Source organism: Trachinotus anak, unplaced genomic scaffold, assembly GCF_046630095.1.
Source record: "Trachinotus anak isolate AG129_WGS33_773 ecotype Australia unplaced genomic scaffold, CSIRO_AGI_Tana_v1 ptg000018l, whole genome shotgun sequence".
NCBI classification, from domain to species: Eukaryota; Metazoa; Chordata; class Actinopteri; order Carangiformes; family Carangidae; genus Trachinotus; species Trachinotus anak.
The window spans coordinates 1,022,501-1,131,622 of NW_027273869.1; the positions used below are offsets into that span (position 1 = coordinate 1,022,501).

General features: G+C 42.4%; 4 protein-coding genes across 13 annotated transcripts in view; 3 read left to right on the forward strand and 1 right to left on the reverse strand.

The window, feature by feature from the left end:
• Positions 1-27,528, forward strand: part of large1 (LARGE xylosyl- and glucuronyltransferase 1) — a 129,219-nt gene extending 101,691 nt beyond the window's left edge. For both annotated transcript variants that reach the window (XM_071501550.1, XM_071501549.1), the window contains 7 exons: positions 2,104-2,229; positions 4,956-5,111; positions 8,955-9,118; positions 16,476-16,754; positions 16,963-17,109; positions 22,393-22,588; positions 24,667-27,528. In XM_071501550.1, the coding sequence (XP_071357651.1) occupies positions 2,104-2,229; positions 4,956-5,111; positions 8,955-9,118; positions 16,476-16,754; positions 16,963-17,109; positions 22,393-22,588; positions 24,667-24,864 (1,266 nt within the window). In that variant the 3' untranslated portion in view covers positions 24,865-27,528. The remainder of the gene's footprint in view (positions 1-2,103; positions 2,230-4,955; positions 5,112-8,954; positions 9,119-16,475; positions 16,755-16,962; positions 17,110-22,392; positions 22,589-24,666) is intronic.
• A 9,704-nt stretch (positions 27,529-37,232) lies between these two features.
• Positions 37,233-77,450, reverse strand: LOC139634904 (protein bicaudal D homolog 1-like). Of its 6 annotated transcripts, XM_071501639.1 has the most exons (13): positions 76,834-77,450; positions 59,074-59,286; positions 58,561-58,713; positions 57,364-57,668; positions 56,092-56,266; positions 54,494-54,991; positions 54,227-54,405; positions 51,999-52,389; positions 51,402-51,596; positions 50,091-50,242; positions 49,178-49,388; positions 41,782-41,865; positions 37,233-40,239 (listed from the first exon to the last, which is right to left on the reverse strand). In XM_071501639.1, exons 1-12 carry the CDS (start codon positions 77,050-77,052, stop codon positions 41,812-41,814), a joined length of 2,745 nt encoding a protein of 914 aa, XP_071357740.1. In that variant the 5' UTR covers positions 77,053-77,450; the 3' UTR covers positions 37,233-40,239; positions 41,782-41,811. The 6 variants fall into 6 exon arrangements, 4 of the variants coding, with proteins under 4 accessions (XP_071357740.1, XP_071357739.1, XP_071357738.1 ...); XR_011694098.1 differs by having other exon boundaries at positions 37,233-40,236; positions 41,782-49,388; positions 76,819-77,450; XR_011694099.1 differs by having other exon boundaries at positions 41,782-49,388; positions 76,819-77,450.
• Positions 77,451-79,444: 1,994 nt separating this feature from the next.
• strap (serine/threonine kinase receptor associated protein) lies at positions 79,445-88,027 on the forward strand. The gene is made up of 9 exons (XM_071501644.1): positions 79,445-79,914; positions 80,360-80,495; positions 81,829-81,910; positions 82,497-82,569; positions 82,885-82,984; positions 83,292-83,429; positions 84,242-84,378; positions 85,520-85,669; positions 87,211-88,027. Exons 1-9 carry the CDS (start codon positions 79,803-79,805, stop codon positions 87,270-87,272), a joined length of 990 nt encoding a protein of 329 aa, XP_071357745.1. The 5' UTR covers positions 79,445-79,802; the 3' UTR covers positions 87,273-88,027.
• A 996-nt stretch (positions 88,028-89,023) lies between these two features.
• On the forward strand, positions 89,024-108,652 carry tmpoa (thymopoietin a). Of its 4 annotated transcripts, none has more exons than XM_071501640.1 (8): positions 89,024-89,620; positions 97,655-97,772; positions 99,028-99,177; positions 99,688-99,803; positions 106,147-106,320; positions 106,607-106,735; positions 106,999-107,099; positions 107,491-108,652. In XM_071501640.1, the coding sequence occupies exons 1-8, from the start codon at positions 89,378-89,380 to the stop codon at positions 107,903-107,905; spliced, it is 1,446 nt and encodes a 481-aa protein (XP_071357741.1). In that variant the 5' UTR covers positions 89,024-89,377; the 3' UTR covers positions 107,906-108,652. The 4 variants fall into 4 exon arrangements, with proteins under 4 accessions (XP_071357741.1, XP_071357742.1, XP_071357743.1 ...); XM_071501641.1 differs by having other exon boundaries at positions 106,607-106,726; XM_071501642.1 differs by lacking the exon at positions 106,607-106,735 and having other exon boundaries at positions 89,025-89,620.
• The last annotated feature ends 470 nt before the right edge of the window (positions 108,653-109,122 follow it).

Here is a 109,122-nt window from a genome sequence, read left to right on the forward strand (position 1 = left end):
TTCATTAAGTAATGTCCCGCAAGGTATGCCGTTTGGAAAATGAGTGGGGCTTTGGAAGTCTTTTCAGCACGCCATCTGCCTTCTGCTGTATGAGCTCTTCCAGTGGACTGTCAGCCCTCTTTATCACAGCATTCATTATGTGGCTATATGGTTTTTATGTCTCCCATTAGGAAGCTGGAATCTGTCACTGAGACTCTTGTCTTTTGAACTCTCAAAGATCTCAAAGTCAAAAAAGTATCTGCATTTTAACCCAAGTACATTTCCTCAAAGCGGTTCAGCTTTATGTGACTACACATAAAGAAGTAAAGCCGCACATCTGGAGACACAAAAACACTAACAAGACAGAACAGAGTAACCAGTGTTAAACCCCACATGAATAAAATCTGGAGAGAAGAGTTAACAGTACATTTTTATTTAAGGTGCAGCCATCAGTTGGACGATAATTGTTCCCACCTCCACTGCTGGTGTTTACAATGAAATTATATACGTATCAAAAGGTTTTTTAATAGCCTCTTCAACCTCACAGTACAAATTCATACTGTGTTGCCAAACCTATAGAAATATACTCAAATTTTACAAAGATACCAAATCTGTCAGGATGAGTTTTTGGGAAATGCACAAACTGATGCACAAGAACTGCAGAATATTTAAATTTGATGTCATGGTCACCTTTTTGACCACCTTCATGAAACAAACTGTTTTTACTGTTCAAACCTTTAGTCGATGATGGTTTATCTTTTCCCCTTCTTCTATGTTTGGAATAAAGAAACCCTCTGGATCCTCAATAGAAGTGCATTTTGTATCTTTATGAAATACAAATATTCGACCCGTTGTGATAAACCAAAATTATCCTTTAAAGTCTGACAAACATACTGACTTATTTTCCAGCTTCGTACAGGATCTCTCAGTTTACATCAGTGTGCTGCCTCCTCTCTGTTACTGCTGTGTCAGTAAAAGCAGTGTCAGTCCTCACGAGATGCTACATCAGAGAGAATGAGACCGTGGCCTGCCTCTCTCCCAGCTGATTTGAATTAGTTTTAGTCTCAGTCTGTTGATGAAAATGTGTAGATTTTTGTTAGTTTTAGACAACAAAAATGTTTTAATCTTGTTTTCATCAGTTAAATTTTAGTGTCACTTTTGTCATGTATTTTTAATTTGTATGTCTTTTTAGCATTTTGAGGCTGCAGCTGCCGCCATGTTTTTTGAGTTCAGTCATTGATGGATACTGGGCAAGAGCCTCTGTATGAAGTGACTCAATAAAGTAACTACAAATTAAGTACAGTTACCATGACAATAGGTGACATTCTCATCTCTCTATAGATGGTTGACCCCTGACATTTCTTCTGATAGCAACACCTGAGATAGTCGACTAAAAGTAACATTAATATTAAATCCACATTCACAGCACAGATAATTTTACATATATTTGTGTGCTGCCTGTATGTTTTTGTAGTTTGTCTCAGCTCTTTTGTTGCTGCTTCTTGTCTCATTCTCAGTGAATCATGGATGAATTTAGTTCATAAATCTGTTTCTGCCGAGAACTGATAACATCATATAACATTACTGACTCTTCAGAGACATACTGTTACTTCTTATTAATAGCAGTGCAACAGGTAAATCAATTTCTGGGAAAGGGATATTACAGACAGCAGAGGAAAAATGAGCTCTGACTATCTAGTCTCATTCCAAACATGCCATTAACTACAAACCCATGTAGTTATCATTACCATCCTCTGCAGGCTGCAAAAATGTGTCAGCTTGTGTTTCTTGCACACAAGTGTGCATCTGCTCATTATACAGAAGTCCAATACTGTAGCAGAAGAATCATTTTAAACAATGATAATAATAACAAAGTGTGAAAGACTTGGTAGATATACCGTTTTATTATTAGTGTTAAAAATGTGCTGTTGTTGACACAGTATTCGACTGTCGTCTTTAGTCACAGATCCATGCAAGCAGCAGGATGAGATTAACGACAGCTTCATGTGGACATCACATAAACTGGTAGCAGGGTCAGATTAAACTGCGCAGTACGGGCCTGTAGATGATGAAACATAAGGCAAATCATAACGCTCAGTGTGTGTTTTATGTGTGTGCGTGCAGGACATCTTCAACGCTGTGATCAAACAGAACCCTTTCCTGGTTCACCAGCTGCCGTGCTTCTGGAATGTCCAGCTGTCCGATCACACACGCTCAGAGAAGTGCTACAAAGACGTTTCAGACCTCAAGGTGAGACCCTGCTGTCCCGACTATGCAACCACTCAGTCACTTCAGACATACAAGACCTGCCACACTCTCAGTGACATACATCTGGTTCTGTTTTTAGGCATTTTATGGATTTTGTGAAGCTTGAAAAGGCTCCTTGTTTTTCTAGGCTTCAGGAGATGTGAAGAGCTGTCTGAGCCTCTTAGTAGTTTTCAGTAGGTGGACAATGATACAGCATGTATACAGGATAGATGCAAGATACTAAAGAACAACATTTCCTCAAATTTCAGCTGTTTTCCAACAAGTTAAGGCTGATGAAGCAGTAATCTGAAAACCTCAGTAATGTCTAAATGTGTTTTAATGGTTTTGTCAGTGTCACAGTTTAGTTAAAATCATCTAACCAGCAGCTACCTCAGTTGGAGGAAGATGTTTAGAGCAGCAGTTGTTTTTCTTTAGTTTTCTTAAGCTGAACCTTTTGGTAAGTGGCTTGTTGAACACCTACATATGATGCTATTTTTTGTCTTTTTTTTCTTTCCCTGCAGTAAAATAACTGGACAAGACTATAACTCTTTAATCTAGGGTTCGACTACATAAAAAAAACAATAAGATGTAAATCAAATAATAAAATGAAGATCTTTGCTCAAGATTTGGCTCTTATTCTGCATTAAAAGTGATCTTTGGATTCAGGCTACTACAGTGTGACTGCTCTTCTAATGAAAGCAAAACTTGCACATAAACCAAGGAGCCTTAAAATGCAAAGACAGTGTCTGTGGAGGTTTGACTGTTTCTGTGGGAGTAAAGGTAAGAAAATGGCAGATGTGGCAGTGTGAACTGTGAAAGAAGTTGATGTGGCAGTTTCAACCTCAGTTTTCACTGAGAGAAGTTAAAGTGGCAGATGAGGCATGAGCAGTGTGCCCTAAATGCACAGATTTAACTGGGCTTGAACCCCAAGGCCTCCAACCAACCAGGAGGCCTGGGGGCTCAAGCCCCTAATTCTCTTTTTTTTTGTCTTGTGAAGCCCCTGGTTGGTTAGACGTCCAACCACGACAGGCTTGTCTTCATCATACAAAATGTTCTGACGCACCTGAACTGGAGTCTAGTACAGGTGCAGCTGAGCATGAAAAACAAATTCATAGTGGATGAGGTTGCTGCATGACAAGACACTGACAGACAGAGCAGCACAGCACAACAGCAGCAGCGAGTTATTCAAATGCAGAAGTACCCACAACCTGTTATGTTCTAATTTATTCCCATGCTCTCCTCCCTCTCCTCTTGCACCGTGCGCATGTGAGTAAGTTACTATGGTTACGGGGATTCTGTGTCTCTGTCGCTGTGAAAGGTTTCTAGGTTGGTGTGTATTTGTAAAATCATGAATGTAATTGTACCTCAATACTGTTATCTAGTCATATGATATAACAGCTTGGCTTCTCTCTATAGTATTGTGAGGCCTTGACCATACTCTGTAAAGTACCTTGAAATAATGTATTTCTTGATTTGCTACTATGTAAATGAAATTTACTTGAATTAATAATTATCTTCAGTATGGTGACTGTTAGAATCAATTGTGTATATTGACCAATTATTTGAACAGGTAGTACATTGTTGTAAATATTTGACCAACAAGTTATTCTGCTGAAAATATTGTGAGGTAGAAAGATTTTCTTTCATTTATGCTTTAGTCTGCTTATCGATGACATTAGATGATTGCTAATTGAAAAGATCTTGTTGTATAGTGCTTTATCACCATATTCACCCATTCAAGTGACCTGATATGTTAGTTAAGCATGGATGAAAAATTGCTGACTCAATGTTGAACTGGCTTTTGACTCAAGGGTCATTGTAATCTTTGAGGTCAGATTGTCCAATCATGAAGGTTGTAGGGTGTCATTGTCCTAGGTATGTTCATTTTAACTTACACGGAATTGTTATCCTGAGAAGAGTCTAACTATGACCATCTTCATGGCAGTTTGGTATATAGTCTGATGGGGGAAGGAATGGTTAAGCAGATTCAAAATTTCTCATGTGTAGTCTATTTGACTATGGTATTTGAGTCAACAGAGACTTTTTTTTTTTAATTCCTCACTACTACAACATGACTCTCCTTTTCTATGTACACAGATCAGCCAAAATATAATGACGCAATAACAGACCTGAGTGACTTTGACAAGGTGAAATCATTATTGCTCGGAGAACGGGTCAGAGCATCTTGGAAGCAGCGAGGCACATGCGCCACTCTTGATCAGTAGTGATGAGTATCTACTGAAGGTGGTGTGAGGCAGAACAAACCACAAACTGGATACAGAGTGTTGGGAGGTGAGCTGGAACAAGTCTGATAGTAGAGGCTCCAGCTATCAACTTCCAGGACATAAAGGATCTGCTGCTAAGGCATTGGTGCCAGATACTAAAGGGATGTTCAAAGGTCTTGGAGAGTCATGCTTCGGCTCCTAAAATACAAAAATGCATCCAAGGAAAATAATTATGTAGAAGTTATTCTTAAAAGTGACTTTTTTCAAAGAAATTTTGAATTGCTTGATCAACGCAGATTCTTGTCCAATAGTGTTTCCAGTGTTTGTTTGTTTTTTTCCCTCAACGGGTCTGTAGAGACTAGGGAATAAGACCTTGTGCTAGAATGACAGTGGCTCAAATCCAAGACACTTGATTATTTGCTGAAATGCAACCAATTCACCATTCTGTGCATTACAATAACACTCCACCTCGTCAACCAACCTCCCTGTGGTTCTTCTGAACAGGTGATCCACTGGAACTCTCCCAAGAAGCTGCGAGTGAAGAACAAGCATGTTGAGTTTTTCCGGAACCTGTATCTAACCTTTCTGGAGTACGATGGCAACCTTCTGCGTCGAGAGCTGTTTGGCTGTCCCAGTGAGGCCGACCACAACAGTGAAAATGTAGGTGGAACTGCTTCTTTATTTCTGCTTGTTGTGTCTATTTAATGTTGAAGAGATGAAGGTTGGTGGTAAACTAGTATTTAGGTGGCTCTATCAGAATAATAATAATAATAATAATGATAATAAGAATTTCCCTACTTCATAGATATAAAATGTGGAGCCCATGTTTTCTGAGGAGAGGATTGTCAGTCATTTCTTATACAGATGACTTTGAATGACGTTTCTCCCAAAGAGAAACTGACTTAAATCTTACCAGAGTGCTCTTAAAATCCCAGATTTATGAAGTGATTTATGAATATGTTTGTGCCACTGATTGGTACATGATATAGTGAACAACTCCACCCTTTTCTATATGACAGAGTTCTTCAGGAACAAACAACTATAATAATTAGCTACTGGTACTGGAGATGATGTAGACTCCACACTGTGAGACACTGCCATTACTGATACGAAGTTCCAGTAGGTGCAGCTCTGCTGTGTGGCCTTTGACCTTGTTAGTTTCCAGTGTGACTTGTAGGTGCTGCCAGTGACAACAATGAGCACCTTTCTGCATACACATATCAATGAGGGAAGACACTGATTTCTCAAACATTGCTGTAACTCCTTAGCACTTAAAACTAACAAGTTCAGACTGAAAGCAGGTTTTTAGCATCTACAGTCAAGCATGTTAGTATAAAAATCTTTTCTAATTGATACGTTTAGTGGCTTATTTAGAAGGAGACTGATTTGGTGTGCATTAGGTTTGGCACACATAAGTGAGTTTTTTTTTTAACTTCTAGCATTTTTGTTGGCAAACTACTGAAATAGTGGGCGTACATGTTTTTTTATCATGGAGATCATGCCAGGACATCAGACAATCCAAGTGCCTCTTGTTTGTTCCTTGAAGTTCTGTATCAATCATCCTGGTGAAGACTTTTGTCTGGCTGCTCGTCAGTGGCTGTGCTGTTGAAAGAACAGCTGCTTCTGGGGACAGTGACAGCCCTACCACTGTCAGTCAGTGTCACCGTGGACTGAACAGATGGATGCCTCAATAGCTCATGCCCCACTGACAGCCCGCGTCTGGTTTAATGTTGGAGTTCCTCCAAATGTATCCACATTAGTGAGGATTTTGACTCACAGTTGTTTGTACAGCTGAAATGAATGTCACAAATGTCTTTGAACAACGAGCGTCTGAAAATGTGCAGCATTATTGCAATTTATACAGTTTATAATGTTGAGGAGACAAAGACACATAAAAGACTGCAGGAGTTCATAGAGGGAGATGGAGGAGGCCGTGGGCTTCAGCCAGGAGGAGGGTTTGGCAGCACACTGCCTACCAGTGTGTTCATCCAGAGCAGATAGAAACACTGAACTTCACAGCGACTGTTTAACATACTGTGTAGACTCTGTTGCCGTTTGGTCATTCAGGCACGTTATTCTTTGCACCTACTGCAATTAGTCACCATAATCAGTGACATCTACAATGAAAATGTGTTGACATCAATATTTTAAATCCATGCATCATTTCCCATACATTGATTGTTTTGTGGCGGCCAGTCACTATATAAACATTAACCACCATATATTTATTTTCTATTTTATCTTTTATGGTCCTCTCTGTCTTCTGCTCTCTGGGCGAGGCGGGCCTGCATACTCAGTACACACACACACACACAAACACACACACACAGCCAGAACTGAAAGATTACTTGAGTTGATGCAACTATTACTCTGTAAGTCTTGTTTAACCAGTGTTATATTGTGATTTTTATTTTGTATGGTGCACAGTGCAGTCAGTCACAACATGTGAAGGACTACTTCATTTGTAAGTGTTGACTATTCATCAGTAGGACAAGCTTTTTAATATCTTTGTCCTTGTAGCTGCTAAATACTCTTGTAAAGACATATTGTCATTATGCGTTAGAAGTGTTGGAGAAAATGTTTAGGCCAGAATCTGAGCTTATTCTATGTTGACTAACCATGCCGGTGTGTTTCTCGAGGAAAATTCATAGTTTAGATTAATCGACTAATCAATAAAATAGTCAATAGATTCATCAAGAAAAAATAGTAATTAGTGGCAGCCCCACTTCTTAGCTTCTAACCTGCTGAGGGTCACCATGGTCAGGAGTTCGGTTTTTCCAGAACCAGCCTCTGTGGACTTTGCAATTATTGAAGTGTCAGCTCTGTGGTCAGTTAATCACGTTATAATTTTCCATCATGGTATGCCAGACTCTTTTTTGCTAACAGTCAATTCTAATGTGTCCTTAATTCAGGAAATAGTTTGCTCACTCAATTTTTCAGAGTTTGAGCAGTGATTTAAATCCCATTAAAGTGATGATTAGACTAATGAAGTCACTGAGGGATCGGCTACAGCGGCACATTGCAGACCGGGCTCCTTCGGGCCACAGGGCCACTGCAGCCCAGTCACTCACTGCAGCTCCACTAATCACACTGTTGAAAGCACAGCGGTGCCACACACATAGTCCTCTGCTGACGTCCCTTCAAACACCTCTCTCCACTATTCCCCACTGCATGACTCAACTGTGCTTTGTCGAACTGCAGCAATTTCCAATGTGTTGAGCTCATCTTCACTTGAATTTAAATCAAGCTAGATAGACCTGAGATCAGAATGCTGATGTCCATTCACACTGGTTGATGTGTTGTTCTATTAGCATATCACTTTTACAGTTTTGACACACTGTGCAAAAGGCCCCAGGAAATCCTGCAACGTTCCATCAGAAATTGGACAAGAGCTAATCAGGGAAAATTAATTGGAAAACTGCATTTTATTTGCATAACATTGTAACAGCTTGGTGCTAAATTGACTCATGTAGGATTAGAGTCCTGGGTCTGTGGTATGTTGTGACAGACTGAGACACAGAAAAGCCTTTAAAATTCAACCCTGCTGCTCCAGCATAACCAACTGAGTGATTCAGTACATATGTAGATTTCTAGTGAAAAACACCTGCGTCAGCTGTTTATTCATTCAGTGCCTAAATACATTATATTACATTAACTGACAAAGACCTCTACCACAACTATTGTGAGCAAGGCTGAAAGTAGCCTGTTGTTGTGGTACCCACTGTATAATGCAGAAGGAGATGAGGGAGGATCACCAACAATCAAAATAGTTTTTTCTTTTTGCTGTGACCAAGAATCTTCACCAAGCTAATGACCAAGTTTCCTTATGAAGTAGCTTTCGTGCCAAAACCCAATCAAACCATAACCATCAATCAGAAAAACTGTTCTATGAATCATAATGGGAGCAAGTGAATGTTTGGATTATACTGATAAAATGCAACATTTAAAATCTGAATACGTGAGGGGTGGTCTATTTCTAACTCTCACTGTGTTGGTGCAGACCTCACACCACATGAGTCTGGCCTGTCCATGTGATGTAGCCATTTTTATTCATCCCAGTTTTGAGGGGGTAGTTCAGCCATTTAGTATTTGCTCCTATAAACAGCTGAGGGTCTTTGCTATGTTGACACTCCTATCTCCTGATGTATACAGAAGAGGAATAAGTCTAACTCTAAAGGCAGTGATGTGCCACAGGGCTAAAGGTGTTTGATGTAACATACAGACCTCCATTTATCTGTGGCAACTCGTACCAGCAGTGTACCATCTCAGCTCTCTGAAAATGTGAGTTAAGTTGTTCAATTATCCCAGCACGACATGTAAAACATAACAATACCCCTGACAGAGTTTGGTATATGTGAAGTGCTTCATGGTTTTTCTCTTTTAGCTCACTTATGACCATGGTGCAGAATTGTTACTCCACAATCCTGATGCAGCAACTCAAGCCAACAACAGCATCTTCAAGGCTTCCCTTCTGATCCTTCTGGTGTCCCTCTCTGTCTGCAGCTCCAGAAGACTCTGTCAGAGCTCGACGAAGATGATCCTTGTTACGAGTTTCGTCGAGAGCGATTCACCGTCCATCGAACACACCTCTACTTCCTCCACTATGAATATGAACCCAGCTCTGACAACACTGATGTCACTCTAGTCGCCCAGCTCTCCATGGACAGGTACTGTTCTACACCTTGCAGTTATTAACACTCCCTTACATGTATATGGAGGACTATCTGAAGGACTCTTGTTGTGAAACTCTTCTACAGGTGTGCTTAGGTGTGAAAGTAGGCAGGGCTCTGCAGATTCTGTAGATGCTGTGATTGTTTCTGGCATCCAGGGCTCCTGAAGTAAAAGTTCCATATATTTTCCTCATAAAGTGGGGTCCAAAAGTCTGTTTCAGGGTTTGGGACTTTTGGACATTCAAATGAATAGAAAAGTGTTGTCAGACTTTTTGACCCCACTGTAGATGACGTTAGGTAACTCCCATGGCTCAGATAAACATGAAACGGTCATGGTTAAATTCATTTAGTCATTTAGTCATTTAGTCATTTAGCAGACGCTTTTATCCAAAGTGACTTACAGAAAGGGGAACAATCAAGGTTAAGTGCGATAAGAAGTGTTATGTAGTGCTAGGAGAGACGGTGCTCTCTGAAGAGTTGGGTCTTCAGGAGTCTTTTAAAGGTAGAGAGGGACGCCCCTGCTCTGGTAGGAAGTGGTAGTGCGTTCCACCAACGGGGGACAACGTGAGAGAAGAGTTTGGATTGCCTTGAACGAATGGTGGCAGAGCCAGGCGTCGTTCGTTAGAGGAGCACAACGGTCGTGAGGTAGCATATGCCTGTACCAAGGCGTTCAAGTAGGTAGGTGCAGTACCAGAGACAACTTTGTAGGCAAGCATTAGAGATTTGAACTTAATGCAGGCTGCAACAGGTAGCCAGTGGAGCTCGATGAGCAGCGGGGTGACATGTGACCTTTTGGGTTGGTTGTAGACCAGGCGCGCTGCCGCGTTCTGGATCATCCGAAGTGGTTGCACTGTGCGGGCTGGGAGGCCCGTCAGGAGGGCATTACAGTAGTCTAGTTTTGAGATGACCACAGCTTGTGTCAGGAGTTGAGTAGTATGTTGAGTTAGGTAAGGTCTGATTTTTCTGATGTTGTAAAGTGCATAGCGGCATGACCGGGCAACTGAGGCAACATGATTGGAAAAGGTTAGTTGGTCATCAATCATAACCCCTAAGTTTCTCACCACCCTGGTGGGGGCGAGCCATAGGGAATCAGTTTTGATGTTGATGTCATGGTGTATTGTAGGTTTAGCTGGGAGAACCAGCAGTTCAGTTTTTGAAAGATTCAGCTGGAGGTGATGTGCCTTCATCCATGTGGCGATGTCTGAGAGGCAACCAGAGACCCGTGCAGAGATCGAGGGGTCATCAGGAGGAAATGACAGATACAGCTGAGTGTCATCTGCGTAGCAGTGATAGGAAAAGCCATGTGAGCGAATGATCGGACCTAGGGAGGTGGTGTAGATAGCAAATAGTAGGGGCCCCAGCACTGAGCCCTGGGGGACCCCTGTGGTGAGGTGGACGACTGTCCAAGCCAGGATATGCTGAATGAGCACCCTGTCAGGTAGGATTCAAACCAGGAAAGAGCCAAGCCAGAGATGCCCATGTTAGAGAGAGTAGAGAGGAGGATGCGATGGTTAACTGTGTCAAAGGCAGCTGATAAGTCAAGCAGAATGAGGACAGAGGACTTTGCAGCTGCTCTTGCTTCTTTTAAGGCCTCTGTCACAGACAACAGGGCAGTTTCAGTTGAATGACCGCTCTTGAAACCAGATTCATTTGGATCAAGAAGATTGTTCTGTAGGAGGAATTCTGAGAGTTGTTTAGCCACTGCCCATTCAATAGTTTTGGATAGGAATGGAAGAAGCGAGACAGGGCGATAATTCTCGACCTCAGCAGGGTTGAGAGAGGGTTTCTTGAGTAGAGGTGTTACCCGAGCTGCTTTGAATGCAGTGGGAAAAGTGCCGGAGGTCAGTGATTCATTTATCACATGTGTGATAGCTGGCATGATGGTTGGGCTAATGGTATCAGTACAAGAGATAAACAACAGTGTGTGGTGTATGTGATTCTTGATCAAAAACGCCAAAGGTACAAGCCTGTGGATAAAACTGAACGAGAATGTCACCTATGACAATCAAGGAGTTTCTTGATAGGAAATATCCAGTCACAGAGCTTTAAATTCTGTTGTTTAAACTGCTAACAGTGAGCTGAAGCTAAAGATAACAGGTTCACTTTCTGAGTCATTTTGGAATAATTCAGCAACTATTGCAGTGACAAAGCATTCAAGTTCTGATCCACACCTCTGACTGGCTTCATCGCCATGACAACAGCAGCCAAGCCTCAGGCATGTTGTAGTAGTTACAGTCATCAGCCATTCCAAACTGATGAAAAAAATGGTCCCAATCAAATGAAATGATTCAAAGTCATGGCTGTAACACAAACCTGTCACATGTTATGTTATGTTTTCCCTGAGATTCCTGTGTTTCTGTGTTTGGGGACACCGAGGAGATCACTGACAGAAAACTTACAGAAAATTTAGAGAATTTACAGTGGATAAAGAAGAACTTCTGATAGCAGTCTCTGAATACTTTCACCATCTTCAAAGGTGACTGCTCATCTAGTTTCAAAAAATAGTGTCATGGAGAAATTGTGAAAATGTGTCTTTATTCCCAACTACAAGCCCGTGCAGTGAGAAGAGGAAGCAGTGCAGGTGACTCAGAACCAGTTTGTTCTGTGTCATTGCTGCTTTTACCCTCTTCTCTGCATCTATTCATACTTTCCTTGTCGACAGTCTTTTCCACGCACATGCACACACATGAAATCCTTTGGAGAATCCTGGCTCAGGGTGTGCCGGGCAGATAATTATATTTCACGTGATGGGGGTCATTTACAAACGATGAAGCAGAATGGTTGTCAGCGTTCTACACACACCATGCTGAGACACAATGGGGCATATTGACAGATCTGCAGTATCTGATGAGCCATGCAATGTTCAGCTTTTAGTTGATTCGAGACACCCCACTGTCAGATTTAATAAAGAGTATTATGTTAGTTCTGAAGATACAGAGAAAATCCAGAGATTTTACCATCAAACATCAATCTGCCGTCGTCACTCTGCTATTTATATGCTAATTTTGCTGTTTGTTCCTTTGTTAACTGAGAGCAGGGGGATTATAGGCAAATTTTTGCAGTGGGTATTGTGTTAATGTGAATATCCAATTTTTCCTAAATCTGAAAGGTCTACAGATTCAGTAGTTATACGTGTCTGCTACGTCATTCTCTTCTCATAACAGGTTTGAGTGGTTTTCCTGCAGACGTTTGAGCTGGAACCGGAATCATACTTTAGGTTCAGTTTAAACATCAGTCATTCATTCTCAGAAACTGCTTGTTTTATTTACTTTCACCAGTATTTTATTTGCTGAGCTTTAGTGCTGTCATATCAGAAAGTGACACAGTAAATTCTCATCTCTGTGATGCAAAAAGCTCAGTGACGTAGTGACTACTTGCAGACACTTATTGCAAGGAAACATATATCAATTGAGTACAAACCAAACACAGCAGGGTTACATAAAGCTGGATGTGTGTATAAAACTAGATGGCAACACACAGACTGTGGAAGAAGAACTCAGATCCTCCACATGAGTAAAAGTAACATTACCACAATGAGTGACCTCACTGATCATTGTGCATTTCGAGTTATCTCAGCTGGAAGCCCACTGCCAGGGAGAGCAGCCACAGAACAAATTCATCTGCATTCATACACAGTCAGTGTGACTGTGGACTAAGATGACTCTGTAGCCCCTTCAGCTCTTAATCATTCTGAGATTTCTTTTTTTTAACAAGGCCTGGTTCACATCAACAAATGTTTCTTGTGAATCGCAAACTTAAATTTTTGAAAGTCACTGTCTCTAACTCACACCTGTGGTCTGGTTTCATTGACAGGACTCTGGTTTGATAACTCCTGACTCCACTTAGCTTTTGTTGATGTCATTACAATACAATGATTTGTGTGTTATCATAGAATGTGTTAATAGATAAACACCTGGCCATATTTTAAATTTATACTTAAATGCAGGTAATTTAAAAGTGTACACTTACTTTTACTTTAATTTAATTTGATGGTTCCCAACCTGACCTCCTGGCACCGGATGTCAATATAATGTCAGAAGGACGTCTGACTCTAACCACTCTAACGTCAGACCCACGTTAAATTTAGGTTGGAAATGAAAATCGGGTTGACATCAAAACCCAACATTCACTAACTGACACTGTGATGTTCAGCTGATGTTAAGTAGACGTTGGGTTTTACTCACAACTAGAATGTGGATATTTTTGTGTCCAGATTATTTGACATGAGACATTTGGAAGATGTTGGATTTTGGTTATTTAACATCACAACTTAAAACCCATAAAATGTCAACGTCAGCTTTCGTCAGTATTCTACGTCAAATTAACATTGGCATTATACGTTGTCCTGACACTGAATTTTTGTCACCTCACGTCACAACTTACATTCAACCAAACACCAGCATCTGATGACATCGGTGGCCAGCTTCCTGTCTCCTGGGTAGTTGTTTGACCCCCATCCAGAGGATCACCAGGGATTGAGAGATGATTAATACAAGAGAAAATTAAAAACAGCATTACAAAATATAAATTTTATTCATTTTTTGGACTTTTGTCTGATTTTAAATTTTTGGGGAAACACATGATTTTATCTCTTGGGCATCAAACAATTATCGAAATGAAACCATGTGAGAAGGGGAGCTGAGGCCCAAACACACCCTGATCTTCACACACCAGAAATGTTGGGAACCACTATTTTAATCTGTAACAATGCATTGTTTTATTTATAGATAATATTTTTGTAATGTAAAATCTTGATCTGAATTATTACAGGAGCATAAAATGGAAATACTCAAGTAAAGTAAAAGTATCTGAAGTATAGTCCTTGAGTAAATGTACTTTGGTACTTTTCAATGCTGCACACAGCACAATAGGATAACATGCTCCATCTTGGTCTCTAAGAAGTCCACAGTGATGGATGGGCTGCAGTTGGCCAAAGGTCACCAAAGTGTGAATTTCACACAGAAGTAGCACAGTGTCTATTTTCTAAGCCTTTGCCAGCTAATCCACTGAGTGTGGTAATTCCATGAACTTGCCCCCTGATTCACTGCCTCAGTAAATCACATTTAACCCCCCCACCACCCCCCACCCTCCCTGCTGTGCACATCGTCAGACATTAGACGTTAGACATTGTAATGTGTAAGCAATTTTATGCAAACTGTTGGACTGCGATAGATTTGAAATCTCCAGGGTCCTTGAAAGTCTCTAATGTAAATACAGTGGCCTCTTATTGGCTCTCAACCTCTTCAACTGAGACACCTGTTGTAAAATTATACACTTCATCTTAAGGAAGTGACAGTTTATATCGTTCCTCAGTTTTTTAAACCAGTAAAGTTGATGCCTGCATTTTGATTCTACTAGTATGATTAATTAAGATTGATTTGCCGGTTCAGTAAGCTTAGGAATCTCAGCAGTTATTGAAGTAAGAGATGTTAGTCTTTCCTGCTGTTACCATAGCAATAGAAAAACAACAGACTGACTGTTCTTCAAATTTAAATGTAACTCTTTAAAGGGTCATTTTATTCGAAAGTTGTCCAGTGTTCATTCTGTGTTGTTGCAATAACCCAGTTTCCCTTTGAGTATTATTAACAGTCCCCTGTGTGAATGTGACTTTCCTCAAATTAAAACACGAAACCAACAGAAATGTCACATTTTCCACATGGCTGAAGATGATTCCAAATGATTCTGTTGATCACCCCCCAAAGTTCGATCAGTATGTTTGAAATGAACTAGTTTTGTTCCTTTGAGGATTAACACTTTTCATTATAGACATCCCACAGGCATTTCTACTGTGCCACACAATGTAAACCTTCCACACAAAATAATTATAGGCTGTATTGTACATTGTTAGAGAATTTAGGAGGGAGTACACCTTTTGATTTAAACAGTGTTTTAAATCACCCTCAGGACAAATATCACTTTAGCCCTTTTTTAATATTGTCAGTGTGTTGTGTCTTCTGCTCAGCAATGTTTTATTTTGGAGCATGTATAATAAGCACAGCTGCCTCTAGGGGCTGCTAGCTGGCTTTAGAGTTTGTCTTGTTTTAATGAGGCCCATGGTGGCTCTGTGGAGGGAAGTACAGATCCAAAACAGTGTCAGACACTGAGCAAATAAGACAGCCTCACCTTCAGATAGAATACCAAATGAAATCTAGGGTTACTGTGGTGAGACACGTTGCAGACTTAGACAGATTGACAAAGCTTGGTTTTACAAATTCAGGCACTGAAGCTTCCTCAGTAAAGTGAAAAACAGTGACATCTATGAATGAATGTGCTTTCCCTCTCCAGCATCACCACTTTACTTCTATTGCATATTCCGAGTAAGTGACACTGAATAGAGTCACCCTTACCAAAACTGTTTTTAAAACTTGGCTCTTCAAAGAAAAGCCAAGTCTCCCCCAAAGACAGGCTCTATCAGGATTTCTTTATTGTAGCAAATATAAAACAAATGAACAAACTATTTGCATATCAAGTGCAACACTGAATAACTCTGTATTCCATATCTTCACAAAAAAAGCAATTAAAAGCTGTGGGCATCAATGGCTAATAGTAACTGTCGTGTTGTACTACATGTCTCACTTTTTCAAATCACGAAGGAACAACACATTTGGAAGCAGTCGTGGGGCTCAATACTTTCAAATCATCTAGACTTTCAATATGAATCAACAGCAGGCACCAGGGCACATTTGAGGAGGACACTCCCCCGCTCTCTGTTGCCATGTTTATTTTTAAAAGGCTCTATTTAATGTGTGCATTCAAAAGCTTATTCAGTATTGTATAGTTTATGTACAGCTATTGAGTATTGATCCTCAATACTGAGATGCTAGGTGAGGCAAGCAGACTGAGATTGACTTGAGGCACAGGTAAGCACAGAGTTAAACAAGGTCTAGGCCGTAGTGTCAGTACCATGTTGGCAAACTGAACAATCTGGTGAAGATGGTGTGTATCCGGGGAATAGATACTGCAGGAGCTTGATGAGTGGATGGGTAACAGGTGAGCAGGTGGATTGGCAACAGGAGGGAAACGGAGCGCCACGCCCAGACAAACACACTTTGATAGACAGAGAGAGAGGAACACGAGGGAGGAGAAACACAGCAGAAACAGCAGGAGTAAGAGGCACAGCTGATACCATGATAAAATGACTAAATGTGTGCAGCTATGGTACCCTATCTCTGGATGGGATGTAAGTTAATATCTCCTTCCCAAAAGTTATCATCAATTACCCACAAGTTGTTTTTTTCATCTGTTTTTTATCTTGTTTACACAAATCATTGTTGGACAGAAGTTATCATAATGCAGGTATTACCTTATTCACGTTTCTGTGACATCACACATCCCTCTGTCCCATCCTCTGTAGGCTCCAGATGTTGGAGGCCATCTGCAAGCACTGGGAAGGCCCCATCAGCCTGGCCCTGTACCTGTCCGATGCTGAGGCCCAGCAGTTCCTGCGCTATGCCCAGGGCTCTGAGGTGCTGATGAGCCGCGGGAATGTAGGTTACCACATCGTCTACAAAGAGGGACAGTTCTACCCAGTCAACCTACTGCGTAACGTGGCCATGCGGCAGGTCAACACACCCTACATGTTTCTATCAGATATCGACTTCCTGCCTATGTATGGCCTCTACGAGTATCTCAGGTAAGAGGAGACAAAGAATCAGATGACAATCAGCCTTGCTGGTCACGTTATCTCACAGGAAGAAAACAGGCATTTCACATCTGTAGGATTTCAAAAGACAACTTGGTTTTTTTTTCCATTGTATTGTTAATTCATTATGATTTTTTCTACACTATTGTACGTGCAATGACATTGCTTAAATAGTTTTGGCATCTTTGTGTGTTTGTAGGAAGTCAGTGGTGCAGCTAGATATGGCCAACAGCAAGAGAGCTCTGGTGGTTCCAGCCTTTGAGACGCTGCGATATCGCCTGTCCTACCCAAAATCTAAGGCTGAGCTACTCTCTCAGCTAGACATGGGTACACTCTTCACCTTCAGGTAAACAGCTTCTCTGCATTGTAGCCAGCAATGTTATAGTCTTGAGGTTTTCATTCAACAAGGTCATTACCAGCCATGACAGTGGGGCAGGTATTGTTTTCACCTTGTGAGTCTCTGTGTGTCATCATGGCAAAACGATTCTGGTCCTGGAGACACCTACTGTTGTGGGAACTACCACAGAGGTGGGTTGGAGAACTTTGTCTGTGGATAGATAGTCACTGCAATTGCATGACAACCTGAAAGATTCAGGCATGAAACTTTAGTTGTGTAGTTGAGATCAAAGTGAAGACAGAGTTCGTAGCTGGGTGTGGTCCCACCAGACTACTGAGAACTGATGTGATACTGTAGTAATGACTACTGAGTCCTGCAGGTTGTGTGATTCCATCTTGAGATGGTCTATAGTTTTGATTTGTCTTTTGTTTCATTAATTCAGATCTTTGCTTTGTGACTTTTGCTATTGCTGCATAGCCAACATTACCATTAACAGCTGTTTACTCACCAGTCCTCAGCCATTAATGTACTTACAAGATAAGACATCAGAATACAGCCTCAGAGAAGTGCTACTTCTTCAGGGCAGACTTGACACTACAGTGACTCGGTATTGGAAAGTGATGACATGGTCCAGGGCTAGCTGGTTAGCACGCTAACTTCAGTAGAAGAAAAGAAATGATACAAGTAGAACCAGAACGAGAGGATTGATTTTCAACATGGGAAACAACCCTTGGTGAGTTGAGGAATGAAGTTTGATGCTGAGGTCGTAACGTTTCATCGAGACCGGTAAGTTAACAACCGTTAACGCTGTTAAACTTTGGCTATTTAGCAATAGCAAAACTTATAAAGAGCTACTTTGATCCTTGAATGCTTCAGTGACATATAAAAACAGAATTCCCCATAGACACAAATCTTATGTTCTCAACAATTTCTGGAAAGCACCAAGTAGCTTACTATACTTACTAAAAAATGTTTTACTTGAAAGGACAAAGAGTTCATACAGTTTATTCAAAAGATGTTTTTCTACTATTGATTCTGGTCTCAGGACTGTCTGTAAATCACTGCTCTTCTGAGGAGTAGTTTATATTCCAATAAAGGAGGTTAAATAAAAGTTAATGGTGCAACACAGCTCATGAGCTGCGATAACTTCCTGTGTTGTTGACACTGTTACTTTCAAGATGGCGTGTTACTGTTGAACAGTGCAAATTAATTTGACAAAGTTTTCAAAGCTTGAACTGTATTTCAACGAATTTCACCTCCTTGAGATTTTTTGAGATTTAAATGCTGATGTGACTAGAGAGAGGATTATCAATATCACTTAAACAGTGCGAAAGAGTCATACCCGAAAACTGGGGAGAAATAATCACAAATTAGGAAATGACTGCAATTTTCCTGTGAATACAAAACCAACTGATCTCAGGCAAGTAGGTCAAAATCACTCAGTTAATTACACACAGGTGAAGTGACAGACAGTTGTTACTTCTGATTGAAATTTCATGTATGACGTGTAAATTGTTAGTGTGATCAAAAATGTATCATTAATACTCACACACCAGTTGTAAAAATAATTCAGTATTTGTAGCATTGGTTTAACCAAGTGAGGTAAAGAAGTTCAATTTATTCACCATGCATACAGTGAAGGAAAACCAAAACTGTCTGCACAGACAGATACCGTGGCTGGAGTATTTATTTTGTCTTTTATTACTTATGCTTATTTATTTGAGTGAAGGGACCCTTTACTAACATTTTTAACTTTACCTGGTCAATAACCAGGATATATATATATATATATATATATATATATATATATATATATATATATATATATATACACACATATATGTCATATAAACAGTAGCTATAGCAGAGTTGTTTTATTGGTGTTTTGATCGCAATGTGTGACAATGCAACTCTCACACCACACACTGTGGATTTGATTCAACTACATGCTGCTGATATTTTTCTAGAAGGGTGGAGAAAAGGGGTGTTTGTATTTCTCATGCAGCCCTTATGAGTGGTCACACTTTCCTCAGTCACACTCACTTTGCTCCAACTGCCTAGAATTTGCTGTCAGTTAATACCTCTTTTATCTTGGTGGCTGTTGTGGTGACAGAAAAAGAGACAGCAAAACTGCAGAGTGAGGTAAACGAACGCTAAATATGTTTTTAAGAGCTTCCATGATACTGACAAAGGTTTGTAACTGAAATGCCTCCAAACAATTTAGAAACTATAAATCACACTTCCTCTCAGACAGATTTCACACTCCCTCAGAATCAGAATCAGAATCAGTTTTATTGCGAAGTATGTTTTCACATACAAGGAATTTTTTCTGGTGATTGGTGCAATTGAGGATCAGGGGGATCAGCAACAGTGGGGCTCTCTAGCCTTGTTGATAAGGCTAATAGCAGATGGGAAGAAGCTATTTTTGTGCCGAGAGGTTTTGGTCCTGAAGGACCGCAGCCTCCTGCCAGAGGGGAGTGTCACAAAAAGTTTGTGTCCAGGGTGGGAGGAGTCAGCTACAATCTTCCTTGCACGCCTCAAAGTCCTTGAGGCGTACAGGTCCTGGAGGGATGGAAGATTGCAGCCAATCACCTTCTCCGCAGAGTGGATGATACGCTGCAGTCTGTTATTGTCCCTCTCCGTGGCAGCAGCGTACCAGATGGTGATGGAGGAGGTGAGGATGGACTCAATGATGGAGGTGTAGAAGTTCACCATCATAGTCCTTGGCAGGTTGAACTTCTTCAACTGCCTCAGGAAATACATCCTCTGCTGAGCTTTTTTGATGAGGGAGCTGATGTTCAGCTCCCATTTGAGATCCTGTGTGATGGTGGTTCCCAAGAAGCGGAAATGCTCCACGGTAGCCACGGGGGAGTCGCACAGGGTGATGGGGGTGGGTGGGGCTGGGCTCTTCCTGAAGTCCACTATCATTTCCACTGTCTTCAGAGCGTTAAGCTCTAGGTTGTTCTGCCTGCACCAGGTCACCAGACGGTCAGTCTCCCACCTGTAGGCAGACTCATCGCCATCAGAGATGAGTCCAATGAGAGTGGTGTCGTCTGCAAACTTCAGGAGCTTGACAGACTGATGGCTGGAGGTGCAGGTGTTGGTGTACAGGGAGAAGAGCAGAGAAGAAAGAACGCAGCCTTGCGGGGATCCAGTGCTGATGGTCTGGGAGTCAGACACGTGCTTTCCTAGCTTCACGTGCTGCCTCCTGTCAGACAGGAAGTCGGTGATCCACCTGCAGGTGGAGTCAGGCACTCTCAGCTGGGAGAGCTTGTCCTGCAGCAGAGCCGGGATGATGGTGTTGAAGGCAGAGCTGAAGTCCACAAACAGGATCCTGGCATAGGTCCCTGAGGAGTCCAGGTGCTGGTGGATGAAGTGGAGAGCCATGTTGACGGCGTCATCTACAGACCTGTTGGCTCTGTAGGCGAACTGCAGGGGGTCCAGGAGTGGGTCAGTGATGGATTTGAGGTGGGACAGGACAAGGCGCTCAAATGATTTCATGACCACAGAGGTCAGGGCAATGGGTCTGTAGTCATTTAGACCTGTGGGCCTTGGTTTTTTGGGGACGGGGATGATGGTGGAGGATTTGAAGCAGGCTGGCACGTGGCAGGTCTCCAGTGAGGTGTTGAAGATGTCCGTGAACACCGGAGACAGCTGATCAGCACAGTGCTTCAGGGATGATGGAGAGACAGAGTCAGGACCGGCTGCTTTGCGGGGGTTCTGCTTTTTAAAAAGCCTGTTGACATCTCTCTCCAGAATAGAGAGAGAGACGTTCCTTTGGTAGGGGAGGAGGGGGGTTCTGATGTGGCTCTGATGTGGAGGTTAGTGTCAGGCTTGTCCCACTGTCTTTCAAAGCGGCAGTAGAACTCATTCAGATCGTTGGCCAGACGGAAGTCGTTAATGGAGTGGGGGGGTTTAGGTTTGTAGTTTGTGATCTTTCTGAGCCCTTTCCAGACAGAAGCAGAGTCATTGGCTGAGAACTGGAGCTGAAGTTTCTCAGAGTACAGTCGTTTAGCTTCTCTCACCGCTTTGCTAAACCTGTACTTGGACTCTTTAAACTTGTCCCTGTCCCCACTCCTGAAAGCTTCCTCCTTTTGCCTCCTGAGCTGACTGAGCTTAGCTGTGAACCAGGGTTTGTCATTGTTATAACTCACCCTGGTGCGTGATGGGATACAGCAGTCCTCACAGAAGCTGATGTATGACGTCACAGCCTCTGTGAACTCATCCAGACTGTTGGAAGCAGTCCTGAACACCTCCCAGTCAGTGCAGTCCAAACATGCCCGCAGATCCTCTATGGCTTCACTGCTCCACTGCTTCGATGTCCTCGCAACAGGTTTACACAGTTTTAGTTTCTGCCTGTATGTGGGAATCAGGTGGACCATCACATGGTCAGAGTGGCCCAGTGCAGCCCGGGGGACGGCGTGATAAGCACCACTGATTGTGGTGTAACAGTGGTCCAGAGTGTTCCCCTCTCTGGTCGGGCAATTAACAAACTGTCTGTATTTGGGCAGTTCGTGGCTGAGGTTACCTTTGTTAAAGTCACCAAGGACAATAACTACGGAGTCCGGGTTGGTCCGCTCCACACACAGTATCTGCTGTGGCCTGTGGTGGGATGGAAACACCGACCAGGATGAATGAGGTGAACTCACGGGGGGAGTAGAAGGGCCTGCAGTTTATGATGAAAGTCTCCAGGTCAGGAGAACAGTGCTGCAGGATCACTGTCACGTCTCTGCACCAGCCACTGTTTGCATAAAAGCAGATTCCTCCACCTTTCGTTTTGCCGGACAGCTCTGTGTCTGGATCCGCTCTGAAGAGCTGGAAGCCGGCCAGCTCCAGCGCAGAGTCCGGATCGATCCACACAGCCACGTCTCCGTGAAGCACAGGACGGAAGATGAAGAAAAGTCTCTGTTCTTCTGCACCAGTAGCTGAAGTTCATCCAGCTTGTTGGGCAGTGAACGCACGTTGGAGAGAAAGATACCTGGGAGAGGTGTGCGGAGTCCGCGCCGGCGGAGACGCGCAAGCGCACCGGCACATTTTCCTCTCCTCCGGCGTTTCACTGCGAGAGCAACGGTCAGTGACCTCTGACCAAAATGTCCAATAATCCCACAGGTGAGTCGAGAAAGGTGGAAAAATCCTCTGGAGTTGTTTCTCTGATGTTAATGAGCTCTTCTCTGGTGAAAGAGCTCCGGAAACCAAAGCAGAAAACTGAGTTTACAAAGAAAATAAGGCAAAAAAGTGCGCATGAGATGCTCCATGAGATGGCCTGATGAGAACCTTTTCTTCATCTGCTAGGTATCATGTTTGGACTAAAGGCCACGCACCAACCAACTTTGCCAAATGGCGGACTGCCACCACGCCCTACAGGGTGCAGTGGGAGGCAGACTTTGAGCCCTACGTCATGGTGAGGAGGGACAGTCCTGAGTACGACCGCCGCTTTGTGGGCTTCGGCTGGAACAAGGTGGCTCACATCATGGAACTGGATGCACAGGTAACTGACTCACCTCCTCTTCATCCAACTGTTATTAATGACCTGTCTAAACAGGTCCTTGTTTCAGAATAAAAGTCTTTTTCCTTAGAAATATCATCAAGCAGTTTTAAACCAACATGAGTAAAACATCCCACAGAAACCTGATTCATGAACAAGTTTAAGGTGGGTCACGAAGTTTGATTATCGATTTACATCCTTGTACCACTTGAATCTATTTTTAATTTAAAAAGACAGTAAACTAGGAAATCTAACTTATTTTCTGATGCTGTTGTAAATTTTGCAGCAATAAATACATTCTTGTCCACAGACAGTACCAGTGGATGCTCTCTGGTCATCTGAACAATTATTCTCTAAATTTTAATCACACTAGATAACACTTGTGGTGGTACTTGTGGTATCTCACCTGGTTTCTGGCTTTGGGAGAAAGATGTAAATATTGTCTAGATATGAATGTCCTAAACCATATGACAATGACTGTGTGTCCCCTTTTAAATCCCAAGTGCCAGTATTTGACATCATCTGTGACAGTAACACTGTACTTGCCAAGTTAATTGCTAAAATCTGGGAATACAGCAAAATAGCTACAATGAAGTCAGACAGGACGAAAACACAATGAGTCAGATGTTCAGAAAGGTTAACTGTCAAAACTCTGATCTATAGAAAAGCCACATGTAAAGATGAGTAGGTGTTAATATTAAGGCTTTACTAAGTTTCTTAGACCCGGTTTGGCTGAAGTGTACATTATCTATCCTTGTGATGACCTACTCAATTAAATGTCATCTTATATTTTTTTGTGTGTGCTAAAGTCTTGGTCCCTGGTTTCTAAAGATGCTGGTTCCTCATGAATGTCAACGAACATACAAGTCAGTACAACATTCAGTTAAGATGGAACACCTTTCCAGAGCGGGTGTACCATCACTGTGAACTGTTGTCATGGCACAGCTGTAAGATAGATTGGAGAGACCGGCGATACAGCCCTTTACATTAATGATGAGACAGGCTAAGTGTTGTGCACTACAGTTACTGTTGCTAAGGTGATAAATGTTTGTTAAAGATAAAGGTTTCCTGACTTTTGTTGTTTTTTTTAATGACCATTCTTACAACAATGAAAACATACAACTGCTACAGAAGCAATTAACAAATTCAATTACATGATTAATTTATAATTAATGAATTAATAATTCAAATATGATATAATAATAAGCTGATATATTGACAAATCTGCTGTATCATGTTGAGTAGTTGACACATAAAAGCTACTCTCTCTATTTTAATAGTGCAGTCTGTAGTTGCCTTCTAACATCATCATTCTTTCTCTCCCATATTACTCACATGCTGCAGAGGAAAAACAGACTTTGACTTTGTTCAGCTGTAGTGTATATAAAGCAGTTCGTCTAGTTTAGTCTGAAGTGGTTGATCCGAGCACACTCGCCTTCAGCTGGTTCAACTGTCTGCTCATATTTTCCTCAGGAAAGATGCAGACACACTGATGCAGAGACTGATCTTTGCACTTGACTGTGTCAGGTGGATACAACATGACTCCACATGAAAAGTTGCTCTGTGTCTGATGAATGTGGAAATAGGTGATTTTTCTGCTAATGCATTTGCCATGGCAACTGTAAGGTTGTCATAATAATATATATTATGATATATAATAATAATGTGTCTATGTCAGTTTATGCGCTTGTTGTGTACTTCCTCTGCTACAGAGCAGCCAAAAAACTGATACATTTCATCCTAAAGTAAGACAACAGCAGCCTCTGTTGTCACGAGTGAAGATTATGATAGTAAATACTGAAACAGTGTGACAGTCACACAAATAAAGAACAGTCACAAACAGCAAATGTCATTTATACAACAAATGACATTTGCTAACAGTAGCTAACATTAGCCACCGTTAAGTATTGGTCATGCCAGATCCAGTAAGACAGCAGCTACAAAACCCCTGAGTAAAGTGAATTTCCTGAGGGTGTGTTTTATGAATGAATGTGCTGTTTCATCATAGTGATGCTTTTCCATATGTGGTGTTGTCATAAAGAGGCACTTCAGACTCAGCTGAGACTCTTCTCTCTCTGCAGGAGTACGAGTTTGTGGTTCTGCCCAATGCCTACATGATCCACATGCCTCATGCACCCAGCTTCGACATCACCAAGTTCCGCTCCAATAAGCAGTACCGGGTCTGTCTCAAGACCCTGAAGGAGGAGTTCCAACAGAACATGTCACGGCGCTATGGCTTTGCCGCCCTTAAGTACATGACGGCTGAGAACAACAGCTAGCCACCACTGCACACCCTCACATCCCCGGTGCTGAACTACTGACACCGTCCACAGGCTGGGGAGGGGGGGGGCATAAGAAACAGACGGCCTCCTTGAGGCCATCAGGATACTTTGAGACTTGAGTCTCTCAGACTTTGTTAGAATATTTGACTTCAAGGGTCTTTATGTCCATACTGCTGTGGATAGAAGAGATAATCCAGGATCTTAAAGCTGTGAAAGACAACATGACTACTGGACATGGGCCCCAGTTGTATGGCCCCTGACTTCCATCTGTGGAATCTGTCAGACAACAGGCAAAGGAAAGGAGACATTCAATGCCTTGCCATATTTGTAAGACCGGTGACGAAGTTGTGGGCTACATGTAGTGTGTGTGTGTGTGTGTGTGTGTGTGTGTGTGTGTGTGTGTGTGTGTGTGTGTGTGTGTGTGTGTGTGTGTGTGTGTGTGTGTGTATGTACATGCAGACAGATGAAAAGTGTGTGTGTTCCTTCAGGGCAGCGCTTAGCAAAAAGCTTAAGGAGAGCTGAAGATGTGAAGCGTTGTGGGCTTAACATTCTGTTTGCACGCTGCACAGAGGAATCCCTTCCAAGTGCCATGAAATAACAAAAAGCAGCTGCAGTTTGACTGACAGCGCAGCAAGCAGCAAGATGAGACAAAGCGGTAAACATGTCCACACAGATTTTGAAAATCTCATTGTGACAAGTGACACACACTCAGATACTGAGGCGAGCAGCCAGTCAGCCAACCATCTGCTGCTGTCGAATTTGTTTCATCGCTGATGGAGATCAGAATAAATCCTCTTCCTCGTATGACAAGGGAAGTTAAGTGCAAGGATAGCTGGAGGTCGTCCACACGGTTGATATTCAGGGTATCTCTGCGTTAGCCTGAGTGTGCTACTAGCGAGTGTTTCCAGTGTTTTATTACGACTATCTGACAGCAGCTAGTACAGTGGGCTTTTTTCTGTGTTTTAAACTGATGCCAGTGCTCTCTGCACACACACCTGCTGTGAGGCTAGCACTCCACCACATGAGCAGCACACGGTGAAGCACCCAATCACTGTTTACTTTTCTGTCCAACAATCAGTGTTATTTATCAGTGTTTACAGTCCTGCTGGTGCAGCCGCCGTGTCTCCTCCACGCAGGAGGATCAGGGGAGGACAGGAAGGAGAGATTCAGCTCTGAAGCTGTGTGAAAATGAACCAACTTAATGACAGAAGAGTCACAGCCCCCCTCCCCCACCCCCTCTCTCCCTCCCTCCCTCTCTCTCTCTCTCTCTCTCTCTCTCCTCTCACTCTGGCGTCTAGTTTGGTGACATTATACAGGTGGCCAGTAAACAAAGTATGTGAGTCATCTGATAGTGAGATAAACACAGTGTATCATTGTTTCTACCAGCTGACCAAACATCTGCCTGGTCATTGTTGTCTGGAGTTACAGGACACAGTATAATATTACACTGATACCATATGATAAAAATATCATAAAGTCACTGTTGATTATCTACATCAGGATATATGTTGTATGATCATTAAGTAAAGAATTAAAACATTAAAAATAGTTACTGGATAAAGTCATGAGGTATAAATAAGAATATTTTTAGATGTGGTAGTGACTTTAGAAATGGCATTGAACAATGTAAAGTGTGTTAATCTCACTGTGAGTTCTGACAGGAATATTACAGGAGACTGACGCAGGGCTTGAAATGATGAATTAAAAATCCAGATAATGTTACAGTCCGTCTTGGTTTTCCTTTTCCACATGCAGGACAAAAGTTCCTCTCCACAGGATCACACTCATGCTTCACTCACACAGGTCATTTAGTGGTTCCAGTGAACACTAGAGCAGCTCAGTCTGTGTGATCATGAGGTGACAGCACTGGAGCGTCTTTCTTCCTTTCACTTCATGTGACACTTCACTTACTGTTATCACAGATGAAAGAACCTGTAGACAGATACTGCCCAGGTACACTGGAGAGGAGTAGAAAAAGAGGCATGTATGTATTTACACCTTTTAGAAATCTGTTTAGACTGTCACACACTATCCCAAAGAAATAGAAACATTCATAAATTTCACAAAAACCATGTGATCCAGTTTAAAAAAAAACAGATAAATTGACCTTGACTTGGGATTTAGTTTTGTCACATTACTATTTCCAAGGTCAAGACATGTTTCTCCTCAGATAGAGTAGATATAGTTTGTGTAGAAGCTGATCATCTCCATAAAGTTGTATTCATCTGTAGTGAGGTTCATGAAACCAGCAGCTTGTCAGTTAGCCCCTGCTGTTCAGTCAGGTCACCGTGGCTCTGCACATGGTGCCTCCAACGGTATATACTGTTGAGAAACTAGAGGTGTCTCTCTCTCTCTCTCTCTCTCTCTCTCTCTCTCTCTCTCTCTCTCTCTCTCTCTTTCTCTCTCTCTCCTGTACAGAAAAGTTGCTGTCATGCAGGTGTGTGTGTAAGTGAGTAGGATGTGTTTCTGATTGTACATGTCTGTTCAGTTTGCAGGTTTGTGTGTATGCGTGTTAGTGTGTGTTTGTGTGTGTGTGAAGTTTGACTCTGCTCTGAATGTGTGTGTGTGTGTGTGGCTTCACAGGGCTGGGAGGAGCTGTGGTGTGTAAGTAGGACAGTGCTGACTGATGCTGCTACCTGAATAAAAGCAAAGAGTCAAACACTCTGCTGTTACTTTTTTTCTTCATTTCTTTCTTCATGAATATCAATTTAGCCTCATGAACCCAGAGTAAACAGGGATTCATGGAAGCACACAATGTTCCACTTCACACACACGGAATTCAGAATACTGCACCTCTGTGTAGTTATACCTACACACATTCCCCAGAGTTTACCACCTTTCAGAGTTAAAGGGGCATTCTTTAGGTTTTACCTGTTACTGCTTCAAAAAGAGTGCTCAGTTAGTGACAACACCTGTAAGGTTTTTGTGTGTCTGGAGCTAACAAAATGACATCACTATGATATCTTCAGAGGCATCAGTGTTTGGGCTTGTAGACTACAAGTTAAATGTCTGTGTTACAAACAAGGGGTCGGGGGATTGGATGAATGGATTTTACTGCCCAGAGTGATGATGTCATTTTAATGCACAGAATATATACCTGATGTACTGTACAGTTCACCTGAAGCTAATATGTGATTTGAATAGTCTAAGTTAGACACATCTTCACTGCTCTGTCCTTGTAGCTACACACAGCGTCATCAAGAGATAATCGGGTGCTGAGTGAGTCCTGACAGGGTTACTTCAGGGTATTTCTGCAGTTGCCACGGATACATAGATATATAGCAGCTATTGGACAGAAATTATGATTGGGTTAAAAACATATCAACATATCAACGTGTTCAGGAGGAAAAGCAACAATTTCAGTGAAGCAGATTTTTAGAATAGTGTCACAGAATACCCTCCCACAACCAGAATCACCTGTAGCATCTGAAAAACATCTGCAATTAAGAGCAGAAGCACGTTAACAATGGAGCCAAGGAGTCAGAATAAAGTAATGAAGACGTGGGTGGAACGTTTTTCTGCTGCCGCTCCATGAGAAAGTTGTTCAAACCAAACATACTGGTACAAACAAGACCAAGCCTAAACTGTGTGTGGTATGAAGAACTATCATATGTTATCCACCTCTTTATAATTACATGTGTGAAATAACATCCAGTTTTAAATGAATTCAGATAAATACATTGTAACATGACTTGTCAGGGCTGTGAGGGTTTATGAGATAAAAAGAGAGGAAATAAATGCTCAACATTCTCAGATTTTCTTATTCATGCAAATAAATGAGTGGGTACTTACAAAGTATTTTTTCTCGACATTACTTTTTTCTTAGCTTTATCTACCTTTTGATTTTCCCTCAGGCTTTATGCCTGTGTGTAGTCATGCTGTTGGGATGTTTCAGGCTGAAGGGGGCTGATCTGACTCTAAATGAAATGAGAGCAGAGCACCCAGTTTATCAGCTCCCTTGTGTCTGACTGTCCCTGGTAGAGCCATCCCTTAACTTCCCTTTAATGAATGTCCCACGACACTATTTCTCTTATCGGATGGGCTATTAAAAGTTTCAGAGGAGCCACTCATTAATTCAATTTAAAATTTAATGCATGAATTTCGTCTGACTTTCAGATAATACATTCAGAGGACTGGAGGAAGTCAGCCTTACACTGATGTCCTGTGGCATTTGTTACTAAAAGGGGAGATTGTAAAGGGTGAAGCTGCACCTACGGCTGCATTTGTTTTATTTAACTCAAACTGGAGCTTTAGAAGAAAGGGAACCTGTAAGGGAACCTTTAAACAAACCCAATTCTTTGTTCTGCATTATTTACCTTCTCATGTGTTCATAAGTACAACAGTTCATGACAACACTGGTTTTATTTTCATATCTTCTGCCATTGATTGTAATATCGTAATCCTGAGTAACTGCTGAGATAAAGGCATCAGTGTAACTGAAACTGGTCAAACAGGTCAAAAACACAAGCTGTCAGATGATCAGACAGGTTGGAGACAAACATCCACGTCAGACAAACATGTATGTTTTTAAAGAGTAAAATTATTATGAGCCGTCAGTTTCAAACATCCATCACAGACACCAGCTTCACCTTTGACTCACTGCACTTAGTGTAGATGAATGTGCACAGTTTTCCTGTGTGATGAGGGAGTTTTAGCAGCATTTCAAGTGTGTTCCTCCTTCAGTTTAACCTCCAAATAAAGTTGCTCAGATAATCTGGATAAACTCTGATCATCTGATTCAGTGAGGAAGATCTTATAAGTGAACCTTCAAAGTACAAATCAGATTTACAATATTCATACATGAAAAGATCAGGAAGATGCCCTGAGGGACAGCACATGTTTAATATGGTTGTTGCACAGTTCTCAGTCTTACAGACAACTCTGCAGGGAGGACACACGCAGCTTTGGACAGCTGTGGACAGCTGTGGATTTAAGACACCAATTGATCATCAGCAGGATGTTTCTCACCAAAACACTGTCAAGAGAGACTAAATCAAACCATCATCTCATTTATTCACAGAACTGAATTTTAATTCAAAAAGCAATTCATTCAAATCTCTCAACACTGAATTCAGATTTATTATTTCATCAACATGCATAAAGGAGGGAAGCACCGGGTCTTTCCTGCATTCTTCAACCACATTGTACAGAGGACCATTTACATATAAGCATTTATTAATTGTTTCTCATATATGCCAAACTGTTTGACTGATATTATGCTTTAGATGCTGCGTTTAATGATGTTCCAGTGTTGGATGAGAAAATGGAGTCTGCCCGTATGAGGTTGTTTGGTCTCAGTTTGAATTATGCTTCCATACTGACACCTAGTGGTCATCTATATTCTTTAACATATTTTAATAAATTATGAAGCATTTCAAAACATAACCTTACACCTGCAAATGTTAAATGGTTAATAAAATATTCAGACAGTGTATTTGTTATTCCATTCACTTTGATATAATATAATCCTTCACTGATGAGGCTTATGGTGAGTTTATGTTGCCACTGTGTCAAAACAGTACTGGTTCAAATCTGTGGTCACCTGTAGTGCAGTGGTGTTGTATTGGACTACATTATTTTAATAAGTGTTTTGGATATTCTGTTGTACTTATGTGTAAATGGGAGTGGAGAAACATGTATCGGAGTATTGGAGTCTAACTGAACATCTTCACAAACTACAACCTCCAAAATGTGCAAAGAATAGAATGAACACCTCTGACACAGTGTCAATAAAAACTGAATATTCTCAACATTATAAATGTGGAATTAATGTCAGAGTTATTGGATAGAACACTAAACACATTTCAATATAATAATATGTAACAATAATATAGTACATACTTCAATAATTTATGGATTCATCTTAATACAACTGGCATCTGAGTTTTCGACACTTTATAAATACGAACAGTTTACTTTATAAACAGTGTACACACACAGTCAACGTGCTCCTGTCCTGGGTGATGTTCTCATTTTCTCCTCAAAGCTTAAACTAACTCTAACTGTGGCTAATTAAAGTGACAGTGTTAAGTAGTAATGGATGGACACAGACTGAAATTCAACTGTATTCATTTCAAAAGAAATCACCTCCCATATGGTCTAGCGGTTAGGATTCCTGGTATTTACCCAGGAGGCCCGGTATGGTCTTGCCACAAAGCAGCTGGACCTGACTCTGTCTCTCCATCAACCCTGAAGCACTGTGCTGATCAGCTGTCTCCAGTGTTCACAAATATCTTCAACACCTCACTGGAGACCTGCCACGTGCCAGCCTCCATCATCCCTGTCCCCAAAAAACCAAGGCTAACGGGACTTAAAAACCACAGACCCGTTGCCCTGACCTCTGTGGTAATGAAGTTATTTGAGCGTCTTGTCTTGTCCCACCTCAAATCCATCACTGACCCACTCCTGGACCCCCTGCAGTTCGCCTACAGAGCCAACAGGTCTCCTCTGCTCTTCTCCCTGTACACCAACACCTGCACCTCCAGCCATCAGTCTGTCAAGCTCCTGAAGTTTGCAGACGACACCACTCTCATTGGACTCATCTCTGATGGCGATGAGTCTGTCTACAGGTGGGAGACTGAGCGTCTGGTGACCTGGTGCAGGCAGAACAACCTAGAGCTAAACGCTCTGAAGACAGTGGAGATGATAGTGGACTTTGGGAGCCCAGCCCCACCCACCCCCATCACCCTGTGCGACTCCCCCATGGCCACCATGGAGTATTTCCGCTTCTTGGGAACCACCATCACACAGGACATTAAGTGGGAGCTGAACATCAGCTCCCTCATCAAGAAAGCTCAGCAGAGGATGTATTTCCTGAGGCAGTTGAAGAAGTTCAACCTGCCAAGGACAATGATGGTGAACTTCTCCACGTCCATTATCGACTCCATCTTCACCCCCTCCATCACCATCTGGTACGCTGCTGCCACTGCAAAGGACAAAAGCAGACTGCCACGTATCATCCACTCTGCTGAGAAGGTGATTGGCTGCAATCTACCATCCCTCCAGGACTTGTACGCCTCAAGGACCCTGAGGCGTGCAGGGAAGATTGTAGCTGACCCCACGATCACTGATCCCTCCGATCCCCCCTGCCCCCCTATAGAACTACTGCTCATTCCTTTTTCATTGCACAGTGTAAATATCCATACACAATATATTTATATATTTTTTACATTTTCTATATTTTTTGCACTACATTCCCCATGTCTTTAATATTATGTAATTATCTCACATCTTTGTTGTAAATATGTTATATAAATATTATTTTAATTTTCTTTTAATTTTTAACTTTTAATTTTATCTTTAATTTTACTTACTTTTACTAAAAATATCCTGTCAAGGTACAGTTAGAACAGATAAAAAAAATTTGATTAATTTGCAATTAATTGTGAGTTAACTATGGACAATCACGCGATTAATCATGATTAAATATTTTAACCGATTGACAGCCCCAGTAAAAAGTGATTGAATCTGCTGCTCTCAGCTGTGACGCAGAGTGTTTTCTCCCTGAGCTCAAAATGACCCAAGGTTAAGTGGACTAAACACATTAAATACTGAGAGTGAATGAGGAAAAGAACTGAGGACTCTGCAGGGCACAAAGCGTCAGGCTGGAACAACAATTAACTCACTGATAGTTGCAGCTCTCATCCCAGAGGAGAATGTGAACAATCCCAGGCAGCAGGAAACAGCACTGTGTGTGTGTGTGTGTGTATGTGTGTGTTCACTAGATGCTGTGTAAACACTGTGCAGGTTCTCATTTTCCTTCAATGTGTGTGTGTCTGTGTGTGTGTGTGTGTCTGTGGGCTGCAGCCGCTGTGGAGTTTATACATAGTTTATACATCAAGTGCTGATGCCTTGGTGATGTTTTATTGTGCTGGTGCTTGGTTGTGTTTATTGTTGCTTCTATTGCTCTTTTTATTTACTGAGGGTCATTTTTGGTTTTGTCTGAGTGTCGTCCTCTGGGCCCAGAGCCACGTTCAGAGAACTTAGCACCACAGACCAACTGGAAACCAACATAACACTGATGAGGTTTGACAGAACAACTAGAACAGCAGAGTCAAACATGGAATTTCTCATATTAGCTGGTGGCACCATCTAGTTTTATACAGCCCTACTCTGTCAAATGAGAGGCAACACCAACAGAGCATTTTAATCATATCCATTTTACCACACTGCCTGACTACTAGCATTATTTTGTCCTGTCAGACCTATTTTTAGTGTCATCAGTTCTCAGCAATTAAATTGGTGAATATGATCTTATAGCTGCTGACAGGAATGTGAGATCTCCAGGCTTTAGTCTTTTCTTTCTATTAGTTGTGGAAAGAATCAGCCTGAAATCAGTCTGCAGAGGAGCAGGGAGCTGCTGTGTGTATAGGGAGAGACAACCTGCCAGAGGAAACAGAGGAAAGCCTCAGTTTTTGCAGCTAGAAGGAAACCAGAGGAGGAGAGCAGAGAGCTGGAGGGTAAATAGTAGACAATCAAAGCTCAGGATTCAGTGCCAACAGGGTCACCACTGCACCCCCTCCACCCTGGCCTCTTGCTTGGCGAATATTTACACATGGCCATGACAGAGGAAGGACAGCAGTGTGACACTGGGTGCTGTCTCCTAGAGGGTCGGGCGCAGTCTCCTCACGTACAACTATAATGGAGATTGTCTGGAGTGGGCCGATTGAAGCAATCAATCACCATCTGCAGCCCCCCCTCCCACCCCACCACAGAGAGCACAGTTTGTAGAAACATGCACACAGTTTAATACCAAAGCCAAATGTGCTCATTTGAGATACTGTTCAGTATGTGAGTGTGTGTGCGTGTGTGCGTGTGTGTTTGTGTTTGTGTGTGTGTGTGTGTGTGTGTGTGTGTGTGTGTGTGTGTGAGATTGTAATGATGTGGGTTTTACAACAGGTGAAGTTAGAACAAAGAAAATCAACTTTCACACTAAGCTGAAGCATAAGTCTACAGAGATTTACCAGAACACACTGTGTCTATATTCTTTAGCTATACTGTTTATCCTTTCAGGAATGGGGGGCAGGGGGAAGGGGGTGGAGTCAATCCCAGCTAACATTAAGGTGGAGTACACCCTGGATACGTCTATCACAGGGTTGATATATAGAGGCAGACAAACAACCATTCATGCTCACATTCATACCCACAGGCAATTTAGAGTCTCCATTTAGCCTGCATGTCTCTGGACTGTGGTAGGAAGTCGCAGAGACTGACGCAGACATGAGGAGAAAATGCAGGCTCCACTCAGAAAGGCCCCCGCCGGCAGGCAGGTTCTGACCACTGCACCACCGCGCCGCCCTACATAGGCACCAGTTTATGGTTCTGCGGGTGGGTGATCCGAACAGTTGAATGTCCCACCCCCACGCCCAATATGAACCATCTGCAAAAATCCTAAATACATGACTTGTTGCTACTACTGATAAGGAACAGTCAGATGCACACATTTTATCTCTGTATATTCAGTACTTGAGAAAATGCTTTGATGTTTCTGATACCTGTCAGTGTGCAGAGGCTGCTTGGCTTTGTCACTGCTGTGATTGTGAACACAGCAGCAAGTGATAGAAATCAAAATATTTGGATCAGTTAGCACTTAAATTTTCACTCCTGAAACTGCGACCAGTGTTCCTTGACTTTTTGTTAGCCAAGAACCTGAAATTTGTCTTTGGCTTCAACACACATGACAAATAAAAGACATCAGAACATCAGCAAATGACATGACACAGATGAAGCTATGTGTTAGTTCCTGTTAGCATCCTGTTGGATGTTCATCTGAGAGTAATCCGTAACACCGACTTCCATGTCAGATGAGAGAGGCTTTGCCAGCATTAAAAGGACAGTGTAACATGTTTGTTGCTTCTCAGGGGTTAAGTACATCTAGTTCTGAATATTTGCCTTGAATCAGGATACTGTTTGTGTCTGCCTTTCAGAAGAGAGGGGCTTTGCAAACATTCACAGTGAACTGCAACATGCTGTGACTTCACATAGGTTCGCTAAATGAATCCTGCGTGAGTATGGTTTCATACGTCAGAATTTTTTCTTTACATACGCAGCTTTCCAGCTTTGTGTGTACACCACATTTCAGTATGAATTCTAAACAAGGCTTTGTACATGAGGCCCCAGTTTCCACATCACTTATTAAGGGGCACTGCAGTTATTTAGTATTACACTTTCATATTGTAGTTTAAACACAGTAGTTTAAAAAAAGAAAAAATAATGGTCAAAATCAAAGCAGCAGAGGGCGAGACATCCTGACACTGAACACTGGATCCTTTTCATGAGTCCCTCCTTTTAAGGCCCTGATCAGACAGAGCGCCTTCTGCTGGTTCCAAGGGTTTGAAGCACCTGCTGCAGCTAACAATTAAAAAAAAGAGTAGTGAGGTGCAACGACTGACTTCTCCTTAGCCTAATCATGACTTTGTTGTGAGGTAGACACAGATTTTCCACAGGCAGAGGCCACTAGCTCGGGCTCTGATTGAGGGTGAGAGGCTCTTCCCCAATCAGAGATCTGATCATGAAAACATGAGACCTGCAAGTACTAACTAATTTGCCTCCAGGCCTCACATCCCAGGTATCCAGAAATAGCTAACACCATTTCTCTTCCATGATTGGTGTCTCGTAGTGAAGGCCGGCCTCTCAATTCTCTCAAGTCCCTTTAATGCTGACAAAGCCTCTCTCATCTGACATGGAAGTCGGTGTTACTGATTGGGAAAAAGCACAGATGATGTTGGACGTTTTTTTTCTGCTCTAAGCTGAAGTTTTTTCAACAAGGTTTTCAAAATGTGAGGCATTCAGAGAGGGCACATCTGTAGAAACATCTGGAAAAAGACGCCTCTCTGTAATCAGGTCCTACGTAGCCACTTCCTCTTTCCAAATTCACATCTCCATTTTTTAACAGACTCTCAGTTGTAGAATGAAGTAGGATGAAGTGTCAAACACTTCATTCTACTTCTTCTTGATGACATCACTATGACATCAGCATGGTTCTTCTCTCTTGACAAAGAGAGAAGAACCATGTCAACCCTCATGTTAAATTGTTCTCTGGGAGAGCAGCTTCAGTACTATTGTGTTAACACCATTCTGTAACAGTCACAGTCACACGCACACACGCACACACGCACACACACAGAGGGCTAGATGCTAAAAGCTTAAAGTCTATCTGACTGCTTAGTCCTCAGCTTTTTATTCATTTATTTATTTATTTACTTACAGGCCAAGACTCAAACAGGAAGTAGGTTGTCGTACAGAAGTTGCTGCTCACACACATCCTTTTAGTTGGATTTCACAGCACACACCCTGCAGATTTCGGCCTTAACTATATTCAAACACACACACACACACACTGACGAAACCCCTGCACCTCAAAGAGGAGTCAACACTGCAGATCAGCTGTTTCTGAGTTTCTGTCCTGCTGATTCTTTGTTGAGTGACTTTTCCAAAAAAGGCTTTTGAAAGTTTTGAACTTTGAGATGTTGAAGATATGATTGATGCTGTTTAGGACAGGATCACATTTTTAAAACACTACTCACATACACCAGTCAGCCACCACATTAAAACTGGTAACTTGTTTTATTAGTCCTCATTCCTCACAAAGGTATATTCCAAACTTTGTCTGAAGTTATGATGTTTCAGTGGTCTGTTCATCAAGTTCAGTGAGTGTCTTCCAGTGTTTTGTTCTTTGCAGAATTCCCTCTTTATGTTTTCCTGGATAGTGTTTCCATGGTGAGCAGTGCAGGGATATACAGTTCATATAGAGAAACAAAGAGGATTAAATGTATCTGAGAGGCCCAGGGTGAATTCTGTTTGTATTACCCCTCATTCATCTCTGCAGGTCAAGTCTGACATATTTTAAAAGCATTTCAAAGAACTAAGTCTACAATTCAGTTTATTCAATCATTTCATTCACATCATTATTCATAACAGAGTTTCCTTTGAGTTTTCTCTGTAAGTGAGAAGTAATAACTCTGCTGCAGCTCCAGTGTCAAGAGCCTCTGATAAGAGTACAAACAACAGGGATGGAAGGCTAATAGCTAATCAATCACCACACACACACACACACACACACACACATTTACATTTACATTTACATTTAAGTTGTTTTTATATCATATTTTACATTATAAAGACAGACACTTACTGGATCACTAAACATGTGCTTCATACAAATAGCTGGAGATTTGCAGTGTGGATTCAACACAGGCAACAGTATAACTGATGAAGAGCTACAGTGAGTAATGGAGAGCGCCCCTTAAAGATGTCAGGGATTATACACCATATACACTATTTTATATCAATTTTCCAAAGGGTCTACAATTCCTAGCAATGCTTCCTGCTTTGCCACAGTGTGTTATATTAATCCAAACCACAGCTGTAGACCCAATTAAAAAACATTTATTGAGTGAATAGACCATAACACGACACATTTGTCCTCTCAGTACCAGCAGACATAATAATGGCATGCAGTCTTAGATTCTTCTTCATATATTTGACTAGAACCAAACTGAATACAGTGATGCACAAGCAATGTCTGCTTCATGGATGATCCGACCCGCCTCTACTTTATACATTAAACAACACTTACTGAACTGGTTCAGAGCACCTGCCAGCACAGCATCACATCTGTGTGAAGCCTAACCAGCATGCAAAATAACATCCCACAGACAAGTGTCTAACAAAGTGTTAGGTGTGTATAAGAGAGTTGAACAATGAACAGAGAAAGGGAGTAGTGAATAGGTGGGGTGATGAAAAATTAACAGCTAACAAAAAGCCTGCTGGTCCTTGTCAGCATGAAATGGCATACTTACCAAAGGAACTGGGCTGGCCCTGAGCAGGAGAGACCAGACCAGGTGCTAAGAATCAGTTCAAGCTGAGCAGGCCTGTGGAGGAAAGCCTGTTCCCTTGTCCTAAATCCACCAGCTCAGTTGTTGTTATGTAAGGCCAGCTGCCCAGGAGTCCCTCTAGGCCGATTATTCAGTCCAAACTCTCTTCCTGTGCTAATCTTAAATAAACGTACTGCATCAAATTCACAGAAAAACATGGTGTATGGACCCTGCTGAGTTGGTCGCATGCTCCAGATGCGTTTGCTATAGAAGCAGCTCTCAGGTGGGCTGGTTGAAGGCAGTTGTCGGGGTTTTAGAAATACTGAGATCTAGGTAGGGAGGGAGGTAGGTTACTTTATTTGTACCCATAAGTAGATTTGGTTTGCAGTAAAAAGTCACTCAGTCTTACACATATACAGGCTAAACAATTAGTTCAAATGATGCTTGTGTTTTTTACTCTAAAAGACAGTGAAACATTTCTGTAAAGAGGTTTGGACTCCCCCTTTACATCTGCTGCAATGAGCCACTGATGCTCACACATTTACGCCTTCTAGTGGTTAAGGTTAAACACACAGGCAGTCAGTTATTATTTTGCTCCACAGCTGTGATCGGGACACTGATCGGCAGAAACATTTTAACATAGTTTAGGAATTCATCTAGTGGTTTAGATTTCTTCAAATTTCACCACAAAGATCTCTGGTCTTCCCAGATCAGCTCCTCTGACTCTTCCGTTGTTAAGATGGGCTGAACTATCATAATATCATTTTAGAGACAATGATGGAGAGAGGCGTGCTGACACATTACTCATTAACTGTCCCAACCAACCATACAGGAGCTTACTTTCTACTTCACAGTTAAAAAAATAAATATTCACATATTCACACACAATAAATCATTTTATACCCACAGGCAAATGACTGCCACTCTACACATTCAGCATAAAGAAACAGAGCAAATACAGAGTAAGTATGGCCCAGGACTAACTGCAATGACTGAGCAGAGTCATGCTATTGCTATAAAGCTTTAATTTGAAATAGCTCAGTGTTAAGTGTATTCAGATTTGGTCATGTGGAAAAAATATCTCCAGATGTAATGGCCATGAAATTTGAATGAGCACTTCAATGTTTCAGTTCTCAGATAATGGGCCCAGAGTATTTGGTTCACTGTTACGTCTCTTCTGATCACAGGGGCCTTATTGTGTCTCGAAGTTTAGGCCTTTACTAGGATCTCATCTCATCCTTTCAGGATCTTTGTTCCTTTAAGGAGATATGGAGACGCAGAGAGAAATATGTTTTGGTCGAGTTTACTGGATTTGCTCAGTCGTCCTTCAGCTTCATCCCTCACCTCCACAGGCATCCTCACCTTTGGGATACAGGATCTTCTTCCCCCAACAGAAAAAAATGGCTTTTAATTCCTTTTGATTTCTTTGAGAAAGCTGTGGATGAGATCACAGAGGCCACATCTTTTTCTCTTTCCATATAACATAACAGAAAAAGCATGTGTCAGTATGTGCAGTTTATTTAGTTAGTTTAAGGGAAAAATATTATGAAACAAACATATTGCAACAATATTGCTTAATGATGATTGATCTCTTCTACACATATGGAGTACAGAGCAGTAACACCCTAACAGTACAGTTTTCACCCTTCTTTGTGACTTCAAGCCCCCATCTGGACCCTCAGACACAAAGTGGAAGGACTGATGCAGCACTGCAGTGTGTGGTGGAGTCATGAGGTGAATAAACCCTCTCATCACATCTGTCCTGTGTAAAAATCCACTCGTTATTAGCTTCATGCCAGAGTCTGATCAGAGCTTAAAAACCCCGATTTGGGCCTGAGGGGTTCAGATTTCTAAGAACCTGAAGTCAAGTAAAGTTCACTGTGGCGATAGCTGGTCCTTTTCAAAGGACACACAATATTTTTTCTCCCCAGACCCAATCTCATATCCTGTCTATGTCCACTCTACACAGAGGCCATGTTGATTGCTGATGCACTATCAGCAGCAGTTTGATGCTAACATCACACACAGCAGGTTTTGGAATGCGTTGTTTCTGTTTGTGCTTCTCCTACAGGGATTTCTCTTGTTTTAGTGATGAAGAGGCAGGTTCTATGTGAAGCAATTACACATGTAAAACACAAACAGGGAGTTATGTTTTACATGGGGGTTAAAAAAGCTGTAATCTTTGAAGCATCAAAAGCTAAAATATTTACAGCGGATTTGATGATTGAAAAGACAAACTGAATGAATGAGTATGTGGATAAACAGGTGCTGGGGTTCTGGCTGCGCCTGCAGCTTCATTTGGCACTGCTCGCAGCAGCAAGTGTCACAGTGTCACTTCTGCTTCTCCAAAGCAATGTCAGTGTGAGCCAGGCACTCCTCATAGAGGCATTGTGGGATGGTTTTCTGGTGGCCATGGTCCTCTGGAGAAAAGGTTGGTGGGTGAACAGTGTCACAGGTAAGGGGATCGGGGGTTGTGTTCCACAGGGATGGATGGGGGGTGGGGGGCTGACAGGAGGCACTCATGGCGGGCATCTGCTGTGCAGTCGACACTCTGCTGCTGAGAAGAAGAGGCAGATATCACGGTTGAGCTACAATGTGAAACATAGGTGTCCAGTGGCTTTACATAGACCATAATTCCTTGCAGCCACCTGCTGAGTAGCAGGGCAGGGTTTGGTGGGAATGCTGTGTTCATGGATAAAAAAATGAGAAGAAATGTAAACTTAGTCATCTGAAACACTCTTTTTTTTTTTAGCATTCATGCTTTATTGGACAGATAGAAGACAGGAGAAGATTGACAGGAAATGCAGGGGATAGAGAGGGAACATGCCACGCAGCAAAGGACCCAGGCTGGAGTCAACCCACTGTGGTAAGGACGCAGCCTTGTTAGTGATCAGGCTTAACCAGGTAAGCTAACACCCCTAAAACACGTATTCTTTTGTAAGATAAGATAAGATAAAAAATACTTTATTTATCCCTGTAGCAAAATTCGCATTATCCACTGCCTTTATCTGAGTTGTTCAATAAAAAGTCTAATGGCAGTGCTTTGTGAACATGTACAATTATTACATTCCTGAATGCTTTGTCTGTCATTGATGCACTTCCATATGCTTCACACTGGTGCAGTAGCCAGGAGGTGGGGGGGCCTTTCTTCTGTGTGGAGTGCAGACATGTCTCTATGTCAGCCCCCACAAACACTCAAAGGATACACAGTAGAGCTAATGGATGGATGACCTAATCATTAGCCCACATAATGTCAGCAGACACTGAGGATGACTGCAGAGTCTACAGCTATGCTGAAGGTCTGTGGGATTGGATCTGGGCAAAATTGTGCTTGAACTAATTGCTAATGTCAGCACTGTAAGATGCTCAAGCTCACAGAGTAAATGCTAATATGCTGATAGAAGCAGGTATGAAGTTCACCATCTTAGTACAGGTATTGGACACGTTGAAATTTCTGACCTGATGATGACCCAAGATGAAAAGTCCAATAGTTGTAGGTACAGAAGTCAGGGGATCACAAACGTAATTAGGATTTATCCTATGGGGATAATGAATGTCTGTTTATGTTCAGATTTCATGGTGATCAATCCAGTGGTTCAGATTTTTGGTCTGGACCAAAGTTGTAGCTGACACACCAACATATTGACTGTTACCACACCTAACAACTGAAAAACGAACAGTGTATAATTTCTTACATACCCCCCACCTTAGCCCTCCTTAGCAACCCATATGGGCGGATAAACAGTATAAGCCATTGTTTTATGGGTCTCATTCACCATGCAACAATGGGACCTGAATATAAGTCTTTACTGCATACCACATTCTAATTATATTCTAATTATATTCTTTAACATTATTCCTTTAACACTTTTCATTAGAATATGAAGTCCTCCTTCCAATATATCTGGGATTTAGTCTTGCATTTTAAAGGAGCACTCAACTGGTCTTCAGACTCGAGACAATATTTTGGGTCGATGTGTTCTATGATCTGAGAAAAAAATGGGACAATTTGACACAAGTGGAACGATTTGGAGAGGGCTGTCCCTCAAGTCTGCTGGTCGTTATGTGTGTGTGTGTGTGACTGCGATGTTGCTGTTACCTGTCGACAGAGCTGAGGAGGCCCAAACCCTCAGCTGTGGGGAGGGTAAGAGGAACGGCACTGTGGCAGAAGACTACTGACAATCTGCAAGAAACTGACACTGTTAGATGGACACAAAACACAGACGCACAATGTCACAAAGTTAAAATAATAAAGGCTGGTCCAAAGGAAGAAAAGTAAGGGCTCAACACTTACCATCAGTAAGGCTAAGGTTGGTTTGGATTTAGTTTTTTGATGGATGGTGAGATTACGAGTGAGATGACACTTTGTGTTGAAGGGCTGTGTAACCTACATATACTGTGTAATGTTTAACTTATGACTATGAAAGGAAATTATAAAAATGCATATTCCAGGTGTAAGAGACCAATTATCAACCACCATATGACAAAATACAACACACAAGGTATTAATTCATAGATATTTACAGTTAGGCTATATTAACATAACACTGTACAGTTAAAGCTTTAAAATACTTGGTATTTACACGTGCATATAAAGTGGTCAGAAAGCAAACAGGCATTGGACACATTCAGTGGTATGACATTTAACAGTCTGGATGTCTGAACAGTAGGACATTAGCTCAGAGGTACTGCTTACATAATGCACGACCAGCACAGGTTTGAGTTTTGAGTTTTAGCTACACAGACATTTCTTAGAAATGAGTGGATTTGAAATGCAGGGGCAACTTCCTCTGTCTAAGAAAAGCAATGTTAGCCCTGCAGAGAAACCCCAGTGGATTTATTTTCCTTAGGTAGTTGGGGCTGCTCATCACTGGTCCAATGATGTATTTAACAACAAGAAGACCAAACATGGCAGCCAGTTAATTCCAATAAGGCTCAACTGGAACTCATCCTCAAACTGTAACGGTTTAAAGTTGGTGTTCCTCCAACTCCAGTGGTGATGGTGTTCCTGATCCTCGCTCCTGCCAGTGATGGTGAGGAGTAATCCTGCAGCAGAACTACAGTGTGTTAATAGAGAGCAGAAGACCTGATATCACCTCAGGATTAGATACTGTTCCACTAGCTTCTGTTACTCATTCAAATCTCAGACTGAGTCATAACTGTTAGTTTCTCCTTTATCCATGATATTACCCAGACTCTTCCTTTAAAAGAGTCAAACTTTTACACTGTCATCCCTGGTGTCTAAAAGACGTCCACACCCTTCACCCCTTCCTCTTCTCCTGTTCTTACAGCAACATTTGGACTGGTCACACAAGCCTTGGGTCAGTCTGCAAAGGTCTGAGGCTTCTAGGGAGTGATGTTTGTTAAGACAACATAGCATACATAAAAATGTATAATCTCTCAAGGTTACAGTATGTTATAGGATGTTAGTAATTTGTGATTAACCCTGACAAAAGCTGTGAGATTTGTTCTCACTTTGACTCTGTTGTGTTACAGCATCGCTCCTGGCCTCCTGAAGAGAACCACGGGCAACAGGGAGCACAAGGCTAGGCTTTTATTTGGACTCTGTTTAGTGTGGCAGACTTTTTGAGTTATTTTAGCTAATCTGTTTTATGTTTTATTTTATATACAACACTCATAGCCACAAATCCACCTACAGCTGTCACAACCAAGAAGTGTTTTCACTTCACTGATCCATGTTAACAAGATAATACATATAATACATGAAACTTTTCTTCCAATCGAGAGACCAACCTTGACGGGATACAGATAATAGGGTGCTGTGAACACATTGGGTTCACTGTTACAGTCTTAATGTGCAGAAGTTTCATGGTTATCTAGTTAGTTAGTTAAATAGCTGCCTTTTAAAAATTCTAGTCTAGAACATATTTGACTGTCATGGTAATAACTGAAGAGGAGGAGGAACTCCCACCAGGGCTTCCTTATTGCACTGCTTTTCACCTGTTCTCCACCTTGCACTTGAAAACATACAGTTCTTTGGTTCTGCCCCCTGAAGACCACTTCTATGTTGCTTTATGAAATGTCTGTATGACAAAACTCATTTCATTTGGCTAAAGTTAGCATTCTCAAGAACACCTGATGAGTGTGCACATGATGACACTTAACACCAGTCACCTGTCGGCCAGACTGGCCAATCAGCTTCAACACATGTCTGTTGCATGAACTCTTTTCCCTTAGGTCCACAGAGATTACTCTGAGACAGCATATGAATGACACTGGTATTCCAGTCATGGGGCAGAAAACAACATTTGACAGACTTCTTATTGTTTCTTGCTGATTAAAATTTAACACAGGTTTGTTGGTCTGAGAGCAGGGACGTGTGTCGCTGAATGAGTGTGTAAGTGTGTGTCTGTTTAGATGGGTGGGGGTGGGGGTGGGGGAGGGTCACAGAGAGGAGAGCACACTGGGTTCCTTCTTTTACCTCAGCCAACATACAGACACCCTAGATGCTAATATTCCTTCATTTTGAGTCCACTTTTTTCTGCCACAAATAAACATAGCCTCTCTTAAATGTCCAACTGAGATGTGAATGAAAGTAGATAAACCATAATATAGGACATATTAGTCTATTTCAGTTATAAACCTGCAGCACATCTGATTAGAATATTTCAAACTAGCATCAGGCATCTTTCTCTTAATAAAAAATTGACCCCCAAACCAATCCCACATGGCTGAGGGTGTGTTCTTAGTGATCAATAAGGTCCCATTGTTTGCCTCATTCTCTAAAATTCATCAACATTACTGCTGATAATTGTCAAAATCACACTGTGGTGTTTTACATTTCTAAGGTTTTTCCTACTTCCCAACATGCTTTTTCACTTCACTACTGTGATATCAGCTCAATGCTGGCATGATGTTCTGCATCATTATCTCCTACAGACTGTGGTCATTTCAGACACTGAACATCTCATAGCATTTATTATGGGGAGAATTTTACATACTTGACACTCTTACTGACCTGTAAGGCAAGGCATGATATTATATGATGTTTTATGAATGTGAAATCTCAAAAAACATGATTTACCTCGACTGAGAAAAAGCATCAAAAGTCAAACAGCATTGTGAATGGCCATCAGTACTAAACTGCACTAAAATTAGCAAACACCTGAAACACCAGTTTGATCCTTTAATGGAAGTAATGTACATCTCCTCCTGACTATATGATCTGACAATACTCATGGAGGTCATGCTTCAGAGAATGGATCATTTCTGGTACTGACTGGAAGTTGGGTATAGATCAGGGAGGGATGTACTGGGAATGAACATTCATTCCCACAGTAGGTGCATCTAAATTATTTTATACCCATACCTCTTTCAAAATGTATGATTAAGAAAACATTGATCAAACAGCAGCTTAACTGCCATTTGGACCTTAAAAACCCAAATGCAGACACAGAGCTTTGATGGTTTAGGTAGGAAAAAACTGAAGGCAAGATATGAGAAAGATAACTTTCAACACTGCCAATAAAGTCTAAAAAATAAAGCTGCCTGTCAAATGTGATTTTGCCCCATGTTGCATATTGAAAAACTTGTGTGTTGTAGGCATGAAGGTACATCCATTTACAGTATTAGACAGGGGTAAATATTCAGACAGCAATGATGGGCTGAAAGACAGAAGAAGAGTGGCATTTAAAGGTTCCAATGATGGAAAGGAGGAAAAAGGAAAGTGTACTGTACGATATGGGCTGTATGGACAGGTCCCAGACAAAAAAAAATACTGACAATACTGAAAGTATTATCTGACAGCTGCGTCATTATCCACCCCACAGAAAGTGATTCAAGACAAAAACAAATACACAAAGACAGCACTTTAGCCTGAGGTGCATTTGTGGAAATGAAAAATAAAGGAAGCACATTAAAAGGTTTTGTGTCCAGACAAAAGACAATCAGCCAGAACAGGTATTTGTTATTAGGCTACACTGTGTTGGTTAGGTATGACAGGTTCTGTAAGGCACACACAGACACAGGGAATACGGTACCGTGTGTTGAACTGGTGACCTCAGATATGATGTTCGTCAACAGTTAAAGTGTATCAGTACATTCGAAGAAATAAGTTTGCTGTCAACTCAGTCAAATGAGAAGATCATCATCAACCGTGAGTCGAGTACAGAGGTAAGGATGTACTGGAGACTAGGAGCTAGCCTCATGCTGTGGGTGGTTGCTGGAGGGCGTATTCTCTGCTAGTATTTGGGGTCTGAACAATAGAGGTTCTGACCTTCAGGACAAGCGGCAGAGAGGGAAACACTGCTCGTGTTGTAACTAAATAAAGATGTCTGAAATTTGCTATAGCTACAATATCTACCATTCATCAGAAAGTTAGGGAGAGTGTGACCAAACCACTGGCAAAGTGATTGCAAAAACACTCCACCTAAATCTGAACTGAACTCAAATTCAGTGAAAAGGACCTGTTCTTATGTATCTGGCTTCACTTTTAACAAGCTGCTACAAAATTATAACACAATAATAGTTAGGCTAATTTATGCTGTCATCTTGTGTAATGTGTTTTCTGGTTCTTTCCACACACCTGAGACTTATCTCTGTACTGAACACACAGATGAAACTGATAATGTCTTTTCTTGTCAGATGTAAAACAAGCGTACCTCTTAAACCTTAATATTGTTCTTTTAAAATTGACTTGAACCTTAGGTGCAACCAAGGTCTAACACAGGTCTAACCTGGGAGGTCTACTCTCCCAGCTAAATAATATCACAATATTATCATAATAAGTCACTCTGGTTTGGTTGCTGAGGGATTCCAGGTCAAATAATGTGTTTCACATTCCCTGAGTTTGGTGCAGTGCCATGAACCTTGACATAACCTGAATACATTCATTCTGTATTGCTGGACCTCTGCAGATGACCTCAGAGGCACAAGAGAGTGCTACATTGGAGGTGTAATAGTTAACTGAATTCAGCCATGATGGTGTGTGTTTGATCACTTCCTCTTCCTGTCAGCGTTTGGATATAAAGATACTAAGTAATGTGGTCACACTGTGTTTGAATCACATGGTTTGTTGAATAAATTCCTTTAATTCATCAAATGTTTTATTATTTTTGAGAAAAAATATTCACTGTGAAATCTCTAATTTAAAAATCAGATCACCCAAAACTATTACTGAGATTCATACCATCCTCAAAACCACCCTGTTGTATGTGGAACAGCAACTAACAGGTGACATGTTAGAGGCTGATTAAGGATTTATTTTGAATAGATGATCAGTTTTTTCCCAATATGATAGTTACTTTACCTGTGCTTTCAATAATCAATCCTCTTGTGGCATGTCCAAACAAAACATGAGTAGAAAGCAACTCAAACCTCTGAGACACACCCCACTTTTCACAGTGACTAGACTTTAGGCTCCCAACTGATCCTACATTTGTCATATGCCATGTTTGAGTACTCTCTACTCCTCTTCCTCCTTCTCAGAAGTTTACAGCTTTCTACACTGCCTGCACCTCTATCAGATACATTTTTCATACGGAAGGGGAAGGACATCTGCGGAATAAGAGCATCCAAATGCTGACATGCATAGCTGAGTACATGGCTATAAGAACAAACCACTGGGTGGTGCTAGAGAGGGACAAAAACTGCTAAGGGTTGAGTTGAGATGATGACAACAACCAAAGGCAAGAACTGATGAATAGTCAATGAGACACATGGACTCATGCTGGAAAGCAGTGTCCAACCTGACAAAATATCCAATGAACACTACTGACTAGTTAATTAATCCTCATCCAACTCTATTTCATCATACAAGGTGTGTGTGCGTGTGTGTGAGATTATTGAGTGGAACAAAGGTGGAAAACTCTTGGAGTCAGTATGCTTCAAATTTCTTGTGGGAAGGCTGAGCAATGACTCAAACACCCTTCCCTCACACACTTCCAATATCGGAATTTGGGAAGTTGTCAACAATTTTTGTAACTTTTCGAAAAAACTATCCACAACCATGCTGACTTGAACACAGCAACTGGCCAGGTGTGTGCAGGTGTAAAACATTGTGGGCTCTTTTGTACCTTTCACTACCTTTCAATACCATTAACCCCACCTGGCCATCCAATATATAAACACTTTTGATTTCAGACATGTTTGGAGGACTAGCCCTAACCTAGTTCATTTGAATCATACTGAACCCTTAAGTATCCAAGTATAATGCAGTATATGGGACTCACTACTTTTTAAAAGAGTGGATATTACACTAAATATAGAGGACAGTATTTAATGTATCATGGCCCTCATTCAAAGGTATGAAAGTGGCCGCCAAGTGTCCAATCATTGTCTGAATGTGTCTCTTTTAATCACTTCATGCATGTGTGGTCTCAACCTGAATAATCTAAACACCAAAAATTCCCATTAAAAAGTCTCTTTTAACACCCTCCTGTGGACCAATCAGTAGTCTCAGAATAAAAGGAAGGCGCTTGTGCTCCTCATGTCAAATCCCTGAGCAAAGTCACTGAACATTCAGAACCCATTGGCCAAGGCTTAGGCACAGGAAAACAGGGAATGGGAAACAGGAAACCACTCTGTCCTCCTCTCTGTGAGCCCCCAGTCTTTCAGGTGAAGAAAAGAGAGGCATGATGGGAGTTGCAGTTTTCAGTTTCAATAGGGAGCTTGGTGGAAAAGGCTGATAGCAAAGGATTTACAGTAGGGGATCAGTGGCGGGGCCGGTAAGAACTGTAGTATCTGGGGTACAGGGGTGTGTAGTGGGCTGAATGGCTGTAAGAGGTGGAGGTGCTAGAGGTGAAGTAGGAGCTAGAGGGTGTAAAAGCAGGAGAGGAGCTGTAATAGGCAGATGAGTAGCTGTGGGACGAAGAAGGGGAGTGGGAGGAGGAGTAAGGAGAGGACGAGGAAGGAGGGTAGAGGACAGCAGATCGTGTAAGGCTAGAGAGAGGCCGAGTTCGAGGTGAGGGGCTCCATGTGGAGCGCCTGACCCCCAGATTAGGGGATCGGTATGGAGAAGAGGGGGCAGATCCTGGCTGGGTTGGCCTGGTGGTGGTGGTGGTGGATGGGGGAAAGGTGTGTGTGTCTGAGGTGCAGTTCCTGGATAGGCCCAAGCTACGGGGCAGAGTGGGGGAGATGTTGACATTGAAACTGTGGGAGTCAACCACAAACGTCCGCACCCCCAGGGTCCACTGGGAGTGAGCCAGCCTCAGAGGCGTTGAGGGTGGGGTCTGCGTCGAAGGAGTGGAGGGGGCCTCCAGAGATGGGGGGCTTCCTGGCACTAGAGGACTAGCCATTGAGGTGGCCACTGGTGATGACGGACTGCCATGGGGTATGTGTGAGGTAGGGGAGGTAAGAGCTGAAGCCAGAGCTGCAGTAGCTGCACTGACGATGGACGGACTAAGGGGCACAATGGGATCAGCAGGAGGAATTGGGGTAGGACTAGTAAGGCCAGAAACAGGGAGGCTGCCTGAGGCCAAAGCTGAAGTGGAGTCTTGGGCTGGGTTGGAGGCCGAAGCCGAGGATGGGGCACTTACTTTGGGGGTTCTAGTCCTCCCACGGGTCAGCCTGCTCGCCCGGTTGCGGTGGGTCTGCTCTTGATCAAAAGCCAAATCCTCCAGGCGCTGGGTAAGGGCCAGTTTTTGCTGGATGGCCATCCGGAGGAGGGAGTTAAGAGTCTTCTTCTCATCCTCAGCTGCAGCCAGCTGTCTCTGCATCTCATCCAGCTGGGTCACATACTCGTCACACCTGATGAGAGCAAGGATTCAGCAGGTTGAACAAGAAGAAAATGAAAGAGGGGTGGAGTCAGTTACTGTGCCAGCCAAGAAACAGACCTGAAAATAGCATCAATCTTCTTACCTAACTCACAACATGTCAATAAGCGTATCTCCCAAACTGTCAAACTATTTCTTTCATACCTAAACATTTGTTGACTGTTGGATGGGGAGATAAGGTAGCTTACAAATATTGATATACTGAGATGTTAAAGAACTGAGGGGTAACTGCTCTGTGTTTTCTTGAATGCAACCATAGAAGCCTTGATGTTGCAACATTAATTGCTGCATTGATTATATTTTTCGCCACTTGGGGGCAGTGTAAGTGCAAACATACCATTTCAGTCTGAAGTTATGGCATACTGAGTTGATTTCTTATATATTCACCTGACAAAAAGTGACATTAGTATACATTTGGAGTCACATTAATGGCCAGTTGGAACAAGTCACTCTCCTCTCAGCTCTGTTTTGGTCCCTGAAGCTGAACCATTCAGCAAAAGTGCAATAAAACCAAAACTATGCTCTAAAAGAGGCTCAATAGTAGAGCTGAGGGAAACTACTCTGTGGCTTAATGACTGTAACCATCACGGTTCACACTGCATGTAGTCGTCTGTTGCTGTTAATCTAAGAAAATACTAAGTAACAGAAGCTTTATTTCTTGTATCTGGTCTCTGACCTGGTAGCGAACATGGCTCGTAGAGAGGAGAAAGTGGCAGCGTCCTCCTTCAGTGCTTTCAGCTCGTTCCTTAGCTTCATCATGGTGTCAGTCACCATGGACTTCTCCGCCTCATACTTACTCTTCAGGTTGGCCAAAGCTACCTCTGCCGTCTGAGTTAACACACACACACACACACACGCACACACACACACACACACACACATACACACATTCATATATCATGAATTATTTTTTTTATTCACTCCCTGAATTTCTGCTTCCCACAATACTTAACTTTAACCATATGAAGACATGCACTGTCCAAATCTCACTTCACTTAATGTGTACCATCCATGTATGCCAGTCCTCAATAACAATACATAGTGTAGTTGGTACTTATGACAACAACTCTTCAAGTGAATGAATATTTAGTACTGTATACAGGAAATGACTGGTTTTCTAGAATATAGTTTGCACTATGCACTATGTGTGAATCCACAACAGAGTTGTTTTAGCCAAAGATAGACATTTTTCGGGGGATAATGTGAGCTCTAGTGCCTGCACTGAATCACTGATACAAGCATGCCTTAGGAAGAAACCTTAGAAAACAGGCAAAATAAACTAATTGCAATGAGGAAAAAGTTTGGGACAACCCAGTGAGTCATTTAATCAACCTTACTGATTAATGCATTTCAGGAAAGTGTGAGCCAGTAAACAGTTGGACTATAAATTACTGGGCTCATTCCCTAAAGACATTGTTAAACCCAGCACTGGTGGCTGTGTTTGGATTTTTCTTTTTAGAATAAAGCCATTGCCTATTGAAACTTTTGTGCAAATATCTGGTTTGCAAGATAGATGCACAGGAAAAAGAACCAGTGTAGCAACTGACCTCAGTGCACTTGTCAGACATCCTTCATTTACCAAGAATCTGATTAGGAAGGAATCCTGGTCCCAGTACCAACACATCACAATAAAGTCAACTGACAGTAAAGGCTGTGTATTCATTTCCTCATCGGAAACGCTAACATAAGTCACAACCATGGATGGATGGAAGGATGGATGAATACAATAGTAAAGAAGATTTACACTCATTTTATGCCATATTCTGATTGGATAGTTTGCAGACAAGGGTCATGTTCTTGGGAATGTTCCAGCCTAATGAACAATTATTTCCTTTATCTTCTTGCTATCATCCCAAGATCATGATTTTGTCCCTGCAACTGTGTCACCCTGCCACAGCACTGCCCCATTATTTGTATTAGATAACAATGTCAGACTTGTATCGTTCTGCCCTACACTCATAGCACATCACATGTCTGCCCTCTGTACCTGTTTGTTAGCCTTGAGCACCAGTCTGAGGGTGGCTATCTGCTCTCTCTTGGTGCTAAGCAGAGACTTGAGCTTCAGGATCTCCTCCATGCAGCTCTCCTTGTCCTTGTCCAGCAGAGGAGCCAGTTCTCTGGCTGCAGCTCTCTGTCTGGACAGCTGCAGAGACCGGTCTACTGCCCTCTGGAGGTGCTTCACCTGGGGGAGGAGAGGAGATGTGGAGGGAAGACAAGGTAAGAACAAGAGGAGATAAGAGGATTACTCAATTGTGAAGGTGAATTTGGCTAAAAGGAGGAAGTTCATCTGTGGGAGAATAAGAGAGAGGAAGAAAGGAAGGAAAAGTATGATAATACACAGCTGAAAAAGCAAACTGAGAAATGAAGAAACAGACCATAGTTTTCTAGAGGTGTCAATTCTTAGGGAAGAAAATAAAGTGGAGAAAAAGAAGGGGGGGGGGGGGGGGGGGGGGGGGGGGGGCAAGAGGGTTGAATGAGGGGTGAGGTGATTCTGACAAAGGAGCAAAGTAATTGGAAAGAAAAGTGTAAGAGAGGAATGAAAGGCCAAAGGGAATTTCGACACCAACACAGGCACTGTTTCTACCTGGTCTCTGATGATGGCATTGAGGTTATAGATGTTCATGGGCTCCTTGCGCAGCTCACCAGCTGGCTCCATGGCAGGCGATGATGATGACGATGACGATGAAGAGGCACTGATACTGGGTGACCGTGTTGGAGGTGTGCAGGCCGTTTGGCTCTGCTCAGATGGCATCTGGAGGCCCTCACTGTCTCTCTCCTTCTCCTCCCCTCCACCCTGCCTAGATAGGGGCTCTTTGGATGGAGACTCTGAGGGGCTCCGCGACTCCCCAGGAGTTGAGGTTGTCGAAGCGACAGCAGCCAGCCGCCTGGCAAGGCGTGGTGTGAGGAGAACTTTGCTGTTGTCTGAAGACATGGCTTTGAGACTAGCACTGAGGCCCCTGAGCCCTCTACCTTGTCTAGAAGAAGAGACAGCATGAATAAGATTTTTTAACTCACACAACCTTTAATCCATTGGTGGTAAAGCTCTGGAAAAAGTACAGTCCAGCATTATCTGAAGGTGTAAGCAGAGCACCTGCTGAACAGGCCTGGGAGGGGAGCTCACCAGTTTCCTGACTGAAGACACAACATGAAGTTGCTGCCCTATGGGGTCACAACTCATAAGGACAAGTGTAGGCAGTGTGTTACCAGATGGGAACCATCTGAAGGTGGGGGCTTTGGGGCAGACTGACTTGGGATGAGACATGTGATGTGTCATCTCTGGTGGGGAACAAGTTACTGGACAGACTGGGCAAACCTGTGTAAACCCAAACATGAAAATGAAGGTAAACTGTGAACTAATGGGAGTCCCTGTCTGCAAGGTCTTCAAATCCCAATACTCAGGCAGGATTGGGGCATGAAATGTGTTTTAGACAGTTGATTGGAGCTGTGGCAAGAAGGTTGCTATTCTCAAGAACTTGCTGTTGGACACAAGCAGTGGACAAGCTCAGGAGGTCCTAAATGCAGCTTTTATAGTAGCATAAGTAAAAACTTGCATATAGAAGAAGTCCAGGACACCATGGCAAAGGACTTTCATGCTGACTCAAAGGAGGGGACGCAAGGATTTCTTCTGGCAGTTCTGAGCAAAGGAGGACAGCTGCTAACTCTGAATGAGGATAAAGGTACATCCAAGGTACAGCAGATCCAGCTGTGACGCTCTCTGGATTTCGCTTCAGATGATGATTCAGAGGACAACTAACTTCTCTAAACACTTGTTTCCTTGATTCCTCTCTCCTTGCTGTGAAGCAGATTTTCTTCACTTCCAGTGTTCCTCTTGTGGTTTAGGCCTCACTCACACTTCAAGAGTTCAGGTCATAACAACTTTCACATTGTAATGCAGTGTTTCACTGTTAGGCTTCTAGATAGATAAGGAGGTAGAAAGAAAGCACAAATTTAAAATATTGTTCAAATCTTGTTATGGCCAAGGATCAGCTACTGCCACAATGATCCAAGGAAAGGATGCAAGTGAAGGAAAGACTGATGGAAAGGAGATATGAGAAAGTGAGATGCGCCCATAGTTGAGCAATGGAAAGATCTCTTTGAGGAAGGAATAGTCATGACACTCCCAGAAGATGCTGAGTCAGAGGCTTAGGACAAACCTGGTGGTTCTCTGCAAAGGCAGCAGCAAGCTCCACAATTTTAAAGTGTTCGATAACAAAGAGTGAATCTAATCTGGATGCAGCTGAGATTTACCCTTAATTGCTGAAGGATGAGCTCATTCCTGGTTGTTCTCAGTATTGCATGGTAGACTGGAACGTTTGTCCCATTTTTAAAAAAGGAACTTGTGCTTCTGTGAACATGGTTGTGTGAACAACTTTTCCTCCAACATGTTTATGCAAAAAAGGAGAATCTAGTTGATGCAGGAGTACTGTGAGTATTCTGTCTTGAAAGTCCAGGAGAGCTCTGTTCATGACCTCATGTTTAACCCTCTGCGTATCTTGATGGGGATCTGCAGAAATATGGACTGGATCAAGCACCCACCAAGACTGATAGGACAGTTGGTGCTTGAAAGACAACATTTATTAGCAAAATAAACCCAAACAAACAGAGCAGGTCTAATTCTCAGTTAGGATCAGGCGTGATGGTCGGAATCTATAATAAATATAGATAAATATAAAATATAAGAAATTAAATGCATAGTTTGGACTAATATTAGGTGAAATGTGTCAAACTGGGCATCAGTCACTGTACTTTGTGAAAATCTTATTCTACTCTTTTATTGCTGTGTGTTTCCCTTTGACAAAATAACAGTCAGACCTGTAGTAGTCCAGCATGACACGGTTGGGCGTCTCATTGTTGCACAGACAGACATGATGGTAGAGCTGGGCAAGCTCCTCACTCAGCATCACCAGCTCATCTTGAGCTGCAATTAGCGCCCCCTGGCTCTCATTGGCTGCTGACTGAGCTGCCTGCAACTCCAACTCCAGACTAGATATCTGAGGGGAGAGGGAGGGGAAAAAATCCTTTATCTATGTAACTATCTCCTATTCTGTTCAGACAGACACAGTCAGTCCACCTTCTCACCTTCTCACGGCCCTCCCGGCAGCTCTTCTCCAATGAGGCCACTTGCTTCTCCATCTTCTGGAGCTGACTGCTTCGCTTTGGCTTCTCCTCCACTGCTCCCTCCCCACACTGAGCCAGCCTTTCACGGAGGCCTTTCACCTCCGCCTTTAGCTCCACCACCTCTGTCACAGCCACGCGGTACTTGCACTGCAGGATCTCCAGACCGGGCGTTTGGTATGAAAACACCTGACTTTTGTTCATTGTCTCACTCTTATCCTCCTCAGTGCCTTCTTCCCCTTCAGCCTCCTCCTCATCTCTTCCCAGCTCCATCAGGGCCTCAGGATTGAGCTGAGAGGTGACACTGCTGTGGGCCCTTCGCTGCAGGCGGCGGAGGGAAGTGACTTTCTGGCTAAGGCGGAGGGTCTTTTCATACTGCTCGGTCAGGGCCTCCTGGGTGTGTTGGAGCTGCGTCTGGGACTCCTGCAGGCTTGTCATCAGTGTTACTTTCTCACGTTCCACCTGAAGGGAAGCAGCAAGGGAAGAGCACAACATACATTGATGTATTAATCCTAGATGTTTTGTATGTGTATGTATTTACAGGCTCAGCCAACAAACTTCAAATAAACCTCAAAGTTTTATCTACAGTTATTGTGGTATCTTCCTCTCAAAGGCAGTTTTGCAGATGCAACGTTCAGATAACACTAAACTTCCAAACAGACTGTTCCCAATACACCTATCACAATAACCAAACCTTTAATACACTGAACCATAAAAACTGTCTCAAACCTTTTAAACTACTTCATACTTCATACAACTACTTCACTTCATAACACCTCATACTGAAGGTCAAGTTCTACTGGTGAAGAAACTATACTGCAGCACAAAAGGAGGATTCATTCAAATAAAAAGAGCAACAGCAGAAGGAGCAATGAAATCCACCCATCCACCAGGGCCTGGTCAATAGTGTAGGGTATCAGCCAAGATATAAATAAGCTCTTCCTGCAGCCCAGCCTATCAGAGAGGCTGCAGAGAGCAGGGAGGGATGGGATTACACCTACAGGAACTGAAGCAGAGGCGCGCGCACACACACACACACACAAACACACGCATGCACACAAAAGTACATATACACACAATGTACAGCTTTGTAGTGATCTGAGCATGCACTGATTCATTATGTTGGAGAAATGCTCTGAGATGTTGGGAGGGTATGAGAGGAGGTGCTGGGAAGAAGTGTCAGTGTGCATCAGGAGGAGACGCGGGGAGGAGGTGAGAAACAGAGGGCTTTACGCAGAGGGGATACTGTATGTCAGCATGGTTTTACATTCAATTATTCAAAAGCCTTGTTTTTTTAAAGAGGAGACAGCTGCTGGATTCTGAACCCAGCAGACACTGAAAACAAAGAATAAAGTGTCGGGTGTTTTCTGATTTCCACAGACACAAGCTTAGGAAACGGAGGGTCACTGAGTTTGGAGGAATGCTCCCAGAGGCTACTTTGAATTTGGTGATTATACTGCCTGCTCTGTTCCATCATCATCAGTGTGTTATTTGCTCCATGTATCAGTGTCACACTGTGACCCACGCCTCCTTTTTGTTGGACTGATCAGACACACACTCACTGTCATTATGTGCTGCTTGAGCTTCTGGATCTCAGTCAGGTTCATCTCACTGTAGAGGTCCAGCGTTGCCATCCCCTCAGCTTTTCGACCCGGCCCTCTGCACTCTCCGTTGGCCCTGGGCACTGGCCCTGCAGCTGTCCCTGCTCCCGTTCCGCCCTGGAGGTGGCCGTTACATCTGGCAGATCAGGGTAAAGTAGATGTTAGAGTCCAGGAATGAACTTTGTTTGCCACATAGTAGAAAGTAGAAAATTTGAGATTTATAACCAGCACAATAAACAAAGTTCAAAAGTGAGAGTCTACAATCATTACTTATAGAATTAGGACAGTATAAAAGAATACAGTCAGGAGGTCGGTGTTTTTCTATCACTGGGTGCTTTCTGTCATCTGTTACCAAGTACAACTTTTCAAGTGTAAAAGGAAGTGCACAAAACCTACCTCCTGAAAATGACATTCAACTGTAACTGACCTTTTATAGGAAATGTAATGCAGGTAATATTCACTGAACAAATCTGTGAAAATGATCGTTTGTTAATGACCAACATATTTCCTGGCAACTAAAACATGTTAAAAAAAAAAAGATCAAAGCACCTAGTTCAAGGATGCTACATATACTAGATTTTTCTTAGAGCAAAATCCCAGTGCAGACTCAAACCAACAATGAATTAATCCGACTAACAACTAATGTGAGGCTGTTATATCTTCTTCCTCTGAGACACAGAGCTCTGCTGTTTCCAAAAACTATAGACTTGGATAATAAGGGTTCTTCTTTTTCTGCTTCCTCTTAATCCGCTGCTGAAAATAGTCCCCACTAAATGCACTATTTCCTCCTGTTTGAGTAAAGTAAAAACAGTTGTGTCCAGCTGTTGTAAGAAATTCCTCAGTCTTTTTTTAATTAAAGTATATATGAGTATATGCAGCTGAGAGCCATAGACAGAGTAATCAGTAAGCGTTCACACATTAAAGGCCACACTGTTGGTTTTGGGAATGGAGAATACTGCCAACCTTGTCCTTTAAAGTCAGACAAATACAGGACATAATATATAATACTTCATCTCACTTTAACAATGCCTTTTACTAACCTAAACCTGACAGTATGTGAATTCACTGACGATGTAGGTAATTCAGGAAACAGTTACCATTCCTCACGTTTGGTAAAGCAGGTCAGTAGGATATAGGTGGATTTTGTTGGAGACAGTGTGAAGCTCTTGTGATCACTAAAATCTAAACATTACATTTTCTTTCCATTTGTTGTTTCATGTGTGCAACATCCACCTTGTCGGCTCTTCTGTGTTTGGGGAGAGCAGAGTTGTTGGGGTGGCGGTGCCGCTGGGAGGGGCAGAGGTGAATGTCAGGTGGGCACTGCCGGTGTAAGCCACATCACACATGCTGAGGTGGTGGACCAGCTCCCTGCGCAGGTGTTTCTTCTGCTCACGCTCATTCTTCAGAGACTCCAGAGCCTCCTCCAGCTGGGCGTCTGAGATCTCCTTCAAACGCAGCGCGTCCTGTAGCTGGCTGTTGAGGAGCTCTGTCTCCTCCTCCAGGACCTTTATCTCATGCTTCAGCCCTTCATACTCCACCTGGACCACAGATGGAGCCACAGACAGATTAATGGGATGGAGATCAAGAGATGGGCCAGTAAATCTGGTTTAAGTTTCTTCCTAGCTTTAGCTGTGAAAAAAAGAGTTTGCAAAAGTTTTTTTTCTCTTTGTATATTTCCTTTCATCTATTTCTTTTTCATAAACTTTCTGTACATTTAATCTGAACTGAAACAATCACACAGGTGATGGTGTTGAGAAATTTTAAATATCTCCCTGACTTTTCCCTTTCCCTGAAAAGGTTTCAGATGCTATTTGACCATCATACAAGCTTCCCAGAAGAAGTATCCCCGCTCCTTAAGGGGGTGTGGCAGCATATAGTACATGGTTGATTGACAGGTGGCAGACGCTGGGACACAATAAACCCTTTTCAACCAAACATTTCCGTCAACTGTGGAACCACAATAACCATAAAACACTGAGTATTTAGAATTTAGATGAAACTATTAGAAAAGAACGTTTTTCTTTGAGTTTTACGAAGGCAGCTGGATGGGAACTCCCCACCAGTCAGGTAGCCCGGAAGAAGCCTTTCAGATGAGATGAGCTGCCTTCGTAAAGCTCGAAGAGACACCGTGACCTGGATGACTGAGAATCTTCACGGTAAAATGAAAGTTTTATTCCTCCTTTTTCAAACTAGTAAAGAATCAGACAGAATAATTTTGTGCTTATTGAAGTGTCTACAAGTTCTCGTAAAACTGACCCCAGATGTTACCAGAGGTTCTTATGGAGCTTCTTATAATCATCTAATCTAAGTACAATAATGTGCTTATGACTTTAACAGCAAATGATACAAGTTCCACCATTGGAACACCTGATTCATTCTCTGCTGCAGGTCTGTAGTCTTTACGTCCATGTGTGTCTGAATCATCTGTACCTGATTCTGTTTCAGTGTTGACACCAGTTTCTGCAGAGAGATGTTCTCCTCCTCCAGCTCCGTGTAGTCCTGGAGCAACCGCGATTCTCGAAATTTGTATTCCCTAATCTCCTCTCTCATCCGGCTGCGCTGCAGCTCCAACATCTCATTACTCTGCTGAGACACAACAGACACAGAGCTGAAGCTGCACGCTGTTTCTGACCCAAGACAGCTACTTGAGTAAACATAACAGTGATTAGCTTTTCATAAAAAGAGAGTGGAAGAAGTCTTTGCACAGGAAACCATGTGGTCAGCTGAAACTGAATAGAAATTAATCACTTCCTGTTTGTTTTCATAAAATAAAAAATAAATAAATAAAATGTACCCCAAAAATATTTCACAAAATGTTGTACTTTTCCTTTAAATTTTAAAACTGAGCCTTTTTGTATATGAAGGTGACCTGCTTTAACAGAGCACCCAGCTGGCTCCTGTATGACATGAGAAAGACATCTGACCCTCGCTGCTGCACATTACCTCCCTGAGCTCCTGCAGCACGGTGCTCAGGTGCTCATTGTCAGCCTGGGTGTTGGAGGCTGTGGCCCGGCTGTGCTTCAGTTCTGACTGCAGCTCCAAGAGACGGCCCATGTAGTAGGCCTCCTTGGTGGCAGACTCCTGCAGCAGTGTCTCCTCAATGGTCTCCCCGTCCTCTGCCACCTTACGTTGGGTGGAGTAGGCCTGGCCGAATGCCTGGAACAGAGCAGGAGAGGAGATGGTGAGTTCTCTAGACATAATTAGGTGATTGATTTTTTTAATATGCCCATGATAACAAATGTTCTCGAAGTATAGTCCACAAGTTGCTACATTCCCATGTTGGAAAGAAAATGCTTTATTCAATTCACAAGTAAAACATTGTTGAGAAGTTTAGTACCCCATGAAACCCATGAACCCATGGGCAATTGTTAGTACTATTCACCTTTTATCAATGATACATAAGTCAGTTTGGAATTTTCCATTTCTATGTTTTCTGCTATTTTTATTATTTTTAAATGATTAATCATTTATTTTACAAGTAGTAAAAAACAGGATGGTGTACCATAAGATATCAACACTCAAACAATTTCAATTCAATTCAATTCAATTTTATTTATATAGCGCCAAATCATAATATATATTATCTCAAGGCACTTTACAGGGCAAGGTCAAGACCTTACTTTGTTACAGAGAAAAACCCAACAGTTCCCACAACGAGCAAGCGCTTGGATAAACAATCATTTATCAAAGATTATGGTGAAAAAGCAAACCACTCAATGCAACTTAAATCTGATACTGGGTAAATGACTGAAATGATCAACTGAAAAAAATTATTTTATTGTCACAGAGCCAGAGCAAGCTCATAGAGCTTCTTCTCTTTGGTGAAAATATGTTTTTTCCAGGCTTAAAGCTACGTTAAGGGGAAATGAAAGGAAAATGGTTTAGAATTCCATACCAGCATCACATTGTAACCTTTCACACTACACATGACCAAATAAAACCTTGCAGAGAAAAACATCAGCACTTTGCCTGTCAATTCCCAGTATAAGATTTATAAACCAGTGTGAAGAATTTGTATATATCCTTGTTCTTGTACTGTGACGTCTGTTAGAACCCATGGTGGGTCCAGCTCTTGCTTCTCTATCACAGGAAATGCCTTTATGCATCTGATGTGAGCATCCAAATATATGCATTGCAAAACAACTTTTGCTCATTTTGCATTTCAATCAACATGCAGTGATTCAGCTTCTGATTCTGATGTCACTCTTATCAGCTTCTTTATATGTTATAAACCGTAGTCAGAGTGTGTCACTGGAAGCACTTCAGGACAAATCACACTGAGGGGCAGCATGTAAACAGATGAGTCAGGTCAGCAGCCTCATGATCACTGAGCTGCTTCACATGAGCAGCCCAGTCACTGCTCCACTGAACACGGAGGGAAGGAATCCACTGAACGGACCACGCTAGGCTGAACTGACTGAGTGGAATCTGAGGCATGGAGAGAGGTAGAGAGAGAGAGAGTATGGGGGGAACTACTGTGTCTCCTCTTTTAAGTCCTTCACTGTTCTTATTCCAGTCAATATGTGGTTTTGATTATAGGCACTGCTGCAAGAATCACTGTACATAGACAGAATGCATAACTGTGCATTCTCCCACAGGAGCTGCAGTGTAAGCACAGTTAAACACAGTAGGCTGGGACTCTGAGCAGTGCTGCTCCCTGTCCCTCTGCTCACTGATGTGTGTAAGACTGTATGTTTACTTGAGAGATTAATGAGCCTCCACTGAAAACACAGCCAACAGTACTGTACCTACATTTAATTTCTACAGGTAGGTCTTCCTCCTGCTAGGCCTGCACATCTGCCTGCTGTTAGGTGCAGGGTGATAAGCTGGGGACCACTGGTCATAGATGTTTCACCCCTTATCCCCTAACATCTCCTGGTGGTGGGGCAGTGAACAGGGACATCTCCCTCACACCCTCTGCAGGAGTTGTATGTCACCCCTGCCTTGTCCTGTCTTCAAAGCCAGAGCCAAAAAGTCTTCCACCACTACTTCCCTGGTTGCCTTATGCAGTCTAGCTCCCTGTAGCCCCAGGACCTTGAGTAGCTGAGTCTCCAACAAAGCCTAACCCTAACCCTCAGCACCTCCATCCACATCCACCTTCCCTGTACTTATTTATCCCCCTCCTCGGTGGGCGGCCTCCAGCCCCTATTCACGTGGCACTGTCAGTTCAACCTTTTTCTCAGGTCCTCCTCCATTCTCCACCCCCACCCAAATGTCAGGAGCTGATGTCCCCTGTTGGTGTTAGCTGCAGGCTCCCCCTGCCTGAGAAGGTGGACCCTCTGTTGGCTCCCTGCTGGGCTCTCTTTATTTATCTCTTGCCTTCTTTTCCACCACCACCTCTGCCAGCTGCCTGAACACTTGGTTTTGTCGCCATCTAAACCGACCCTGTGTCAGTGCTGTTTTATTATATGACAGAAAGTGTGACAGAAAGACATGGATGGTCCCCTGGTGTCCACAGGTTTGCTCTGTCCCTACTGATGGAGGTAGCAAGGGCAGGGTAGGGTGTCGTAGGTCCTGATGAGAAAGCTCAGTCGCGCCTGTGGTAGTTTCAAGAAGTCTGCTCAGTTGATTGTTCAACTCGCAACACCCTGAGTAATGAGGTCCTCTTTGGACCATAGGCTATGTGGGTCAGCCCATCCAAGGCCTGCCCACCCTGTCCGTACCCTGCCCAACATCTCCTCAAGTTGCAGTCTGCTCACAGCCCTCTGCACTTCCTCCTCAGCCCTGCATATTCTTGCAGTACCACTTGAACGTGCATATCCTTCACTGCCTCATCAGAGAACTCTTCAGTCTGCAGGAGTTGGAAGTGGCATCCATCCTGTTTATGGCTGTACAGGTGATTTCACACAACACTGAGGCCACAGAGTGAAGTGATAGAACCACACCTTGTACTTTCTGGAGATCTAGCTTGAGTCAGTCTTTGACGGGCCTGCTGAAAGCTGCTGAAAGGCTTTTCACGTCTCTGTGTCTGAGAGACTTGATGTATATTGCCTTATCAGACTGTGGATGGGCTGGTCTGCCATGTGGAGGAGGCCACTGCAATCCTTATATGTGGTGCTGCCTGACAGTGGCGAAATTTTGCAGCACGAAGCACACGAGTATATATCCTGGAAGTAGCTCATAACCATGACCTGATGTTGCCTGGGATTTAGAAATCTAGCATAAAGTCAATGAGCTGGTGTGGTACTGACCTGTGCAACCTGGCCAGGTCTAACTATATGATGAGCAAAGATTTTTTCTCCTTCTTAGCTGTTCCCAGATCATTGAGACATGCTCCATGCAGCCTGGGAAACCTGGGACCCTGGCCTTCTGGCAGCTGGTGTTGGTTCAGTTAGTGTCGAAATATTTTGTGTGTATTATGTTCAGATGCAACAAAAAATTTTGGGGCATGGAGGTCAGTAGTAGTGTGCGTTCACGTCTCATCTCATCCTACATGAATTATGTACATTAATCACATGGTTGCATATTAATCGTGGATTAAATAAGTATGTTATGTCATATGTTATGTCAAAGGGCTTTGATTGTATTCACGGACCCATACAATCTGCTCCATGGAATGTTTTAGCCTCTTTTAGTTCAGTTTTTTGGTTCTGTCTCAGAACCCTCATCAGACTTTTTTCATGTGCAGCAGATTTCACTATCTGGTGTAACAGCACCATACTGGAGAGATGACAGGCCTGTGTCTATGTGCTCCTACAAACGTTACAGCAGGGAAAGGTTCAGGTTCACCCGGGTTTTATGTTTACATCAATGCCGATTGGAGGCAGAGCCCATAAATACCTATGTCTACTGCATCTGAGTCATTTGACCTGGGTGTGGATTCTGATTGTACCCTTTTCTATTGCTGACAAAAGCCTGATGTTAGCAGGTCATAGCGGGTTTTTTGACCAGTGGAAAAGGGGCTTGAGATGGTTTTCGGTTCTTAAAACCACAAACATATCTTCTTATGGATACCAAGACTTCAAATAAAACACTGTGTGAAAAAATGTGGGACCTTTAACCATAGTATGAGGTGATGTTACTATTGTTGCACTGCCAGAAAAATTTGAAAAATGCTGAGATCATATAGAAATGGTGGAGGCCATGTCTAGGAGGTTTGAACTGGCCAGAAGCAATATGTTCATCTGCCACTTGCCTTTACCGTCACTCCGACACCAGTGTCCTAATTATTATACACAGAGCTTTACTGCCAGCTCTGACCTCATCCTGTCTCAGACTGAAGGAGACTAGGACAAGTCCAAAACAAACAAAGAGAGAGAAGGGGACAGAGAAACAGAGCCAGAGAGGCAGGACGCTGTGAAAGGACAGAAATGAGAAGTGATACTGATAACAAGGATCAATCTTATTCATTCGTCTACATAAGAACTACCACAAAACACACTTCAGTTTGCCATGCCCCAAACCTTGATCTCACACTATTTCCCTTCCCTCTTTCACTGCATCTATCGCACTGATTCTCTCAGTCTTGTCTCCCTTGTGTCTTCAGTCCGCTGCTCTGTCAGCATACTAATGCAGCCAGACTGAAGAGTCTCCCATAAAACTGTCCCTGGCTCAGTGATGCTGTCTGAAACATCAGAGTGGGTTTATGGTGCAGAGACTAAGGCTAGATGGGAAAGTGATGTCTGCTCTTGCAAAATGGTTGATAGTATAAAATCTCATCAAGTATGTAGTTGATTCCACACTGTCCTACTTTGACAGAAACCATTCAAGGATCATTCATTTCTCTGTCTTAAAGACATGAGACTACACTGCACCTGAGACAAGCTCTGCACTCAGACTGTTCACTGCTCAAATATTTAGACCTCATGTGACATGGTGACAGACTGGTGTATTGTGCAGTCATTCATTTTAATGTAATCTGTCTAACTCCAGTCATCACAGACACACAGGCTGACCCAGAGTCAGACAAAGGCAACCTCGTCAGTTAGGATTTCTAGCTTCATCTTCCCGATGGTCTTGTTCACATTCTTGCTTTCTCACCATTTCCTCGTGATACATGATGTTAACGGCCTGCAGACAGACTCAGGTGACACAGGGAAGTGAAGCCCTGACACACAACTAATCCCTGCCCAAGTCAGCTAGAGTACAATTCACATCTTGTTTGGACATTCATCTAAAATTTCCATCCAGAGTGACTTTAAATGAGTAAGCAGACAGTTCCGTATCTAACTTGAGTCATATTTATGATTTCGTCTTGTTAACAAATCCCATGAAAAGAACAAAACCAACAATAAATTGACTGAAGTACTGGATGTGTATCATAGCCTAATGTCATTTATTCCTCTTTTTAAACAAATTAAATACACTTATCACATATACTTTATCTTCCTGCATTACCATTAACATGGCCACTGTACTTCTCTCTGAAACCGTTATGTGGTGCTGTGTGCAGTCCCTGGAGAGAAGCTTTTGGGGCAGACATCCATGAGCATGCTCAGGGTGGCAGGTCCATGTTTACACAAGTTTGCTAGTTTGACAAACAAGGAAAGGACAAAGCCATTATTTCGCAAGTCACAAGTAAGGCTCCAGTCGGGCTGAAATCCCAAAGTCAAATGCTTCCAGGTCAAATAGCGTCCAAGGGAAGTCACCTGTCACTGCTGAGTTGATCTGCAAGTCTTTTTTGATTTTGTCAAGTTGACATCATCATATTCTTAACCTCAGTCTGACTCAGGTCTAATCATGTGACTCGAGTCAGCTTTCACAATGTAAACGACTGCTCTGCACAAAGTAAACAGTCCTCCAGGTGAAGCACATTATCAGCTGCTTCATTCATTATTCACCATGAGTGGCTCATTCATCAGCTATTGACAAGTAACCACCAATCATATTCATGAGTACAGTGACACCATTCACACCTGCTCTCTGTATGACACTGCTCACACTGTCATGCCACAGTCAACCTCCTCATGTATTAAACCTTGGTTGATTTAAATTGTAATTCTCATGTATGTATGTGTTCATTAGGGGGATCAGTTCCCCTGCACGTCCAAATCTGACTGTACAACCATTTATTGTAAATGATCAATTCACTGTGTGTTTCTGACTGAACTGTTAAACATAGGCAGGTGACAAATGAAAGGAAAAACCTGAAAAATGAGAAACAGGTTGACAATGCCTCCATCCACAGATCTCAGTCCAGCTGAACACCCATAGGAGATGTTGGACTGACGTGTTTGACAGCGCTCTCCACCACTATCATTAAAACACCAGATGAAGGAATATCTTTTGGAAAAATCCATGTTCATCCTCAAGTAGATTTCCAAGACTTGTACAATTAATGCTGAGGGGTAATGATTCTGTTCTGGTGGCCCGTGGTGGCTCAGAACCGTACTGGTTAGTATTTCCTGTGACTCGTCACCTGTCTGTTTGTTCTGTACATATATGTCACCTTATGTTGCTGTTAATGAGCTGTGTTCCTTAGCATGTCTGCAAACTGACACCCAAATATCACAACACCTTCAGTTCATGTTCAGCTACTGCTCTTGATGTTACAGGACAAAGATACCTTGCAGGGTTTATATGATATATATGATGATACTGTGATACTTTTTCATACAAAGACACTTGTTTCCCTCCTTTGGTTTAAACATGTTTTAGACAAAAAAATCAGAGACAGAAGTGAACCAAAAGGATCTTCTTCCTTTCAAATGTCTTTTAAGCCTTTGATAATACAAACACTGGAAGGTGCAGTTCAGCCAGTCTGAAGAATGAAACCATCTAAATCCAGATTTGTTCAGAAAACAGTAACAGATCTTCAGTGTGACACAGATGTGTAGAGGAGCGCAGGTGTGTAGGTCTGCTGCAACATCTCACCGTGAACCTCCCCCTATGACATCTGGTCAGCACAATAGGCTAAATATTACAGGCAGCTGATTTAACTGTAAGCTGTGTTAATGCCAGTGTGTGTGTGTGTGTGTGTCTGACCGTCCTTTGTTGGGTGAGTAAATGGAGCCTGGCTGCCAGTATCAAGGTCAGTTTACCGCCAAAAATATATTGCAATAGGAATTGCAGGAGACAAACACACACACGCAGAGAGTCTGGTTCAGGCAGTAGGAAGATAACAGCCATCCTGTGACCTTCCTGAAGACAATGCCACCGTTTACACACAGGAACCATCACCAAACAGGTTTAGAACTTCACAGCTGAATAAAGTAGTGAGGAAAGAGGAGACATTTTTTTCTTTACATTTTTTGAACTACAACAGCAGGGTTTTTACTTTTACATTACATTACATCACTGAGTGCAAATGGTGATCAAGTCAAATTGAAATTGATCTCAGCTCCTCGGACAGGAATCTGAACTCTTCCACCAGCTTCATTCACGTTACTCCAAATGAAGAAAAATGACCAAAAATGAATAATAACACATTTGCTTGAATAGTTTTGACATTGTCCTGTACCTCAGAATTTATGGCAGTGTGGACTGTGGACTGTGCATGGACATCTATACATGTCAACATGTACATGTCAACAAAAATATGTGAACTTGGACATGTACGCACACACCAAATGTAGTGAACAAAGCTGTGTGTGCAGATCTGTTTTTGGACGTCATGAAGAATTTGCAGCGGTCTGGAGTGTCTTACTACCCCACAGCACTCAAACAGGAACCATGACCTTGGAAAAGACTGTTGGTGAATCAGCAGCCGCTCAGGTGCATCTCCTGATGTGATGTAGTCAGTCAGAATGACTTCTTTCAGAACCAGATATTCACAACAACCATCTGCTCTCAAGCTGATACATTTAAAACAAAAACTCTCTGTGTCTGCTACTGACAAACATACTTCTCAGTTATTTGGTCATGAAAATACAGTACAGAGGTACCTCTGTTTAGACATGATGAAAACTAAAGCCTGTGTTATCTGACTCCTCAGTGAGACCCTGAAGAAAATAATAAGAATTATAGCCTTCATTTGTAGGAAAAGATCCTTCTCTCCAACCTACCTCTCTCTCTTTTCACACTAGCTGTTTTCTGTGTGAGCAGTTCTGAGACACTTGGATCAATATCCATATAAACCCTGCAGGCGTGGGAGAACAGTGTCCTCTTTAATCTGCCACCAAGAGACAAAGACAGCAGCAGGGAGGGAAAGAAATCATATGAGATGCTAGCTACTAGGTTTCATTTTATCGAGGCTAGCGTCTATGTGGACCCAGGAACAGCTGCTGCATGATGCATTCTACACTATGACAATGTTTCCTTTAGATTTAGATGATCTGTTGCAGTTGAACTCTTTGTGCACCTTCCACTGCTCATGTAAACTGCCCAGTTAAAGTTTAAAATAACTGATGGGAAAACCAAACACATCACTCGCTGTGCACTTGGAAAATCAGACACTCTGTTCACATCAGTCTAACTAACCAGAGGTTTAACCCAGACATGTTCAAGCAAATTAAAATACTATCATGTGCATGGCGTCAGAGCTCAGTGGTGTGGCTGAGCTTCCATCACAGTCCCTCTGCACAGAATCTCATCAATGACATGTATGAAATGCTTTTGGCTCACCGGTTATTAATGGACAGTTCCTTGTGTTTTGTCTATTTGCACATGTTTGTTAAGTTGCAGTATGTTGAACTCTCAGGGACACTGTCAAAGGACTGCAAGTATTTTTTTCTTAAAAAGTCAATCTGACAAGTTGCCGTCTAGCAGTGTTGTGCCATCAGGGCAGGCAAGGCCAGCAGTGTTTGCCCAGTCAAAGCTAAAAATAGACATCAATTCAACTTGAAGTCCATGAAGTGGAAGTGACATCTCTCCTTATATCCGATCTCAGAACAGCTTTCTGTCCCACAATGCTTGTTTGCATTCACCATGTAATTTACTGCCCTCTTGTTGTGTCTCGGAAAGCTAGCTTGACCTCCAGCTGTTAAAGGTATAGTTTCTCTAATTTTTGTGGGTGTGTGACCCATAGACAGTGAATAAAGATGAACGTAGCCTCCATGACGCCACCCACAGCTGTCTGAAGAGCTGTTTTGAAGCTCAGAGTGAGCTGCTCCACTGTCACCATGTCTGACTCCACCTTATCCAAAAATGGTCAAAAAGGTGGGCCGTGTGTTTGTGGAAAGCACATACTCATCCACCTGTCTAACCCTTAATAAAATGTTAAGAGGTGAGTTCTATAAAATTCACCTGTACAGTTGTCATGAAGGGGGAAATTAGCTCTAGAGACCAAAACAGTTCTTGTACCAGGCTGTAAACATGTTTATTTCTGCTGTAAAGTTGGACATTTGAACATGGGAGTCTATGGGGACTGACTCACTGCTGGAGCCATTAAGCAGTCATCAAACAGCAGTTTTTGTCACTTCAGTGTTGGCTTCATTTTTCAGCCCCAGAGGTTGATGCTTGGTGTGACCATGTTCCGAGGACAAAGGCTGGAGCTTGGTAAGTGGAGAGGACAGCAGCTTGATTTGGAGGTTTTCACACTGAGGATAATCCTGGATCTCTGACTGGTGATTGGCTAGCTGCTAGGCGAGCTATCGTTGGCTCAGCTTCTACCGTACTGTGATCAGTTATGATATTGAACGCATCATGCGCAGGTGCAGATGTCTGTGGAAACTAAACTTGTGCATTAAGCGTTGAGAGGAAGAAGCAGCAGCAGCAAGAAAACAAGAAAATTTCATCTCTGCACAAGATCTACAGTAAATTTGTAGGTTCTGTGTGTAGAGAAAGATGACACAAATCAACACTGATTATCCCATACGTGAGACCTACGTGACCAAAAGTATGTAGACACCCAAACATTATATCCACATGAGATTGCTGAACATCTCAGTCAGACTTTTCACTTTTCTGTTTTACAAATTAAGCCCACATCAGTTCATTCAATCAGAGTAAGTTAGGGTTTGCTGTCCTTTTTTTTTTTTTTTACCAGTACAGTTTATCAGTTTAGTCAGCAGAATAGACAGTTTGGCTAATACTGTTTACTCTTCATCTTTATTTTCTCTTCCTAATGAGTTTGCCAAACCTAATTTTCTAACTAACACTGCTGTTTTTGCTAACTTGGCTTTGTTGTGGCAATGTTGCTGCATTTCCAGATATCATTGGGTGAAAACAATGTGATAAGAAGAAAGGTCAAAGGTCAGACCAGCATTGTAATAAACCATGATTGTGCTTTCAAAATTTAGTTCCCTGTGTGTGTAATGCTTCTTCCCTCTAAACCCGCAGACTGCAAACATTTAAAAATGGAGCACTGTGTTTGGGAATCCTCATGAAATCATCATGACCTCAACTTGAATGAATAATTTACCACGTCCTCTTCTCTCTGTGTGTTCTCTCTGTGTGTAAGTGCACATGCAGACACAGACATGCATCTTTCAGAGATCCAGTCTGCTGTTAAGTGCTTCTGAGCTCGCAGCTGTGTCACATCCATAACTAGCAGAGAGCACAGGGGTAGAGACCAGGCATCTGAAAAACACAGTGCAGGAGGTGGGCAAAATATGTGGCACAACTTACATAATACAATACAACACAACAACAAACTACAGCATCAAAAAGACCATCAAGTTGAATCAAGCCTCTGTGATACATTCTCATAATCACTTTCCAGTGACTGTTTTTTTCTGCCAGCATCGGTTTCTTTGCTTGTATCAACAGAGAAACTGGATCTGTAAACTCACTACATCCTGACCCCTGGTAAGTGAGGGAGGTACAGGACTTGGAGTCAATGTCTGGTAACAACAAACCATGGAGGTAGGCGTCACTTTGGCTGTGTGACATCACAGAGGAGTCTCAGAGCATCCCCGGGGGGCACTCGGTCCTGTTCTGTTTTTAGCCCCAACAGCTGCACTGATGCACTCTCTGCATTTTCTATCACAGCTCCTCTTGTCACACCCTCTAACACAACTGCTTGTTGTGACCATGAGCTCTCACTGTGCCAGAGATTAGCAAAGAGACTTTCAGCTCCTCTTCCTTCCAGCCACTGGAAAAAAGCCTTTGAAATGGAAAACAGTGGATGCTGCGATCAGGAATGGAAGACTGGATGTGACTATATATAAAAAGGGACGTAGACCTGCAGGTCTGAAAGGTGAAGCCAGGATGAAGAGCCTTAAACCTGCATTCTTTCTGAAGGCCAGCGAGGGGCGACTCCACTGGTTACAAAAAGAAGTCTGATTGTATAAAAGTGACCATTTTGTTTTAAGCCTATTTTTCGCTGTCAAGATTAGCATCCCATTTAGCATTTGCTATGCTAATGCTACCTGGCCCTGCCAGGCTCGTAATCTGTGTTAACTATAGACCGTGGGGGTATTAACCATGCATTAATTTAATGTATTCAGCCAAAGCCTGATAAAAAGGTAAATTTAACCAACATTAAGCAAAGGACACGTTGTTTCTGGCACATGTTTAAGTTTATAACATTAGTGCAATGCACTGCATTAATTAAGTTAATAAAAGTGTCCTTCAGGACATTGTAATAGTTCAGGTTAACATACAGTTTAGGTAGCTTTAAGCAGTAACAGACAGACAGCAGGCTATAGCTTTTCTTGGATGTGTCCTTTTTCATTGACACAAATATTGTGATTACTGGACAATCACATTTTTTTTAGCCTGTGTGGCTAAATCGGGCAAATTCACATGATTGAGCCAAATGCTCGTGTTAATTAATGTGCAATGAACCTTCTTAAAGAAATAAACATGAACAATTCTCATTTTCACTGCAGACGTGGTGCCTTGTTTCTGTTCCTATACACATCATTATGAAATATAGTCTGAATGCACAACTGTAAACTTATTTGTCAAACTGATTTTCTTGTGGTGATAATGACAGGATGAAGCAATGGTTGATGAAGGTGAGGAGAAAAACTGAACCCCATCTAAAATGTTTGGTCTGTGCATTTCACACTTTGAGGAGCATCAGTTCTTCACAGACAAGAAGATAGACAGATACATTTTATCTTTTAAGAACACGGCAAAGTTATTATGGTTATCTGATCATCTGAAAAGCAGGTAAAAATCCAAAGATGCTTGAATCCATCTCACACTGCATTACTGTTGCATCCTTTGTGTAGCACACTTGAGCTGGCACTGAGCCTGATTACAGCCAGCGCAGACTGGAGATGAAGCTCACTGTACAAATCAATGTGATGGACTCCTGTTGAGCTAATTAGCAGCAGGCTTTGGCTAGCTCTTTACAGCCCAGTGGTAGAGCTGTCTGAGCTTTCCTCCTGCTGCAAAGCCTACGATTATTACATAAAGCCAACAAGTTCATGTCACCCAATTAGCTAATGCACATGACCACAACTAAATGCATGAAGGCTGAGAGTGAAAACATATGACCTCCACACTGCTTTACAAGAAAATGTCTTTTTTTTTTTTTTTGCTGTCTCATAATTGGCCTTGAAATCCAGTGAGACAAATGTCTGTTTGTGTACAATTTTTTACTTTACTTTAAATGATTCAAATGATTTGTCTGGAAAGAATACAGCCAATCACCCAACTGACAGTAAGCCCTCTCTATGTCAAGAAGTGTTTATTTGACCTTCAATCAACAAACTTTAAAATGAAAACTGTTGAAATCTATAACAATTTCCATCAATGCATTAAATTAAACGACAACATGAGAGATGGAGGAATAGACAAATTACCTCATCACAACTCCTCCAACCTGCATGTATGTATCTGTAGCTCCTGAGTGGTAAAAAAGCATCTTCTTAACCTGTTGCAAAAATAAGCATTTTACATTTCTGTAATCTTCTGTGTTGTTTCAGTCAATGTCACCAGTTCTTGGAATGAAAAAATAATACATTTATGGACTACATTCATCCAAAGTAACACTAAAAATGCAGCGACAAAACAGCTGGGACAAACCTGCAGGCTGCCATCTAAATCTTCCTCTAAATGTTTATTATTAATTGTTTATTATTCTTTGTTCAAGAGTGAACAGTTTTGGTGAAGAAATTAATAAATACAGCTTGTGAATGATCATCGTGCTCTCAAATCAACAAGTAAAATCCTTGTTTTCTTTTTGTTGAGACAAACCTGCTTCGAGAATATTTTGGTGGAGGTAGGTACCGCTACGTAGCAGACAGTTAGAATTAACAGCTTTGTTTCTGAGAGGTTCAGACGACATTGCATTTACAATACAGGAGATTTTATAATACGTCCTCTGAGAAGCTACTCTTTCAGTGACTCAGTATCGAAAAGTGACAAGAGCTGGTTAGCATGCTAACTTCAGTAGAAGAAGTGATAGAAATAGAAGCAAAACAAAAGTTCTGGACTGGTAAGTAGAGTGTATGTTGCAATAGCAAAACTTACAAAAAGCTCTTCTAATTCTTGAGGTCTTTAATTTTTTTTTGTTTTGTTTTGGGGTTTTTTATTTTGTTTTTTGTTATTTGTCAAAAAATTTGATTAACTTTTATAAATTTTCATCTTGATGAAAATTTGTGCCCCTGTAAGTGTTTTTTCATCCCCTTTATTCTCGGCATTCTTAGCTGCCACATTGTCTTTTTATGCTATCACTAGGAGTCAGCAACAGATGCTTTATAATAAATTGCACTATTCCAAATTTTTATTTTAACATTGGATCTTATGACTATTTGTAATGTGAAACAGTTCTTGTGGAGATGAACCCACAGAGAATGAGAGGATATTGGACTTCACTAGCTACACCATTGCTGATGTGCACCTGCTTAAATATTTATGGAGCAACTTAGAAACCATGTGGGGACGGCAGGAACTGTGACTGTCAGACTAAGCTACTTGTGTTTTCCTGCAAGTTTCTGAACCCAGCAGAGAGTAAAGACATCATGATGGAAGTTTTGAAAAAAGCTCAGTTATCTTCTATTTTTGAGTAACACATCTAAACAAGCCACCTGCACACATTCACAGTATAATGTACTCTCTGCATTTCGCTTTGTGAGATTGTACTTTGTGAAATTTAGAGAGTACATTATACTGTGAATGGTGCTGGGGTTGCTTTGCATGTTCATGAAATAGTAATGTTTCTGTCGACCACGCGCTTCAGTGTTGAAAGTATGCTACAGTGAATCATTTATAAAATAAACACTTTATATAACTTGAGATTTGCACTCAGTGACCTTACATCCAGCTGTGCCTAAAGTCAGGCTCTAACAGGGAGAGCTGGTGTGTTTTCACTCTTCAAAAAGAAAATAATTCTTGGTCTTTCAATTCAAATTTCAATTTCAAATGCAAATAAGCAACACAAACAACTGCTTCTGAAAAACAACCTGTACTGTTTAAAGTCAGGGTTTCAACTGGAACATACGACATGGTGGTGAACCAGCAGCTGCACTGCATGTGGTTTTTATGAATGAACAAGAATTAGCTTTTACCAGTTTTAGGAGTTTCTACTGCATGTAATGTCAAATGCTGTTGTCTGAAAATATCAACAATGTAATATCAACAATGTAATATTGGTTAATATTGACAGTTTAGTTTCTGAAGAGGCTTCAGTTTGGTGCTCAGTGGGAGAGTGTCCTCTAAACAAGTTTCTGTGCAGATTAACTTACACATTGTCAGAAAAGAAAGATGGTGGTGTGGGACACACAGGATGTTTCAGCTTTTCTCAGCTTTCCATTTAGCATTTTATCCAAGTCAGTCTAAGTGCAGGATGAAGAATCTCCTTTAAAACAGTGATAGTTCACCACGCCAGTGTCATACAGCTCAGAGGTCCTTGGTAGCTGAAGCCTCATGTCATTTGTCTTTCAGAGAATCTAATAATAAGCTAATTTAGCAAGGTATTAGCCCTCTCACATCAGCGAAACCATTTTCCCCAGACAGCATGCCTGGTAACAGAGGGGATCAATAGTGGTCCAATGAACTGAAATGAGAGGTACTGAGTTAGTGGAGCTGGAATGGTGACAAGCAGAAGACAGTGTGTGTACAGATGGTTGCAGCCTGTGGGAAAGAATTTACAGAAAGTGGGTTCAGGTGAATCTTCTGAAAGCAACATTATTGCTGTGTTAGCCCTCAAAATGCCCCCTTGCTTTAAATCAGAGTCACTTCGGTCAGGAGGTATATGAATGAAGAATGTGAAGCAACAACAGCATCCAGAATGGTTTTACTGACCAGAGCATGTGTCAGGTCAACAAACATGTCCCCAAACAGGTCAGTTTGAAATTTTAATACTTTCTAATAAAATTGTATTTTTCAAAATGCTACCAAGACACACATTAGAAGATCTTACTATGAAGACCAGAATGTCCTGTGGAAAATAATTAACAACTTCGTATTTCATAGGAGAAGTTGAGAGTTTTCCCATTAATGCCAATAAAAACAAGGTTTATAGTTGCAAATGGTTGCGCTTCCCAGTTGGTTTAAATCAATAGACTGACTATGAATATCTGATTAGGGGTCTAGGGATATGAATAAATAAAACCCTCACCTCCCTTAAAGTGGCAAGGGTTTATTACCTGGTATGTAATGTTGATGTAATCTTGATCAGTAATAATCAAGTGAGAGAAAACACTGTTAGGGTTTGCCGCTTTTCTCTGTTTTATGTCACAGTTTAAAAACTGCACCTTGAGCTCTTGGTGATTGAGATGGGCTGACTGCTCATTTTTCTTGACCAATTACACTTTGTTGTAGTTATGTCGCCATGTATCCAGATCTCAGCAATTAACTTGGTGAGTGCAGTGTTATTATTACTGATAGAAATAACGGCAAAATACAGAAATAAGACCCATGTTGTAACAAACCAGAATTACAGTATGTCAATAACTAAACCCCCAGCTGCTCCAGCTGAGCTCCAGTTCCCAACAGTGCAGCCCTATGGCTTCCAACAATCAGTGAATCAGCATGTTCAAGCTTCACTCCTCTGGTTGGTATTACTCCTGCACACCACTGCTGTCAACTGCATATCCAGAGTTGAAAATTAACTGTTGACACATCATTTATGAACTGATACTGCTGCCTGCTTCCTCAAAGCCACACACACACACACACTGACCTTCAGGATGTAACTGCACAGTCAGCCTCTGAGTCCAACTCCAGTCCGTGTTACAGCTAACAAACTAGTACATTAGTGTTGACACACATGACCCTACATACTGGAAAATGCTTCTTTCTGTTATATATTGATGAGAAAAATGAGTTGATCACAAGTCAGGCATTAGGTCTCTCATTAGCTGAGATTGATTATCAGCTCAGTGGAGGTAAATCACCCCTGAGGCCAGAGGTGGAGCAGAATACTATGCAGAATTACATGAACAGCATCATCAGATATTGTGCTCTATATTTAGGCTAGATATTAGCAAATGATCTCATGGTGTGGGTTTGGTTATGAACACAGCCGAGCAGATGCAACATTACTTAGACACAGTGATGGCAAATGGTTCCTGCAGTTCTTCAATCATACACATGGCAGCATCAGCAACATACAGTATAACAGTATGTGTTGTGACTTCATGTTTCTCTGATGCACTAATCAATATTTTCATATAAACAATGGATCAAACAACTATGTGTAATGTAAAGTAAGATTACACAGATTACCACAGAGAATTGATCAGGTTGATCAGGCTGCTGTTCACTGAAGAAACTCCCACACTACCTGTTCACTACCTGGCCAGTAGCAAACGGCACAAAGTCAGAGACTGGCTGGTGAAGATAGTGGAGCAGCTATAGACTTACAAATGGTGGATGTCAGAAACATGGCTCCAAATGAAAGGTAATGTTGCTCTGTGTCTGCTGGGTGGATGTGGTGAGCATGTTCATGGTAACAACTTTATGTCAGTGTTGTGTTCAGAGCTGCCCCAAAGGGGACAGAAAAATAAATTGGGCTGCTTTAAACGAGAGAAGAGTGATAAGTTCTGACTGAGGAAGTTGACTGCGTGGCTAGTTTTACCTATAAAGGGGGGCAGAGGGTGAAAATGAGCCACAGGTCAGCACTGATTCCCAGACTACACAGACCACCACTATATTTTGCTACAGCCCTAAAAACCAACCAGTTTATTCTGTGTTGGAATATAACATGGCCCCAGTCTATCAGTTGGGTTTTTGCAATTTGACTAAATATGCTCCATGCAGGGACAACATAAACATATGTAGCATATGGCAACTCTCTGTCTGTGTCTGACGTGAACTTTCAGGCACCTGTCAAAGTGACATGGAAGAGAAAAGGTTTGTTTACAGTAGGGAGTTCTGGAAGCCAAGAGAATGAACTGCTCAATGGTATCAATGGCATCTTATTGAACTTAGTGGGCTAAGCTGTATGGTAGTAATATGGTAATAGTAGCCTTTCATTTTCATTTTCAAGGGGCACCTGAATATTATAAGTATTATGTATTTACATAATTTAAAAACATAAAAAGACAGGCCTACCAAAGGACATATAACAATAACATCAGAGCAGAATAAAAACAAATATTAAAGATAAAGATAGGATGTTAGTGATAAACTTTTCCAGATGGAAATGGACATAGAAGTAGAATAAGTCAATCGTGTTGTATGGGATACCTCTAAAACGTTAGCCTATAGACTATACTGGCTCTATGCAAGTCCCACTGTTATGAGCTGGGCCTCTCTATTGTTATCTGTCCAGCAGGTGTAGGCGAAATACAGGTAGCCAGTGAGTTGAATTACAGCTTAGCTTCTGTTAACTTATTTGTGCAGTGATAATGGTGCAACGGGCGACTATAATTATTATAATTATTATTTATCCAAGGCAAGCCATCAGTGATGACATCAGGCCTACTTCTTGTGGGTCATAACAATTACTTTTCGAGGAGCGAGCCATACCCCTGCTGAGCCCACCTCCTGCAGCTGCTCCAGCTCCAGCCTCAGCGCCTCCTGCTCGGCCTCCAGGTCGGCGTACTGCTGCTTCAGGCTCTGGTTCTCCTCCAGAACCACCAGCCCACACTCCGCCGCCCGGACCTTCTCGCGGTTGGCCTCCGCCAGCTCCCGGGTGAGTCGCTCCACCTCGACCTGGTATTGCTCCACCGTGTCCCCGCATCCTGCTCCACCGGCAGCCATCGCCCCACTCCCTCCCTCCGCCCTCTGAGGCAGAGAGCCCTGCCTGAGGGAGAATCAACTGAGGTAGACAACAAACCCCCGCCGCTTCTCCGAGGAATCACACCGCTGCTTCAAATCTCATGTAAAAAGGAACAATAAAGATCCGTGTATATCCACAAAGCGCTGTCATCATCGCCAGAGAGAGTAATCTCCTGCCGTGTGGTGCTCTGAATGATGCAGCTTCTCATCATCCGCTGCCCGCATCCTTTCCCCTCCCTCTGCTCTGTTTTTCTGCTTATTCACCGGCATCAGGACGCCATCTCTGCCTGCAGCCGTGAAGCAAGGCACACTCTCCGCTCTCTGTCATCCTCCTGCAGGCTCACAGTGTTTGGATCCTCAGAGAGTGGACTACAGCTCTGCCCCGCGTAATCATACACAGAATACCAGGAGCTGTATGCGCCCTCTGGAGATCAGACTTATCACTAACGTTTCTCCTCACTTTTACGCACTATTTTCTTTTCAAGTCACCTGTCATTTTGACATGTTTCAGAGTTTGAATTGATTAATAATAGACTTGAAATTAATAAAGCTCCTTTAGGTGCTGGGCCAGGGACTTATAAAAGTAAAGGCACAGTTAGGGACTCCTATAGCCTACAATTTTAGAAGCATATGAGCAGAAGGTAATAGCCTATATTTAACTCATGTTGCGCTTGTTTAACTGACAAAAATGTAACCCATAGGGGAAGATCTGATACAATACATTTTACAAGAATACAAAATACAGAACATAGTCTAATAAAATCAATAAATACATTTTTAAAAATGTATTTATTGATTTTCTTCATAAACAAATATACAAAAGACAGGACAAGACAAAACAGCAAAACCACAGAACAACAACAACAGCAACAACAAGCTGGGAATATCAACACAAAAACCAAAACAGATCAGTTCTGGATAAATGTAACAGGTACATTATGCATCATAGAGTGAAATACAGGGGGAGCTAAACAAAGAGAAAAAAAATGAAAGAACAAAAATAAATAATAGGTTTTTTTTATACAAATGCTCTCGTCAGTATAGCAGAAACATTAACATTAATATAGTCAAGAAATGTGAGAAAGTCCAGAGGTATGTATTCCATTATTGTCCTGTGCCATCCCAACACTGAGGGGGCCTTATCTTTGATCCAGTGCTGAAGAATATTTTTCCAGGCACAAAATTTCAGGACATTATATAGTTTTTTCTGATACATATCAGCAACGCGATCACTTGGAAGACCCAAAAGAAGGGAAACCGGGCTGAGTTCAAGCTTTTTTTTCAGAACCTTCTGTATTTCAAACAAGATATCATTCCAATATTTTTGTATTTTTACACATGACCAGTAACAGTGAGTAAGATCTCCAATTTCTGTCTTACATTTTAGACAAACTGGAGAGACATCTTTTCTATATTTGGAGAGACGGTTAGGGGCAACATGTGCTCTATGCAGAATCTTTAATTGCATTGCTCTTGTCCGGTTACAAACAGTTATTTTCCTTGCATTATCCCAGATGTCATCCCACATCTCCTCTGTTATCTCAACACCCAGTTATAAACATGTTTTTTAATCTGATAATTGATTAGAACTTCAAGGTTAATGGTCAACACTAAAACTGAATATCCTTAATAATAAAATGGTTATGGGCCTTTACTATTCTTAGGACACTGGTTCTATTGAGTGCATGTAAATAGGCTACATTTATTTTAGTTGCTTATCATTTCTTTATATTTAATAATATGTCATTTTTATATTGGTATTACAATAATATAGTACGTTAAGGTAGGAACAAGGGACAGTTGCAAGTGTCCAATTGCTAGGGTTCTACTCACGTTGTCCTGTAAATGTTCTTTACACATCTCAGGTGTGAGATGATTGAGATAATGCACGCTGACAAGTGGATCATTTAGCTGAAATGGATTACAGGAGTACAAGACAAATACATCTGAGGATGAGCACGTAATTATTGTGTAAATCAAATATGATTCATAACGATCACGTATTAATATCCTATAGGGGCAGAAATACACTGGAATTGCGTTTATCCTCGTGACGCACAACGTCGAGCCTTCAAAATAAAAGCAAAAAGGTGAAAAAAATGGACCGACTTATTTTGCATTCAATAATAAACACACACACACACAGAGGCGGTCGCCAGTCTTCATTGGTATTCATGGTCATTTATTTTATGATAGATAGATAGATAGATAGACAGATAGATATACTTTATTCATCCCCTAGGGACAATTCAGTTGTCCAGTAATTCTTATTAATGTCTTGTGTATGTGTTTATTTAATATTGGACACTGGTTCCCCAGCGAGCAGTCAGATTGAAGAGGTGACGCCTTTATTGTGAAACATATCACACCGGAAGTATGACTCTTGGTGTGGCTAGCGGAACACCGGCTATATCAGCTCTGCGGTAATTACGCCGCGTTGCACGTTGCTAGTTAGTTGCAATGTTGTAGCTATTAGCACGAGAGCCATTCCTTTGCTGGGAGGGAGATCTGCCGTTTAGTTTCACAAACCTAAGTTTTCACTTCTCAGTCGTTCACAGTCCATTCAGCAGCCAAACGCCGGTCAACGGAAATTACTCAACAGAGTAGCTGGTAGCCTGCTGTCTTGTCATTCTCTTAGCCCGCTAGCCTATCCAGCTAGCTAGCTAGCTAGCCGCTAGCGTCCTACCGTCTCCTCCCTTAGTGTGAACAGTCTTCGACCCGGCTGGAGGACCATGGCGATGAGACAGACCCCACTCACCTGCTCCGGTCACACCCGGCCTGTGGTTGACCTGGCCTTCAGTGGAATCACTCCATATGGCTACTTCCTAATTAGCGCCTGTAAAGGTAAGACATGTTGGGAGTCTATAAAGCAAAAAGGGTTTATCATGATCTCGGTAAGGGTTTTGACGTTTAACGATGGGCATTCGAAGTGGTCCCAAGATGTAAGTCCTGGCCGATAGCTGAATACTTCACTCTGCATCCTGTCTGGTTTGTGAAAATACTGGAACCTTAAGTTCTATGTGTCTGGTATCTCTATAGTTACGCTCACTACTGTAGGCTTATTTTGACCACTTATGTCCCCGAATTGTTACTTGAAACCCATTATTAAAACGTGGTTATTAATGTTGTGTTTTCTGAAAGTTGCAGTTACAATAACCAGACGTTGTCAGAGTGAGGCAGTCTGTGGCACCTGTCGACATCAGTATCCATAGGTTATGTCGCCACTGTCGTCTGCTTGTACACTGTCCTAAGATGTAACATTTGTATCCTCCGTGCTCCTCTTTGTCAGATGGCAAGCCCATGTTGCGCCAGGGAGACACAGGGGACTGGATTGGTACGTTTCTGGGTCACAAAGGCGCTGTCTGGGGAGCCACTCTGAACACAGACGCCACGAAAGCAGCCACCGCTGCCGCAGACTTCACAGCGTGAGTAATGTCCAGTCCTGAAGGGCGAACAGACTTTCTTACAAGTGTATCTTAATACGAGCCTAAAGTAGCTCATTCACCCTGAGTGCATCTCTTTATCTTGGACTGCTTCTTCATAAATGCAAAGACAGATTGTTTTGAGAATGTCATTACCCATGACTACTCAGTCTATTGCATGAGTTGGTCAATAATGTGATTTCAATCCAAAATCCTCCATAGACAGATGGCCAAAGGATATCCTAATATACTGTGTTCCTTGCTTACATATGCAAATTACACATGTCCACTAAATGAAGTAAATCATAATGACAACAAATTGGTAATTGATAATTGTTCAGGTGAATAAAAACTTCTTAGAAGAGGCTATATTTGTCCTGATTCCAGGGGCCTCATGAAGCAAGATATGTGGGTTAGCCAGCTATGTTGGGGCTTAATTCTGGTTTTCTGGTATAACAAAGCTGGTTCAAGTTTATCTGGAGTGGATCACCATGGTAACGTACACTGCATGATAACCTGCTCTGCAGCAGGTCATCATTCCTTCAGGATCCTGACATGGGAAAAGTACAGAGTTTACAGTAAAGGAAAATTGAGACAGTTTTATAGATCAGTAGAATCAATTGCCTACCATAATTATTATGTCACAGACTGAAGAATAGTTTTTGCTCTCTGCATTTAAAACAGGACTTCTAACAAACATTGTGTAGCCCTAGGCAGATATCACTTAGCATCTAAGCCATAGGATTCCACTGCTGTACCATGAAAGAGCTGTACCATTGCAGCGGATGACATGTTCTATTTGCAATCTACATGTGTGTAGCAGCTCAAAAAGCCGTTTTTGTTCTCACCATGGTGTCATGACTGCTGGACAGCAGCAGTGGGTAAGAGAATAGTGAATAGTAAAATAATAAAGTAAGAAGAGCGTTGTCATTTCTGTCAAAAGTAGCATCACTAATTTTTTTTTTTTTTTTTTTTTTCTTTTTCATTCAGCACCACGCCCATTTCTCACTGACCAGCACAGATCTGTTGATCAACAGTTCAGCATGTGGGGCAATAGCGACTGACCTGAGATCAGTCATCATAGCAAGGCATTTGATTTTGCCATTGTTTGGATTCCTGTTTTATTTCCATTTGGTTACTTTTGTGTATTTGCTGAGATAGATAGATAGATAGATAACTTGTTATTGGGTGTTTTGTTACATATCTGTCTTAATTTCTGTGTTAAAATCACTGAGCAAATCCTGATTTCCAACACACTGAATGCAAGTATAGATATTATTAGATCAGTGTGGCTACATATTCTATTGTCAGTTAAAACGTGACCTATGCTTTTCAGAAAGGTGTGGGATGCAGTGAGTGGAGACGAAGTCCTCACACTGGCACACAAACACATTGTCAAGACTGTCAGCTTTACTCAGGTCAGTGCAATTTCTGTGGGTGAACTGTTCAAAGAACATGTTCATAATTCTCATGGTTTCTGTACATATTCCTCTATGTTTTTATGTCCCACATACCACGCTACATGGTACATACCATACCATGTCCCATATACCACGGTTCATGGTATGTGGGACATAATGTCGTCATGCTGCCTTCTGAGACTCTGGAGACACATTCCAGTGAACATAACTCAATAATGATCAGATAGTAGAAACTTTATTCTTAGACCACAGGTACTCCATGTGCAGATGGTCTGATCAGATTTTAGAGCACAGTGCTGCATTAAGTTGCATCTTAATGAGGGAACACTAATTTTCTGTAAATTGCTGCAACTCCTTATACTCCTTTTTTTTTTTTAGTTTTCCAACAAGTGTTATAAATCCTCTAAAACCAAAAATGGACAGACATCAACTCTTCACATCTTAAAGTCAAGACAAAATATCAGCGCATTTTAAATGCATGGAACCTCCTGTGTGACGAAGATGTTAGCAGCTCTGCTACAAAGACAGGCCAACACCCACACACGATATTGTCTCTTAATATACTTCTGCTTCTCTTCTTCAGGACAGCAACTGTCTGCTGACTGGAGGAAATGATAAGCTGCTGCGCATCTATGATCTCAGCAATCCTGAAGCAGGTAAGTGAATGCATCAAAGAGGAAATGCACTTATTTAAAGATACATGTAGCTAACTGGAAAATGGGATGTATTTTGAGGGTTTCAATGTGCTTCCCTTTTGGTTTTCTTTATCATTTCCTTTTAATTCTGCTGTAGTCGGGGCAGCGCTGCCTTCTGCTGGAGACAGGTCTCAGTCAAATGAAGTGGCACCTGAGAGTCGTAGTAGCTCAGTGAATTATGAAAAAGGAGAATAGAAGTTATCTCAGTGAAACCTTGAGATTTGTGTTGTATCATTTTTGTCTTACATACTTGACAGTTGTGTCTTTGTCTTTCAGCACCACAGGAGATTGCAGGTCACACATCAGCCATAAAGAAAGCTTTGTGGTGTAATGATGACAAGCAGATCCTCTCTGCTGCTGACGACAAGACCATAAGGTCAGTGAAGTGGCATAACGTGGTTTACCCCGTTTGTGCATCAATGCCCAGATCTGACTGTTCGCGACAAACTTTAACTCATCTCATCATCCTGAGCTACAACAGAGGCATTTGCTTGTCTAACAAGTCACTTATCTAATGGCAAACACACCAGAGCACTTTTGGATGTTATCGTGTGTGTGTGTGTGTGTGTGTGTGTGTGTGTGTGTGTGTGTGTGTGTGTGTGTGTGTGTGTGTGTCTGTGTGTGTCTGTGTCTGTGTCTGTGTCTGTGTCTGTCTCTGTCTCTGTCTCTGTCTCTGTCTCCAGGCTTTGGGACAGGACCTCAATGGAGGAGGTGAAAATGCTGACGTTCGACACATCTGTGAGCAGCATGGAGTACATGGCTGATGGGGAGATTCTTGTGATTACATATGGAAAGACAATTGCTTTCTACAATGCGCTGAGGTACATGTCTCAAAGAAGATCCTAAAACTAGCGTGTCCATCATGGTGGGAGTAAAATGTGACTCTTAATACTTAACACATTCTTCCATATTGTTGACAGTTGCGTTTATTACCTTTCTGTTCTTGTTGTTAAACAACAATAATTTAAGGACATTTTTGCATTTTATGTTTATATTTATAATCATCTTATCTTTATTCTTTACCTCTTAAGTTATTCTCTATTCTTGCTGATACATTTCTATTCTTGATGGAGCAACTGTAACATAATCTAATTTCCCCCTGTGGATCAATAAAGTATTTTAATGGATTGAAACAAAAAACAAAACTGTGCACTACAGCCAGCGAGTGTGAAATTACTGTTCTGACAGAAGTGGTCACACACTTGCATGTTAAAGCTCCATTTTGTCACATTGGACTTTCTGTGTTGTCATTGACTTAACTTTATGGTATCAAGGTGGAGAAATTCTGCTTTGAATCAGGGCTCAGAGCAGCTCCTGTGCTGCTGCATCAGGATCACAGTTCAAATCTCTGTTTTATTCTCATACAGTCACCTGACAAAGATACACCGGGACCACTTATTTGCTGCACAGACAGCTATAGTGAATTGCAGATTTGTATATATTTTCTGAGACAGAAATTTGTACTGTAGACATGTTGCTTCTCCACAGTGATATATACTAAGTGCAGCATTAGTGGTTTTCATTTTACACATTAGCATGTTAACAAAAGCAGATTCCATCTAACAGTACGTGTACGAATAATTCCTGTGTCCGCCTGAATCTAGCTGCTTATCTGATAGTTATTTTTTTACAGCCTGGACCTGATCAAGACTGTGGAGGCTCCGGCTCCCATTAACTCAGCCTCCCTCCACCCAGAGAAGGACTTCTTTGTTGCTGGTGGAGACGACTTCAAGCTCTACAAATTTGACTATAGCACTAAGGAAGAGCTGGGTGAGGACCAGAGAAGCTTGTTTTGGATGGTTGTGTATGGTTTCTTCCAGTCATTGTGTTAGCAGGAGCTCTGTAGTTCAGCTGAGGCAGGTTTCCTCCACTCTAAAACACTGCAGGACATCCTGTTGTAGAGGATTTGCTTTATGCTGCCTGCTTGCTGGCTAAGGTGACTGATAGGGTCCTATCCTGAAATCTGATAAATTTTATATACTCGTATGATTTTTAAAAAATTGTTAACAGCCAGGGCCGAAGGCATATTGTTTTCAGGTTGTCCATCCATACGTACAGTATTCTTGTGGACACGATATCTCAGTAACACCTTGATGGAAATTGAACTAATTAGATTTTGGTGGTCAAAGGTCAAGAACACTTTTTAGCCATTATTCAGGACTTAATACAGCAATTATGACAAACTTTTACACAAATGGTTAATATTTTAGATGACTCTGGATTAACAGGGATGAATCTGAAACTAGTCTGAGTGGAGGAGACATACAACCGCAAGGTGGTAATTGTAGTTTTTTTTTAGTATGACCTCTAGAGGCTGCTATGTACCAAGGAACTGTGGGTGAAGTTGCAAACTACAGATTGCTCAAAATCATTGACTCTAGCTTTAGGAATGAATGAGTTACTCTCAGTGAGTAAGGATAGTTTTGTAGTTAGATAGTTTTTGATAGTTTGTTTGTTCATTTTTAAAGAAGACAGGCATTATTTTTTTGGGTTGTCTGTCCCATTCTTGTGAACTTTATATCTCAGTGACACCTTTAGTGAACTTCTTTACTAGGAATTATGACAAAACTTCCCACATATGGTTAATATTTTATGACTCTGGATAAGCAGGGATGAATCTGAAACTAGTCTGAGTGGCAGGGGCATACAGCCATGAGGCAATTATTCTAGTTTTTGGTTTTTTGATATCGGCAAAAAGCATGTTCAATAGAGAATGGACAAAGTAAAGTTTTACGTTTGGTCCCTGGGCAGATCATGTCATCCTCATTTAAAGCCCATTTTAACAAATGAAACATAAAACAACATAGAACAAGATCTCAAATGACAAGTGGTATCCTGTCTCTGTAGCTAAGAGAGAATACAAAGTACAACAAACCCATTTTTCCAGTAATGTTGCTTCTCCTGTCTGCAGAGTCCTATAAGGGTCACTTTGGTCCTGTGCACTGTGTACGCTTCAGTCCAGATGGTGAGCTGTATGCCAGCGGCTCTGAAGACGGCACCCTCCGACTGTGGCAGACGGCAGTGGGGAAAACCTACGGCTTGTGGAAGTGTGTCCTTCCTGGTAATACTCCAACCTTCAGGGCTAATTTATGTAGTTCACTGCTGGAAATACCGTGGTTGCATCCAGTTTTCAAAAAGGCTGGAAAAATATTGATATTGTGCAGTATCACAGTAATGTAAGTTGAACTTGTGTAGATATACTATAATTACATTTACACTGTGCAAGATGTAACTCACTAACTTTTTAATGATAAAGTTCATCTTTATTTAAAGAGAAAAGCAGAATAACTGATAGCTGGCCACTCTGACATTCAACACAAATCAGAATCTTTGAGTAAATGGAAGTATGTGAAAAGGTCTGTAAATATAGATCCAAAAGTTTCCACGAGATACTGGCTTCAAAAACAGCCACTTGTATAGAGATTGGTAAGGAAAAACTCCACCTTCCTTTTCTCTGGGAATACAAAGTCAAATCTTATCTGCGGTAAATCAGGATCTCAGTACGTGATTGCACTCCTCCTAATGGGAGTCCTGGTGGCAGGTTTTAATATTGTATAATTAAATGGATAGTTGTGGTTATTTGACATGACAACTGTCACTTTAAAGAGATATTAAAGTTGCACTGTAGAGATTTAGCATGGCACCTTTATTAAGTTGGGGGACTTGCCTTAGAGGGATTTCTTTTTTTTTTTTTTTTTTCATGGTCCAAATCAAAGTAGGCGAGGCCAAGATATTCTGACTTGTTTGGATCCTACATGTCCCATAATGCAATTCACAATCATGTTTTAATGAGGCTCTGCCATCTTTGAAACTCTGCACCACCAGTTTGTAAAGCAGGTTTTCTGTCAGACATTTGTCAGACTCCAGGCTGAGATAGACTTAAGGTCATGACCGATATTATCAGGTTATCTTCTCCAGAGCCACAGATATGGCATACAATAGTTCTCTCAGGGGAAGTCCACATAATGAAGAAACTGATATTGTGTGTAAAATCAGTGGAATACTCCTTTTAAGGGCAATTATTTTTGTGTGTGTATCCGTTAGGGTCCATATGTTGTACATTCCATCAGCTCTTCATGCATGGGCCTCACAAGTCTGAGTGGACATCTATGACCATACTCCTATGTGCACTGATGATTAATGTGCAAACATGTACACAGGCACCCATGTAGTGCTGATGATTGAGTATATCAGGGACCTAAGGCCGAAGGAAAAGTATATTTTGGAAAGGAGATGTCTGGTGACTGATATATCTCAAGTTAGTGCAGTCAGCTATATTGTCTACCTCACTTCCTTTGCCCAAATGTGGATTTAATGGTTCCAGAAAATGACAAAATTGTAAATAGTAAAGCAGCAGTCCAGGCTTTAAAACATCTACTCAGAAACTTCTGGCTGACATCAGCTTTTGGTTAAAAAAAAAAAAAAAAAAAAGCAGCAGTGTTTCAGGACGCTGTGCTTGTTTCTTACATCAGTAGTTTTGTGTGCCATCAGTGTTGTAGCTTATTCAAGTATCAGTATGATTTATTTATTTATTTATTTATTTTATTTTATTTTTTTTAAATCGAATTCTTCCTCTTGTGTTTGTCTTTTGTGCCTCCTCAGAGGACCTGGGGGCAGAGAACTCTGAGCAGCTGTACACCTCGACCCCTGAGATCAAAGCATGAGGAGAGAGCAGTGTCCTCTGGAAACAGGATGAGAAAAGGAAGAAGTAAAGAAGACGAGTGGAGAGGTGTTCCAGTGTGTTCTATCAGGCCCCAGCAAAGGAGCAGAGTCCAGAGCATCTCCATCCATCAGGAGCTGATGTGGATATTATGACTGCCCTGTCTGTCATAGACCAACCATCCCTCCCTCTCACACACACACACACACACACACACACACACACACACACACTTTATGCAGTCAAATGGACAGTATGGGTTGGAGAGTGAAGCAGTAGAGCTGTGAATGTCTCTTGCTCATCGCTGCCTGCTTCCTCTCTGATCAGCCCAGTTCTGTCTGTCTGTTTAAACTTATTTTAACTTCCTTAACCTTAACTTCACTTTTGAACTCTAAATCCCCCAAAATACATGATGCTTAGATTGGTTTTGGTTTCAAAATTAAGGTGATTAACCAATGGGCTGGACCAAGGCTTTGTTTTCAGTTCATAGTTACAAGAATACTGGAGGTAGTTGCACAGTTTGTGCTGAAATTAAGATGCCTTCATTTCTTCAGAAACCTTGCTTATTATTGGCTGCTGTTGTACTGGTTGCTTATATAAAGTTATGTGTCCAAATAAAAGAAAATATTGTTTTGTGACAAAGTGGAAGGGAAGAAATGTCATTGGTTTTTTCCATTTTTGGGTTCTGTCTTCATTTGTGTCCAGTGAAGAAATAAACAGCATTACTGTTTTATTTGTAAGTAATGCGTAAAGAGCAAACTGGCTTTGGTGTTTTTTTTCCTGCTATGTAGTGCGCATGGCTGCTTTGCCCCGTCCCGGAGCATGTTTGTGCGCTACAGAGAGCAGTCTGCCCAGCGCCTGTGACCCTGAGGCTACCTCACAGGCCTCTCTCCTGTAGGCGCACGCCACCGGGGGAATTTCCTCCTCCCTGGCTTTCAGGAATGACAGAGGTAGACGTTCTTCCTTCTGCTCTTTCATCTCTTTCTATCTTCCGTTTCTCTATGAATACCTCTGTAGTGAGTGTTTTGTCAGCGTGATAAGTTATTGGATGTTTCTCTCCCTGCCGCTCGCACTCGGCTCCTCTGCACCGTTACGTCTCCACTGTGTCTCAGCAGTAGTCTCATCTGTTCCCCAGCCTTCACCCCATCGGAGAGAGGTTTTTATTCTACTGCGCTGTGCCACTCAGGCACATATGGGGCGTCATTACAAATGATGGAGTGGTGATTGGTTCATTTATTGTCAGACTCCAGGCTGAGATGATTTATTTAGTAGTGTGTTTGTGCTTGGGGTACCGGGCGGAATCAGAGGTATGGACCATAACCTGCTTCACCTTTAACCCTTCAACGACAGCCTTTGTGTGTAGGAGCAAATGTAGAAAACAGGAGACACGTTCATATGATTGTTGCGTTTTCACAGGGACTGTCACGTTCTCACAGAAATGTCAGAAACGTTTCCTGTATCTATTTACTGTGTTTATGCCCTACACGTTAATGTGCACAGCTAAGCAGCTCTTTCACTTTCACTCTAAGCGGCAACAAACTATGTCAGAAAGTAAAACAAATATAGTAGTCAAATTTCACCATTATATACCGACTCGCGTCATTAACAGCTGGGGGTTCTCACTTCAGATATCCAGCCTGGCTGAAGCGCGTGCCAGAAACTCGTGACGTGCGGCTCATTTTCAATTGTTGCGTGTTTGTTCCTCCAATGAGGAAGCGTTTTCTAAGAAGGCCTGGCCAATAGGAGCCGGTCTCCACAGGCAGTCACTTCCGGCCGGGTCATCCTCATGTGTAGCAGCTGCCCGGTGCAGATTTCTTCCACAACACCTCCTCACCCAGAATTACTTTCATTTCCTCAGCCTCCTGTGCGGAGAAGGAAGAGAGAGCAGCGACAGCAAGTCAGATTCCTCTTCTTGTTCCGTCCTCCTTTTATATCTGTAACACACGTCTTATACCAAATATTTGGCTTTACGAATCAATTCCAGCAAGAGGCGCTGGTTAGCCGCTCCGCTTAGATCAGCCCCCTCCGTTTATTCCCTTTTCTCTCTCGGTATTAGCTAGCTAACTTACCCAGGCCACGATAACTTAGTCTCTCCATCTGCACGCCGACATGCCGGAGTACCTGGACGACCCGTCTGTGCTCACCAAAGACAAGCTAAAGAGCGAGCTGCTGGCCCACAACGTGGACCTCCCGAGCGGCAACCCGAACAAGGACGTGTATGTGCAGCTTTATCTGAAGAACCTGACCGCTCAGAACAAGAAGCATGTCACCGCCACCACTCTGGACGCCTTCTCCAGCGACGAGGAGCTGCCGCCGCCCGTGGTCTCCAGTAGAAGTCGCTCATCCGGCAGAGTGAGTTTTGTCATCCTTATCTGAGTTAACGTTAATTCCAGTTTCATGTGCGGGAGCGCGTCCAGGAAGCGGGGGGGGGGGGGGTTGTTAAGTTCCTCCAACCTAACTCAAAAGCAGTGAATTTGTTTTCTTGTGATCACCGTAGATCTGTGATTTACCAAGCTCAGGTCTCTAAATAAATACACCGCAACCATGCATTTATCAACTGATTCATTTTTGATTAATCGATTACTCGTCAGTAACGTTGTCACTAAGCGTCCGAAATATTAACTACTCAAAATCTTTGACCATCATTCAACTCGACTCCGTCAGCTACAGGGTTTTTTTGGCCAAGGTCCCCTCCCAAAAAAGTTTAGTTTTTACTTGTTGTACCACAGCAGGGGACAGAAGTCTCCTGCTCCAACATGCTGGAGGAGGGACTTCAACAAAACAATACTACAACCTTCCACTGCTTCACGGAGAGAAACAGTTTTTTAACTGTAGCTGTATCTGAAGTGGAGACTGGGTGGGGTCTCTGCCCTTCAGCCTGTTAATCATTTGCTCTTTGACATGATAATTTAATCAGAGCATTTTGATTGGACGGATAGAGACACTGCTTTACCTGTTATTGAATGAAATGAAATTATGCCAAGATGCAGAAACTGTTAACGGCCAGATAAAGAGGCTGATGGGTCTTTGTTGATTTTGAATGAATGACTGAGAGTTTTTGGAGGTTTCTCAGCATTCCTCAGTTGTTTTAATAACACTAATCCTCTCTCAGCCAGTCACTGGCTGCATACTTCACTACCCTTAAACAGTTCAAAGATTTCCCTCTGAAGCATGACCTCTAAAGCCTGATGACTTTAAGAAGTGCGGCCACCGGCTGGTTTTATTATTTTTTTTATTATTAAATAATAATTCAAACAGCCATAATATCAGAGGAGAAGGAAGAGGAGGAAACTAGAGGAGTGTGCAGTTTTTTCCACACAGGGCTGTGTCAAGTGATGGATGGAGAAGCTTTTTTAATTCATGTTTTGAAATTAGTTTTCATTTTTGGTTAATTTTCACATTGGACATTTTTTTTTTTTTCTTTTATATACTGTAGTTTCTTAAATTTTCAATAGCCTACTTTTTATTTCCCAGTGATGTGTTGTTTTATGAGTTCATTTCATGCATACTTTGTTTTAATGTAGTTTTCTTCATTCTTTCATCAGTAGTTTGGAGGTTTGATGCCTGTGATTTATGCTCTTACACCAAAGTCACTGCGTTGATTAATGTGAACTGTGTATCACCTGTTCCGTTTGTAGAGAAACTGAACCAGCGGTGGGGGGTGGGGGGCTTTGGGCTGTGTGAACAAAATGAACGTGGTGAATGAGAGATGACAAGTCAAACATGTGGGAGTGTACATGTTTGTCTCATTCATTCTCTGTTTCCTGCAGTAAAGAAAAATATGTACAGATGTAAGGCTGGATATGTTCTTCACCTGTCAAGATTTACATTCATGTCTGTTCCTCTTTGAACTCACAGTTGAGAATTTATTCAGAGCCCCCCCCAGTCAGGTAAAGGTCACCAGGCTGTTTGTTTGGAACTCTTTGTGCTGTGAGCTGTGGACAGTGAAGACCATCAATCTTTTATGAGAATAAATGGTGACAGGGAGAGAGGAAGCTGTTTATACCGAGTATCACAAGCCAAATCAGTCTCACCAGTTAATTAGGCAGGTGTGTGTGTGTGTGTGTGTGTGTGTGTGTGTGTGTGTGTGTGTTTTCATAAAGTGAACTTTGAATCTCTAAACTGTGAAGTATGTGCTATGTTATAGATCATGTAAAGGGTGTAGTGAGAGGAATGCTGGGAGGTGGTGCACTGTGTTTAACGGGGGCCCCCATGTGGAGTTACTGCTTGTTTACAGTCACCTGTTTACTGTTTGTTAGGTTTGACTAGACACACCACACATTTAAGAACCACCAGCACAGCCTTCATTAGTGAGAGTGAGTGTTTACCGAATCACCGTTGCTCATGGATGATACTAGTCTGACACAAACCTCTGGACAGCGGGGCCTGTTGCTCTACCTTACCCATTAAATACTCCAGAGTTGTAGTAGTGAACTCAAGTCAGAGGACATACCTAACCCAATCATAGTTTTCACTTTATTCTGTCCAAACTTTTCTGGGAGTCGTCTTTGCCCTCCTCCTCCCACCTCCGTGTTTCATGGTTGACTGGACCCCACTTCATCCAACCACATTTATTTTGGTTTCATCTGACTGAAGACTGTAAAAATTAATCAGGCTTCTTTTCATGTTCTTTGGCCAAGTTTAATCTACAGTTACTTTATTCCATAGAGGTTGACTTCATGTAACGTCCTCTGTACGGTGTGATCAGTGACTGAAACACGTGTTACCACAGATAAACCTTGTGCCAGACTGTGCCCAGTTCGAGGATGTGGTTTTCTTTAGCACCTAACCACTGCTGCACTTAAAGTAATCCAGTGACTGTAAGATTGATGCAGGTTTCAATCATTTAACATTTTAGTGATATTGCACAGGGAAGTACTCAGTTTGGTTGTATGCATTATTATTATTATTATTATTGTTATAGCTAAAATAATCAATCAATTAATCTATTTGTCAGTGGACAGTGGACAGGAAATGCAGGTGGTAACTCAACCTGGATTTATTAGACTTGGATAATTTGAACCCTGGTCGGGTCTTAGTTACTAGGAACCAAGAAGTCATGTGAAGACCGGCATGTTCATACCACGGTCCAAACGGAGAGCAAGAGGAGCTTCATGCTCGTTAGCTGAAGCTTCCAGGTTTTCAGACCAAACACTGTAAACCTGCTGTGTTCCTGCCTCCTGGAAGCTTGAACTTAACTAACTCATAGCTGCTCCTTGTGGGAGGACAGTTGCTGCAGACAGCAGACACCGTCTGTTTCAACAGTCGCCCAGTTTTATGGAGAGAAAGCATCAAGCCACTGCTTCTGTCCAACTGAGCACAGGAAATGGTTCAGCATCTGGTCTCATGATCAGTTCAGAGCAGAGCCAAAACGACCATCTCGGCTGTGTGAAATAAAATCCTTGCACTTTCCCCTGAAGTCAGATTTTTTTTATTTCTCAGGAGTGTGATAATAAGATAAGATAAGATCGCCTTTATTAGTCCCACAGTGGGGAAATTCACATTGTTACAGCAGCAAAGTGGCAGTGCGGAGAAAAGAAAGCTACAAAGAAACTGCAATGACATATATTTAAGAAAGTTAAATAATAAGAATATAATAATATACAAATTATATATAGTGTACAAAATTACATATTAAATACATACAATAATAATACATATTAAATACATACAATAAAAATGAAGATATTCCTCTATATGCTTCGAGAGAGACTGAGACTGACTTAGAGCTACTGTCTAAATCAATGTGTGTGTGTATGTGAAATGTAGGAGTGTGTTTATGAATTCTGCTGGTGCCTCATTGGATTCATCCTCTTCATTGAGGAAATACTTTGCTCAGGAAGACGCTGTGCTCAGACTGCCTCCCCGTGTGTGTGTGTGTGTGTGTGTGGTAAAAAGTCAGGGGCTGTGGAGAGACGCAGCTTGTGTGTAATTAGTTTCTCTTTGGTTTTCTAAGCTGCTGTAGTGTTGTATAGTTGATGTTTATCTTGTGAAACCTGATGCTCACATGCCTTTTAGATTATAAGCTGCTGGTATGAAGTGCAGGTGGAGGTGGGCGCACGGGACAAAAACTCATTCCTGACATTTTTGAAATATTTCATGGGAACTTTTCAAACCAAACCCTACAGACTCAAATATTCTAGTATAATAGTCTTTAATGCTTGAAGTTTTCCCTCCTTTAACTCTGAGAAGAATGCGCTGTAAAGTACAAGGAATGTGTGACACCAGTAACGTGAAGAGTTGTGGCTAATCTAAGTATAGTCACTCATGGTAACCACACGTGCTCCATTGTTAATCAGCCAAGCAGTGAGTTACATCATGCAGCCACAGGCCCTGGCACGTCTGGCCCTCAAACTACTCCATCTACGCTTCAGTGAGGAGTTGTAAAGGAAAGTCTGACAGTGTGGTAGTGAGTTTACTCCACAAAGCTGTGTGCCGAGCCAAGCTGTGAGCTCAGAGTTCGATTATGCCTTTTAGGCCAGGGTGTGGTCTGCAGAGGACGGAGTACAGACAGCGTCTTCCCTCCTTTCCTTCTCCCAGCCTCCCCAGCCCAGGCTGCTGTGATTATGAAACAGTCTGGCTCACATCCAGACCAAACCCTGTTCAGGGCCCACTGAGAGCCAGCCACAGAGCAAGACGGCCTCTCTGTGTGTCTCACATTAGTACATGCTGTGAACTGCGGCAGTGCCTCACTGCTGAAACTGAGCACATCATCTTTGCATTCTTCACATTTTCCTCTGGTTTGTTTCCAGCTGAGTGAAGTGCACAGCGATGTCCACAGACACTTTAAGAGTGGACCTCTGTAGTCATGTGGGGAGAAGTAGGTTTGGTCTGGTGTGTTTGTCTGAAGGTGCTGCTCCACCTCCACCTTCAGTCAGTCTCAGTCTGACAGCAGAGGCTCTGTAGTGGCATCAATAATAATAAGATGGTTTTCATTCTTACTATCTCTGTTTCTATTTGAATGCCTTCCACAGACAAACTCAGCCTGGAGCTGGTGCTCAAGCTGTTTTCAGTGACAGTGCAACAACGTAACAGTTTACAGACACAGCAAAGACTTAAAGTGAAAAGATGAAGTCAGATTAAACTTGAATCTAAGTAGCTTCAGCTTCATCATTATCCATCAAGACTCTTCAAAGGGAAGAGTTGAGGTTTGTGCCATAAGAATGGATCCAAAGTTGAAATGATTCCTTAAATCAAAGATGCTTTAATGTACATTTTATTGTATTGCACCAATGGCAGTGTTAATACACTGGACTTTAAGTTTTGATCCACATTCAGAGGACACTCATTATAGATGGAGAGTTGATTCTGTCACATCTCAAACTTTCTTTCTGCTGTAGACACACATGCAGGAAGAGTTTCACCTGTAGCTGTCGATGTTTTTAAAACCCACATATGTGGAACAAATTACTCTGTCTATTTTTAATGAGAGATTATTATTATAATTACCTGTGTCTGTCTTACTGTAGTCCATACTGTAGTCCAGACCATATAGAGACCAATCTGGTCAGTGAGGCTTCATCCTCAGCCCACAGTGTGGAAACCCACCGTACTGGCTGTGTCTGGCCTCCTGCCATCTTCAACTTGCCTGTTAAAAAAATCCTGCAAGTTTAGCTACAGATGAACTGTGTGGCCCAGAGCTGTTACACATTTCCACTTTGACTGTTCATCATCTGCATCCTCCTGGTGATGCTCTGTAGGCTTCACTGCAGCCTCCTCCAGCTCCTGTAGTGTGTGTGTGCGGTCTCTGTGATTCAGTCTGGACCTCAGCAGGTAGCCTGCAGCTCAACTGGATTCAGATCAGGTGACTGACCCGGCCCGTCGAGGATCCCACCTCTTCACCCTGTTTGTCTCAATAGTCCGTTGAATGGTGCTGGTGTAGTTTAGTATGTTTTTGGCAACATGCACCTGAGATGATCTGATCACAACAGCACCACTCTGAGTTTCTGTCTGTGCTCAGATCATTACAGTCTGACAGGGACAGTGCATATGTGAGGCAGCATGATGACTAGGTTTTTTTTAATTATTCTTGCTCAATTGTTGACACAAAAACAGCGGACCTAGAATGTGATTTAAATACATGGTCCATGGTTTGATATTATAGTTTACAATGTGAACTTTGCACACTTTCATATTGAAGGAAACAACAGTGTTTTGTTTGACTGTACAAGAAATTTCAGTTCCCAAATTCTGAGAAGGGATTTCAGCAACATTGGTATTTATCTAATATAACTGAATCATCAAGGACTGAGTTAAATCAAAATGAATTGAATCTGGACTTTGTGAATTGAAATTGAACCAGGACATCAGTGCTGATATTCTGCCCCAGTGAACACCCAGTATAGTGCAGGGGCACATGCGGTGCATGTACACCTTAGTTATAGTTTATATCAGGACTCCAGAGCAGAAACTGGGGCAGCTGTGTGGGTGACTGTCACTGTGCATCACTTTAAGACTCCTCTGCAGCACAGTTCTATCATTTAAAAATAAGCTGGTTGTAAACATGTCAGCATGTGAGTTGTAAACTGACTCACGCTCAGGTAAAGAATTTCATACACACAGACTTTATTTACTCAGAGGCAGAGCCTCGTTTGGCTGTGAGCCAGGGAGGAGACACAGAGCTTCATTTCAGAGGATGCTGGCTTCAAACACTTTAATTTCCTGTAGGTTGGTGGGGGGGGGGCTGGCTTCAGCCCCTCCGAGCACCAAACACCTGCAGAAGATTGAAGGAAACTGCTTGTCCACATCTCACGTGCGTCCACAAATCTGTAGAAGTCATCAGTGAAATGAAGCAACACGCTTGCATATTCCTCCTGCATCTTTCAAACAGGCAGCCTGAGGTATAACAGCAACCTGGAAAACAGGTTTCTGTAACTGTCTGGAGTTGGACTGACACAGCTCTGCTCTGAGAGAGAATACTCTCAGGCTACATCCACACCACTGTGTTTTTCGTTTTAAAGCAAAAATGATCTCCGTCCAGACAAGCGCTTCAGCGCCGTATCAGAAAAGATCTGAAAACGCACATATGACCATTCACAGACACTGGGCATGCACGAGCTGGTGTAAACAGGAAGCAGACTGTCTACTCTTAGATGTGTTCAGCTGATTAGTTGCAGAAAATATGACGAATGAGGGAAGCAAAGGCAGTTGTAGCGTTAACGTGCAGGATTTCACTGAACAACAGCTGCTAGCAAAGACAACAAGGTCAGTAACACTTGTGGTTCCTGTTTTCACTGCTGGTTGTCACCGCTGATAAGACCCAATCAGGGAGCGTAGCCTTAGCCAGATGAAGGTTCACAGGAGGCTGTGTGGAGGTGAACATGTGCACTGAGCAGCCATTGTGTTAATGTCATCTCCTCTTTTTGCCTAACCCTCTAACTGCTTGAAAAAGGAACCATCCCACTGTTTCACCTAAGACGGAGTTCCTGCAGCGGAGGTCAAGGATGTGTTTATTTTTTTCCGCACACCTTCTTGTCTTCTTCTTCTTCTTGTGCTTTCCCAAAGTGGTTTTGAAGCTCAGGGTGAGTTGCTCCACCGTCGTCATCTTGGCAGAGCCCGACTCCGCCACTAACTCCCTGCTAATTTAAAAATTGTCAAAGAGGTGGGGCGTGTGTGGAGCTGAGACCAGTACATGTTAGTTTGTGGCAAGCATACGCTCACCCACCTGTCACTCAAAGTGGCCACGCCCTTTAGCCTTACTAAAATGAAAACAGGTGAGTGTGTGTGTGTGTATGTATGTATGTATGTATGTATGTGTATGTATATATGTATATATGTATATGTGTATATATATATATATATGTGTGTGTATATGTATATGTGTGTGTGTGTGTATGTATATATGTATATATATATATATATGTGTATATATATATATAATGAGAGAGAGAGAGAGACATTTAACATGGGAGTCCATGGAGACTGACTCACTGTTGGAGCCAGACTCTAGTGGTCATTAGAGGAATTACTCTTCAGTGTTGATGCTTCATGATTCGCACCTGGAGTTTGATGCTTGGTGAAAATACACTTTTATTGAACATGATAAAAGTCTAATCTTTATGACATTTACTGACATCTGTTGAACAAAACATATAGAAGCTACCAACTCGCTGTAGAGTCATCTGTAGCACAGAATAACGTAACATTAGTTTCTAAAAAGATAAGATGGAGCCCCCTCCTCTCTCCTCTCCTGCAGAAAAAATCATCAGAGCGTTGTCTTAGCAGTCACTACACAAACAGCCCACATCCAGAAAACAAACTGTCTGTCGTCTGACTTTGATGTCAGTACTTGCTGATTACATGGCCCGAGGCCAAAAATAAATCCATGGTAGTACCTGACCTGACCCTGATGAGTACAGTTCATCATCCCCTGTCGTCCTCCCACAGAAAGCCACCAGGAAAACAGACAAGGTTCAGCCAGATGAGCTGGACGTGACAATGCTGACCGACGAGGGCCTGAGGGACGAGCTTCTCAAGCACGGAGTGGACGTGGGGCCGATTGTGGGTGAGTGCTCACACTAGCAGAAACAGCAGCAGGGTCACATGAGGGTAAAGAGAGGTGACATCTGCCCTTTGCACACAGATACATATCTACACTTCTCTCTCTCTCACTCTCTCTCTCACACACACACACACACACACACACACACACACACACACACACACACATAGAGGAATGCAGTGTACTGGTTCTGCAGTCTCCACACAGGTGAAGGAATTCACAAGTGGCTTTAACATGCTAACTAATAGCAAGCCTGGAAGTGATTACACTGGAATGTGTTTGTCAGTTAGTTTCACATAGCAGGGCACACATGCATTATCACAGCTCACCCATTCTTTTTCAGAGAAATACTGTTCTTGTTCACTAATTTCAAAAGTGTCTACTTTGCCATTTTTTCTGTTAGTGTTACGCTACTGTCGATATAATGTGGAAAAAGGCAGCAAAGTAGAACCAGGTGGAGTTTAGTGCATTAAAAAATCTGTAGGTCAGATGTGTTGGGAAAGCTGCACACATGATTATATATAGCTGATCTGCCTATTGTTGTAATATTTCCATGCTCAAAATGATGTCCCTTAGGTTTCATGAGAAGATGAAACTTGTGTTTTGTCTTTTAGAAATATTGGAGTGTGGTCAGTGACTGAATGTGACCGGGGTGATGGCTGGTCTGTCACCTCTTCAGATTTGTATTTAAAACATTTAAAACACCTTCTGCCCAACTGAGCTCCAGATGTAATGTCCTGGCCTTGTAGCCACGCCTCTAACGTGAAAATGTGAATGTGTATTGTGCTATTTGCAAAATGTGCAGAATTTGAGCGTCAGTTTGTTTGTTTGAAATTGTATACTAATTATAACTAATTATACTACACTAATATAATTTAGACAGATGTAGATGCTGAAAAGTCAGGCGATGACTTCACCTTTTACTCAGAGCTTTTTGTCCTGCAGCTGTTCTGTGGTTACGCATGTTGGCACAAAGAATTAACCACAACGTTTACTTTACAATTGGTTAGATAAATACCAAATTACCACCGAGCCTAAATTAAGATTAGGCTGAAACATCAGCAGTAACCAGCTCACCAGCATTATACCTCTCTGTGGTATATGACTCACCACAGCCCTGTCAGGATTGTAAACACAAGAGTGCTTTGTGTAATTTACTGTAGCTACACAGCCACCCCCAACCCCCTTCCACCCTTCACGTGTGGTATCATCTTGTACAGGTGTAATGTGATTTTTTTTCCCCCTGCTCCTCCACCAGCTTCCACCCGTAAGCTGTATGAGAGGAAGCTGCAGAAGCTGCTGGACGATGGTCCTGCACAGCCACAGCTGCCACAGCTGGTTCTCACTGACATACAGGTCAACCACAACGGCAAGTCAGAGTCAGACCTGTACAGTGACAAAGAGGATGGTAAGAGCAGTGTTACTACAGCCATACTGATGACATGTCCTGGTATCTATTACTAATGTTATAATCTAATATTATGTATCACCACACTGGAATAATGAGTTGGTTTGTTGTTGCCTCCTAACAACATTTGCATTTACATTGGCAACCACAGAGTGTGCTCTGTTCACTTCATTTACCAGTGAAAACCAAGCTGCAGAGACTGATAACTTGCTCCAGATGGATAAGTCACAGTACTGAGCAGTTCATTGCAGCTGTGATGGTGACAGTGGGACAATGGGATGAAAAATCTTACTTGTAATTTTCAAGCCATTGCAGCATCTGAGGTTAAAGAGCCATCTGAAATCATTTTATTTCATCATGAGCAAAAAAAAAAAAAAAAAAAAAATATCAAACCTAGAACCTGATCTAAGGGAAGAAGTTAAAATAAGAGCCTGTGTTTTACCTTCAAAAAGGTTCTCAGCATTAAAGCATGTACATGTATGTGACAGCGTGCAACTGTGTTTTTGTTAGAAGTGACAACAGCGGCAGAACCAGAGCCTGAACCAGCTCCACTGGTGGAGAGACCAGTGAGGAGCCAAGGGAAGACACCCGTCACCGGCCGCACCCGCAGCAGCCAGCACCACACGGTAAGAAACAACCCTTCAACAAGCAGCTTCATTCACTCACAGGGAGACAAGCTCATCAGTCCGGACACCTCTACACCTCCTAGAAATGCTCCTGGCTCCAGCGTACTGTCTGTTAGTACATTGAGACGAGTTTGTTTCCTGAGCTGTGAGTGAGCAGCTGACAACAAACTGCAGACGAGCTGGATTCACCGATCTCCGTCCCAGCTGTAGTTTGGACATTGACAGTGTCGCTCCAGTGCTTTTCTAACTGGAAACCTGAGGAGCAGAGGAGCTGTCTGTTTCCTGGTGTAATTGTAGGTTGAAAGCATTTTGTAATGTGTCCCACCTTTGACAGTTTTGTGTTGACCAGTAATCTGATCTGAGATTTACTCTTATTGTGAAAGGCTTTTATTCAGTTGTATTCATATGTGCTCACAGTAAGCAGCTACAGATACACTGAGGTTGGTTTTCACACCTGACCTGTTTGCTTCAGTTCAGATGAAGTTTCATGTTTTTCCCTGTTTGGTTCCATTCACTCTGGAGAAAACCAGACAAACAGATGGAGGAGGTGGGTCTCGCTCTGGGGCTGTGTCGCCTCTGAGCAGTTTGTGTGTGATGGCAGAGCAGAGCAGACCAAAAACAGGACTCTGTTATAGTAGATTAGTAATTTTAGCTTGACTTCAAAAGCACAGCTACTTGAAAATCTAATAATTGTTGGAAGAATTGCAAATGTGTGTGGAGTAAACTGATAAATCAGAAAATACAGTCAGCAGTTAAAACCCTTGTGTGTGTGTGTGGGTTTTGGCAGTCACTCATTAAAAACTGAAGTGAAGTGTTGCGACCACTCAGTAACTGCCCCTCCTCCTCACAAACGCACTCTCTGATTGGCTGTTCTGGTCAGCGATGTGGTTGAAAGCATTTTATCAAATCTCTTTAAGTTGTTTGTTAGGCGGCTTATGAAAGCGTCTGTTAGTTAGAGGAATGTAACGTGTTAACTTCACTCTACGCAGTCGTCACAGCAGATCATCCACAGCTGCTTTGACATAACTTTGACACAGCCTGGGTTCAGGGGGAACTGGAGATTAAAACACCAATACAGGGATCAGCAGGCAACCCGCTCTCTCACCTGAAAAAGATCTAACGTCCTCTAACCACTTTAACGCAATTGGTCATTTTATTGGGACCAATTATCCACTAATAGAAACGATGGTCATTAACCTTCAGACCTGAAACATGGACATTCTTCTGTGCTGAAAGCTGATGGCTGTAGCATCGGAGAGAGATTGACAGTGAAGACAAATAAAGACTTCATTTCAGCATCTTAAGCTGTTTTTCCAGTGTCCACCTCCAGCAGGCGAAGCTGGCGTTCAGCAGCTGTGTGGAGTGTGGAGCAGGTATGGAGCAGGCTGGCTCTGATTATGCAGTTTCCTGTGACACTGGCAGAGGGAGCAGTCTCTCTTTTTATTGGAGCGTGGTCACACCCAGCTCAGCGTGAGCCTGGAGGTTCAGTGTCTCAGTGCTGCTCGCTGCCTGTCAGACTCAAAGCACATGATGTGGATTAGCTGCTGCCGTGCACACACTGACTCTCTCCTCATCCCCTCAGCTCCTCTGGCTGCTCTTCACCTCCATCTGCTCTCTAGATTTTCCTTTGATATTTCATGTCCACATTTCCACACAGTTGTTATTGTAATGGTAAAATCTGGACAGTGCCCCCCTGGGAAATTGACCCTTTACTATCACTATACTTTACTGTACCATTTACCTTTGTTTTATTATAGTATATTGTAGTAAATACTACAGAGTGAACAGCCTCCTCGGCGAAACTGCAGTGTGAAGTGTGGTGTTGGATTGTGAGGTGTGTAATGTTGGCCCCGATTGTGATTGTGAGCAGCTCCTCCTGCTGTTCACATGGTGAACGTGCACCTGTTGAGCTGAGGCCTGGAGGAATGAGAGGCACGTGAAATGTGGTGAGATACCAATGATGATCTGATGTGAGGTGTGTGTGTGTGTGTGTGTGTGTGTGTGTGTGTGTGTGTGTGTGTGTGTGTGTGTGTGTGTGTGTGTACACACAATACACAACACAACAGAAATGTTTCCAGGGGGACACTAAAAAGTGATGAACCTGGCTGGGAGGCACTTGCATGGATGTTGTATAACACTATAACACACTTGTTCACTGCTTTTGCCTTCAACAGTCACACATCATTCAGCAGGTTCCTCACTTTTTAATGTCCCCTGGAAACATTTCAGTTGTGTTGTGAGTATCTGCAGCGCGTCTGTGTATTAGGTTGTGTTGTGAGTATTTGCCTCATGTGTGTTTGCAGACTGAAGCTGTTTTGTGAATGTGTTTGAGTTTTGTCTGTTTTCTTGTGTTTCTAAGCTGTGGTGTGTTGAGCTCTCTGGGCCACCATAGAAAAGTCAAACACTGGTATTTTCTTTGTCTGCTGATATGAACACAGCATGTGTGTAGAGAGAGCAGTTGATGGATGAGGAAGAAGATGATGAAGAGCCCAGTCAGGGGTACAGCTGCTTCATACCTGGCTTCACAGAGGTGTCTGCACAGATGTAGCACATTCATCTGTTCCTCTGTTTGCTGCAGCATTTGGGAAGATCCACGCAACATGATCCACACGACACGATCCACACTGCAACAAGACACAAAACAAAATGACCATGAAATGAATATTTGCGAAAAAGCAGACTTGGAGTCTCCGGCTCGCTCATCCTCAATTATTCATCCTCCATCTGACTTGTCAAATTTTTTTCTATAATTGTCACTTCCTGTCTTCCCATATTCGTGGACTCTGTCCCTGTCTCCTGGTCTCTGTGTCCCAGCAGAGAGTGCTGGAGGATCTCTGGCCTGTATTGACAGATCCTGTCCCGTTAGAGTCTAACAGGAGGGTTCACCACAGGTGGGATAGTCCAGCTCGGGCTGAATCTCACTCCGCCCCGTCCAGACGTGTTCAGGTAGCTCTGGGCTATGGCAGGATCTCTGCATGGACTCACTGGCCTGTTGGTTCCGTGGTTTGCATGTGTGCAGATGTGTTGGTCTGTGGAATGCTCCCTCCAAGTATTCACTGTCTCTTGTCATTGTGTCTCAAAGTGCACTCGAGGGTGGGCATGTGTAGGCAAAATAAGTGCATTATCCACAAGGCTGGTGGTCACATTACACTCACTGCTCTGCTCTGATGAAGGACTAGCACAGACATGGGCTGTTTGGTACTTTGCATTTTCCTGTATCACCCCCGTTTATTGAAGATCCTCAGGTTGGTTTCATTTGCTGACGTAGCCGCCTCAGAGTCCAGCAGGGGAAACTCTGTCCCAGAATGTGGGCCACAAACCGAAGAAGATGGCTGCACAAGTCCCCACCCAGGTCTGGAGAGATCCTGGGAGCCCCCGCTGGAAGGTGCCCTCACCTGCTCATTTCTAGGGGGAATTCCTTGAATTCAGAAAGACCTTAGAATTTTTGTGTAGCCTGTAACATGGGGGTGAGGGGGTGGGTAAACAAAGCTAATAAATAAATGGCTAATGAAGCAGGACACTTGAGAGTGAAGCCGTGTTGTTCAAAAAATCACAACACAGAAAAATCAGAAAAAGTGTGGAAATCTTTTTAGGTTCTGAACCATAGAACAAAAACAAGTGAAACAGAAATGATCTATTATTTAGATAATACGTTTTTTTCTTGTTCTAATTTTATGATGGATGCAGACTTAATTAATTACAGTAATGGTCCAACAGCTGACTAATGTATTAAGTTAAGATTTTAGTCCATAACATGAGCCTTTTGGCTGAGGTGTGAAACAGTCTGACACATTTAGACTCTCCCCCCACCTGCTCATCAGACGTTTCTCCATGTCGAGAGTGAAGGACGGACACATCAGGCTGCTCTGTAGTCAGCGCCTGGTGATTAAATACACCTCTGTCATGGCAGCAACAGAATCACTTCCTCTTCAGTGATTTTGCCTTCAAAATAAAAGCAGAAGATTTTTTTTTTTTTTTCAGCAGCAGCAGCAAGGCTGTTTCAAGCTGAATTGAGAGCATTTATTCTGAAAGGTTCTTGTCAAAGTTCAAAAGATTCTGTTCCTCACTTAGCCAACAGCACCGCTTCAGTAAATCCTTTAAACTTATACATATGTGTGACTGTGGGCTGCAGTGCCATACGTGAACAGTAACAAAACAAATTCCAGTTTAATATTTTATCAGTCAGTTTCTTAAATTAACCTTTGATTATGTTCTGACCTGCCATCTAATGGATTAGAAAAAAATTGACCCAAGACCAATCGTACTTGTCGCCTCCTGCTCCAGGGACTCTCAGTTTTGTAGCAGCTGATTGTACAGATACACTTTTAGACATTCAGTGTCTCACCAATCGCTGTGTGAAGTGATGTCATTGTTTCAGAGCGTCACAGATTGTCAGATGCTGTCGTCTGTTGCTCTGACAGGCACTTTGTTGATAGCATACTGAGGCGTTATCATCTTTGACTTGTGGGTACAGTCTCTGGCTGCTGAGGTTTAAACTAAGTTCTCAGGATCCTGAAAGAAACTGTTCTGCCCCCCCTTATCCTTCAAACATGTAGATCCACAGGTAAGAACTCTGGCTGGATCGTCCCAGACACAGTAAGGATTCATCTGACGAGCCCGTCGCTCTGCTCGATGCTGCTCTGCTGCAGGTTAGCCTGTTGTCTGTCAGCCTGAATATATGTAACACAGTCACAGTCGGTGTCTCTTCAGTAACAGCTGAATGTGTGAGATAATGCCAGTTAGTCACTATGCCTCCATCTGTTCACTGAATGGTGTATTGTAGAGTGGTGGTGTTCGGCTGACCAGCACACACACACACACACACACACACACACACATACACACACACACACACTGCACTGATTAAAGGCCGATATGACGCTCTTTTTACCACGAGGCTCCTGGTCACAGTTGGTGGATCATTTCCTGTTGTCACTCACACTGTGTCAGCCCCGTCTATGTGATGCACCATCAGCTTCAGTCCTTGGTCAGCGTCATACTGGATGTGTTGAGTCGAGGTGCTGCTGTGCACTCAGAGGCACTTTAACAGAGCTTACACATGAATAATATTGTACAGATCCCTCTGTCCAGTTTCAGCACCATAATCCACGCTAAACACAGTTTTCTGTTTTTCAGTTTTCTGTTCACTGATATTCATCACTTTCTGGATGAGCTTCACAATAAATGTCTTTAATATGGAGGCAGCTGTTGTACTGTGAAGCCAGACATGTCGACAGTGACACTCCCAGTTAGCAGCGATACCTCAGATTCACTGGATACTGTTTCTTGTAAAACTACAGTTTAAATAGGTCTTGTGAACACAGGGTCGTATGGCCTAAAATGTAATCACAATTTTTTAAAAAGTCACATCGGCCAATAATCATCATCATCAGGATAAATGTCACATCATTATTTCATTCAGGTTTAAAGGCTGATTTTTGCTTTGGAGAAACAAAGATGATTAATCATGATTTTAATTTGTTATTAATGGTCAGAACATGTCAAACACTCAACATTCAAAACAATTACGGCTAGAGTCCATCTTGTGATGGGATCCCACCCACCGCCACACCTGTCAGCATGTAGACAGTGGGCCACACCCACTCGGCCTTCACTTTGATCTCTTTGATGCTGCTGTGGTGACGCACTCTATTCCAGACAGACAGATATATAATCAAAACCACCGCTGTGATAGTTCCCATGACAACAGGTGTCTCCATGACCACATTTTGTCATGATCTCACACACAGACTCACAAGGTGCAAACAATAGCAGCCACGCCTTCAAGACTGATGAGAAAATGTAACTGGACTACAGCTCCTCTCAGTTCCTGTGGTTCACCTCTGTGCTTGCTCCCTGGACATTAATTATACTGAACATTTATCCAGCATTTGTTATTTTCTCTGTAGGAAAATTGCATTATGATAACTGTCATTACAGTTTATCACTCAGCCCTAAAACACAGTGACATTAGCAAGAGAGCAAGAACTGATGTTACATCTGATCAAGAGCAATAAACGACCTCGCTCATTCAGGTCAGGGCTGCAGGAATAATGGTGTATGGGCATATCCACTAATAGTGAAGAAGTGATGCATTGTAGTTACTGTCTCCTGTTACCTTACATAAGAATGATCCCAGCTTCTTCAGTGCAGTGAGGAGTCATTATATAGATGTTAGGTGTGGAGAAGAGAGCGTGTCACGGGTGTGGACTCTGTCAGCGGAGGTCCTCGGTGTAGATATCAGGACAGAACATCTGAATGACTGATGTAGACCAGGTGTGTGAGATTTCAGTCTGAATTCTGACTCCTTTTCTTAATTTGTGTATTTGTGTCGATGTGTCAGGAACCTGAGCCACAATCAGCTGCCAGGCCTTCATCCCCTCTGGTTCGCCTCACCAGGGTCGAGCCGGTCACCTTTAGCCCCATGTGTAACATCTCCCCCATTAAGCGTCAGGAGTCCCAGTGGACTGTGTCAGACCAGGTTGGATCCAAACCCAGCGGCGTCTCTGCAGCAGGGGTACAGCTCTACTCATCTGTGGCTGCACTCTCTTCTCTTTCTCTATCCCTCACTCTTCCCAGTGACAGACTGGTGTGTGAAAGCTGCTTTGTGTTTGTCAGGGCAGTGAAACATGAAGAGCTAACCCTCTCCTGTCTGTGGTTGATAGTTGTACTGATGAATTGGTCGATTGTGTGTTTGTGGTGTGCAGCTGTTGAGGGTTTCTGCAGGGACAGTTGTGTGACAGCTGAACTCTTGGCTGATTGAACATCCCTGACACACAACCACACACATTGTTTATGAGCAGGAGTGTGGCCCTCCAGACGTCCCGCTGCATAAACGGAGGCAGCAGAAAATCACCAGCTTCCTGTCCACGTGCAGCCCTGTGAAGACGCACAGCTACACACCGCTGTCAGAGGATGTGTTGGTGAGACAGGTAGACTGCTACACAGCAGAGGCTGTGACAGTGTCACACTCACAAAGTGGTTCAGGAACAAACATGGTGGTTGGCCCAGGTGGTCACATGGTGTGAGATGTATAATGTCAGCCAGGAGCACTCTGCACCTGCAGGTGACTAGAGTGAGGGAATGTGGGTAATTTTCCCTTTCAAATTCACCTACAGCAAGAAGCTTGCTAAGCTCACTGGTGAGATGCATTCATGAATCACTGGTGTTTGCTCACCATTGTTTTTGTCCGTAGGTGGAGAAGATCACAGCCAGCGACCAAAACCTGAGAGTGGATGAGAGCAATGTTCTGAAGGAGCTGTTCCCCAACGACATCAGCAGTCCAACGGGAATCACGTCAGTAACTCCTGACTCTCCTCTTTTCTCCTTATCAGTTATTCAGGTTACCATGTGAACCATGGTGAGGCTGTTTGGGGTGTGACAGTAAAACAGACCAATCGCAGGAGTCCACGATACTAGATCCAGTTTGTTTTCATCTGCTGACTGTGGACTCTGAGGAAAACAATGTTTTATCTGCAACTATATATTTATTCAGGGCAATATGGTACCATGGCAACACATATGCAAGTCAGTGTGAGGATTTTCTATGATCAGTCAGTTAACAGCAACAGACCAACTGAACCAGACTACAGGTGTGACAGTCACCTGTTAGATTTTGTTTTCAGAGACAGGAACAGTTCACCTAACCCTCAGGAAGCAATGACTCTAAAATCCTTGTCTCTTGTAGCGCCACCTGTCGGCGACCCATCCGAGGAGCGGCCGGTCGCCCCCTACAGTCCAGTGACCTGTGGAACAATGAAAACTGCCTCTTCTCACCAAAAACCACCAAGACCAGCAGCTCCTCGTCCTGCTACACAGAGAGCCGCACCGTCAACAGAATCACCAGTCTGCCCCCCTCCACCAGCTTCACCACCTCTACCTCCACCTCCTCTTTCTCCAACTCCTCAACCAGGCTCCTGTCTGCACCTCCCCCTGCAGGCCAGACCAAAGTAGTGCGCCGCGGCATGTCTGTGTGGATTAAGCTGTTCCTGCTGGCCATTGTGGCTGCGTTCCTGTTCTTGGTTTACCAAGCCATGGAGACCAACACCATCAACCCATTTGGATCCTCAGACACCTCAGTGGACAGTGGCAGCGCAGCATAGAGAGCACAGGAAGTGTCTGAGGGGAAAGAGAAGCTTGCTTCTATTCTTTAAATTTTTAGTGTGAATCTGCATTGTAGCCTTTTTGTTCACGGGTGCTGTGAAATTACCTCTGACATCAACGCCCGTTTGTTTTTCTCTTTTTCCTTCTTTTCTAAATCTTTTTTTACTGAATCCCTAAAGAGATGCGACGAAGCCATGTCAGTGACACTTCAAGGATCCATGACACTTGTGAAAGGACAGTACTGCATCTGCTGTTGTTTTGGTCCACCCACGACCTCACTGACAGTGAGGTCAGAACAAAGCCAGCCACTAATCAACGTTGAGGAACACAAGTCTAGATTTCATAGAAATAGGTGGACTTACTTTTTATTGCTATGTTGTGTGTGTGTGTGTGTGTGTGTGTGTGTGTGTGTGTGTGTGTGTGTTTGTACTGAATTTGTGTGGTTGAGATATTGTTTTCACACTTTGCCTTAGTTTCTGTCTCTGTTAGTCATTAACAGCCTTGAAGATGGAGTTCGAACCTGTAATTTTGTTTTGTACTTGACCATCTTTGTTAATGAGACAGGGAGGCTTGTTATAATCCAAATGCTTCTGAATCTTCTTAAACCTTACGCCAATATTTTCTTAATGTTCTCTTATATAATGTTCTCTTATAAATTTGGATGTCCCAGTGTATTCTACTTAATTATGTATTCACTGTCACAAATATTAAATATCCACTCAATAAACAATTATGTTGTTACTGTGCCTGACAGAATCATTCATGTTATTTTTGAGCATTGCACTCTTTACCAGTCTCTGCTGGACAATTAGTAACACTTTTTTTTTTTTTAATCAGTACAGATATTGGTGATGAAAACTCCTCACTTACCTGCAGTGGTTTCCAGCCACACTCAGGTTTGTATTGACGTTTGGAGATACTGTATGTCTCTGAGATTTCTGCCTCCAGCCCAACACAATGGAGATGAATGGAAATTAATGTGAGGACAGTGTTGTAGCATTCTCACAATTAATGCTAATATGCTGATGTTTGGTGGGTATGATGTTTACCATGTTGACCAGCTTAGTTTAGCATGCTAAAATATGCTAATTTATACTACACCCGAAGTGGAGCTGAGGCTGATGGTGTTTTTCATTCTTATTGCAGGTACTATGTCACATGATTTTGACCTGATGATGGTGCTAGAGGAAAACTTAGAGGCTAACCGGAGTGATTA

Excerpts from the sequence above, each read along its gene's own strand:
- LOC139634904 (XM_071501636.1), bottom strand. The coding sequence starts at position 77,052 with ATGGCTGCCGGTGGAGCAGGATGCGGGGACACGGTGGAGCAATACCAG. Across the intron at positions 58,714-59,073 it reads TGCTGCAGGAGCTCAGGGAG|AGTAATGAGATGTTGGAGCT; the intron begins GTAATGTGCAGC and ends GTGTCTCAGCAG. Across the intron at positions 56,267-57,363 it reads AACACAGAAGAGCCGACAAG|ATGTAACGGCCACCTCCAGG; the intron begins GTGGATGTTGCA and ends CTGATCTGCCAG.
- strap (XM_071501644.1), top strand. The coding sequence starts at position 79,803 with ATGGCGATGAGACAGACCCCACTCACCTGCTCCGGTCACACCCGGCCT. Across the intron at positions 81,911-82,496 it reads AGACTGTCAGCTTTACTCAG|GACAGCAACTGTCTGCTGAC; the intron begins GTCAGTGCAATT and ends TCTCTTCTTCAG. Across the intron at positions 82,570-82,884 it reads TCTCAGCAATCCTGAAGCAG|CACCACAGGAGATTGCAGGT; the intron begins GTAAGTGAATGC and ends TTTGTCTTTCAG.
- tmpoa (XM_071501640.1), top strand. The coding sequence starts at position 89,378 with ATGCCGGAGTACCTGGACGACCCGTCTGTGCTCACCAAAGACAAGCTA. Across the intron at positions 89,621-97,654 it reads GAAGTCGCTCATCCGGCAGA|AAAGCCACCAGGAAAACAGA; the intron begins GTGAGTTTTGTC and ends GTCCTCCCACAG. Across the intron at positions 106,736-106,998 it reads AGGATGTGTTGGTGAGACAG|GTGGAGAAGATCACAGCCAG; the intron begins GTAGACTGCTAC and ends TTTTGTCCGTAG.